Raw genomic sequence first — 144,179 nt, 5'->3', positions numbered from 1 at the left:
TAGATGTCATGCATACAGTAGACCCTGTAGTAGACCCTGCACTAGATCCTGCAGTAGACCCTGCAGTAGACCCTGATTTGAGGATACTGTAGCTTAGTGTAAACTGTTAGCTGTATCAGCAACAAATGTTACCTTATTGAGAGGTATGTTTTCATTTTATTTATTTTATTTATTTAATAAAATTGATTTCTAAAGCATTCTTCTTGGTGTATTTAATTGATCAGTCACCTGCTACAATAATGTAATGTCCTTGAATTTTAAATATTTATATGAATATGAAATATAAATATGCGATTAAAATGCGATTAATTAGATTAATTAATTACAAAACCTGTAATTAATTAGATTAAAAATTTTAATCGCCTGACAGCACTACTTAAAAAATGTTTACCGATTACTCATCAGATATTCTAGACTCCAAACGTTTCATGATCGCAAATTGTTTTAATTGTTCTTCATTCTGTTCCCCCCGTTTTGTTGATAGATTATATGAAGACCAGAAGTCAAATGTATTCTGATGCCGGCAATGTTCATTCCACTAAAAGATAAAATAGATTTTCTTGGTGTGAGAAACACTTTTAACTGGATTGGAGATAAACATGACATTTCATTTTCTGCAGATGAAGTGGCAATTAGAAATGCTTGAAAGTGCTCTTTAGTTCACAGATGAGTTGGACCCTGTTTTTTTGGCACGTTCCTCTGGTTATTGCAGTGATCTCATGTTGAAAGAAGAATTTCAGCATGAGTTCATTTACTGCAGTGTTGTGTTTTGGGGGAATCAGGAGTAAGGATTTTGATTTGCTTCTTTAGAATTCTATGCTGTAGCTTTGTCACAACAATCCCACATTTGATTCACATGCTGTACACTTTAACAAGTTTGCTTGACTCCCATTTCTAAGAGCAATTTGCCATAGCAAAGACCATTACCTGGAGATCTCTGAATGCAATGGAAATTCTGTATGTATGAGCTCAGTGTGTCGTTTACATGGAGAAATGGCGCCACCGCCTGGGAAAATGCGGTATTGCACCCCTGGTATTAAAAAAAAATCGAGGTAGAGAGGGAGGGGGGGGGGGGGGGGGGGGGGCCCTAACCCCCCCCCAGCGACGTCACTCGCCACGCCCACAAATCTGTCCCCGGCACACCTGGAGAGAGAGTTACGCCACTGAATATGTGTATATATTTTGTCACATTTTGACTGTAAAGGGCATTGGTATAATAATGTATACAACAATATCTTAACAATGTAGTACAATACAATATTCTCAATATTCTCTCAGCTTAACTAAATTCAGAATTCTGGACCCCTGGCCCTCTTTCCTATATGTACTCTATTGATTGATTGATTGATTGATTGAAAACTTTATTAACAGATTGCAGAAAGGGTACAATACAGTACAGCTCAATACACACAATTGTTAAGGGGATGCAGACCAGAGAAAGACTTTCGTCTTGTTTACATCAGGGTCCCCCATTTTCAATTCATCAGGACATATATGACATACATGACATACAGATAGTCAGTACTGCTACATCTATACATTTATGACATACCAGATTTGCAAATACAGTACTGTTTGTGATACAGAAGGAGTCAAGAAAAGGGAGTATATACATTTGACGTAGAAACTGTACATTGGAGGAGGTTGGGTGGGGGGGGTTGGGTACATTGGGATATTGACAACCATACTAGGTAATTTACATTGGAGGTGGTTGGGGGGGGGGGGGGGCACACTGTATAAACAAGCAAAACTGTACATTGAGGGGGGGGGGAGGAGACACTGTACAAACAAACAAAAATTGTACATTGGACTATTGACAAAACCATACTAGGTAAATGACTGTACATTGGAGGGGGTTGGGTTAGGATATTTACAGGGGCCAGTGTTGAATTGCAGTCTCCCGTAGGTGTCCCTTGAGAGAGGTATGATGTTGTTGATCAGTAGAGTCCCTTCTCAGCACAACCAATGCTATTCTTCATACTGGATACCCACAGCCAGCCCTGAAGTAAATGTAAAAACCTACTCCACAGTGAACACAAAGTATAAGCAGTTTGCTGTTAAGTTTGTTTAAGTGATTTTTACAGTGGCCCCTTTCAGTGGCGGCCGGTGGGTACTTCGCCACTAGGGGCGCTATACCAAACATTTTGCAAACATGTACAGTACAGTACCACGCAACAGACTCATGGCAAGACGTGAGCGATTCGACTCACGCTCACGACAATGAATCGGCTCTTATGAACGAGTCGCTCAGCTGTTACTACAACAACACACAACCAGTCAAATAAAGTATAGTCTAGACTCTAATTCACAACTTGAAACACAATATATAAATAGAAAAGTTAGAAACAAAACTCGCCCCGTCTCCAAACACAGGCAGATCTCTCCCTCTCTCCTTCTCTCTCTCACACACAGCGCGACGTGGAATCGATTCGTTACACAATCAGACCTATTATATACCAAGAATAACTTCAGTATGAGTACAGGGCTGTACACATATTTTGCATATTGTTAAACGAGCCAAGGCTAGCTATTAAACTATCGATATGAATCGAAAATCTGGGACCCTGATGTAAACAAGACAAACGTCTTTCTCTGGTCTGCATCCCCTTAACAATTGTGTGTATTGAGCCGTACTGTATTGTACCCATTCTGCAATCTGTTAATAAAGTTCTCATTCATTCATTCATTCAAACATAGACGATATTGAACAAGCCATAATCCACGTATTTTCAATCCGAGAGAGCTGCAGTAGTTAAATCAATGAGCCATCGACACAGTCAGTGTGGTAACGTTGATGATGTATTCCAGACCACTGTCCACTGTAGTCTGTCTCCAGACTGCATCCGCCATATAGCTTGTTAGCCAAGTGTTAGCTCGTTAGCACAACACAAGTACATTCCTTTGTCCATTTCCGCTCGAACAGACTGCAAACTACCTGGCGTTCTATGCATGCTCTAAGACAAACTCTAACCTTAACCAACTTTGAAAGAGTGCCTAAGCTTAACAGTCTAAAGAACTTGCAGTCACGGCACGCTCGTCTAAGACAAACAGCTGCCTGCATCATTCTCACAACAACACAACTATCTCCACCGACCAACCTAGGAATAACCTAGAATTGGAACATTAGAAATTGGATTCGGCCAATCAGAGATCGTCTCTGTGAAATTCTGCTACGGAAAAAAATACTGGCGTCGGCCAATCAGAGAGCGTCTCCGCGAAATGCGGCTACAGATATTCTTGACGCTACTGGCTAGACCGCTTCAAATCGCGCCCGGATTCCAACATAATAGTCATATTTCAACGCACAACGCGTTATGCACTGATTGGCTGTGACGGATACAGCGATCAAACTGTGACGCGCACTCAGAGCGCTATCGCGTATAGCCCGGGCCGAGAAATACGAAAAAAAAAAAAGAAAAAAAAAAAAAACGTGATGTCACTTCCTGCTCTGGAAAACGAGTGTTTTTTAATTGCGATAATAACGTTATATTGTGCATTGGAAATACAAACATACTTAAAATGAGTAAATATTATTCATTTTAAACATGTTTATATTATTTATAGGGCTATAAAACAAAAAACAAAAAGATACTTTTTCTTGTTCTACTCTCATATAACCAGGCAGGGCCTGAAGGGGGGGCGGCGCCCTTGCGCCCCTAGTGGCAGAGCCGCCACTGGCCCCTTTACCTTTCCATTAGTTTTGTGTTTAACGGGAGCCACTGGATTACCAGACGGCAGGTGAGCCACTGTGGCCCCCTTTAACTTCTGCCCCCCCCCCCTCTTTCTCGCTCACCTTTTATTAACCCTTTCACTGCCACGCGACAGTGGGTTAACCCGTTCACTGCCACGCGACAGCGGGTTAACCCTTTCACTGCCACGCGACAGCGGGTTAACCTGTGGACTTGACCCAAAGTGCCCTGGGGTTGGTGGGCCCATGGCCATGGGTGAGGGGCGGGGTCGAAATGGATGAGAGAGTGGTGCGGTCTCTCTCTTCTTCTTAGTGTCTTTCTGGCAGAGAACGAAAGGTTATGTATATAACCTAGTTATATGAGTACTGGCTAAGCGTCCCTGTTGTGAAGGATCAGATTAAACCGAATATATATGTTTATTTATATATATATATTTAAATAGTGTTTGTATATCGTTTGATATCCCCTGTATATTCCTTGTACAATATGCACTGAATATCCCTTTAGTCTACTAAACAGCCCATAATAGTTTCATTCTACCATTGGACGAGAACCTGGCGCCAGGTTGCCATACCCCTAGGTTCAAGTTCAATCGTGCCGCCCAACATGTCGTGGCAAGCCCCGGTTCCGCGCAGGAATACGTCTGGCGAAATACGAGTGGTACTATTTGTTCATAGCGCATATATATATGGCGCAAGTAAAGTAGAACTTTCTTTTAGTCCAGTTCTTTACCCTCCAACAGAGTGACAGACGCGAAGCCTCACCCACGACGCACGTGTGGTGTAGTAAGGCCTACTTGGCCTCAGAATAGGCATTGAGATATCGTGTGGATTAATAGTTGAATAGTCATAGTTTGGCACTATACCGTCGAGTTGGACGTATTCTATTAAGCTAATAATAGTCTATTTGTGTATGGTGCATCGTTCGGTTAGAGTTATAAAGTTATCAGTACCCCCATCGTTCCTGACGTTATCTGGACGCTTAACCAGGCTGGGCAGACCCCTAGTGGTGCTTGCATCCGAGGAGCTCCGGGCCAGGGCGACTGGACCTGTATATTGGATTACTCTACCCGGACGACGGCGAGCCTTCCGCGGCTTGGATTATGCTTTGGGTGCTTTGATTATTCCATGGATAACGGCCAACACTGCGGAGTGTTGGAACTACCCCCCGGAGAGGACTCCAGGTGAGACGGCGCTCTACACCAGTGAGGTCGCCTCACGTCTCTCCATTGTGGACCGGCAGCTACCGTCCACCAGAGGGTCCAGCTGTATTCGTCTGCGGACCGAGGTTCTGTGGGCACCGTGTTCAAGACTTTGAATTCTCCCAAGAAATCGTCGGCCAGATGGGATACCGCCAGCGGCTTCTCTAACCCCCCCCCTCCTACTGTCTTACAACCAGCGGGACCCCCCCCCCCCCTTAGTGTATCCAGCTATAATCATTTAAGTACCATCGCTATAGTTTCCTAAATATCCAGGTTGTATACTTACTCCCTGCGTAACCAGAGATTGGACATTCAATGTTGATTTACCTACGAATACTCATTTGCCATACAAGTGCATATTTCAAATCATAAGTGTAAACAAGTGAACGTTGTATATACCTTTTGCTATATTAAATATTCGATTTGTACATTTGTGTGGATTCGTTTCATCAGGTGGGAAAGTGTTCATCATACTTATATCATGTACTGGATGGCCAGAAGTTAAAGTACAAGAGGTAGTGGTATTAAATACCATATCTAACAATACAGTCAGGGAATTGTACCCCTCAGTTACAATTGGTCCTTCGAGCCGGAGGGTAACTAGTGTAATATTAATATAGTGTTATTAATATTGAAATGGCCTATGATGAACACTCCACGAAACGGTTCTCCTAACCTAGAACGCCCGCGGCGCAGACGACAGCCACCTCAGTACTTAGAGGATTACACTGTCAGTCAACTACCTAGCCTTCGACAAACGGTAAACGCGGTAAAAGTAGAAAGTAAAACTATGTCTGACCTTAACGACCAGGTTTCCCCGACCACAGAGGCCCTAGTAGGTCCTAATGTAACTGACCAAGCTCACGGTGGGGACCAGGAGGGAGCGGACATGCCTTTACCCCCCGCCACTACCCAAGAAGTAGTCCCCGACCAGCCCCGGGAGGAAGACAACCCTACAGAGAGAGAACTCTGCACGGAAGAAGAGGAGGAGAGCGCCGAGGAAATAGAGCTCCAGGACTCCCCAACGAGTACCCCCAGGAGCGGCTCACGCAGGAGCGGCTCACCTCCACAACCGCCTTCCCCCAGCGAAGCGGAGAGGATGCTACAACAGGCGTTCCTCATCAGCCTGACAGCCTCTACCGAACGCGATCGACTTCAGGGTGAACGCGACCGTCTCCAAGCACAGGCGCTCAGCGAGCGCGAACAACTCCAAGCGCAACAACGGAGCGAAGAAGAGCGCACACGCCTGGAGATGAGACGCCTTCAGACGGAAGAGAATATGGCAAGAGACCGGGCTGACGCCCAGCGCGCCGCTGCCGGTGCCCAAAGAGAAGCAGATCTCACCAAGCGCGAAGTCGAGCGCGACAAGTTACAAGCGCAGCTAATGGAGCAGCTGATCCGCAAGGCAACACCCTCTCCCTCCGCCAGGGGTTCAAGGAACTCGTCGAGACAACAGTCAAGGGCAGCGTCTCCTCAACGAGCAAGCGACCCTGAACTTGACCAACAGACCGAGCCTAGACCCCCCGCAGACCCCCTTCCCAGACCGGTCCAAGCGAGACCCAGCTACAAGGAAGGAGCGGCATACACTGCGGAGAAGCTAAATAAACGATTACAGGATCTGGAAGATCTGATAGAGGAAGAAGAGGGAGAGGAGGAGAACCAAGCCCGACGACAGCACAGTACTCCACCGGACCAGGAGGTCCAGTACAGCCCAGGCTATACCCCCGCGGCGCTGCGCTACAGACCCCCGACTCTATTCACGGGTGAGCACGACGCACGACCAGCCCCGAGGAATAGCACCTGGACCAGCGGGCCATGGTACCCTGTCAGTACCAGCCCACAGCGAGGCGCAAGAGGGGACTCGCCCAGGAGGTCTCTCCCCCAACGCTCGCCGATGTATCAGCCATCCACGGCGTCATACATTGCCACGCCGTCATTTCCAGACTTCGCCTATGAGAGTCGAGCACAGTACACGGAGCTCCGGATGTGCTTAGAGACCATAATGGTGGATGTCGCTGATGAACGCCACAAGTATGCAATATTACTGAAGCACCTGAAAGTACCGCGAGCGCACAATATAGCGCTAGCCTATGCCACCTCTCCGACACCATACACAGCGGCCCTAGCGGCGCTGGACCAGAGATATGGACGTATATGGGATTACGTAATCCAAGAGATAAGGCATATTGACCGCCTACCCCCAGCCACAGACAATCGCTCACTAGACGACCTGTCAATCAAAGTGCAGTCCCTGGTAGGGATGCTGGGAGCGCAACGGGAAAAGGGCATGCATGAGCTATACGCCAACTCTAACGTCGAGAGGATTTTGGAGAAGCTGCCACCCGCAAGACAGGAGCGTTTTAGGCGGCAGAGAGACTACCGGGATCCCAACGGCCCCGAACCATCCCTCCTTGATCTAGCCGACTTCCTGGCGAGAGAAGTCAGCAGCTTACGACTGGATACATTCGGGCGGAGCACGCCAAGCTCCAGAGAGGGACCCAGGAGAATAAATGATGGAAGAAGATCGGTGACTGTCATGCACCAATCAGAGTCAGTACCGAGCAGTAAGAGTCACAGCACCCCCTCGAGAAAAGAGAAGTGGAAGATAGCGTGTCCCTACTGTGAGAAAGAACACTGGCTGTCACAATGTGACCTATTCACAAAGATGAATGCAGAAGAAGTGAGTCAATGGATAAAGTCCAACAGGCGCTGTTACCGATGTGCGCGGCCACACATGGCAGCCGAAGGCCACCTAAAGAAAAGGTGCAGTCGGTGCGATGGAGCCCATCTAGATATACTACACGACAGTAACAGAAGACGGCCTCCACCTGCACCATCGAGCGGCACCAAGGCAAGTGTCATGTACATTGACCCCGCCAGCAGCAGCGGTGCCCAAGTGCTCTTAAAGGTAGTCCGTGTGACATTGAGCTACCAAAATAAAGTCATGGACACTTACGCCGTCCTTGATGACGGGTCAGAGAAGACCCTTCTGCTCGCGTCCGCTGCGGCCCAGCTGGGACTGCGGGGGAGCAAGAACGAAATGACGATTCGGACAATAAGAAGAGATTTAAAGACGATAAAGGGCGAGAATGTCTCCTTCACTATCGCAGCAAACGGGCAGCCAGAGCGACGGTACAAGATTACAAATGCTTTCACCAGCCAAGAAATAGGACTATCGCAGTACACCTACCCTGTCGCCAAGTTGATGGATAAATATGTGCACTTGCACCAATTACCTATCCCGCTCATAGACGGCGCTACCCCGACCCTGCTGATAGGCTCCGACCATGCAGAACTCATAGTCCCGATTGACCGGGTCCATACAGGACCCAGAGGCTGTCCTGCAGCAGTCGAGACCCGCCTAGGGGGACCCTACAAGGCCCCCTCGCTAAATCTCTCAACCGAACAGCAGCCACTAGCTGCCTCCACTCCAGAGCGACAGAAGGAGACACCACACTCCTGCAGCATGTCGAGAAGAAAATTGACTGGCGACGTCGTGCGCTGCTCCGCGCCTCCCTGATCAAAGACGGCTTTGATCCCCGGCAGCGGGCCAGCAGCGACCCCCCAGTATTGCGCAACCTCAACCCAGAGGTCGCAGAGGACCCAGCAGCAGATGAAGAGGTCCGACACAGTGTGAAGAACAGTTTCTACGTGGACAACTGTTTACAAAGCGTTTCGACTCAAGAAGAAGCCGAGGCTCTCCTAATCAAGCTACGCGCCTCCCTGATCAAAGGCGGCTTTGATCTCAGGCAGTGGGCCAGCAGTGACCCGCACGTATTGCGCAGCCTCTCCCCCGCGGACAAGGCTGCCTGCAGCGAGACCTGGATGGCGACCATCCCAGGAGAAGCCCAAGAAATGACACTAGGACTAGTCTGGCGCTTCAAAACAGACTCGCTCCACTATAGACACAAACCCTTGGCTCCAGAGTAGGGAAGGTCGATGGCTACACCGACCACCAGACGGAGTGTGTACAGAACACTCGCCAGACAATATGACCCGTTGGGATGTATTCTACCTTACACCACCAGGGCAAAGATGATTGTACGAGCACTATGGGACAAGGACCAGGGCTGGGATGACCCAATACCCGCACACCTTGCCTCAACATGGAGAGAGTGGGAGACGGAACTCCGCTCACTCCCAGGCGTCAATATACGCCGCAGCTACTTCCCATCCACAGTGAGGCCAGAGACATGCGAGATTGATCTACACGTCTTCAGCGACGCCTCCGAAGTAGCCTATGGATCGGTGGCCTACTTGCGTGCCCAAGAGAAGGGAGGAAAGATACACACTGCTTTCATCCTGGCCCGCTCAAGAATAGCCCCACGTAAGCAACAATCTATCCCACGTCTAGAGCTCTGCGCAGCCCTAGCAGGAGCGCATCTAGCCACGTTAATCCAACGTGAACTCACCATTCCGGTGCACAGAACAATCTTGTGGTCAGATTCCACGACAGTACTCACATGGATCAAGTCTGATTCATGCAGATACAAAGTCTTCGTGGGAGTCAGAGTCACCGAGATTCAAGAGCTAACAGAAGCAGCGAGCTGGCGGTATGTGGACACCAAACACAACCCAGCTGACGTCATCACCCGGGGAATGTCTCTGGATGACCTAACCCGTCGCAACATCTACAGTGACGGACCAGAATTCCTCAAGCTCCCGGAAGGAGAGTGGCCTACGCCCACCCCACGGGAAGCAAGTAACGAGGAGGCTGAGAACAAGAAACCTATGTTCTGTGGACTGAGCACAGTCGCCTCCACAGACCCCAACATAGATGACTGCATTACCCTAGCGAGTGCGCAGCAAAGAACATTCCTGCGGCACCACCCAGAGATTCAGTCCACCAATGACATGTCAGCAGCTGACTACGAAGAAGCAGAACTTCTTCTACTACAACGAACCCAGAGAGACTCGTTCCCCGATGAGCTAGACTGTCTACAGGGAGGAAACCCCGTCCCATCAGACAGCAGACTGCTCCACCTGGCACCAGAGAGTGACGCCCATAATCTCATCAGAGTGGGTGGTCGCCTGCGGAGAGCCCCCGATCTACCGGATGATATTAAGTACCCGATCGTCTTGAACAGCCGACACAAGGTCACAGAGCTGATCATAAAGAAATACGACGAGGATGTACACCACGCAGGAGCAGAGAGAGTCTTCGCGGAGATCAGACGTCGTTATTGGATACTGCAAGGGAGAGAAGCAGTACGGCGCTTCCAGCGAACCTGTCTAGACTGCCGTAAGTGGCGCGCGCAGCCCAGCATACCACGGATGGCTGACTTACCCCCCTGTCGCCTCCGAATCGGCGACAAGCCATTCCACTCCACAGGCATGGACTGCTTTGGCCCGTTGTATATAAAGAGAGGAAGAGGAACCGAGAAGCGGTGGGGTATTGTATTCAAATGCATGACCACCAGAGCGATACATATCGAGCTCCTTCCGACCATGAGCACAGACTCATTCCTTATGGCCTTCCGAAGATTCACATCACGGAAAGGAAAACCGTCTACATTGTTGTCTGATCACGGGACAAACTTCAAAGGCGGAGAAAGAGAGCTGAGAGAGAGCTTCCAAGCTATGGGCCCAGAACTTAAGACCCACCTCGCTCCATCCCAGATTGACTTCCAGTTTAATCCCCCGAACGCACCCCACTTCGGTGGAACCTGGGAACGAGAAGTACGTTCTATAAAGACAGCCCTGTACGCCGTGCTTGGGGCCCAGACTGTGGCGGAGGAAGTCCTAATGACAGTCCTCACGGAGATCGAGGGAGTATTGAACTCAAAGCCCCTCGGTTACGTCTCCAGTGATGTAGCAGATGTCGACCCAGTCACCCCCAACACACTCCTAATGGGGCGGCTGGACCCCGCGCTACCCCAGACAATGTACAGGCCTGAAGAAGCGAACGGCCGAAGAATGTGGAGGTACAGTCAAGTACTAGCTGACAAGTTTTGGAGCAGCTTCCTACTCCACTACCTACCGTCTCTACAGACCCGCCAGAAGTGGGTAAAAGAGAGAGACAATTTGACAGAAGGAACAGTCGTCATGATTATTGACCAGTCACTACCCAGAGCTATGTGGCCGGCTGGCCGCGTAAGCAAAGTGATCACCGGTGCCGATGGCAAGGTCCGAGCAGCTGAAGTACTCGTCCAAGGGCGCACTTATACACGACCCGTGGCGAGGCTCATAGAACTGCCCCGACTCCCAGATACTATCGATGATGACCATGACCCATGACTTTGTGAGTTGACTGACCCTTACAGCGGACCTTGAGTGGTAGACAGTGCGGTTAATCTGTCTCTGCTTAGCTAATTAGGTGGGACTAATTAGGGGGCGGCTGTTGTGAAGGATCAGATTAAACCGAATATATATGTTTATTTATATATATATATTTAAATAGTGTTTGTATATCGTTTGATATCCCCTGTATATTCCTTGTACAATATGCACTGAATATCCCTTTAGTCTACTAAACAGCCCATAATAGTTTCATTCTACCATTGGACGAGAACCTGGCGCCAGGTTGCCATACCCCTAGGTTCAAGTTCAATCGTGCCGCCCAACATGTCGTGGCAAGCCCCGGTTCCGCGCAGGAATACGTCTGGCGAAATACGAGTGGTACTATTTGTTCATAGCGCATATATATATGGCGCAAGTAAAGTAGAACTTTCTTTTAGTCCAGTTCTTTACCCTCCAACAGAGTGACAGACGCGAAGCCTCACCCACGACGCACGTGTGGTGTAGTAAGGCCTACTTGGCCTCAGAATAGGCATTGAGATATCGTGTGGATTAATAGTTGAATAGTCATAGTTTGGCACTATACCGTCGAGTTGGACGTATTCTATTAAGCTAATAATAGTCTATTTGTGTATGGTGCATCGTTCGGTTAGAGTTATAAAGTTATCAGTACCCCCATCGTTCCTGACGTTATCTGGACGCTTAACCAGGCTGGGCAGACCCCTAGTGGTGCTTGCATCCGAGGAGCTCCGGGCCAGGGCGACTGGACCTGTATATTGGATTACTCTACCCGGACGACGGCGAGCCTTCCGCGGCTTGGATTATGCTTTGGGTGCTTTGATTATTCCATGGATAACGGCCAACACTGCGGAGTGTTGGAACTACCCCCCGGAGAGGACTCCAGGTGAGACGGCGCTCTACACCAGTGAGGTCGCCTCACGTCTCTCCATTGTGGACCGGCAGCTACCGTCCATCAGAGGGTCCAGCTGTATTCGTCTGCGGACCGAGGTTCTGTGGGCACCGTGTTCAAGACTTTGAATTCTCCCAAGAAATCGTCGGCCAGATGGGATACCGCCAGCGGCTTCTCTAACCCCCCCCTCCTACTGTCTTACAACCAGCGGGACCCCCCCCCCCCTTAGTGTATCCAGCTATAATCATTTAAGTACCATCGCTATAGTTTCCTAAATATCCAGGTTGTATACTTACTCCCTGCGTAACCAGAGATTGGACATTCAATGTTGATTTACCTACGAATACTCATTTGCCATACAAGTGCATATTTCAAATCATAAGTGTAAACAAGTGAACGTTGTATATACCTTTTGCTATATTAAATATTCGATTTGTACATTTGTGTGGATTCGTTTCATCAGGTGGGAAAGTGTTCATCATACTTATATCATGTACTGGATGGCCAGAAGTTAAAGTACAAGAGGTAGTGGTATTAAATACCATATCTAACAATACAGTCAGGGAATTGTACTACTCAGTTACAGTCCCGCTCTTAAGCCTATCGAGATATACCTCATCTCATGTACCTACTGTACTCCACTAACGAAAAAACAAATACGCCCACACCTGCCGGGTCCCGCCCCTATGGAGGCGTAGCCTATAAGACACTAGGCATGGTCACCAAACACTCTTCCTCGCCAAAAAACCTGTTTCCAGGAAAAGATTCCTCAAAGGGGACTCAGGGCCGTTAAGAGCGGGACGCTTAGCCAGTACTCATATAACTAGGTTATATACATAACCTTTCGTTATATTATCGTACTTGGCCATCGCGTCCTGCTCTTAAGCCTATCGAGATATGGGGTAGAGCGGACGCGAGGCCCGACAAATGTACCCCTGAGGACCCGTAAGCCCACATCAAGGGGTTGGGGAGTCCCGTCACCCCATCCTTCCTAATGAAGGGGGGGCGCAGTCAACTCCACCTGAGTGCGAGCAAGAGGGAACTAGAACCCCTTGAACACACAGCACAGGCAGAACCATGTGTGACCTAACACACTGTGGCCCATACCCACACACTCCTGCTACCCTACCAAAGGACGGGAAGCAGGAAAGGCCACAGACCCCAGAACCGCCTGGGAGACAGAACCCCCGGTCATGTCCATGAGGTAAAACCTTACAAAGGGGCCCGGGGAGGACCATGAAGCTGCAGCACAGATGTCCTCCACCGAGGCCCCACCCAGCAGAGCGGCAGAGGCAGCCACCCCACGAGTGGAGTGCGCCCTGACGCCCCTAGGGGGATCCAGCCCGGCCAACGTGTAGCAGAGGGCAATGCCCTCGCACAACCAATGGGACAGGCGCTGTTTCGATAGTGCCTTACCGGCACGAGAACCACCGTGACAGACAAAAAGCTGATCGGTAACCCTGAGGTCCTGAGTACGGCTGAGGTAAATTCCCAAAGCACGGACCGGACATGACAGGTGAAGGCCCACATCTAACTCACTAGCGTGAGGGGGCGGACGAAATGCTTGAACCACAATATCCCTGGAGCGGAAGGAACTCCGGATATTCTTAGGCACAAAAGCAGGATTAGGCCGCAGAGTGGCACCGCAATCGGAACGAAAAGACAGGCACTCTGGACGTACCGAAAGAGCACAGAGCTCACCCACGCGTTTAGCGGAGGTGACAGCCAGCAAGAACGCGTCTGCCAACGCGTCTGCCAACGCGTCTGCCAACCTTGAAAGACAGCTGTCCCAACGGCGCTTGCTCAAGTGGCTCAAACGGGGCCAAGGACAACCGACCGAGGACCACTTGAAGACCCCAACTCGGAGCCAAAGAGCGTTGCACCGGCTTAACGCGTCGAGCGCCAAGCAGGAAACGCTTCACAAGAGGGTGGCTGAACAAGACATCCCCCTCAAACCCCTCATGATAGGAGGATATAGCTGCTGCATATACCCTCACCGTCGAAGCCGACAGTCTACCAAGGAGAGACTGGAGATAACTAAGGACAGCATCCAGGGGGCAGGAGACTGGGTCCCGGACCCCCGCCTTACACCACTCTTGGAACATACGCCATCTGCCCGCGTAAAGCGCGACAGTGGAGGGAGCATGCGCATTCCGGATGGTATTAACCACAGAAGGGTCCATCCTCTCCAGACCTACCCTCCCACCAGCCACACCAACAGGCGTTGGCTCAACACCGGGTACTGGAACAGCGACCTGTGTTGCTGAGAGAGGGCCGTCGCCGACCAAGGAATAACCCAAGGCGGAGCGACCAGTAGCTGGATCAAGACCGGAAACCACACTGCTGTGCCCCGGTCCGGCGCGACCAGGATCACCGTCCTGCGCTCTCTCCGTATCCGCTCCAAGAGCTGACCCAACAGCTGTACAGGAGGAAAGGCGTACAGAAGACCGGGCGGCCATGGAAAGATCGAGAAGGCATCCACCCCCAAGGGGGGATGATCTGCTCGACTGACCGAGAACCACAAGGGGCACTTGTGAGAGCGTCGGCTCGCAAACAGATCTACCGAGGCCTCCCCGAAACGATCCCAGATCTGTCTGACTATGTCGGGGCGGAGTTCCCACTCGTCGTAACGAGGACCGCCCCGAGACATCATATCCGCGCCCACATTCTCTGCACCAGGGATGTGGAGCGCCCTCAGACTGCGCAGCCTGCGAGATGCCCTTAGCCAAAGTTCGACCGCCGCCCAGTGCAGGCGGATGGAACGAGTCCCACCCTGCCTGTTGATATACGCCGCTGCCGTCATACTGTCTGTCCTGACCAAAACGTGCTTGCCTACCACCAGGTGGTCGAACCGTTTGAGGACCAGGAGGACCGCCTTCAATTCAAATACATTGATGTGCGGGGTAGACGGGCCAGCATGGACCTTCGTCCAGCAGCCCCCCACTGCGTGGGTCCGACACGTCCCTCCCCAACCCGTGAGAGAGGCGTCAGTGAAGACCGTGACGTGTGAGCGCCTGCTGCCCATGGGGACCCCAATGGTGAGGATACCCAGCCTCCTCCAATGGGCGAGATCTCCCCATATCGACAAAGGAACCGTCAACCGTTTCCATTTGTCCCTCACCGGATCTATTCCCATAGAGAAAAACCACCTCTGTATCCTCCTCATGAAGAGGAGGCCAAGAGGAACCACCGTGTGAGCAGATGCCATCATACCGAGCAGGCGCATCACTTGCAGCGCCGTGACCGTCCCTCCCAGACGGAAACCCCAGAGCGTGCGAAGGATAGACACCCGCCGCTGCTCCGAGAGGGTTACAATCATGGGCCTTGACCTCAACGTCAAGCCCAAGTACTCCACCTGTTGACTGGGAAGAGGCGTACTCTTCTTCCAGTTCACAGCAAAACCCAGCCTGGTGAGGAATTCCACCACCAGCCTGGTATGAGACCTGGCAACCTCCTCCGAACGACTGAGGAGTAGAATGTCGTCGAGATAGAATAGAACCCGTATTCCCCGACGACGTAGAGGCTCCAGCGCAGTCGCTACGCACGTGGTGAATGTGCGGGGAGCCAGAGAATAGCCGAACGGCAACCTCTGGTACTCGTACGCTACGCCCTGAAACAGGAACCGCAGGAACTTCCTGTGAAGAGGGAAAATCGGGATGTGAAAATACGCATCCTTCAGGTCTATGGAGGTGAACCAGTCTCCCCTTCTGACAGCAAGCAGAAGGAGTTTGACGGTCAACATCCTGAACAGTCTCGCTACAATCAACCGATTGAACGCGGACAGATCCAGTATAGGCCTGACCCCCCCCGTTTTCTTGGGCACCAGAAAATAACGGGAGTAGACGCCTGACATCGCGTCCTCTCTCGGGACCACGACTACGGCCTGCTTCGCCAACAGAGATTGGATCTCGTCGGCCAGGGCTGTCACTGCTTCTGACCCTGACAATAGGGTCGGCACCAAACCTGAGAACGGAGGGTGGGGTTGCGCGAACTGCAACACAAGCCCCTCCTTCAATATTCTCTCTATCCACCTGTGACGTACATGGGTACGTGGGTTGGTCATTACCATTATTACTGTATTTATGACACCATCTGAACATCAGGTTAGTATATGTAAATATGTTATGTTTTGGATGTGATGTGTGTGTGTGCATGATAGCTAATGTTGTCTCTTTTTCTCTGTCAGGTGAGGTGCCGCCCGTCCCTACACTGAAGAGTGCTGATTGCCTAATGGGTGACAGCTGATGGCAATCACCTCGAGAGGGACGGATGGACAAATACCTGACAGCACACACACGTCCGGGCGCCTCATGGAGTCATTTGCCAGTGACCATAGAGTTGGAGGTTGCCATTGTTTACCACTGTTTGTGTGGAATGGTTATTATAACACTGTCCACTGTTGTTTGTGTGGAATAGTTATTATAACACTGTCCACTGTTGTGTGGGACTGATTTATTTTGTGTTCATGTTGTTCACACCACTTACCTGGTAGGCATTGTATTTGTGTTGGTGCAGCTACCAGGTGAGTATATATATATATATATATATATATATATATATATATATATATATATATATATATATATATATATATATATATATATATATATATATATATATATATATATATATTGTGGCCTCTTGCCTTTTTGCCACTGCTTGTGTGGAATTAATATATATATATCGATGTATTGGGCCTTCTGCCTATTTTTGCCACTGCTTGTGTGGAACTATATTGTGCTGTGCACGTGGTGTACATTTTGCTGGGGGATTCCCAGACTGCCAACCGCAGGGTTTGTGGTTGTGTCCTGTGACACTAGGTCACTAGGGCTTGTGTTGGCCCTTGTGCCTTAACTTAATTATAATTATCTTGTGTGTTCTCCCCTTACCCTTCTCCCTGTTTGTTAATTGTTTGTGGGTTGTTTTTTCCCTTTGTTATATATTCATATTACAGGTGGAGGTTTGAATTCCTGCCACAGCTAATAAATATAATTTAAAATTTACCTTTTGAAAGCGCGTTTGTGTTGTTTTCCTATCTGCCGGGACCATGCTTTAAAAGCATCTACTGAGGGGGTTGTTTTTGTTCATGTGCAGCCTGCTTCAGTTTCTATTCTATGTGGTCATTAGACCTTGGTACATGACATGGGGGCTCTATTCCGGTCTTTAATGTCCTTGTGACATGGGAGCTTGCTAGTTTGCACAATTGTGTATTTCCTTGTTGGTACATGACATGGGCATGTGACATGTGGACTTGTCGATTGGAGCGTGTCAGGTAGGTTGCGTCTTTTCATTTGGTAAGTTGTATTATTATATATCCATATTGTCGTGCTGCACACTTGACTGTTGTAAACCGTTGTTGTGACACCCGTCCTGTGACACCCGCCGCTGCTCCGAGAGGGTTACAATCATGGGCCTTGACCTCAACGTCAAGCCCAAGTACTCCACCTGTTGACTGGGAAGAGGTGTACTCTTCTTCCAGTTCACAGCAAAACCCAGCCTGGTGAGGAATTCCACCACCAGCCTGGTATGAGACCTGGCAACCTCCTCCGAACGACTGAGGAGTAGAATGTCGTCGAGATAGAATAGAACCCGTATTCCCCGACGACGTAGAGGCTCCAGCGCAGTCGCTACGCACGTGGTGAATGTGCGGGGAGCCAGAGAATAGCCGAACGGCAACCTCTGGTACTCGTACGCTACGCCCTGAAACAGGAACCGCAGGAACTTCCTGTGAAGAGGGAAAATCGGGATGTGAAAATACGCATCCTTCAGGTCTATGGAGGTGAACCAGTCTCCCCTTCTGACAGCAAGCAGAAGGAGTTTGACGGTCAACATCCTGAACAGTCTCGCTACAATCAACCGATTGAACGCGGACAGATCCAGTATAGGCCTGACCCCCCCCGTTTTCTTGGGCACCAGAAAATAACGGGAGTAGACGCCTGACATCGCGTCCTCTCTCGGGACCACGACTACGGCCTGCTTCGCCAACAGAGATTGGATCTCGTCGGCCAGGGCTGTCACTGCTTCTGACCCTGACAATAGGGTCGGCACCAAACCTGAGAACGGAGGGTGGGGTTGCGCGAACTGCAACACAAGCCCCTCCTTCAATATTCTCTCTATCCACCTGTGACGTACATGGGTACGTGGGTTGGTCATTACCATTATTACTGTATTTATGACACCATCTGAACATCAGGTTAGTATATGTAAATATGTTATGTTTTGGATGTGATGTGTGTGTGTGCATGATAGCTAATGTTGTCTCTTTTTCTCTGTCAGGTGAGGTGCCGCCCGTCCCTACACTGAAGAGTGCTGATTGCCTAATGGGTGACAGCTGATGGCAATCACCTCGAGAGGGACGGATGGACAAATACCTGACAGCACACACACGTCCGGGCGCCTCATGGAGTCATTTGCCAGTGACCATAGAGTTGGAGGTTGCCATTGTTTACCACTGTTTGTGTGGAATGGTTATTATAACACTGTCCACTGTTGTTTGTGTGGAATAGTTATTATAACACTGTCCACTGTTGTGTGGGACTGATTTATTTTGTGTTCATGTTGTTCACACCACTTACCTGGTAGGCATTGTATTTGTGTTGGTGCAGCTACCAGGTGAGTATATATATATATATATATATATATATATATATATATATATATATATATATATATATTGTGGCCTCTTGCCTTTTTGCCACTGCTTGTGTGGAATTAATATATATATATCTATGTATTGGGCCTTCTGCCTATTTTTGCCACTGCTTGTGTGGAACTATATTGTGCTGTGCACGTGGTGTACATTTTGCTGGGGGATTCCCAGACTGCCAACCGCAGGGTTTGTGGTTGTGTCCTGTGACACTAGGTCACTAGGGCTTGTGTTGGCCCTTGTGCCTTAACTTAATTATAATTATCTTGTGTGTTCTCCCCTTACCCTTCTCCCTGTTTGTTAATTGTTTGTGGGTTGTTTTTTCCCTTTGTTATATATTCATATTACAGGTGGAGGTTTGAATTCCTGCCACAGCTAATAAATATAATTTAAAATTTACCTTTTGAAAGCGCGTTTGTGTTGTTTTCCTATCTGCCGGGACCATGCTTTAAAAGCATCTACTGAGGGGGTTGTTTTTGTTCATGTGCAGCCTGCTTCAGTTTCTATTCTATGTGGTCATTAGACCTTGGTACATGACATGGGGGCTCTATTCCGGTCTTTAATGTCCTTGTGACATGGGAGCTTGCTAGTTTGCACAATTGTGTATTTCCTTGTTGGTACATGACATGGGCATGTGACATGTGGACTTGTCGATTGGAGCGTGTCAGGTAGGTTGCGTCTTTTCATTTGGTAAGTTGTATTATTATATATCCATATTGTCGTGCTGCACACTTGACTGTTGTAAACCGTTGTTGTGAGTTATGCTCTTAACCATTCTATTTCTTTTCCACATAGGTAAAGGGTGGATCACCTGCTTGGTTAGGGGGAGGGGGGCACGCGTCGTCTATTCCGGTGGAGTGCGCAATGAAATCGGTAAGCGACTGAAGATATGTGTAGTCCTCATTCCGCTAGGGAAGTAGTTTAGACGGGGTAGTTAGTGTTACCCAGTGTGATCCTAGTTAGGTGGTTAGAACCGACATTTATTATTTTTATGAATGTTAGATGTGGACATTAAATCGAATCGGTCAGGTTGTCATACTGCATAATGTGGCTGTTGAGTGTTGCACAGGGACATTGTTGAGTGCTATAGGTGAGTGGCTATTTTGTAGGGCTTATTGAAGTCTGATTGGTTGGGTAGTATTGTGTGTTGCTACGGGAGTGTACTTTCTTTCATAACTGTATTCTGTGGTAGAGAGTAGAGCTATGGAGGTTTGTGATCAGCAGTGATGCCACAGATTACTTGTAAAAGTAATCTGATTACTGATTACTGATTACTCCTTTAAAAAGTAATCCAAGTTACTTTACTGATTACTTGATTATCAGAGTAACTTAGTTACTTTGAAAGTAACTAGGTTACGAAGTCGTCGTCGTTCCCCCAACAGTTTTTTTTTAAACGCTTTATTGAAAGTGCATAAATTGTTTTTAACTTGTTTCTCTGCACATAACGTAAATTGTTAAACTAGTGCTTCAGCTTCTGTACCATCAAGTATGGTAAAGCAACAGTCTATGATGCTCACAGCATTAGAGCAGCCAGCCAGTGGTTTTACAAAACCAGTGTATCACATCTAACAAATGCAGGCTGAACTATTCAATTATATCAACTGTAACTATTAAATTGTTTTTATAAATGTCTCTCTATAAACATACAATCAGTCTCTCTTTAACATGTAAATTAACTGTAAATCTGGCAAATAAGAGCTTTTGCTCTGCCACCATCAAATATACATTAATCAAAAGGGAAAGAAACAATCTCTTTTGCTGTTTGGCTGGCCTCCGAGTCCTCCTGTACCTAGTCGAAGCGTCGGCTAGTGTTGTGATTCCAGATGCTTTCAATGCAATTGGATGTGCTGTTTTTAGCGGTAGACAGTATTTTGTTTCCTCCGCATATGAATGTTTTTTTCACCCGGCTTAGCTGACACAAACGTGAAGTAGTGACTGAGGCTACGTTTAGACGAGCGTTTTGGGGTGGAATTCTCCGTGCTGCAGACGAGGCTGTAACGACGGAGCCCTGCTGTCACACGATTGGCGCATATGTCACATGACGTGCTGTGAAGACCCGCCCTACTCTGCCTCTGATTCGCAGACTGTGGATGGGGAATGTGATTGGACCAAAGCAGAGTCACTCACAGACAGAGGGTCCAGTCACGCCGCGGGACACATTGTGTATTTAACCCTTTCACTGCCACACGACGTCACTCCCAAATAAGAAAAACAGCTCAAAATGTATTTTTGACTGTCGGAAACGAAATAAAATACTGCATTCCGCCTGCATTATGAATTTATGATGAGATAGTAACGAAATAGTAACGCACAGCCACTTGGACAAGTAACTGCAATCAGATTACTGACTTTTAAAGATTAACGCGTTAGATTACTATTTTCGGGGAAAAGTAATCAGATTACAATCGTTACTGGCATCACTGGTGATCAGGATATTGGTATGTCGGATCTTGATGGTGTTGACTCTGCACTAGGTTCAGAACATATTAGTGTTGCTTCTGCTGGTGACTTGAGCGCATTGAGCGCTGAGCTGCGTTTAGCCTGTCTAGAGGAGAGGACGGCTTTGCGCAGGGAGGAGAGAGACAGGCAGGACAGAAAGGAGGAGAGGGACGGAGACAGAGAAGAGAGGAAGGAGGAGAGAGAATGGGAAGAGAGAAGGGAGGAGAGAGACAGGCAGGACAGAAACAGGGAGAGAGACAGAGAGAGGGACAAAGAGGAGAAGGCGGCTGATAGGGAATTTCAATTGGCGATGAGGAAACTAGAGTTGGAGTGTGGTGACGCTAGACGTAGCGCCACTTCCTCTCCAGTACTTTCCGACTCCCAGGCACCCTTTGATATTAGCCAGCATATGTCCTTGGTTCCCCTTTTTCATGAGTCTGAAGTGGAGTTGTTTTTTACTGTGTTTGAACGCACCGCGCAGGCTCTGTGTTGGCCAGTGGGCATGTGGGCAGTTATGTTGCAATGCAGGCTCACGGGGAAGGCACTAGAAGTGTATGCCGCATTGTCATTTGATGACGGCTTAAACTATGAGTGTGTGAAAAGCGCTGTCTTGCGTGTGTACGAACTGGTACCAGAAGCATACAGGCAGCATTTTCGCAACCGCCGTAAGTCTCCTTCCCAAACCCATGTTGATTTCTCCCAGGAGGAGAGACTTAATTTTGATCGGTGGTGTTCTGCGTGTGAGGTAAAAGACTTTGCATCATTGAGTGAATTGGTACTTGTGGAGCAGTTCAAAGCCACCCTGCCGGTCGAAGCTGTGCTCTATTTGCATGGGCAGGGGGTGTCAACACTCCGACAGGCTGCGATTTCGGCAGATGAGTTTGAATGGTCACGCAAACGTGTTTCTGTACGTCCTAATGTATGTGGTGGAGGTGGCTCATTCATGAGTGAGTCAGTGTTCCAGCCACGCTCACCGCCGTCTAAGAGACCGGTGGTGTGCAATTATTGTAAGAAAACTGGCCATATGGTAAAAGGATGTCATACGCTGAGGAAGCGACAGGAGAAAAAAGGGTCAGCCCAGAAACCAAAAGGTGTGGGGTTGATTGGTACAGTGTCGTGTTCTGACCAGAATAGCTCTCTGGAAAAAGAAAGTAATGGCTGTTTTAAACCCTTTCTGTTTGATGGTTGTGTGTCACTGTCGGGTGACGTCTGTGACCAACGGAAGGTGAGAATACTCTGTGATACAGGTGGTTCTCAGTCATTCATCCTGGCTGATGTCTTACCGCTAAATGAAAACTCTTACTATCAGTCTAGTGCGATGGTGAGAGGTATTGAAATGGGGTGTATGCGCGTGCCGTTGCATAAGGTGCATGTACAGTCAGATCTGATCACAGGTTGTTTTCCTGTCGCCGTTCGCCCATGTTTCCCTGTGGAGGGCGTTGAGTTTATCATGGGGAACGATATTGCTGGGGAGAGTGTGATCCCTGTGTTGGAGGTTGGAAACGCTCCATTGACTGACTTGTGTTGTGATGAATTGATTAATAATCACCCCAATGTTTTTTCTGCTTGTGTTGTCGCCAAGGCACAGGACAGGAAGTGAACTCAAGCTTTGACGTTGAGTGACTCTGTCGGTGGCGAGGCTCTCGCTGAGGACAGGGGGCCGTCTATTGGAGAGATGGAAGAGGTTGCTGTAAGTAGCGTTCAGGGGAAGCTGGTAATTCCCAAATTTGCTGACGTATCACTACCACTGACTCGTCAAGCATTGATCACTGCTCAGCACAGTGATTCCTCCCTATCAAGTTGTTTTGCGGCAGTGGCCAGTGCTACTGCTAGTAGGAAACAGACTTTTGTGATAGAGGAGGGGGTGTTGCACACCTAGACCGGGTGTGGCAGATTTGAGGTGTGGAGAAGACTGGGATACAAAGCGTCAAATTATTCCGGACATGGGGGAACCTTTTGAACATGTATCTGTCATCTGCCTAAAACGAGAGCAGAAAATCAATACATGTTGACAATTATGTGTGGTTCCACCCGTTTCCCGGAGGCGATACCTCTGAGGAAAATTACTGTTCCGGCCGTTACCAAGGTTCTAATTTGACAGACACCATTTTGGATCCTGACAATGTTATTTTTGTGACGCCATTTTGAAGGGAGATGGGCGCTGTGATGGTGCCAGGGAAATGTGCTGATTTTTGTTTCCCTGTTTGCTGTCCTGTTACGCGCGATGAGATGATTTTTTAGGAAATGTTTCCAGTTTGTTGTCTCCTGTTGACAGGTTGGTATCGGTGGAGCGGCCTATCAAAGTAAAGTTTGTTGTTGTTTTTTTCACAACATTCGGTAATCCACGTGTAGACCCTTAAAGGGCAACACAAAACAGGCTAAGAAGTATTTCATGTTCGAAGTGAAGATGTTGTCTGGTTCTTCTGATTCAGGTGTGTTTGCTTTGTCTCCCAGGGTAGGGGGCACTGTGCGTCCTTGTTGGCTAGGGGAGCCCTCGCTTCTGTCCGGGGGTAAATGAGGATGTAGGATCCTATGGAGTGGAGAGAAGAGTGTCGGGCACTACTTATGTGAGAGGTACATTGTTGGTTTTGGATGTGATGTGCTTCATTGCTGAGTAAGACCGTTTACAACTTGATTAGCAAGTTGCAGTACTGACAGCAATGTAAAGAGCTCTACCGGCCTGCGTGGACCAAATATATATTGTTGGCCACTTTAGATTCATCCTACACTGTGAGCTATATGGTTAGAGTGGTGATTCATCCTAAACTCTAAGTATTAGGGTTAAAGTGGTGTTCGTCCTACACTGTGAGCTACATGGTTAGAGTGGTGTTTCTTTGTTTATCCAGGTGAGCTTGGTTGTGTCTTATGGCACTTATGATTATTTGTGAGGTAGATGGTGAGATGGTTAGATCTCACCATGTTTTGAAAACAGTGTGCATACAGTAGCCAGTATGTGCTACATACAGTTTTCACGGTTTGATGTGTCGTATATTTCTAAATGAAAACATGAATAAATGCAAGTGAAATGTACAAGGAAAATGATTAGAAAGACAAATGCTGATTGATAGAAGGGCCATTTAGAGTACACCATGTGAAGTTATCTCTGTGGCCCCAGGCTAAAGAGGTTGAGAGACAATGGCCCCTCACCCGGCCAGCTGGCAGGAAGCGAGGTTGTTTAAAGTAAGTGGTATGAGACAAGGAAGGAAATCATTATCGTTGAAACAGGAACCAAACTCAGAATAACCGGTGAGATCAAAAAAAGGTCATATTTACCCTAAGGAAGGAATTTCAGGTTACAACACGGCAGCTGCTGACGAAGACCCAGAGGTCAGAAAGGTGACACAGACTATTTGGAAATCTCCCCTTACACAGTAGAAGGACACCAGTCACCCATTAACTATAGACTAAGTAACAAGTTAACCAGGAGTAAGACAGAGGTAGTAAATAAGGTTAAAGAAAAAGGTTACTACTAAGAGAACAGACAAACCATCAGCAGGATGGAAACATTTAATAAGGCAATTTCATAGGTTATATGTAGGCATAACTCTTAGAACTACTAGAATAACTTAGTCACAATAAAGAATAAAAACTCTTAAATACTAGAAGGTAAAACTATACAAATATTGGTCACATGATTTAATCAGGAAACAAAGTATTCTATTAAAGGTTCCTAGTTACACTATGTAAACATTTTGTCACAAGAAGCATGAAGAGATGGCACGCATTAAACTAATCAATGATTAAACAGGCCGGCAAGGTTCTATGGTGAAACGGTTGTGTCAGCAGAAGAAATTGTGTAACATGTTGTCACCAGACCCGCAGACAAGTTTCTGCTGGAATGTGACCAAAATAAGGTAGATCATGGACGTGAATAGGCAGGCAGGGTCTCCCCCTCCCTCTCGCTCTCTGTCTCCCCCTCCCCCTCTCTCTCTCTCTCTCTTCCTCCGATAAAAAGGGCGGATGGCGACGGACAAGGACACACACACACCCGGTGACGGGAGCGAGGAGACAAGAGAGGATCCCTGGAGAGCCGAGACTGAGACTCACACCCAGAAGGGACCTGGAGAAGCGCTGACACACCAGAAAGGACCTGGAGACACAGGGGACAGGCCCTGGGAGGCAGAGCCACACAGAACTCGAGAGCAGAGCCAAGCCGTGACACAGAGGGACTGAGACCCGATGACGGATGAAATCGCCTCGCAGCAGGGGATCCAGACTCCACCGAGGGTAGATGAAAGAACCAAGCGCTCCCAAACCTCCAAGGATCCGAAAGCGAGGTTGCCGTGACAACCAGACCACGGACCACTAGAGAGAACGCGTGTTGGCCTGGAAACCAAGACAACAACCAGAGAACAGCACCGAGAGACGATTAGATTGAATGAAAGAGACAATTAGATTGAACCAAAGAGACGATGTACTTGTTGATTCCTAAGCTGTGGTATTAATAAAACACCGCAGTTGTATTTTGACCACGTTGTCCGTCTCCCCTCACTTGAACCGAACATCTGAAAATACCTAAACCAATGCAGAGAGAAGGGTGAAATAGAAAACTATACGATCACAAATAGAGATGAATGAAGAACAGGAAAGATACTTCAGATGAACTCGGCCTTTCATCATGCAGGCCTTGTTTGCCAAGATGGGGTGACATATAGCCTCCGGTGATCCTGTGGTTATGCCCAGGGACGGCCCGGTGCGGCTTCTAGGTTGCTTTGTTTATATGCCTTGGGGAAGTACTGTGTGTCCATTTTCCTTTTTGAAATTTGACTCAATATAGTGCGCTGGTGTTTGCTGCATCGGCAGGCTGGGATTTGGATTATGTATGCTTTTCAGGATTCCCAGCATAATATTTTGGGTAGGAATTAGACCCTAATGGCCTAATAGACCCGCTGCATGTGGGTGACGTCACTGCGCATCTATTGTACATATGTCGTTGTACATGTTGTGCATGTTTCATTTGTTCATTTGTTATGTTGTCTGTGTTTTCCAGAACGACCATCCTGGAGCACGGTGTTCGTGTTGGGAGTGCAAACTCCCTTTAAGCAATACGCATCTCAGTGTCCGGTGGCGATGAGGGAGGTAGTGAGAGGAGAGGCTCTGTGCGCCCTGGACAAGGGGCTAGCTGTGCCTAGCCATGGTCCCTGGAGCTCTCCTTGCCTTCTGGCTCCCAGTGCTAATGTGTCTCTCCGTTTTCTGTACTGCAGGAGGGTGAACGTAATGACGGTGCCTGACTTGTTCCCGTTATGGCCTTCGGGATAAGGAATGCACCGGCCACGTTCCGACGGCTGATGCGTCTGGTGTTGGGTGATGTGCCTAGGGGCGTTGTGTGTGTTTTGGGTGAGGTGGTGGTCGACCGTGTGGGCCCAGAGCGGGGCCTGTGTGGTGCTGATGTAGCCCATTTGGTGGGTGATTTTGTGGAGGGAGAATTTTTGTTGTTGTTTCTGTTCTCCCTGGTATGTGGTACTAACCTCATGTTGGGTAATAGGTAATAATGTTTTGCTAACCCTGCAGGTTCGCTCTTATGGGGGGAGGTGTGACGTACATGGGTACGTGGGTTGGTCATTACCATTATTACTGTATTTATGACACCATCTGAACATCAGGTTAGTATATGTAAATATGTTATGTTTTGGATGTGATGTGTGTGTGTGCATGATAGCTAATGCTGTCTCTTTTTCTCTGTCAGGTGAGGTGCCGCCCGTCCCTACACTGAAGAGTGCTGATTGCCTAATGGGTGACAGCTGATGGCAATCACCTCGAGAGGGACGGATGGACAAATACCTGACAGCACACACACGTCCGGGCGCCTCATGGAGTCATTTGCCAGTGACCATAGAGTTGGAGGTTGCCATTGTTTACCACTGTTTGTGTGGAATGGTTATTATAACACTGTCCACTGTTGTTTGTGTGGAATAGTTATTATAACACTGTCCACTGTTGTGTGGGACTGATTTATTTTGTGTTCATGTTGTTCACACCACTTACCTGGTAGGCATTGTATTTGTGTTGGTGCAGCTACCAGGTGAGTATATATATATATATATATATATATATATATATATATATATATATATATATATATATATATATATATATATATATATATATATATATATATATATATATATATATATTGTGGCCTCTTGCCTTTTTGCCACTGCTTGTGTGGAATTAATATATATATATCTATGTATTGGGCCTTCTGCCTATTTTTGCCACTGCTTGTGTGGAACTATATTGTGCTGTGCACGTGGTGTACATTTTGCTGGGGGATTCCCAGACTGCCAACCGCAGGGTTTGTGGTTGTGTCCTGTGACACTAGGTCACTAGGGCTTGTGTTGGCCCTTGTGCCTTAACTTAATTATAATTATCTTGTGTGTTCTCCCCTTACCCTTCTCCCTGTTTGTTAATTGTTTGTGGGTTGTTTTTTCCCTTTGTTATATATTCATATTACAGGTGGAGGTTTGAATTCCTGCCACAGCTAATAAATATAATTTAAAATTTACCTTTTGAAAGCGCGTTTGTGTTGTTTTCCTATCTGCCGGGACCATGCTTTAAAAGCATCTACTGAGGGGGTTGTTTTTGTTCATGTGCAGCCTGCTTCAGTTTCTATTCTATGTGGTCATTAGACCTTGGTACATGACATGGGGGCTCTATTCCGGTCTTTAATGTCCTTGTGACATGGGAGCTTGCTAGTTTGCACAATTGTGTATTTCCTTGTTGGTACATGACATGGGCATGTGACATGTGGACTTGTCGATTGGAGCGTGTCAGGTAGGTTGCGTCTTTTCATTTGGTAAGTTGTATTATTATATATCCATATTGTCGTGCTGCACACTTGACTGTTGTAAACCGTTGTTGTGAGTTATGCTCTTAACCATTCTATTTCTTTTCCACATAGGTAAAGGGTGGATCACCTGCTTGGTTAGGGGGAGGGGGGCACGCGTCGTCTATTCCGGTGGAGTGCGCAATGAAATCGGTAAGCGACTGAAGATATGTGTAGTCCTCATTCCGCTAGGGAAGTAGTTTAGACGGGGTAGTTAGTGTTACCCAGTGTGATCCTAGTTAGGTGGTTAGAACCGACATTTATTATTTTTATGAATGTTAGATGTGGACATTAAATCGAATCGGTCAGGTTGTCATACTGCATAATGTGGCTGTTGAGTGTTGCACAGGGACATTGTTGAGTGCTATAGGTGAGTGGCTATTTTGTAGGGCTTATTGAAGTCTGATTGGTTGGGTAGTATTGTGTGTTGCTACGGGAGTGTACTTTCTTTCATAACTGTATTCTGTGGTAGAGAGTAGAGCTATGGAGGTTTGTGATCAGCAGTGATGCCACAGATTACTTGTAAAAGTAATCTGATTACTGATTACTGATTACTCCTTTAAAAAGTAATCCAAGTTACTTTACTGATTACTTGATTATCAGAGTAACTTAGTTACTTTGAAAGTAACTAGGTTACGAAGTCGTCGTCGTTCCCCCAACAGTTTTTTTTAAACGCTTTATTGAAAGTGCATAAATTGTTTTTAACTTGTTTCTCTGCACATAACGTAAATTGTTAAACTAGTGCTTCAGCTTCTGTACCATCAAGTATGGTAAAGCAACAGTCTATGATGCTCACAGCATTAGAGCAGCCAGCCAGTGGTTTTACAAAACCAGTGTATCACATCTAACAAATGCAGGCTGAACTATTCAATTATATCAACTGTAACTATTAAATTGTTTTTATAAATGTCTCTCTATAAACATACAATCAGTCTCTCTTTAACATGTAAATTAACTGTAAATCTGGCAAATAAGAGCTTTTGCTCTGCCACCATCAAATATACATTAATCAAAAGGGAAAGAAACAATCTCTTTTGCTGTTTGGCTGGCCTCCGAGTCCTCCTGTACCTAGTCGAAGCGTCGGCTAGTGTTGTGATTCCAGATGCTTTCAATGCAATTGGATGTGCTGTTTTTAGCGGTAGACAGTATTTTGTTTCCTCCGCATATGAATGTTTTTTTCACCCGGCTTAGCTGACACAAACGTGAAGTAGTGACTGAGGCTACGTTTAGACAAGCGTTTTGGGGTGGAATTCTCCGTGCTGCAGACGAGGCTGTAACGACGGAGCCCTGCTGTCACACGATTGGCGCATATGTCACATGACGTGCTGTGAAGACCCGCCCTACTCTGCCTCTGATTCGCAGACTGTGGATGGGGAATGTGATTGGACCAAAGCAGAGTCACTCACAGACAGAGGGTCCAGTCACGCCGCGGGACACATTGTGTATTTAACCCTTTCACTGCCACACGACGTCACTCCCAAATAAGAAAAACAGCTCAAAATGTATTTTTGACTGTCGGAAACGAAATAAAATACTGCATTCCGCCTGCATTATGAATTTATGATGAGATAGTAACGAAATAGTAACGCACAGCCACTTGGACAAGTAACTGCAATCAGATTACTGACTTTTAAAGATTAACGCGTTAGATTACTATTTTCGGGGAAAAGTAATCAGATTACAATCGTTACTGGCATCACTGGTGATCAGGATATTGGTATGTCGGATCTTGATGGTGTTGACTCTGCACTAGGTTCAGAACATATTAGTGTTGCTTCTGCTGGTGACTTGAGCGCATTGAGCGCTGAGCTGCGTTTAGCCTGTCTAGAGGAGAGGACGGCTTTGCGCAGGGAGGAGAGAGACAGGCAGGACAGAAAGGAGGAGAGGGACGGAGACAGAGAAGAGAGGAAGGAGGAGAGAGAATGGGAAGAGAGAAGGGAGGAGAGAGACAGGCAGGACAGAAACAGGGAGAGAGACAGAGAGAGGGACAAAGAGGAGAAGGCGGCTGATAGGGAATTTCAATTGGCGATGAGGAAACTAGAGTTGGAGTGTGGTGACGCTAGACGTAGCGCCACTTCCTCTCCAGTACTTTCCGACTCCCAGGCACCCTTTGATATTAGCCAGCATATGTCCTTGGTTCCCCTTTTTCATGAGTCTGAAGTGGAGTTGTTTTTTACTGTGTTTGAACGCACCGCGCAGGCTCTGTGTTGGCCAGTGGGCATGTGGGCAGTTATGTTGCAATGCAGGCTCACGGGGAAGGCACTAGAAGTGTATGCCGCATTGTCATTTGATGACGGCTTAAACTATGAGTGTGTGAAAAGCGCTGTCTTGCGTGTGTACGAACTGGTACCAGAAGCATACAGGCAGCATTTTCGCAACCGCCGTAAGTCTCCTTCCCAAACCCATGTTGATTTCTCCCAGGAGGAGAGACTTAATTTTGATCGGTGGTGTTCTGCGTGTGAGGTAAAAGACTTTGCATCATTGAGTGAATTGGTACTTGTAGAGCAGTTCAAAGCCACCCTGCCGGTCGAAGCTGTGCTCTATTTGCATGGGCAGGGGGTGTCAACACTCCGACAGGCTGCGATTTCGGCAGATGAGTTTGAATGGTCACGCAAACGTGTTTCTGTACGTCCTAATGTATGTGGTGGAGGTGGCTCATTCATGAGTGAGTCAGTGTTCCAGCCACGCTCACCGCCGTCTAAGAGACCGGTGGTGTGCAATTATTGTAAGAAAACTGGCCATATGGTAAAAGGATGTCATACGCTGAGGAAGCGACAGGAGAAAAAAGGGTCAGCCCAGAAACCAAAAGGTGTGGGGTTGATTGGTACAGTGTCGTGTTCTGACCAGAATAGCTCTCTGGAAAAAGAAAGTAATGGCTGTTTTAAACCCTTTCTGTTTGATGGTTGTGTGTCACTGTCGGGTGACGTCTGTGACCAACGGAAGGTGAGAATACTCTGTGATACAGGTGGTTCTCAGTCATTCATCCTGGCTGATGTCTTACCGCTAAATGAAAACTCTTACTATCAGTCTAGTGCGATGGTGAGAGGTATTGAAATGGGGTGTATGCGCGTGCCGTTGCATAAGGTGCATGTACAGTCAGATCTGATCACAGGTTGTTTTCCTGTCGCCGTTCGCCCATGTTTCCCTGTGGAGGGCGTTGAGTTTATCATGGGGAACGATATTGCTGGGGAGAGTGTGATCCCTGTGTTGGAGGTTGGAAACGCTCCATTGACTGACTTGTGTTGTGATGAATTGATTAATAATCACCCCAATGTTTTTTCTGCTTGTGTTGTCGCCAAGGCACAGGACAGGAAGTGAACTCAAGCTTTGACGTTGAGTGACTCTGTCGGTGGCGAGGCTCTCGCTGAGGACAGGGGGCCGTCTATTGGAGAGATGGAAGAGGTTGCTGTAAGTAGCGTTCAGGGGAAGCTGGTAATTCCCAAATTTGCTGACGTATCACTACCACTGACTCGTCAAGCATTGATCACTGCTCAGCACAGTGATTCCTCCCTATCAAGTTGTTTTGCGGCAGTGGCCAGTGCTACTGCTAGTAGGAAACAGACTTTTGTGATAGAGGAGGGGGTGTTGCACACCTAGACCGGGTGTGGCAGATTTGAGGTGTGGAGAAGACTGGGATACAAAGCGTCAAATTATTCCGGACATGGGGGAACCTTTTGAACATGTATCTGTCATCTGCCTAAAACGAGAGCAGAAAATCAATACATGTTGACAATTATGTGTGGTTCCACCCGTTTCCCGGAGGCGATACCTCTGAGGAAAATTACTGTTCCGGCCGTTACCAAGGTTCTAATTTGACAGACACCATTTTGGATCCTGACAATGTTATTTTTGTGACGCCATTTTGAAGGGAGATGGGCGCTGTGATGGTGCCAGGGAAATGTGCTGATTTTTGTTTCCCTGTTTGCTGTCCTGTTACGCGCGATGAGATGATTTTTTAGGAAATGTTTCCAGTTTGTTGTCTCCTGTTGACAGGTTGGTATCGGTGGAGCGGCCTATCAAAGTAAAGTTTGTTGTTGTTTTTTTCACAACATTCGGTAATCCACGTGTAGACCCTTAAAGGGCAACACAAAACAGGCTAAGAAGTATTTCATGTTCGAAGTGAAGATGTTGTCTGGTTCTTCTGATTCAGGTGTGTTTGCTTTGTCTCCCAGGGTAGGGGGCACTGTGCGTCCTTGTTGGCTAGGGGAGCCCTCGCTTCTGTCCGGGGGTAAATGAGGATGTAGGATCCTATGGAGTGGAGAGAAGAGTGTCGGGCACTACTTATGTGAGAGGTACATTGTTGGTTTTGGATGTGATGTGCTTCATTGCTGAGTAAGACCGTTTACAACTTGATTAGCAAGTTGCAGTACTGACAGCAATGTAAAGAGCTCTACCGGCCTGCGTGGACCAAATATATATTGTTGGCCACTTTAGATTCATCCTACACTGTGAGCTATATGGTTAGAGTGGTGATTCATCCTAAACTCTAAGTATTAGGGTTAAAGTGGTGTTCGTCCTACACTGTGAGCTACATGGTTAGAGTGGTGTTTCTTTGTTTATCCAGGTGAGCTTGGTTGTGTCTTATGGCACTTATGATTATTTGTGAGGTAGATGGTGAGATGGTTAGATCTCACCATGTTTTGAAAACAGTGTGCATACAGTAGCCAGTATGTGCTACATACAGTTTTCACGGTTTGATGAACTCGGCCTTTCATCATGCAGGCCTTGTTTGCCAAGATGGGGTGACATATAGCCTCCGGTGATCCTGTGGTTATGCCCAGGGACGGCCCGGTGCGGCTTCTAGGTTGCTTTGTTTATATGCCTTGGGGAAGTACTGTGTGTCCATTTTCCTTTTTGAAATTTGACTCAATATAGTGCGCTGGTGTTTGCTGCATCGGCGGGCTGGGATTTGGATTATGTATGCTTTTCAGGATTCCCAGCATAATATTTTGGGTAGGAATTAGACCCTAATGGCCTAATAGACCCGCTGCATGTGGGTGACGTCACTGCGCATCTATTGTACATATGTCGTTGTACATGTTGTGCATGTTTCATTTGTTCATTTGTTATGTTGTCTGTGTTTTCCAGAACGACCATCCTGGAGCACGGTGTTCGTGTTGGGAGTGCAAACTCCCTTTAAGCAATACGCATCTCAGTGTCCGGTGGCGATGAGGGAGGTAGTGAGAGGAGAGGCTCTGTGCGCCCTGGACAAGGGGCTAGCTGTGCCTAGCCATGGTCCCTGGAGCTCTCCTTGCCTTCTGGCTCCCAGTGCTAATGTGTCTCTCCGTTTTCTGTACTGCAGGAGGGTGAACGTAATGACGGTGCCTGACTTGTTCCCGTTATGGCCTTCGGGATAAGGAATGCACCGGCCACGTTCCGACGGCTGATGCGTCTGGTGTTGGGTGATGTGCCTAGGGGCGTTGTGTGTGTTTTGGGTGAGGTGGTGGTCGACCGTGTGGGCCCAGAGCGGGGCCTGTGTGGTGCTGATGTAGCCCATTTGGTGGGTGATTTTGTGGAGGGAGAATTTTTGTTGTTGTTTCTGTTCTCCCTGGTATGTGGTACTAACCTCATGTTGGGTAATAGGTAATAATGTTTTGCTAACCCTGCAGGTTCGCTCTTATGGGGGGAGGTGTGACGTACATGGGTACGTGGGTTGGTCATTACCATTATTACTGTATTTATGACACCATCTGAACATCAGGTTAGTATATGTAAATATGTTATGTTTTGGATGTGATGTGTGTGTGTGCATGATAGCTAATGCTGTCTCTTTTTCTCTGTCAGGTGAGGTGCCGCCCGTCCCTACACTGAAGAGTGCTGATTGCCTAATGGGTGACAGCTAATGGCAATCACCTCGAGAGGGACGGATGGACAAATACCTGACAGCACACACACGTCCGGGCGCCTCATGGAGTCATTTGCCAGTGACCATAGAGTTGGAGGTTGCCATTGTTTACCACTGTTTGTGTGGAATGGTTATTATAACACTGTCCACTGTTGTTTGTGTGGAATAGTTATTATAACACTGTCCACTGTTGTGTGGGACTGATTTATTGTGTGTTCATGTTGTTCACACCACTTACCTGGTAGGCATTGTATTTGTGTTGGTGCAGCTACCAGGTGAGTATATATATATATATATATATATATATATATATATATATATATATATATATATATATATATATATATATATATATATATATATATATATATATATATATATATATATATATATATATTGTGGCCTCTTGCCTTTTTGCCACTGCTTGTGTGGAATTAATATATATATATCTATGTATTGGGCCTTCTGCCTATTTTTGCCACTGCCTGTGTGGAACTATATTGTGCTGTGCACGTGGTGTACATTTTGCTGGGGGATTCCCAGACTGCCAACCGCAGGGTTTGTGGTTGTGTCCTGTGACACTAGGTCACTAGGGCTTGTGTTGGCCCTTGTGCCTTAACTTAATTATAATTATCTTGTGTGTTCTCCCCTTACCCTTCTCCCTGTTTGTTAATTGTTTGTGGGTTGTTTTTTCCCTTTGTTATATATTCATATTACAGGTGGAGGTTTGAATTCCTGCCACAGCTAATAAATATAATTTACCTTTTGAAAGCGCGTTTGTGTTGTTTTCCTATCTGCCGGGACCGTGCTTTAAAAGCATCTACTGAGGGGGTTGTTTTTGTTCATGTGCAGCCTGCTTCAGTTTCTATTCTATGTGGTCATTAGACCTTGGTACATGACACCACCCCCCCAAACGGCATTCTTGTCGCCATATGTGAAAATAATCCCACAGCGCACCTGCCGTCAACTGACGCTGGGCCGCAAGGAACAGTAGATAGTTGGCCCGGTCCCTCCCGCTGTGCGACGCACCCAAGGGGGGACCCCGACAGAAAGGGCCGGTTTGATACGGGAGAAGCTGTCATCAAACTGGTTGACACCCCCCCCCCCCCCCTGAACACCCCTCTAGCGCATGCTGAGGAGTTGTTCTACAGCTAGACACGCAAGGCATGAGGACCCCATGGGCTCCTACACGCCGAAGCCCTGCAGTGATATTGCTATCACCCAAATCACGCTCGCCTCTTCTTTGCAGACCACTGCCGCTCTCACGGGAGTGGGAGGCATCAGCGTGATACCCCGCCTGGCGAAGGCGAGGCCGGGGTAACCCTTGCTGTGCATTCAACAGAAGAGGCCTTGAGTCCCCCTGCTGACCACTGTAGCTAGTGGCAGCCGTAACACCAGGCTCCCCCATCACACAACGTGTGGTGCAGGAGCCACGCGACAGCACAACATTCTCACGGACAGACCCAGGCTCAGCCATCAACTGGGTGTCAGCCCCTGTCCCCATGAGAAGTGAAGAATGGGGCCGCATGCGCTTCAAAAAAGGTTTGCGGCCCGCAGCAAGGAAAACGATCAGAGCCCCGCTTCCGTGGGTAACAGAGAGAGGATTGAACGGGGAGCGGGCTGCTCGCGGCAGAATGACAACGGCTTGTTTTATCCAAGCCGCATACACCCAAAATGGCCGATCCCTCGGCAGCCAAGGCTGTCGGCCTTGTGGATCCCTGTTGACTCTCCGCCCAGGGCACCACTGGCGGGGGAAACATGGCCGCCTGTCGAGGGCCTCGCCACAGTCGTTGACGAGGCCGTGCTCCCACCTCTGGCTGCACAGCGTGAGGCGGTGTGGGACCCAGATCAACAACCGCCTGCGCCTCCACAGAATGACCAAAAAGACTTTCCGTGGAAAAAGGAGTCGTGAGGAGAGAAAACCTATCCTCTTCCCCAAGAGGAGAGTGCTCCAACCAAACATGCCTAACAACAACGTTGATAGCATCCTAATCCTCCCCGCAGTTATAGCTTGCGACTGAGTCAAGATCTCTATAACACCACAAACATGCAACATGTTTACAATGTCGGCTGGACCCATAGCCCCACTACCCGACGCCAATGTGGATAGGAAACTAGCCAGCTGAGCCATAACACTGGCCGCCGCTACAAACCATCCTGCAGCAGTATACCACTCATCCGTCCATACTGCCACCCTCCGAGCCGATTTGCCCTCAAGCATTGGCCGGGTGGGACATCGTTCATCCCCGCCGGGACACAGGATCAAAGCTACCTGGCTACGCAGCCACGGGACACCCGGCCTGCACCCTGTTGTTAGCCCTTTTACCCCGTAAAAAAGGTAAATAAGACTCAGCGAAACCCCCCACATTAGCAACCGACTGACCTTCATCAATGAACCGGGCAAGAGGAGGGAAAAGCGGCAACGTCCCGCGGCGGGGAATATTAGAACAACAACCCATTTCAGCATCAACATTAGCATTAGCAGTAGCATTAGTAGCATTAGTAGCATTAGTGTAAGCAGCATGCTCCAGGATAGCCAGGAAATCGTCCACTGCAGTGGAACGTTCACCAAGCCACCCCGGCCCTGGCGCCGAAACACACTTCACAGCATTACTAACACCAACATCAATGCCTGATGACACAGGGCCTACCTGTGTACAAGCTGGCCCGATAGCCAAACCTTGTACGCTGCTCCTTGGTCTGCTGCCATCAGACGAGGAAACATCAACATAGGCCCGACGTGTCGCTGAAACATGCCCCGAAGATTCCAGGGGTAAGCAAACCTCCGGTAAGTTTTCAACATTACGCAATTTCTCTAATCTTTTCATAACAACTAGTTACATAAGGCGCACTGCGACCGTTATGATGGAAAACGAAATAGAGGAAGAGTGTTTGGTGACCATGCCTAGTGTCTTATAGGCTACGCCTCCATAGGGGCGGGACCCGGCAGGTGTGGGCGTATTTGTTTTTTCGTTAGTGGAGTACAGTAGGTACATGAGATGAGGTATATCTCGATAGGCTTAAGAGCGGGACGCGATGGCCAAGTACGATAATATAACTGAGCAACATGTATCTTAGCGTAGCTAACCGGTATTGTGTTGATTGATTTATTAATTGAAAACTTTATTAACAGATTGCAGAATGGGTACAATACAGTACGGCTCAATACAAACAATTGTTAAGGGGATGCAGACCAGAAAAATACTTGTTTTCTGACAAAATGGCAACCAATGTAATCAAAAAAGTCAAGCAATGAACAAAATTCTTGTACCGGATCTCCTCTCTGGTAAACAAGAATACCTTGAAGACTCTAACAGGAGCACTCATTCAAGGGTACTACGACTATGCTTGCACCTCATGGTACAAAAAAGCACCTCAAAGGCCCTAAAAACAAGACTACAAACATCACAAAACAAACTGGTCAGACTACTGCTTGACCTTACTCCTAAAACCCATACCTCACCCCTGACCACTTTGACAACCTAGGATGGCTTAGAGTAGACGACAGAGTACAGCAACTTGCAATAGGCCTGGTCTACAAGATACACTACACCACTAAGATACCCATGTACATCTCGAAATACTTCCCAAAGACAGTTGTTTGTATTGAGCCGTACCGTATTGTACCCATTATGCAATCTGTTAATAAAGTTTTCAATCAATCAAACCTACTCCCTACTAGTGAGGTCGCTACAGTATTTTACCCAAATGTCCAGTGAAAACTTAAAGTAAGAATGTTCAAGGTCAAGTTTCTTTATTAGTTGTCATACAAAAATACAGAATACTTTTATATTAAATGCTTTTTTCCGTTCTGCTCCTGAGAGTGTATAGATACAAAATAAAAATAGATAAGTATAAAATAGAAGTCAAAAGTACGTAACAAGTGTAAACAAAAGTGTTCAATATACATATATACAATATACAATACATGCAGAGTAGAAAGAAATTAGTAACTGAGTTACAGTACAATGCAGAAATGGGATGAGGTACAACTTAGGGTGGTGCAATGAGATATGAGTTGTAGTGCAAATCTCTTTACCAATTAATATAAAGTGTGTTAAAGTGGGTAAAGTGGGTGCTACAGTGAGTTGTTTATTTAAAGTGAGTGTTAGTGTTATTGTCGTTGAGCATCCTGATGGCCTGGGGATAGAAGCTCCTTCTCAGTCTCTCTGTTCGATTGTATTGTATGTGATATATTGTTTATTGTATTTGTTCTGCTACAGGCATATTTATTTTTGTAAATGTTTTGATGTACAAGACACAAGTTGTGTTGTAATTGTGATGACATATGGATGAATGTAATGCATTGAGCCGTACTGTATTGTACCCATTCTGCAATCTGTTAAATAAAGTTTTGATTCATTCATTCATTCATCTTTTCATCAGAAATTCACTCATATCCAACAAACCATATAGTAATAAACTCCACTTACAGTACCTTTCTGTCGGACATAGCCATCAATTCAACATTAGCTTTAGAGGTCCTAAACTCTGGAACACTCTACGTTCATCATTGAGGTCAACAACCTCCTTATTTATATTTAAAAAACAATTCAAATCTAATTGAATTTCATCATAAATCATCAACACATTAAGTTACTCCTGTGCATCAGTGTTACATCTACTGTATGGCTGCTTGTTATTTTTCTTCATTATATACTGTTCATATGTTATTCTCTTCTCCTTTGCCTTCTTGTACTTAAAAGAAATAAAATAATAATTGTTCTTGTTATTGACTCGTGGCAACATTCCATGTTTTCACTATAGTGCTTGACTGCCTTATGCCTCTGATCCTGTTTTGAGTTTATTTTCTAGACCATGTTTTCATGTATTTCGTATATTTCATATATGTTTATGGACAATGGGATGGGAGTGGAATTTTGTACAAGCCCTTTGGGCTTCGTTCCCTCCTGCACTGTTTTTTTTTTTAAATAATAGGCTAAATAAATAAAATAAACTTAGCATGTAAAAGGATTGGAGCGTGCACTGTTTGAGAGTGCTTTACAGGGACACACACCATGCTCACCCCATGCCCCTGACATGCGGGAGCCTAATCTAATTTTTTTTTTTTTTTTTTTGCATTGTGCCTTTTTTTTTTTGCACTGCACTGCACTGTGCGAGAGCGTTTGGCATCTTCTCGACAATGGTGCGCTCCCCGCGTCTGGTCGCTCCAAATAAAGACGCGAAACCGCAGGCTATATATAGGGATATCTCACGTTGTGACAAATTAAAGAGTAATTTCTAGTGAGATAAGGGAAAAACCATGAGTCCTGCCATTCTTTCTCTTTCCCCCAGTCTCTCAGTAAGAGAAGACCTGTAGTGTTACTGCTCTGCCATGTGAATAATAAACCACGCCAGTTAAGGCTCAAGATAGAAACCATGCCTCTTGACCACATTATTGTCATTTGAGGTCCAACAACAGGACCGAATTCACAAACTGAGAGTTCCAATAACTGTTGAGGAAGAATAGGATAAGACACGAGACGTCATGTCCATATTCCCCACACCAGAACGGAGTGGCAGAGAGAGAATGGCGCACTCTTTTCGAGATGGCTAGGTGTAAGCTAGTAGGTAGTAACTTACCTAAGAGCCTATGGCACTATGCGGTGCAAGAAGCCGCTTACACCAGAAACAGGTGCTTCAATAAGCACACGGGCACCACCCCGTATACAGCACTGACAGGAAAGAAGTGTAATCTAGCCAGAATGCCCCGATTTGGATCAGTGTGTTATGCGTACCTGCAGGACAGAGGAAAGCTCGAGTCCAGATGTGAAAAAGGACTCTTTGTAGGGCATGACAAGGGAAGCCCCGCTTTCCTGGTTTATTACCCCGGTAAAGGGGTAGTGCAGAAACACAGGCTAGTCAAGTTTGTCACAAAGACAACATGTGAGAGTGAGACACAGACAGAGGAGCCAGAGCTGGACTCCAGAGTAAGGTGTGTAGAAACAGAGACACATCAGCCCAGTGTACTTAGCACGGTCGTGCAGGCTGACAGTCAGCCACCCCCAGAGGGCGATGACGAGGAGCACCCGAGGGTGACGTCAAGTGCCCCAAGCAGTGGGAGGTACCCCTCGAGGGAACACAGACCCCCAAAGTATCTGACAGACTATGCTCGGAAAGGGAGTGACGAGGAGGACAGTACACCCATCACCGTTGATTACTGCTACAGAGTAGTTAGTGGGGTACCCCAGACCTTTAAAGAGGCCATAGTGTCCCCTGAATCAAGTAAATGGGAGAGAGCAATGGATGAGGAAATGAGGTCCCTAGAGGACAACCACACCTTCACTCTAACCAAGTTGCCAGAGGGCAGACAGACAGTGGGAGGGAAATGGGTGTACTCAATCAAGGAAGGGATCGAAGGCCACGAAAAGTACAAAGCGAGATTTGTAGCTAAGGGTTTCAGTCAGAGGGAGGGGATAGACTATGGTGAAACATTCTCCCCCACAGCCAATCTGACCAGTGTAAGGGTAGTGGTTCAGAAAGCAGCTGAGGACAATCTGATTTTACATCAGATGGATGTGAAGACAGCCTATCTGCACGCACCCATAGATAGGGAGATATATATGGAACAACCTGAGGGTTACAAAAAGAAAGGAGAGAAGCTAGTGTGTAAGCTGGAAAAATCCATTTACGGCCTGAAACAGTCTGGACGAAATTGGAACAAGATGCTTCATACATGCCTTATCAAAGATCACTTCCTACAGAACCCAGTAGACCCCTGTGTTTACTCGAGGGAGTCAAAGGAGTCGGGAAAAGTGATCATCGTCATTTGGGTAGACGATTTGATCATAGCAGCGGACAACACCAGGAGCATAGCACAGGTGAAAGAGATCCTCTCCAACAGATTTAAAATGAAAGACCTTGGGAGGTTAAAGCATTTTCTAGGTATGAATTTTGAGCAGTCTGCCAATTGTGTAACAGTATCCCAGAAGAGATATGTGGAAAAGATTCTGAAACGTTTTGACATGCAGGAATGTAGAACAAGGGATACACCATGTGATCAAAAACTGGACTACCAGGAGGATGCTCAGAAACTGACAGATGTAAAAATGTACAGGGAAGCGGTGGGTAGCCTCATCTATTTGACGACATGTACTCGCCCTGACCTATGTTTTGTAGGGAGTAAGTTGTCACAGCATTTTGCTGATCCCACAGAGGAGCACTGGATTACGGTAAAACATGTTTTTCGTTACCTTAAAGGTACAGCAGACAGACAACTGTGTTTCAGAAAGAGCAGCGAGGGTCTAGGACTTAAAGCCTACAGTGATGCAGACTGGGCAGCTGACACCACAGATAGAAGGAGTACCACAGGATATTGTGTGAGTTTGAACGCAGATAGCTCACTGGTTCCGTGGAAAACAAAGAAGCAGCCCACCGTGGCTCTATCAACTTGTGAAGCCGAATATATGGCTCTAGCTATGACCATACAAGAGTGTATTTATCTGGAACAACTGCTCGAAGGGATAGATACCTATGTATATAAGAAGACTGTTGTTTACGAGGACAACCAGGGAACCATTGCGATTGCTAGAAACCCTGTGTGCCGACAGAGATGTAAACATGTCGAGATTTTTTTTTTTTTATATTTTTTGTAATATTGCAAAACAAAAAATTATTAAAAGTCAGTACTCAACACACAATGCATAATGAAACTTTCAGTAAAGGTGGTTAAAATATATGCAAGTACAGAAACAGGATAAAATAAAAATAGTCTATAATAACATTTTAACCGTATACAGTGTATATCCAGCGAAATTACAATTATATAAATGTTAGTATATAATATACCCCTAATACCTATTTTCTAAAACCCTACACACATATGCTCCAGCTCAAACCCCCCCCTCCCGGACCCCCTCTTGGATAGTACCTCCATTATCCCTCACTCCTAACCAGACACTACCATTATAAGCTAGCTTTTATTCTCTCCACCACTTCTAACCACATTGACATATTGGATTCATTGAGCCCCAGAATTCTTGCTGTAGATATTTCTTGATATATCACATCGAGATATGTAAGAAACCACACTTTTCGGCACATTTTTTCCGGTTGAAACCAACGTGATGCGATCAGTTTTTTAGCTACTGTGATACCCGATAAAACCAATCTTTTTAGTTGTGGATTCACTGCAAACTCAAAAACATCATTCAATAATAATACCGCGGGGTGTACAGGTATATTCCAAAATACGAGTATTGATAATTGTTGGGACACATCTTTCCAGAATGCCTTAACTGGTGGGCAGTCCCAATACATGTGCATAAATGTTCCTTCGTCCCCATTTGTACATTGGGAGCATTTGGAGTCTTGTATAAGCCCCATTTTGCACAGCCTTATAGGAGTCAAGTATGTCCTGTGAATATAGTTCAGATTGATTTGTTGATGATCCGGGTTCCTTGATGTAAGTCGGACATTTGCCCAGGCTCCTTGCCAATCAAAGTCATATTCCAGGTCTGGTATATCCCTCCTCCAGAGAGTGTCTAGTTGAAGGGTTTCATACGAGGACGTTAGTAATTGATAATAAAAACCTGATACAAAACCTCCCAATGTATCTCTTTCATAGAAAAATTTGTGGTATCTGTGGTGTTCAATTGGTATGAGTAATGGAACACCGTGAGATCTCATACAAAGTCGTAACTGTATGTAAAAAAGCCATGTGGACTCGGTGAGGTTAAACTTTATGCATATTTCGACATAACTAAAATGTGCGTTTCGCCTAATAGAGCCACGTCCACATGTTCTTTTTTCATCAGTGTGAGCACGCTTTTGCGTTTGTGTTGTTTGTTTATCCCACCGGTGTTCCATACCATTATATTCAAACTAGCCATAATCTATGCATGTTTTTGTGTAGTTTTTGGTAATGCTTCTGGAGTGTGAAGCTACAATAGATGTACATCCAATTAATGAGGTTCCGGTTTAGCTGCAATATGTAGCGCACGCAATTGGTTACAGCTCCGCTCCCGTTATCGTTAATTTCGTTTAAAAACCTTATTTGGACAATACCAAAAGAGATTGGACCACATCGTATGTATTGATAAGACCCTCTACTAACTATATCAAAAGACAACATGGATAAGGATAAGAAAAAGGGTGGAAGGAAACAAGACACAGCAATTCTAACGGCGCCGATTGAAACACGTTCAAAGAAAATGACAGGCGACGCTGTGGCAGATCCGTTGGTGACAACCCCCGACGCGGGGAATATAGAGGAGAATACACAGGGACCAAGGACAACTGGCCCCGAGAGGGAGACAATAGATGACAACATAACAGGAACATCAGAAAAAAGTTCCGTGAAGGATAAAACAGGTGATTTTGAGAAGATAATAGCAAAAACATCCATCGGATCCCTCACTGCTCCAATAACATCAACTGACACAAGCAGTTCAATTACACAACCCGACTTCAACTCTCTGACTATCCTGATAAAAGAACAGATGGTCGCTTTCAAAGCACACGTTGAACACATCGATACTAAATTCGAAGAGGTTATGAGAGCGGTCGCTTTACAGTCCATGCGAATCACGACAGTGGAGAATACGGTGACAGAAATTACACGGGCAGTCAAGGCGAACGAAGGTGGCATGACAGAGATGGGAAAAGAGATGGAAAGTGTGAAAGAAGAATACCGGAGGGAAATACAAGGGCTTAAAAACGAAGCGACGGAGAGGCTACTAGAAACCCAACGCTACCACAGGCGGAATAACATCCGCATTGTAGGGCTTGATGAAGCAGTAAACTGCGAAGATCCCAACTTTCCAACAGTGTTATCAACGATTTTGGGTAACATCGATCCAAACACAGTGCCAGAAGTGGACCAAGTTTACAGAATCGGTTCTCGGGGGCAAAGAATCAACGGGCCAAGAGTCATCATTGTCACTCTGCGGAAGACTACAACAAGGGATGACATCATCAAATTTGCTCGCAACCAACGTGGGAATCTGATTTATGGTGATAAACCAATATTTATCTACGAAGATTTGAGCAAAGATGCCATCATCCGACGTCTACCATACAAGGAGGTGATGCAAAAGCTGTTCAAAGCCGGTTACAAGCCAAGGCTATCATACCCGGCGCTGTTATCATTCTTGGGCAGTGACGGCCGCAGGTCAGGTGTATACACACCTATTGAAGCTGAGGATTTTCTGAATCGAAATGGAGCAAATAACCCAAGGCAGGACGAAAATGCCGGAAACAGATAAGCCTCTTTCTCAATGTATACCAGTGTTAGAATGACTTTATTGTGTTCATCAAGGTAGCAGACGATATGCAAGCCGTCTATAACAATGTGTACTGTGTATAATACGATTCATAATACATTATAATTTCAGTCTCTGGTCTCTGAGGAGACAAATACATATCATTGCAAAAAGATCTATCTGGAATATTCTGGGTTTATCGCTCAAATGCCCTGGGTCTCTTAGATCATTCTGGAACATAAAATAGTCTAGGCACTAGTATACTCTACAACCTTCTAGAATATAAGGCACCATGACAACGAAGCCTACAAATCTAACAATAAACATCCGGTGTGTATACACATAGCAGATAATAAATTAAATGAAGTTCAATCAGTCCTTAATAATACTTTAAAAATTAACCACACCTAAACGTATGAACACTACAAGGTTATTCTAACAATTTAAGTAATCACTCCATTGAAGGCACATTGAAGCTCTAAAAGGCGCTGCTTTTCTATCTTATCTAATCTGTTAATTCGGTTCTAGTGGCTTCTCCACGTTGATAATTATTCTATCTCTCATTCCTTATCTATATCTTTCCTTTGATTTTTATTTTATTTAATTTTTTCTTCTCATTACTCTATATTTTTTAAATATATTTTAACTTACATTGTTCTTTTCCAATGTTCTTCACATTAAGGTGTCAATATTGCTCTACAATCTTTTCCTTTTTTCCTTTTTTCCCACACGTTAGTAGAGGGTTCAAATGAATATGTCGATGAAAGTTTATTCTCTTTTTTTTATTTATTTTTTTATTTTTTTTGTCATTTATCACAATACTTCATTACAGTAAGGGAAGGTGCAAGACCAAAAGCGACATTCTATTACAATAGAATGGAAATGTTAGATCCTATGGCAATTAGCATAGGAAGATTAAGATTACAATGCTCAGTTTGGGCAATCCGGTGGACCATGGGAGAAAGTCAATCGCGGAGGATGTGTTCTTGGAACACAGGCCTGTACGACTTTCTGGGTGAGGGGAAAATAGGGGATTTTTATTTGTATATATATATGTTTTTAAGCTCAGCTCTCAACGGGACCTCATTAACATGTCGAGATTTGCAGAGGCCATGTTTGGTGTGTAGATATTGACTGTCATGTTCTTTTGATGTTTTTGGAGTATATTATTTCCTTTGTAAAATGTTTTTCAAAGAAGTTATCCAGTATGCTAATACAAACCTAAGTGGGAGTGTTGAAGTCAGAGGTTCTGTGTAGGATTGTTAGTAACTGTCTAACTGCATATATAACTGTTTCCACCAGTAACTGTCTAACTGCATATATAACTGTTTCCACTAGAGGGCGCTCTAGGCGGAGCCACTCAGGTACACCACCATGTGGCGAGTATAAATATAGATGCCTCCTCCCATTCTTTCTCTTTCCCCCAGTCTCTCAGTAAGAGAAGACCTGTAGTGTTACTGCTCTGCCATGTGAATAATAAACCACGCCAGTTAAGGCTCAAGATAGAAACCATGCCTCTTGACCACATTATCGTCGCCCTACAGCCTGATTCTGTTAACAGTTAACCTTCTGTAGTGTGGTAGTGAAAGTATTAACCTTCTGTAGTGTGGTAGTGAAAGGGTTTAGGGGATTGAAGAACATCTTTAACATGTTTTAATAACATTTTTTATTTAAATCTATTTTCACCATCTATTTTGTATTTGTTCTATTTCTCTTTTCATTCAAACATTAAATCTGGGGATCCTCTTAGTCTTCATCTAAGATAAGATAAGATATTCCTTTATTGATCCCCTTCAGGCATCATAGCAGCATGGGGGAGGGGGAGGGGAGGTCGTACAAACAAGCAGTGTAAACAATACAACAAATCAATATAATTAAGTAACAGGGTTAGATGTTTTACAGGACCTTGTGACTCAGGGTTAGGGTTAGAGGTACAGAACAGTACAGTACATACTATACTACAATACAGTACACTACAGGCTATACTACAGTCAGGGCCGCCTCAGGGGGTGTGCGAGCAGTGCGGTCTAACTGAAATATACAGTATTCACATAAGGTGCAGTATGCATAAGGTAGTGTTATTGTCCTTTTAGGTTCCTAGTAGTTGTAGTTGGATGTCTGGCCGCAGTCCCTGCCCACTGTTGTGGAGCCTGATGGCTGCTGGTATGAAGGACTGGCCGAGGCGGTTAGTTGAGTGTCGGGGGGGTATGAGTCTGTGACTGAACGTGCTTCTCATCTTGATTAGCTCGTCGTAGAGTGAATGAATGAATGAATGAAAACTTTATTAACAGATTGCAGAATGGGTACAGTACAGTACAGCTCAATACATACAATTGTTAAGGGGATGCAGACCAGAGAAAGACTTTCGTCTTGTTTACATCAGGGTCCCCCATTTTCAATTCATCGTAACATATATGACATACATGACATACAGATAGACAGTACTGCTCCATCTATACATTTATGACATACCAGATTTGCAATTACAGTACTGTTTGTGATACAAAAAGAGTCCAGAAAGAAAAGAGTATATACATTAGGCGTGGAAACTGTACATTGGATTGGGTAGGTGGGGGTGGGGGGGGACTGTACATTGGAGGTGGTTGGGTGGGGGGGGGGGGGGGGGGGGTTGGTTAGGAGTGGGGGGGGGGGGGTTGGGTAGGGGGGGGGGGGGTTGGGTAGGAGGGGTGGGTGGGGGACACTGTACAACTGTACAAACAACACTGTACATTGGATTATTGACAAGACCATACTTGGTAATTTACTGTACATTGGAGGGGGTTGTGTTCGGACATTTATAGGGGCCAGTTTCGGGTTGCAGTCTCCCTTAGGTGTTTTTTGAGAGTGTTTTTGAAAGTGGGTAGTGATTCACATTCCTTTACAGCTTTGGGTAGGGCGTTCCACATTGATGTGGCATAATTGCGAAACGTGTTTAGTCCCTTGTTTGAGCCGAATCTGGGTTTAACATGATTTGTGGAGCTCCCTCTGGTGTTGTGATCGTGGTATTCACTGACCTTTGGGAAGTATTTTGTCATGTACATGGGTACCTTGGTCGTGTAGTGTATCTTGTAGACCAGGCCCATTGCAAGTTGCTGTACTCTGTCGTCTACTCTAAGCCATCCTAGGTTGTCAAAGTGGGCAGGGGTGAGGTGGGTTCTAGGAGTAAGGTCAAGCAGTAGTCTGACCAGTTTGTTTTGAGATGTTTGTAATTTTGTTTTTAGCGCCTTTGAGGTGCTTTGGTACCATGAGGTGCAAGCATAGTCGTAGTACCCTTGAATGAGTGCTCCTGCTAGAGTCTTCAGGGTATTCTTGTTTACCAGTGAGGAGATCCGGTACAAGAATCGAGTTCGTTGGTTGACTTTTTTTATTACATTGGATGCCATTTTGTCACAGGAAAGATTTGCCTCTAGGATGGAACCCAGGTAGGTAATATCTTCTTTCCTTGTGACAATATTGTCACCCACTGTAACTGAGAAGCCGTCGGTCTTGCTGAGTTTGTTATTTGAACCGAAGAGAATGGACTCTGTTTTGCCCATGTGTAATGATAGTTTGTTATCAGCGAGCCATATGCAGATTTTGCCTAGTTCTGAGCTGAGGGTTTTTTCAACCTGTAACTTGTTCTTGTCAGAGACCAGCAGGGCTGAGTGGGGTGGGAGGGATTCTCCAGAATAGCAGCCAGCTTCCTTCTCATCCCCCTCTCTGCCATCACCTCATTTACATTTACATTTTGTCATTTAGCTGACGCTTTTATCCAAAGCGACTTAGAAGTTCTGTACGACAAGTCATCAGGAAGGGCACAACTCTATCAGCTGAGAAACAATGCTCATCAAAGTGTTGAGTGCTACAGTGTAGGTTAGTTTATTAGGACAAGTGCATGACAAGTATATTAGGACAAGTGCATGACAAATGGGGGACCCTGATGTAAACAAGATGAAAGTCTTTCTCTGGTCTGCATCCCCTTAACAATTGTGTGTATTGAGCCGTACTGTATTGTACCATTCTGCAATCTGTTAAATAACATTTTCAATCAATCAAAGTAAGGTTAGTTAGGGTTAGCCTACGTTAGCTAGCTTTCCTCACTTTTTATTTAATTTAATTGGGTCATAGATTACTGCTTTTCATTTAATAAAAAAAATTAAAAACCTTTAATTTGAAGTCAAATTCACCCAACCCGGAAGTGATTGTTGCTGCCGTGAGCTGGCCTGATGACGTCACAGTGTGCGTCTCTTGTGTTTTATAGGATGAGACGATTATAATAATGTGTGTTGTTTGTGTGTCCGACTCCTAGATATAGTTTTGCTGAAAAGAAAAACGACGTATTGCGTTGTGTCCGTGAAGAAGGGATATTTGAGTCGCCTTTAAGGGGGAATATGGTTATAGAAGGATAATGTTTTGTAGAAGTTAGGCTGAATGTCAACCTGCATGCTGAGGCTATTATTTACTATAGTTACCCGCTGCTAGACTAGCTATAATTCAACCTGCATGCTTAGGCTAGTTACTATAGTTACTGCTACCTGCTGCTAGACTATAGTTACTATAGTTACTGCTACCTGCTGCTAGCTAGCTATCATTCAGTTTAATTCATCTGACTGGGTTAGGGTTAGTTACTATAGCTAGCTGCTAGACTAGCTATCATTCCAGTTTAATTCATCTGACTGGGTTAGGGTTAGTTACTAATATAGCTACATGCTGCTAGACTAGCTAGCATTCCAGTTTAATTCATCTGACTGGGTTAGGGTTAGTTACTATAGCTACCTGCTGCTAGACTAGCTATAATTCCAGTTTAATTCATCTGACTGGGTTAGGGTTAGTTACTATAGCTACCTGCTGCTAGACTAGCTATCATTCCAGTTTAATTCATCTGACTGACAACAAGTAGGAACGTTATAGTAGCTGCCGGGTAAACAGCTGTAGCCCAACCTTATAGTTTATATCAGACGTGGAAGATGATGAGCACAAGAAGACTGTTGACATGCAGCTGAAACCAATGCGACTGGAACATTCAACTCATATACTTTCAAGAGTCCATGCTGCCTGTTCTACACAATGTTGAGGTTCTCACCCCTGATGTGCAAGACAGGTATGTCATAAATGTATAGATGTAACAGTACTGTATATCTGTATGTCGTGTATGTCATATATGTTATGATGAATTGAAAATGGGGGACCCTGAGTCAAGTCAAGTCAAGAGTTTTATTTGTCACGGCATACAAGTATACAGTGAAATGCGGGGGGTCTTGCCCGCAACGATTGTGCATAATACAATAATACAATAGTAAGAATCCAATAGGATGCGAATGACATTTGTGCAATAATACAAGTAATCAAATTAGGGCATATCGGTATATGTACATGAGTTTTTACAAGAGCATGGTAAGGTTTATGTACGCTATACAATGCTATTATACAATCTCAAGTTATACTATACTATTTTGTAAAGTGACCATAAGTGTGAGCGTGTGCAGCATGAGTGTGTGTGTTCATGTTAAAGTGGCTGCTAGTGTGTGAGTGTGTACAGTGTGTGTGTTGTGTGTGTGCTCATTTGTGCTTGTGTGTGGAGAGTTCAGTGTTCAAGGCTCTGATGGCCTGGGGGAAGAAGCTGAGCCGAAGTCTCTCTGTCCTAGTTGCCGGTGTTCGCAGGCGTTTGCCTGACCGCAGCAGCTTGAACAGGCTGTTGTTGGGGTGGTGAGGGTCTTTCATTATTCTGCAGGCTCTGATGTAAACAAGACTAAAGTCTTTCTCTGGTCTGCATCCCCTTAACAATTGTGTGTATTGAGCTGTACTGTATTGTACCCATTCTGCAATCTGTTAATAAAGTTTTAAATCAATCAATCAACAGGAGTATGTCTGCAGAACCTGATGAACCCTCTGCTCCGGTACAGAAGCTCAGCCAAGCTGCCCACAGTTACTGCACCACAGGTACTATATACCTGTATGTCCCTATGTCATAAATGTCATGATGTCATGTATGTCATAAATGTCATGATGTTGTGTATGTCATAAATTTCACTATGAATTGAAAATGGGGGACCCTGATGTAAACAAGACGAAAGTCTTTCTCTGGTCTGCATCCCCTTAACAATTGTGTGTATTGAGCCGTACTGTATTGTACCCATTCTGCAATCTGTTAAATACAGTTTTCATTCATTCATTCACAGATCCTGTGCAGCAGTGGTGGAGGGAGTAGACCTGTAGCAGACGGAGACCGCAGACAGACAGACGGACAGAATGTAATAAAATATAAAGGAGAAAGGAGAGGAGCTGATCGCTTCATGAAGCGTGAGCGGCCAGCCTTCCCCAAGTCTGCTGCTGGGACGTCCTGGAAGACCGCAGAGGCGGGGAGGAGGGACACAGCTGTGGACGATCAGCGTCCCGGGACGAGAAGAGGAGAAGGTAGAATCAACTGTCTTTATTTACCCATCTGCCACTGTTGACCACTAGGAGCTGCCCAGTACAACCAGTCTGACACTGTTGACCACTAGGAGCTGCCCAGTACAACCAGTCTGACACTGTTGACCACTAGGAGCTGCCCAGTACAACCAGTCTGACACTGTTGACCACTAGGAGCTGCCCAGTACAACCAGTCTGACACTGTTGACCACTAGGAGCTGCCCAGTACAACCAGTCTGACACTGTTGACCACTAGGAGCTGCCCAGTACAACCAGTCTGACACTGTTGACCACTAGGAGCTGCCCAGTACAACCACAGCCTGACACTGTTGACCACTAGGAGCTGCCCAGTACAACCACTATTTGTTACTATTGTGTACTTTGCTACTATGTCTACTAATATATACTATGCACTGTATGCAGTATGTATATACTACTACCTACTGTGCTAATATGTTTATACTACTATGCACCCAGAGTCAAGTGTAGCACTCAAGTTCAGTACTGCTAGATGAACAATACAAAGCTCACCTGGGTGCTCTGTGTCATCTACCATCATATACTCAGAACATTCTCCTGGGTGTCTCAGTGTCATCTATACCATCATATACTCAGAACTAGGGCTGGGCGATATAACGATAACGATAAATATCGCGATATATTTTAATAATCGATATCGAATATCGAAATAAAAAAAAATAATCGAAAAATCGTTTTTTTTTTTTTTTTTTTTTACCTGCAACAGGGCAGTTTTAAAACCAGAGACAGTGGACAGACTTGTCTTTCTTGCCTGCAACTTAAAGTAATGGCTTTGCTTGTCCAAATGACAATACTGACCAAATTCAGATTTCTTTTTCTCTTGTCCATTTATTTTGTTTGCTTTCTAATTTAAAATACATTTTGAAACAGTCTGTACACAGTAGGCTATGTGTGCTAGCAGAACTAGACTCCAGTCACGAGTCACAGTGCACATGTGCAGTGGTTTGTCCACCAAAAAAGCGCCAAAAGATCGAAAATAAACTAGCAGAGCCAGAACTGTTCAACTCCTCTGGAGCCACAGCCAGCAGAGAAGCCGGTTTACTTTAGCTTTTAAACCAGCTGCAGCCTGAGAACTGGAGTGTGAGGGGATGTAACACTAAATATGGCGGCAATGACAAAGAATTGCTGCAAAATAAACATACATCTGTTGTTAAAAAAAAAAGAAAAGAAAAAAAAATGTTTTTTTTTTTTTTTTTTAATTTTTTTTATACTTATAACAATTCGATAATTATCGATATCGAGAAATAAAATAAAATTATCATATCGTTATCGCGATATGATTTTTTTCCATATCGCCCAGCCCTACTCAGAACATTCTCCTGGGTGTCTCTGTGTCATCTATACCATCATATACTCAGAACATTCTCCTGGGTGTCTCTGTGTCATCTATAACATCATATACTCAGAACATTCTCCTGGGTGTCTCTCAGTGTCATCTATAACATCATATACTCAGAACATTCTCCTGGGTGTCTCTCAATGTCATCTATAACATATACTCAGAACATTCTCCTGGGTGCTCTGTGTCATCTATACCAGCGGTTCTCAACAGGGGGGCCACGGCCCACTAGGGGGCCTCAGAAAGCTGCCAGGGGAGCCTTGGGATAATTTTTTTTTTAAAACATAATAATTTTTTTTACAGAAAATTATCACTAAAGTGATATCTGTTGCAGCTGCACTGTTTTCCATGAAAATAGTATATTTGGAGAAGTTTGACCATTTCTCAAAAACAGAAATCATTATTTAATTAAATACAGAAAAGGATCACCAAGTTACTCTGGATAAAGAACCCCTTTACAGAGAACATTGAGACAAAGCTTCCTGACACATCTCCATCCAAACTCTTGGAAGAACTCATTGAAATCTCATCTGATACCACCTGGAGAGCTGGTTTGAATTGATTGAATTGATTGATTGAAAAGTTTATTAACAGATTGCAGAATGGGTACAGTACAGTACAGCTCAATACATACAATTGTTAAGGGGATGCAGACCAGAGAAAGACTTTCGTCTTGTTTACATCAGGGTCCCCCATTTTCAATTCATCATAAACTTCACTTTCAGTGAAGTGCCCCTGGAAACATGTTGGTCTGAGTGTGGAGCTGAGTATCAAGTATCTCATGATGATGCAGCAGTTAAGGTGTTGATACCATTCAGCACCACATATCCGTGTGAAGCTGGCTTTTCATCCATGACGGCTCTGAAAACAAAATACAGGGCCAAGTTGAGCCTTGAGGATGACATGCGTGTTGCCTTGTCAAAGATCTCCCCACGTATTGACCGTATTATTAGCCAGCAGCAGCAGCAGACCTCGCATTGAACTAGAAATGTCCACTGAGTGAACAAGTGCTTATTTTCTGTATTTATTTAAATAATGATTTTCTGTTTTTGAGAAATGGTAAAACTTATCCAAATATCCTATTTGATGTACTACTACTAGCAGTGTAATGTCAACAGTACTAAGCACTTAAATAAACTTTATTTTGAAAGCAAGCACTTTTGTCATCATGGTAGCAAAAAAGAGGGGTGAAAGGGTTAACCTTCTGTAGTGTGGTTGTGAAAGGGTTAACCCTTTGTCATGTGGCAGTGAAAGGGTTAACCTTATGGTTAAAATGTGTATCTTCTAACCGGTTCTGTTCTGCAGGGAACGACCCACTTCCTGACCGGCCTCTCTCCCCGGTTGATTGGAGGACGCTGAAGGAGGCCTCGGCCAAACCACAACGCTTTGAGTATCAGATGATGACATCACTGATCAACAAATCGGGGGTGGAGCTTGACATTGCCAAGTGAGATGGGGGGGGGGGGGGGGTTAAAGGCCCAGTCAATGATCCAAATGTAAAGAAATGGGTGGATACACATGGATAAGTAAATTGAAGATTGCTCCACTTCTACAAGGTCCATTTGCATGTTCTTGGTATCTAGGGACATCTATGGACCTCAGGGAATGTATTTTGTGTCTCTGTTTTGACAGGGTTAGGGTCTTTACTCTTGGCTACATTTGAAAAAGAAACGCAACATTAATTAATACGTTCTGTATTCATCTATTTATGGCGTGATATCAATCTCGTACCGGTACCGGACGCTTCATTACTTCAGGCAACCAACTTGCGCCTAGCCACGCCCCCGCGGCGACGCGGCAGAGCAGAGCCCTGCCGTGGCATTATGCAGCCATAATCCCCCCTGTTTTAACATCGACGGTTAGCTCAACTCGTTCGCCGCCTTGCTGTGGAGCCTGCGGTGCGTTGGTGACAAGTTCGAATCACTTCAATTTTTTTTTATTTGTATTTTTTTACGTTATAAACGTGCATTCTTTCGCCGGTTAAGTTTAGGCATTCTTTCGGAGTTGGTTAAGGTTAGGGTTAAGTTTAGGCATTCTTTCGGAGTTGGTTAGGGTTAAGTTTAGGCATTCTTTCGGAGTTGGTTAAGGTTAGAGTTTGTCTTAGAGCATGGCAATATTTCTTTCGCCGGTTAAGTTTAGGCATTCTTTCGGAGTTGGTTAAGGTTAGGGTTAAGTTTAGGCATTCTTTCGGAGTTGGTTAGGGTTAAGTTTAGGCATTCTTTAGGAGTTGGTTAAGGTTAGGGTTAAGTTTAGGCATTCTTTCGGAGTTGGTTAAGGTTAGAGTTTGTCGCAGAGCATGGCAATAGAATGCAGCCTATTTCCGCACTGCCGCTCTCTCGCGCTGCCGCGGTCACATGGGCGTCGTGGCCAATCGGAGAAACGCTGAACGCAAGTTTGTTGCCTAAAGTATTGACGCGTACCGGACCGCTTGGGCTTAAGGGGTTAAGAACTTCCTTAGGACAAACTTAAGAAAGTTCCCTGCCTGATTCATGAACGCGTGAAAATGTGTTCTTAAAGTGTTCTCAGCTCCGATCCTCAGAATGAAGAATGCCACTGATTCACTGAGTCATTGTTACGACCCTGGCTCAGAGGGAAGCAATATAAAGGGGACACAGACACCAACGGTCAAGTTTAAACCAAAAGGATATATTTATTACTATATCTAGCACAAACAAAAGGTCAATGTGGTGGAAGGGAGGGAGACACTGCTCCCACAGTGTCTTCCAGCAGCAGTGTGTCAGGCACGTAACAGTCATATTCCAACTTAACTGAATGCACATGTGTGTGCGTGTGTGTGGACTACTGTACTATTACAGGTATTGAAATGAACAATGCAACTTCCTTATACAAAAAAAAAGTTAATTTTTTAATTTGTTATAAATAATTAAATATCGATACTTGGTGTCCCTGTATCGATACAGTATCGCCACGCAAAGTATCGCTATACTACTACATAGGACGAGATAACAGGTGAGGTTAACATGGTGTCAGGAGAGGAGAGATAACAGGTGAGGTTAACATGGTGTCAGGAGAGATAACAGGTGAGGTTAACGTGGTCAAGTCAAGAGTTTTATTTTGTCACGGCATACAAGTATACAATGAAATGCGGGGGGTCTTGCCCGCAACGATTGTGCATAATACAATAATACAATAGTAAGAATCCAATAGGATGCAAACGATATTTGTGCAATAATACAAGTAATCAAAGTAGGGCATATCGGTATATGTACATGAGTTTTTACAAAAGCATGGTAAGACATGCTAGGTCCTGTGATAGTGCAATACACTGTTAGCTACGGATGAGGCACTGGGTCTTTATGTACACTGCTATACAATGCTATATTATACAATCTCAAGTTATACTATACAATTTTTTAAAGTGACCTTTCATTTTGTAAAGTGACCATAAGTGTGAGCGTGTGCAGCATGAGTGTGTGTGTTCATGTTAAAGTGGCTGCTAGTGTGTGTGAGCGTGTACAGTGTGTGTGTGCTCATGTGTGCTTGTGTGTGGAGAGTTCAGTGTTCAAGGCTCTGATGGCCTGGGGGAAGAAGCTGAGCCGAAGTCTTTCTGTCCTAGTTGCTGGTGTTCGCAGGCGTTTGCCTGACCGCAGCAGCTTGAACAGGCTGTTGTTGGGGTGGTGAGGGTCTTTCATTATTCTGCAGGCTCTGGATTTGCACATCTTGTTATAGGATCTGCAGGGGTGGTAGTGCAATACCCGTAGTACGCTCGGCTGAGCATACCACTCTCTGTAGGGCCTTCTTGTCCTGTGCCGTGCTGTTTCCATACCAGGCAGTGATGTTTCCAGTCAGGATGCTCTCTATAGCTCCGGAGTAGAAGGACTGGAGTATCTTTCCAGATACTCTGAACTTCCTTAACTGTCTCAGGTGGTAGAGGCGCTGCTTCGCCTTTTTTACGACTGAGTCTATGTGTGTTGTCCATGTCAGATCCTCTGAGATGTGGACCCCCAGGTACTTGAAGCTGCTCACCCTGTCCACGGTAGCCCTGTTTATCCTCAGAGGTGTGTGTGTCCCCTGCTGTTTTCTCCTAAAATCCACGATCAGCTCCTTGGTTTTACCAATGTTCAGGAGCAGGCTGTTGTCCTGGCACCAGCGTTCCAGTACCTCAACCTCCTCCCGGTAGGCCTTCTCGTCGTTGTCAGAGATCAGCCCCACCACCACTGTATCATCCGCAAACTTCGCTATGGAGTTGGAGCTGAACTTGGCCACACAGTCATGTGTGTATAGTGAATACAGCAGGGGGCTCAGAACACAGCCCTGGGGGGACCCGATACTCAGGGGGATGGTGTTGGAGGTCTGACCCCCCACCCACCCTGACCGCCTGGGGCCTTTCACTCCGAAAGTCCAGTATCCAGGCGCTCAGAGCGGAGCTCAGACCCAGCTCGATCAGCTTGTCCACCAGTCTGGTGGAGACTATGGTGTTGAACGCTGAGCTGTAGTCAATGAACAACAGTCTCACATAGCCCCCCTTCTGGCGGTCTAGGTGAGAGAGGGTGCTGTGCAGTACTTGGGAGACCGCATCATCGGTGGACCTGTTTGGCCTGTATGCAAATTGCATAGGGTCCATATCACTGGGGAGGGAGGCACAAATGTGATCCTTAACCAGCCTCTCAAAACATTTCATGGCCACAGAGGTGAGTGCCACCGGTCTGTAGTCATTGAGACCTGTTGGGGAGGATTTTTTTTGGTACCGGGATAATAGTAGACACCTTGAAGCAGGCAGGTACCACGGATTCAGCCAGGGATAGATTAAATATGGTGGTGAACACAGGGGCTAGCTGGTTTGCACAGGACTTAAGTATACGTCCTGTTATCCCATCTGGGCCAGCAGCCTTCCTGGTGTTCACCCGCATAAATGCTCTTCTCACACTGTGTTCCGTCAGGAGAGGTGTCAGGATAGATAACAGGTGAGGTTAACATGGTGTCAGGAGAAATAACAGGTGAGGTTAACATGGTGTCAGGAGAGGAGAGATAACAGGTGAGGTTACCATGGTGTCAGGAGAGATAACAGGTGAGGTTAACATGGTGTCAGGAGAGATAACAGGTGAGGTTAACATGGTATCAGGAGAGATAACAGGCGAGGTTAACATGGTGTCAGGAGAGATAACAGGTGAGGTTAACATGGTGTAAGGAGAGGAGAGATAACAGGTGAGGTCTCTGAAGGAAACTGTCCTTCTGTAAACTAACTAAGTTACATTGTTAATTTAGTTTGTATTTACTTTTCTAGTTTAAGTTAATTCAATTAAAGAAATTGTAACTACAATTACATTTAAAACATTTATGCATAATAATCATCTGTTCTGTGCGCAACCGAGGGAACATGTATGCGCGGGAGCGCGCGTGCACGTTGCGTTTGGGCAATTCCCATATTACGACTGCACCACTGGTCAGGAGAGATAACAGGTGAGGTTAACATGGTGTCAGGAGAGATAACAGGTGAGGTTAACATGGTGTCAGGAGAGGAGAGATAACAGGTGAGGTTAACATGGTGTCAGGAGAGGAGAGATAACAGGTGAGATTAACATGGTGTCAGGAGAGAAAACAGGTGAGGATAACAGGTGAGGTTATGGTGTCAGGTGAGATAACAGGTGAGGTTAACATGGTGTCAGGAGAGATAACAGGTGAGGTTAACATGGTGTCAGGTGAGATAACAGGTGAGGTTAACATGGTGTCAGGAGAGAGAACAATTTACTTTAAAGTAGGGATGTCCGATATTATCGGCCGATATCGGCATTAAAATGTGATATCGGAAAATATCGGTATCGGTTTTTCCAAAAAAAAATATATATTTTTAGTTTTTTACATTTCTATAACCTTTATTTACCCAGGCAAGCAAGTAAGAACAAATTCAGATTTTATTTATTGTCAAAAGTATGCATAATGTTGTGTTAATTCCACAACAAGAGATATGTAATGTTAATTACCTGAAATTATTACATTTTTTGGGGGGGGGAAACCCTGCATATATCGGTATCGGTTGATATCGGTATCGGAAATTAAGAGTTGGACAATATCGGTATATCGGTATCGGTAAAAAAGCCAATATCGAGCATCCCTACTTTAAAGTTATTATTAATAGAATGCCCAACGTGTGTGTGTCTCTCTCTCTCTCTCTCTCTCTCTCTCTCTCTCTCTCGCTCTCTCTCTCTCGCTCTCTCTTATATGTTGCCCCAAGGTCCCTGCTGGCTTTCGTCGCTACAGAGACGGGGAATCTAACCTACGAGTTGTTGCTGCATTACCTGACACTTTGTGTGAGCGACGGCCACGACGCAGAGGTGTTGGACCTGTACGGGATGATGAAGGGACGCTTCGAGACGTTCGACACCGGAGCCTACACCCTGTTCATCAAGGCCTTCAGCAGGACGGAGGGATGGAGGGAAGCTCTCGCTCTCCTGCAACAACTTAGCAAGGTGACTGGCTTCCAGTCTGTACACAGTAGGCTATGTGTGCTAGCAGAGCTAGACTCCAGTCACGGTGCACATGTGCAGTGGTTTGTCCACCAAAAAAGCGCCAAAAGATAGAAAAGAAACTAGCAGAGCCAGAACTGTTCAACTCCCCTGGAGCCACAGCCAGCAGAGAAGCCTGTTTACTTTCGCTTTCAAACCAGCTGCAGCCTGAGAACTGGAGTGTGAGGGGGATGTAACACTAAAGATGGCGGCAACGACAAAGAATTGCTGCAAAATAAACATACATCTGTTGTTTAAAAAAAAATATATATATATATATATTTTTTTATACTTATAACAATATTGATAATATCGAATATCGAGTGATATGATATTGTTATCGTTATCACAATATCATTTTTGGCCATATTGCCCAGCCCTAGTCTCAGCCTTAAACATCACTTAATACGGACAGTATTGATCTATTTGACGTGAAATAAATCTCGGCCCATCGAGCTTAAGAGGTTATCAAGGTGACTGGCTTCTAGGAGGCTGAAGGCATCCATTAAAGGAACACTTAAGTGGTATGGTTAAAGTGAATCATTATTACTACAGTATCTGGTTAAAGTGAATCATTATCACTACAGTATCTGGTTAAAGTGAATCATTATTAATACAGTATCTGGTTAAAGTGAATCATTATCACTACAGTATCTGGTTAAAGTGAATCATTATTAATACAGTATCTGGTTAAAGTGAATCATTATCACTACAGTATCTGGTTAAAGTGAATCATTATCACTACAGTATCTGGTTAAAGTGAATCATTATTAATACAGTATCTGGTTAAAGTGAATCATTATCACTACAGTATCTGGTTAAAGTGAATCATTATTAATACAGTATCTGGTTGAAGTGAATCATTATCACTACAGTATCTGGTTAAAGTGAATCATTATCACTACAGTATCTGGTTAAAGTGAATCATTATTAATACAGTATCTGGTTAAAGTGAATCATTATCACTACAGTATCTGGTTAAAGTGAATCATTATCACTACAGTATCTGGTTAAAGTGAATCATTATTAATACAGTATCTGGTTAAAGTGAATCATTATCACTACAGTATCTGGTTAAAGTGAATCATTATTAATACAGTATCTGGTTGAAGTGAATCATTATCACTACAGTATCTGGTTAAAGTGAATCATTATCACTACAGTATCTGGTTAAAGTGAATCATTATTATTACAGTATCTGGTTAAAGTGAATCATTACTACAGTATCTGGTTAAAGTGAATCATTATTATTACAGTATCTGGTTAAAGTGAATCATTATTATTACAGTATCTGGTTAAAGTGAATCATTATTATTACAGTATCTGGTTAAAGTGAATCATTATCACTACAGTATCTGGTTAAAGTGAATCATTATTACTACAGTATCTGGTTAAAGTGAATCATTATCACTACAGTATCTGTATGGTTGAAGTGAATCATTATTATCACAGTATCTGAACCTGTTTTTGATCCACTAGGCCACCACCCCCACCACCCAGAACTACGGCCACATCATCGCCGGGGCGATACTCCACGGGGACGCCAGAGCGGCATGGGCGCTTTATGATGAGGTCATCGAGAAGGGATTGTGCCCTCGCCAAGACACCTGGGAAGCCCTGTTCAGAGGAGGAGTGTGGAACGAGGGATGGACGGAGGAGGAGGAGGAGGAGGAGAGAGAGAGCATGTCCCAGTCCGAGTACCAGGACAGACTGTTCGGTGTCCTGCTGTACATGAGAGAGAACCAGCTGTATCCTCAGAAGGCCCTAGCTAGCACCATCCAGACCTGGTTCCAGAGGTACGACAGCTGAACACGCCCTAGCTAGCACCATCCAGACCTGGTTCCAGAGGTACGATAGCTGAACACACCCTAGCTAGCGCCATCCAGACCTGGTTCCAGAGGTACGATAGCTGAACACGCCCTAGCTAGCACCATCCAGACCTGGTTCCAGAGGTACGATAGCTGAACATGCCCTAGCTAGCACCATCCAGACCTGGTTCCAGAGGTACGACATAGGGATGGCCGATATTGGCATTAACCCTTTCACTGCCACACGACAGCCGGTTAACCCTTTCACTGTGACAACAATACAGAAGGTTAGCCCTTTACTATCACACAACCGACGGCGATGCTCCATCATTAGCATCATTAGCTCCGCGGATGCCGTCGGTTGTGTGATAGTAAAAGGTTAACCTTCTGTCGTGTGGCAGTGAAAGGGTTAAAATGTAATATCGGAAAATATCGGTATCGTTTTTTTTTTTTACATTTATTTAACCTTTGTTTACCCAGGCAAGCAAGTAAGAACAAATTCTTATTTTATTTATTGTCAAAAGTATGCATAATGTTGTGTTAATTCCACAACAAGAGATATGTGCTGTTAATTACCTGAAATTATTCCGTTTTTGGGGGGGGGGGGGGGGGGACCGGTCCGGTATCGGAAATTAAGAGTTGGACAATATCGGATATCGGTAAAAAAAGCCAATATCGAACATCCCTAGTACGACAGCTGAACACGCCCTAGCTAGCGCCATCCAGACCTGGTTCCAGAGGTATGATAGCTGAATAATACCCAGGCCTTAGAGACCCTGATGGCTGGGTGGGATAATATTCAAAGGACCATACCGGTATAATTATGACTTCTTTTCACCATTACCGGAGATTTACTAACTTTAATTCGTTTTGTGTTCAAAGTAGGGATGGGCTCAAGTAATTGTTTAGGGAAATACATTTTTAGAACGGATGTAATGCGGATTGTCAGTCAAAACAGTCGGTTACCATTTGTAATAATTACATTACATCCACTCTATCTGCAGCAGGTCTCTCCGCTCATGGAACAGCATGTCTATGAACGCTACGCCAAGGAGGCGACATGTTGTTCGCACAATTTGGAAATGCACAAACCGCTATTTAAAATTTTTAGATAACGCTAAGCTAACTGTTTTTAACTTTTAGATAACGCTAAGCTAACTGTTTTTATCTTTTAGATAACGCTAAGCTAACTGTTTTTAAAATACTCCACAAGACCTCAAATACTACAGTGGGGACAACAGTGGATCAGGATGTAGAGCAGTCGTCTGGTAATCCGGAGGTTCCCGGTTCGATTCCCGCTCCTCCCGGGCAGCGTGTCGAAGTGTAAAGCGCTTTGGATAAAAGCTGTTATATAAATGCAGCCATTTACCATTTACATAAGACTTCAAATACTCCACGAGACTTCAAATACTCCACGAGACTTCAAATACTCCACAAGACTTCAAATACTCCATGAGACTTCAAATACTCCATGAGACTTCAAATACTCCACAAGAGACTTAAAATACTCCACAAGACTTAAAATACTCCATAAGAATTCAAATACTCCACAAGACTTAAACTAGCCCTATTTTCTGAAAATCCGCCTAAAAATACATACCTAAGTAAATGGAAGATTGCTCCACTTCTACAAGGTCCATTTGCATGTTTTTGGTATCTGATTCTAGGGACATCTATGGATCTCAGGGAATGTATTCTCAGTGTCAGAAATATTGTGTCTGTTACTAGGCTTGCGTAAATTGTGATGAAACAAAGGAGAATATAAATTATGATTTTTCTTTGCATCTTTGACGGTGAATAACACAAAAAATTGCCACTGAGCTTGTTCAGCACCTTCTTAAGATCACGTGTACAACAGATCTAAGCAAATGAATAAAGGGAAGATGATTAAACAATGTTTTGTAGATACAGTACTGAATTCTGCCATCCGGACACATGCAATTTGAAATATGATTATAGAATATCAGGCCTATAAATTACCTTATTATGGCCAAGTCGCACATCTATGGATCGGGCTAAATCTCCCCTTTCCAATGGCAGAGTTCCATCTGGATTTAGTATCACCAGGCGCGCAGCAAAAACCGTGAATGAAATCTACTGTAAGTACAGTTACTTTTTTATAATGTAAATTTCTCCACCATTTTTCATCCGATTGCAACGCCGTTTTTTTGCTAGACGTTCACAGAAAGGTCGAGAAACTAACTGCGTCCTAATTTATGGCAATAACGTTCAGGTTTGTTCCCGCCGTGAGATATGATCCCAAAATGAAAGAGGAAAAAAAATGAAAAAGAAGTCAGATGATTGACAGGTGCTGGTGTGAGCTGGGAAGTGTCGTTTTTTTTATTCGAAAGCCCTGGGTCTCAAAAGACTACACTCAAGTTAGGTTGTGCCAAATCCTTGCGTCAAACCTCGGCTTTTTCCCGACTCGATGCCCTGAGATTTCTATAACTCATTTCACTAATAACACTTAAAACCATTGGTAAACAAACGTAATGCTGAAAATATACACTTTGACTGCTGTTTTGACAGGGTTAGGGTCTTTACTCTTGGCTACATATATATATATATATTCTCTCTGTCTCTCTGTCTCTGTCTCTGTCTCTCTCTCTTTCTAGTCTCCCAGGGCAAAACTGGAAAGGCAGTTCGACCAACATCAACTCTAAGTAATATGAATGTGTTTGTAAAGGTCTGTGGGTGTGTGTGTTGATTAGGGGTGTAACGATTCAACCTCACAATGATTCGATTCGATTACGATTATTCAGGCAACGATTCAATGCATCATGAAATCTCTTCATTTGACCACGATTCGATATATTTTCTATCAGTTAATTCCCCAAATTTTTTTTTAATACACAAATGTGGCTGGGGGAACTGATTCACTCAGCATGAATGGAATATAGGTCAATAAAAACAATACACACACAAAAAACATTAAAAAATAATAATAATAAAATTTAGATTCTAACATGTTCAAATCGATGCATCGATTCTGACACATTAGAATCGATGCATTTCGATTAATTGATGCATCGTTACACCCCTAGTGTTGATATGTCTTGTGTGTTTGTTTCATATGTGTATGTATGTGTGCGTGTGTCTGTGTTTATCTCATGTGTGTTTATCTCATACTGTATCTGTATGTGGATGTGTTTATCTTCTGTGTGTGTGTGTGTTTGTGTTTTGTCTAATATGCATGTGTGTGTGACTGTGTTTATCTCATATGTTTGTGTGTGTGTGTGTGTGTGTGTATAGAGGTGTGTGTGCGTGTTGCAGTTCAGAGCTGGAGTCTATCCAGCTCACATCAGTAGAATATGAACAGCTGAAGAAGAAAATCATGACTGATGTTATACAAGGAAGAGACGTCTTCAATAAGACGACACCTGAGGTACACACACTCACACATACACACAGACAGGCTCTCTCTATCTCTCTGTCTCTCCATTCCTTCTCCTCTCTCTCTCTCTCTCTCTCCATTCCTTCTCCTCTCTCTCTCTCTCTCTCTCTCTCTCTCTCTCTCTCTATTCAATTAAAAGGTGCTTTATTTGCATGCATGTCAAACAATTAACAGTATTTTTACAATGTAAGATTGTTATGTTTTTTATATATATTTTTTTAGTCAATGTGTTTTAGACGTTACAGTAGACATTACAGACGTATCAAACATAAGCACACGCACAAAACAAAACCAAGAAAACATAAAAACAGTTCACAGAGCACTTCAATACAAAACCGTTACAATACAATACAGAGTCATTATCTCAGGAGGTGAGAGACATAGTCAACCGTTCCACCTGAGAAATAAAGGGCTGCCGCACCACATCAAACTTTCCACTTGATCCCCACAATGTGTATTTTTTCTTTTCCACTTTTAAACAATACATAACATCACAAATCCACCTGCCAAATGAGGGAGGACGATCGTTTTTTTGCTAGAAGGGAGGAGTAAGCAAATGGCAATACATGATGCAAACACCCTGACATCTTTTACATCAGCCCTCAAAACCCACCTTTTCAATCTTGCATTTGACCTTTAATTCTGTCAGTTTTATTTTATTTTGTCATGTATTATTTTGTTCTGTTATTGTTTTGCCATAGTTTTGTCTCCTCTGTAAAGCGTCTTTGAGCACCTGGAAAAGCGCTATATAAAATTTATGTATTATTATTATTAATACAGTTCAGCTGTGCTTTTGGTAGATCAGAATCCCCCGAGAGAGAACATGGTGCAAGTATCTGACCTGCAAGCTAGCTCTGAGTAGAGCTCAAATATGGAGGACCAGAAAGCTGCTAGGCTAGCACACGACGAAAATGTGTGATACAGATGTCAAAATTGTTTATGCTCTCTCTCTCTCTCCCTCTTATCTAGGAGTTGGAGAGGTTCATGATGTTTGTGAAAAAACGGCCTGCGTTTGACGTGGTCATAGACGGTCTGAACATCGGCATCATCAACAGAGGCAGGAGGTCTGAAATCGTGAGTACACTCAAATACATTCCCTATCCCTCCCTAGAGAGAGAGATAATATCTGTTGTCCCCTTCACGAATTCCTCTTTGTTTGCCACTAGCGTCTCCAAGTAAATAATGATGCTAAATCATGTCTAAATATGTCAAATGGATATCCTTGGAACAGTGCTCAATGCGCCTTCTCTCCGTAGCCCTCCTCACGGGGGGGTGCGTCGAGGGACGGGGCCCCCCGCCTCCGGCGTGACTGTCAACCGGGTCGGACTGTCCTCAGTCCGCGCCCGACCGCGTCACGTCGCCCGGGCGGGGATCGGCTCTCGTAACATGGCGTCAGGGGTCTGCGGCGATGTCGGCTAGCCACCTGACCTGTCTTGAAACACGGACCAAGGAGTCTAACGCATGCGCGACTCAGAGGGTGCATCAAACCCCGTGGCGTAATGAAAGTGAAGTCATATAGAGGGGATTGTCATATAAAGGATTAAAAAGTCATATGTCGGTGTGTTTGTCTCTCTCAGCTGTTAACGGTGGTCTCTCAGTTGAAGCGCCAGGGTCTGAATGTATTAGTTCTGGCCAAGAAACGCATGTTGAAGTGGAACAGAGAAATGGCTCTGATACAGCAGCACGCTCACTGCTTCTACACCGAGGACGTGTGAGTATTATTATTATTATTATTATTATTATTATTATTATTATTATTATTATTATTATTATTATTATTATGACTCTGATACAGCAGCGAGCTCACTGCTTCTACACCGAGGACGTGTGAGTTATATTATTATTATTATTATTATTATTATTATTATGACTCTGATACAGCAGCGAGCTCACTGCTTCTACACCGAGGACGTGTGAGTTATATTATTATTATGACTCTGATACAGCAGCAAGCTAACTGCTTCTACATCGAGGACGTGTGAGTTATATTATTATTATTATTATTATTATTATTATGACTCTGATACAGCAGTGAGCTCACTGCTTCTACACCGAGGACGTGTGAGTTATATTATTATTATTATTATGATGACTCTGATACAGCAGTGAGCTCACTGCTTCTACACCGAGGACGTGTGAGTTATATTATTATTATTATTATTATTATTATTATTATTATTATTATTATTATTATTATTATTATTATTATTATTATGACTCTGATACAGCAGTGAGCTCACTGCTTCTACACCGAGGACGTGTGAGTTATATTATTATTATTATTATTATTATTATTATTATTATTATTATTATTATTATGACTGATACAGCAGCGAGATCACTGCTTCTACACCGAGGACGTGTGAGTTATATTATTATTATTATTATTATTATGACTCTGATACAGCAGCAAGCTAACTGCTTCTACACAGAGGACGTGTGAGTTATATTATTATTATTATTATTATTATTATTATTATTATTATTATTATTATTATTATTATTATTATTGTTATTGTTATTGTTATTGTTATTATTATTATTATGACTCTGATACAGCAGCGAGCTCACTGCTTCTACACCGAGGACGTGTGAGTTATATTATTATTATTATTATGACTCTGATACAGCAGCGAGCTCACTGCTTCTACACAGAGGACGTGTGAGTTATATTATTATTATTATTATTATGACTCTGATACAGCAGTGAGCTCACTGCTTCTACACCGAAGACGTGTGAGTTATATTATTATTATTATTATTATGACTCTGATACAGCAGCAAGCTAACTGCTTCTACATCGAGGAAGTGTGAGTTATATTATTATTATTATTATGACTGATAGAGCAGCGAGCTCACTGCTTCTACACCGAGGACGTGTGAGTTATATTATTATTATTATTATTATTATTATTATTATTATTATTATTATGACTCTGATACAGCAGCGAGCTCACTGCTTCTACACAGAGGACGTGTGAGTTATATTATTATTATCATTATTATTATTATTATTATTATGACTCTGATACAGCAGAGAGCTCACTCTTTCTACACAGAGGACGTGTGAGTTATATTATTATTATTATTATTATTATTATTATTATTATTATTATTATTATTATTATTATGATGACTCTGATACAGCAGCGAGCTCACTGCTTCTACACCGAGGACGTGTGAGTTATATTATTATTATTATTATTATTATTATTATGACTCTGATACAGCAGCGAGCTCACTGCTTCTACACCGAGGACGTGTGAGTTATATTATTATTAGTATGACTCTGATACAGCAGCGAGCTAACTGCTTCTACATCGAGGACGTGTGAGTTATATTATTATTATTATTATGACTCTGATACAGCAGCGAGCTCACTGCTTCTACACCGAGGACGTGTGAGTTATATTATTATTATTATTATGACTCTGATACAGCAGCAAGCTAACTGCTTCTACATCGAGGACGTGTGAGTTATATTATTATTATTATTATTATTATTATTATTATTATTATGACTCTGATACAGCAGCGAGCTCACTGCTTCTACACCGAGGACGTGTGAGTTATATTATTATTATTATTATTATTATGACTCTGATACAGCAGCGAGCTCACTGCTTCTACACCGAGGACGTGTGAGTTATATTATTATTATCATTATTATTATTATGACTGATACAGCAGAGAGCTCACTCTTTCTACACCGAGGACGTGTGAGTTATATTATTATTATTATTATTATTATTATTATTATTATTATTATTATTATTATTATTATTATTATTATGATGACTCTGATACAGCAGCGAGCTCACTGCTTCTACACCGAGGATGTGTGAGTTATATTATTTTTATTATTATTATTATGACTGATACAGCAGCGAGCTCACTGCTTCTACACCGAGGACGTGTGAGTTATATTATTATTATTATGACTCTGATACAGCAGCGAGCTCACTGCTTCTACACAGAGGACGTGTGAGTTATATTATTATTATCATTATTATTATTATTATGACTGATACAGCAGAGAGCTCACTCTTTCTACACCGAGGACGTGTGAGTTATATTATTATTATTATTATTATGATGACTGATACAGCAGCGAGCTCACTGCTTCTACACCGAGGACATGTGAGTTATATTATTATTATTATTGTATTATTATGTAGGTAGCAACGTTAGCTCTCATAACGTTAGCCAGTTAGCAGCTCCGGGTACTGTAGGTAGCAACGTTAGCTCTCATAACGTTAGCCAGTTAGCAGATCCGGGTACTGTAGGTAGCAACGTTAGCTCTCATAACGTTAGCCAGTTAGCAGCTCCGGGTACTGTAGGTAGCAACGTTAGCTCTCATAACGTTAGCCATTTAGCAGCTCCGGGTACTGTAGGTAGCAACGTTAGCTCTCATAACGTTAGCCAGTTAGCAGCTCCGGGTACTGTAGGTAGCAACGTTAGCTCTCATAACGTGGGGGGCGGAGCCAGGCGTTCATGGGGTGAGACGTGTTTCACGGGAGCTCCCTATTATCGTGTGGAAAACACTGTCACCCCGCTAGTCTTTATTTTATTTTTATTTCTTATTGATCTTTTTGTTGAGTGGTCGAGCATCTACTACTTTCATCGACCTTTTTTCGACTTTTCGTGATGTCGAAGCCGGGAACCAGAGCCAACAACGCTTCAGCCGACAAAATGGCACCGGGCCCGTCCTCGCTTTCGCCTGAGATAAGTGAAATTCTCTCGGTCGTGACCAAACTCCATGCGGACTTTGAGGTACGCTTCGCCGATGCACAAATGAAAGCGCAGGCGGAACTTTTTGATACCTTTCGTCGGGCAATGTCGGAGGAGATCGGGCTGGCGGTGGGCCCGTTGAGAGAAAAGATGGAGTCACTGCACGCTGCCACCACAGCTAACGCTAACGAAGTAGCCTCCCTAACGGCTGAGGCCTCTTAACAAGGCGAGAGGGTGGCGGGTCTAGAGAGCTCCCTGCTGGCTGCACAGGCTGACGTCGGCAAACTACAGTCGGTAATTGTGGAATTGCAGTCCAGGGAGAGACGATACAACATCAGGATTGTTGGTGTACCGGAGGGCAGTGAGGGAGGACGTCTCTCGGAGAACATGCCGGAGCTGCTGCAGAGGATACTGGGGAAGGAGGTCCTTCCCGATCCGCCCGTGTGTGAGTCGGCCTACAGAGCGGGCAAGACCAGTCCTGGTGTGGGCAAGGAGCCGAGGTCCATCATTGTCAAGCTAAACAGGCTACAACAGAGAGAACTCATCATGCGGTCGGCCCGGGCCAGAAGGGGGGATCTGGGTCTCGACAATCACAAAGTGGCCATTTTCGAAGACTTCACACCGGAGGTTCAGGCACAGAGGGGCGAATACAAAGTGGTCATGGCCAGGCTATGGAAACTGGGCTTGAGGCCTACGATATTCGCCCCCGCAAGATTGTCTGTGCTATGTAAAGGTGATGACCGTCGCTCATTTTGGTCGTTGGCCAAAGCGGAGGAGTACCTAGGGGGGTTGGCCGAGACGGTGGCTTGATAACGCTGTCTGGTGAGTGGCTTGGCGTTGTGGACCTAAATACATTGATATATTTATTTGCGGACTATTCACAAATGCTTGATGTCAGGCCCAGACAGGCTAACTATCCGCTGCCCATCCGAGCTCTTTGGAGGCTAACGAGCTATCTGAACATTGTACATAACAGACTCTAGCGTGCTAGCCGGATTCACCACTAGCTTACGCGCTGGCCTCGGGCTGGCTAACGGGCTGTGTCTATCACCTGCGTCGATACATTCGAGACCCGATAATGTTTATGTATTTTGGTTGTTGTTGCTGTTCAAGTGACATAGGTTTGCACAATTTAATGGTGATCGGGTCCTTAACTAACTTCTTGTATGCTTTTAATTTTATATCCAGGATGCTTTGAGCTTTGGGCTCCAGTAGTAGAAGGTCGATTGAATATACATATACAATATATGATGACAGGTTGGGTCGGGTATAGCTTTGCTTGCACTCTGGCCATAACCCTCTTTTCCTTTTCTTCTTATTGTCGCTGTTTTAATGGCATCTGTATGCGCAATTTAACTGTGATCCGATCCTACCTTAGACTGACTGCTGATATGCTTTAATTTTGTTTTGAATTTTCCTTTATCCATTGTTGCGACATTAATATGCAGACTCGGGGGTAGATGGTTACAGGGTTGATGTTGAGTAATTATATAATAATGGCTATTTTTTCCATTATAGTTGTCATGTTAGGGCCAAGGCTCACGTTGGCTCTCGACCGAATATACATATAAAATATGTGATAACAGGCTGGGTCAGGTTTAGCTTTGCTTGCACTTTAGCCATAACCCTCTTTTTCCTTTTCTTCTTATTGTCGCTGTTTTAATGGCATCTGAATGAGCAATTTAACTGTGATCCAATCCTACCTTAGACTAACTGCTGATATGCTTTGATTTTGTTTTGAATTTTCCTTTATCCATTTATGCTATAACGTTGCGACATTGATACACAGACTCGGTAGTGGATGGTTACAGGGTTGATGTTGAGTTATTATATAATAATGGCTATTTCTTCCATTATAGTTGCCTCATGGTAGGGCCAAGGCTCACGGTGGTTTTCGACCGATATCTTTATTGAATTTAATTTTAATTTTAATTTGTGTTTATTGGACTAGTGGGGGTTTAATTAGGGGTTTATCTAGAGGGGGGTCGGAGTGGAGAACGTCTTATTGGATCCATGACTCCAGTGGGTAATGAGAGGAAGATGACCATCCTTAGTGGATGGGGCATAGGGAGGGGATTGGAGAGTGGGTATAGGAGGGTTAATAATAGGACGGGTTGGTTAGGGTTTAGAGTAGAAGGAGGGGGGGTTGTAACTGGGGTGGTATTGTTCTGTGTTTTATGTACTGTTGTCTTATATGTGTGTGATTGTTCCTCCTCTGAACTCCTGAGATTGACCGTCTCGGCCCGCCTGGATCAGCGCCTCGAGCCTCAGCCTGGCTACACTGGTATGTTCTCTACGCATTTAGACAAATTCGACCATGGCTAAATTGAATATTTTAATTTGGAACGCAGGGGGTCTTAACGCCCCTCACAAGCGTGCCAGTGTCCTTTGGTTATTGAAGAGAAGAAATATTGACATTGCTCTCCTTAGTGAGACGCATTTATTGGTAGGTGATGTGTCAAGGCTGGCAAATCGACAATATCACGTTATCTCCTCATCCTCAGCCGATGATAAGACGAAAGGAGTCGTCATAGTTACAAGACGTAACCTTGATATCAAAGTCCTGGACGTGTGGTCGGACACAGAGGGAAGGATTACTATAGCAAAAGTTGAGTTCTCTCATAGGAAGATGGCAATAATAGCATTGTATGCTCCTAACACATTTGATTCAGCGTTCTATAATACAATCACAAAGAATATGTTGGAATTTACTGGATACGCTCTCATTGTGGGTGGCGATTTTAATGTGTGCTGGGATGCGGAGATGGATAGGTCCGGGTCCTCTGAAACGAGCGACCAAAAACGGTCCTCTAAGGCCCTCAGGATGTGGGCCCAGGACACGGGGCTCGCAGACCTATGGCGCTTATCCAATCCCACCCTCAAGGATTACTCTCACCTGTCAGCCAGACACAAAACCTTCTCTCGAATAGACTATGCATTCGCGTCCCCTAATATGTTTGATAGTTTCGATGTCTCATTGGTTCCCTTGGCTCTCTCAGACCACAAGGGGATTTTCCTTACGGCAACCTTTGGCAGGCTCTCCGCGAGAGCTCCCAGATGGCGTTTTAATTCAACCTTGCTAAAGAACGATGATTTCTGTTCTGAGTTCAGGAGTAAACTAGCTGAATTCTTGCAGATCAACGTTGGCACAGTCGAAGACCCTAGGGTCCTGTGGAACGCATTGAAAGGATTTATCAGGGGTCATGTCACACTTTTCGCCTCCAATTTGCGAAAATCCCGGTCAAAAAAGCTAGAAGGACTGGAAACATTATATGCGGACCTATACGCATCCTTGCAAACTAACTATAGTCAACGACTAAACACACAACATAAGATAGTCAAGAAAGAAATAAACTCCATACTTAAACAACAGTCTGAGTTCTTGATACATAGGACAAGACAAAATTACTACTTTCACGGCTCCAGGCCTAGCCATCTATTGGCAATGAAAATACGCTCGAATGATAATTTCTCGGATATCCCCTCGATCAAGACGAGCCAGGGTGCAGTCACTACTGATTCGAAAAAGATCAATGACACTTTTAAAGAGTTTTACTCACAGTTATATAGCTCAGAGGTTAATCTCGATGACTCTAAATTTGAATCGTTCATTGGCGGGCTTGAGATACCCCACATTTCTGAGGAAGAGGCCAAGGAACTGGGGAAACCGATCACTCTTATGGAATTGAGGGAGACGATTGCTGAAATGCAGAGGGGTAAGGCACCAGGCTGGGATGGTGCTAGTCAAGCTAGTCAAGATGAGAAGCTCGTTCAGCCACAGACTCATTCCCCCCCGACACTCAACTAACCGCCTCGGACAGTCCTTCATACCAGCGGCCATCAGGCTCCACAACAGTGGGCAGCGACTAGCAGCCTCCAGGCTCCACAACAGGGGGCAGCGACAGCGACTGCTACCAGACATTGACCTGGGACTTATAGGAACCCAAGGAGGACAACCTACACTACCTTAGGCTTACTGCACCCTATGTGGATACTGTGATACTGTGATACTGTGAATAATGTATATTTCAGTGGATACTGTGAATAATGTATACTCAGTAGATAGTAAATTATAACACTACCTCATGCATACTGCACCTTATGTGACACTGTGAATAATGTGAATATTCCTCAGCTAGTCAGATAGTAAATTATATTGACCATATTGATCAAATTGTTTACACTGCCTGTGTTGTTTTTTACTACCTGTATACTGTGTTGTTTTACTACCTGTACCCCCCCCCCCCTCCCCCCATGCTGCTATGATGCCTGAATTTCCCCAAGGGGATCAATAAAGGAATATCTTATCTTATCTTATCTTATTCCACCCGAGGTGTATTTAGCTTTCTGGGACCAACTGGGTCCATTGATGCTCGATATGATCAATTACGCTATCGAACAAGGGGAGTTCTCAAGAGATGTCAATATGGCGTTGATTTCTTTACTTCTCAAGAAGGACAAAGATCCCAATGATTGTGGTAGCTATAGACCCTTGAGTCTTCTCGGGGCCGATTTAAAAGTGTTTGCCAAGGTGCTGGCCCGTCGCCTGCAGAGATTTATGACTGTATTGGTACACTGCGATCAAACTGGTTTTATCCCGGGGCGCCTGGCTGCAGATAATCTTAGGAGGCTGTTGCATGTAATCGATAACAGTAAAGACAATACAGCTCCGTCCACAGTTCTGTCTTTGGATGCCATGAAGGCGTTTGACAGACTTGAGTGGTCATACCTGTGGAAGGTACTTGAGATTATGGGTCTTGGAAAGAGGTTTATTCATATGATTAAAGTCCTGTATGCCTCGCCGTCTGCGATGATACTGACAGGCAAAAACTGTTCCACACTTTTTCCAGTCTCCAGATCTTCTAGACAGGGTTGTCCTCTGAGCCCAGGACTGTTTGCGCTTTCCCTCGAACCATTGGCCCAATTTATTAGGCAATCGGAGGACATCGTCCCCATAATGGTCAATAATACTCCACACAAAATTGCTCTCTATGCGGATGACCTGCTGATTTTCATGGACGACCCCTCCCGGTCGGCCGCAAAATTATTGGGAATAATCAACGACTTTGGTAAAATGTCAGGCTTTAAGATTAACTGGAACAAATCAGCCTGCCTACCTCTTAATGAGCTGGCCAAGACGGTACGACTACCAGCTGATATCCCCATAGTAGAACATTTTAAATACTTGGGCATAGAGATATTCCCCACGCTGAATCAAACTACTAAGTACAACTTCACGGGTACTTATGATAAAATACGCCAGGATCTAGACAGGTGGTCGTCCCTTCCTAACTCTTTACAAGCCCGGGCTTCCATAATCAAAATGAACGTCCTGCCTAGGATACATTTTGTTAGCTCAATGCTCCCCCTGCCCCCTCCAATAGACCACTGGCGCAAGGTACAATCGATGGTATCTAAGTTTATCTGGAATAACAAACGCCCGAGAATCAAAAGAGCTACTACTCAATGTAGGAAACAAGATGGGGGCCTCGCAATCCCTGATTTTAAGCTTTATTTCTGGTCCTTTTCACTGAGACCTCTGATGTGCTGGCTAGACCCTGTAAATGCGGTATCTTGGCGCTCCTTAGAAGCGGCGGCGGTCTCACCGCTAAGATTGCAGGATGTGGTGTACTCCACTGTCCCTATTTCGAAATGCCGACTGAGGTATGGACCGATCATAACTCGCGTGATCCAGACGTGGCGTAATGTACAGAAGTCGTGTGGGGTTAAATGCCCATGGCACCTGGACTCTCCAATTTTTAATAACCAGCAATTACTTATTGGGCACAAGCCGGTTAATATTCCTCAATGGCAAAGGAGGGGAGTTCATACTCTGGAGGATATTTATGATAAGAACGGCCTCCGTGCGTTTCAGGACTTAAGAGAATTTTATGATCTTCCCGGCGAGTCCTTCTTTCTTTACCTTCAACTAAGGTCAGCGCTGAGGGCGCATGGCGTGCCGTGGGCTCAGGCTCTGCAACCACACCCCTTTCTCAGGCTCATAGTGGACAGGACGACCTCCAGAGGGTTTGTCTCAGACTTTTATACGCTATTAATTCAATCCACGTATAAGAATTTATCATTGGATACAATCTGGCGTGTGGATATCCCGGAGTTGGACCCCGAGTTTGATTGGGATGATGTTTGGGCAAATGTGGCATTGTCTTCCCGCAACCCCAATCACCAGCAGATTAATTTTAATTATATTCATAGGACCTATCTTACACCTAGGAAGTTATTTGCTATGGGACTGATAGCCGACTCTCGGTGCACTTTGTGCTCTCAAAAGGCCACTGGCACTTAGCTCTCAAAAGGCCACTGGCCCTTATATGCATATGTATTGGGATTGCCCACCAGTGGTCAGTTTCTGGAGGTCAATAACGGACAAACTTTCAGATCTGTGTGGCTTAACTATCCCATTCACAGCTGTTACGCTACTCCTGAACGATATAACGACACTAACCGCGTCCGTACAACTGAAAAGGGTTGTCCTAGCGGGCGTCACAGCAGCGAAGAAGCTAATAGCAATGAGATGGAAGGAGCCTGAGAAGCTCACAGTGATTAACTGGTCCCTAACATTGTTGGATGTGATTTATCTTGAGATATCCACGGCGCGGGTTATTGGGGTAGGACAGGCTGGCATTGACCTGTGGTTCGCAGCAGCTGAGAAGGTAAGGACCGCCGTGTGCGGCTGAGCGGGGTTGGGGTGCTTGATCGGGGGGGTCCGGCGGTCTCATGGGAGGGGATGGAGGAAATGTCTTGTCTGTCTTAACTTTGACTGGGGGGATTTTAGGGGGGGGTTGATATTTAGCTATTCTGCGCTATTTGTCAATTCACATGCCATCTCCCCAAGGGACTAATATTGGCAGACTGATTGTCCTGTCAACCAACTTGGAGGAAAATCCTCTTTCTTCTTACACTTTACCTTCTGCGAGTTTAGCAGTCTTGACATGTGTAAGGGACCTAGGCTATCTACAGTAAACCTGCGGCAACACTCTCGTAAACAGTCTTTTCAGTCACTCCACTTTGTAAAGGTGGTGAAAGGTTGGCATGTTTGAAGACATTTTTGTTATTGAAGTTGCCATCTATATTTGATAGGTTGAACGCTGTTTCTTTTTCTTTTTTGTCTTTATAATTTGTTATTCTGTATTATTATTGTTTGTTATTTTCCTGTGGAGTTATGTGTTTTGTTACTGTGGTTATTGTGTTGTCTTGTTTCATGTAATTAATAATAAAAAAATTGATAAAAAAAAAAAAAAAAACTCTCATAACGTTAGCCAGTTAGCAGCTCCGGGTACTGTAGGTAGCAACGTTAGCTCTCATAATGTTAGCCAGTTAGCAGCTCCGGGTACTGTAGGTAGCAACGTTAGCTCTCATAACGTTAGCCAGTTAGCAGCTCCGGGTACTGTAGGTAGCAACGTTAGCTCTCATAATGTTAGCCAGTTAGCAGCTCCGGGTACTGTAGGTAGCAACGTTAGCTCTCATAACGTTAGCCAGTTAGCAGCTCCGGGTACTGTAGGTAGCAACGTTAGCTCTCATAACGTTAGCCAGTTAGCAGCTCCGGGTACTGTAGGTAGCAACGTTAGCTCTCATAATGTTAGCCAGTTAGCAGCTCCGGGTACTGTAGGTAGCAACGTTAGCTCTCATAACGTTAGCCAGTTAGCAGCTCCGGGTACTGTAGGTAGCAACGTTAGCTCTCATAACGTTAGCCAGTTAGCAGCTCCGGGTACTGTAGGTAGCAACGTTAGCTCTCATAACGTTAGCCAGTTAGCAGCTCCGGGTACTGTAGGTAGCAACGTTAGCTCTCATAACGTTAGCCAGTTAGCAGCTCCGGGTACTGTAGGTAGCAACGTTAGCTCTCATAACGTTAGCCAATTAGCAGCTCCGGGTACTGTAGGTAGCAACGTTAGCTCTCATAACGTTAGCCAGTTAGCAGCTCCGGGTACTGTAGGTAGCAACGTTAGCTCTCATAACGTTAGCCAGTTAGCAGCTCCGGGTACTGTAGGTAGCAACGTTAGCTCTCATAACGTTAGCCAGTTAGCAGCTCCGGGTACTGTAGATAACAACGTTAGCTCTCATAACGTTTCCACTCGGAAAGTAGTGTCGCCATGCTTGCTCTGTTGTTGTTGTGTTACGTGCTGCGCGCGACCCGTGTTCCATACGGAAATAAGGAGAGGTTCGCTCACGCGTATATTAGTAACCCGGTTTGTATTAGGAGGTCGGCTTATAATTGCTTAGCTCAACAGCGCACCCGGACATTAATAGAGAGTCGGTTTTTAATTGAATACAGGTCACTATTAGAGGAAATAAGGTATTATTATTATTATGACTCTGATACAGCAGCAAGCTAACTGCTTCTACATCGAGGACGTGTGAGTTATATTATTATTATTATTATGACTCTGATACAGCAGCGAGCTCACTGCTTCTACACCGAGGACGTGCAAGTTATATTATTATTATTATGACTCTGATACAGCAGCGAGCTCACTGCTTCTACACCGAGGACGTGTGTTATATTATTATTATTATTATTATTATTATTATGACTCTGATACAGCAGAGAGCTCACTGCTTCTACACCGAGGACGTGTGAGTTATATTATTATTATTATTATTATTATGATGACTTGATACAGCAGCGAGCTCACTGCTTCTACACCGAGGACGTGTGAGTTATATTATTATTATTATTATTATTATTATTATTATTATTATTATTATTATTACTCTGATACAGCAGCAAGCTCACTGTTTCTACACCGAGGACGTGTGAGTTATATTATTATTATTATGATGACTCTGATACAGCAGCGAGCTCACTGCTTCTACACCGAGGACGTTTGAGTTATATTATTATTATTATTATGACTCTGATACAGCAGCGAGCTCACTGCTTCTACACCGAGGACGTGAGTTATATTATTATTATTATTATTATTATTATTATTATTATTATTATTATTATGATGATTCTGATACAGCAGCGAGCTCACTGCTTCTACACCGAGGACGTGTGAGTTATATTATTATTATTATTATGACTGATACAGCAGCGAGCTCACTGCTTCTACACAGAGGACGTGTGAGTTATATTATCTCTCTCTCTCTGTGTCTCTCTCTCTCTCCCCCCCCCCCCCCTCAGGTCGGAGGATGCCCCCTTCCTGCTCTACGCCTCGTTGAACTCTGGGAGTCGGTGTTGTTTTGTGAGTCGTGACATGATGAGGGACCACATGGCCTGTCTTCCTGCAGGGTCACTCAGACAGCTGTTCTTCAAGTGGCAGAGAGGACATCACATGGTGGTCGGCATTGAGCCGGATGGATGCACAGTGTTCCTGAAGGTGAGAGGGTGGGGGGCGGGGCTCTGATGGTGGTGGGAGGGGCTCTGACAGATGGTGGTGGGCGGTGCTCTGACAGATGGACGCACAGGTGAGATGGTGGTGGGCGGGGCTCTGACAGATGGTGGTGGGCGAGGCTCTGACAGGTGGGCGGGGCTCTGACAGATGGACACGCAGGTGAGATGGTGGTGGGTGGGGCTCTGACAGATGGACGTGCAGTGTTCTTTAACACATTAACTGCCAGCCGGAAATCAGCTTGAGTCTATCTCCCGCCAGCCGTTTTGGACGATTTTGGCGATATCTCATGATCTTAGCGGAGCTATTTCTATATTTTATATTATAACTATGGGGAAATGGTTTGGCTCATTTGACAAAGACGAGTTGATGTACACTATGAAAAAAAACGTTGTTTCTGCATGCCTTCGTTCGTTCACAATTCCAAATTAAAAAAGGTAAACAAAGAGGAAAATCCAGGCGGATTTCCTAGAAAAAAAGTTATGAGGTGTTTTCTGCGCGCTGCGCAATTCATGGTCTTTGCTGCCTGAAACATTATGTCCACGGCATGACAAGACGAGACTTCCTTTATCAAAACCAACATGGGGGAGGGGGGGGGGGGGTGTTTGCACAATAAACTGTTCCAAATCCTCTTCTTATTTAAACACGTATGATTATTCATATTTCGCAGTTTTTGTTCTTCATGTTTCATTGACGACCAGGAGGCAGAAATGCAGTTCTCAATTCCTTTCCATTTAATTCGTTTCTCCCTTTACAGGTTTTTCTAGAGCAGAGCAGCAGCGAGGCATAGCTTATTCTAACAAACATTCTGTCAACTAACTTCTCCCAAAGGATCAAACACACCCTTTTACAGGTGGCACGCGTTGCTAATTAGCGTTGAAGCGTGTGGCTATAGGCCTGCGCGCAGCTGACTTCCCACTGGGGGCAAAGATGGTGCGCCACAGAATACAGTCCTATAATGCAATCTAATTCTAAACAATATGATAAACAATTTAACGTGAATCTCCATTTAGGCTATTATAAAACATATTTATGCCAATTCGATTACACCTTTTGCTACAATAATAAATGATATATTTCAAGCTGTTCAAATTATATATTACTATCAAAAAGTCACAACAAACTCCCCCCCGATGAGCTCCCAAGCGTCATCATTCTCCTAGTTCCAAGGGGTACAGCAGCTGTACCGGTCTCTTCAGGACCAGATTCTTGGGGAGTCTTAACGAACATGAACGAACCTTTCCGTCCCGTCCTACGAACACCTGTTCAATGCGACCCATTTTCCACATATGCTTTGGCTGTTTGTCTTCATGCAGCAAAGCCAGGTCGCCCACCTTGAATGTGCTGGGCTTGTTCGATGCTGTGTGTGCTGATCTCAGCTCCATTAAATAATCCTTCTTCCATCGAATCCAGTATCCGTTGATCAGTCTCTGACGGTATTGTAACCGTTTGTTGAGCTTAGCTGTGTCAGCATTAGCGTGGTAATTGGGGGGAGTGGGCAGTGGAGGTAGGGTCGTGAGTCTCTGTCCCACCAAGAAGTGGGCTGGGGTTAGCGGAGCAGGCTCTCCGCACTCTGCGTGTGTGAAGGTGAGGGGTCTTGAGTTGACAACAGCTTCCACTTCAGTAAGCAACGTTTGAAGCTCTTCAAATGTCAAAAACGCTTTTCCTAACACCTTTCTTAAGCACACCTTCACTGACCTCACCATGCGTTCCCACATCCCGCCCCACCAAGCTGCTCGTTCTACTATGTATTTCCAGGTGATCATTTTCCCTGCAAAGAACTCCTGTATCTTCGTATCCTTTATCAAATTATACATAGCTCTCAGATCTTTGTCTGCACGCTTGAATGTTTTTACGTTGTCTGAATATATCGTGGTACAGATTCCTCGTCGGGCCACAAATCGTCTAAAGGCCAAAAGAAATGAATCTGTGCTCAGGTCTGATACTATTTCTAAATGCACAGCTCTTGTCACTGCACAAGTAAATAAAGCTACATATGCCTTTTTATTCTGGGGCTTTACATATAATGGCCCTGCGAAATCTACACCTGTTACTTCGAACGGCTGGGCCTCTGTCACCCTATCTTTGGGCAAGGGCGCAGTACATTGTTGGCCTGCTTTTAATTTACTTTTTCGACAGACGAGACACTGTTTTATCATTTTCTTCACCAACTGGCGTCCTCTTAATATCCAAAACTGTTCTCTCACCTGTGTCAAGGTGTCTTGTAAACCAGAGTGGAATACATCATTGTGCGCTCTCTTAATGGCCAGCAAGGAGAAGGGGTTAGTCCCGGACAGTATGAGAGGGTGTTTCTGTGCGTAATCCCAGTTGGTTTCCTGAAGCCGTCCTCCGACGCGCAGAAGCCCTTCATTATCCATGAACGGTTTTAGGCTCATTAATTTTGAGCCTCTATGCACTTCTCTTCCATTTAACAAATCTGATTGTTCTTTTGGGAAGCTTTCTGTTTGGGAGAGTTTTGTCCAGTATTTCTCCGCCTCTCTGATTTCCTCTGCGCACAGCGGACCATATTTCTTTTTTTCTTTCTTCTGTGTATTGTTTGTAAAACGCAGCATCCACGCTGTGACGCGCAGGATTCGGTTGAGTTTGCTGTGTTTTCCCAGGTCAAATAGCGGGCCCAAACACATACTTGTTTTCTCCTCTTTCACTATCTGGCTTTGCACCACACACTCCTCCAAATTCACTCCTTCATCAATATCATCTTTTGACGTACTTTTTCCGGTTGGCTCTCTTAACCACTGTGGCCTGTGCCACCACAGAGAGTCATCTTTTAGCGTCTTTACGCTGGAGCCCCGTGTGCCGCGATCGGCCGGGTTCTCTGTTCCATGGCAGTGCCCCCAGTTCTCTGGGAGGGTCAGGTTCTGAATTTCGATCACTCGGTTCTGAACGAACGGCTTCCATTGTTTAGCCGTGCCTTTGATCCAATGGAGAGCGATCATTGAGTCTGTCCAATAGTGTGTCTTGATTTCAGGCATTTTTAATTGTTCACATACAAACTTTCATTGTCTAGACCCTATCAAAGCTCCCATCAGTTCCAGTTGAGGTAGGGTGATTTTCTTTAATGGAGCAACTTTAGTTTTGGCCGTTATTAGACTAGTGGCGCATTTTCCATCTATATCTGTCGTGCGCAAATAGGCTACTGCACAATAAGCTTTTTCACTCGCATCACAGAATATGTGGATCTCTTTATCTAAAAGCGTGTCATCACTATTCTGTAGTTCTGAAGTGTAACTTCTGCTTATGGCTATAGAGCCTAAATCAGGAATTTCAGCGCACCACTGGTTCCATTTTTCGGAGAGGTCATCTGGGAGCTGTGCGTCCCAGTCGAGACCCCGTTCCCACATTTTTTGGAACAGGCATTTTACCCTAATGCTAAATGGGGATAAAAAACCTATTGGGTCAAAGATTCGTGCTGCGGATTGGAGAACTCCTCTCTTCGTGTTTTTTTTATCTTTTAAATGTTCAATGAAATCCTTCATTTCAAACACAAAGTCGTCTGTTTCTGTTCTCCATGTCAGCCCTAACACTTTCATTGGCGTTTGGCTTTTGACTTCCACCTGTTCATTTTTCACTTGTTGTGTCCATTCTCTTTGCAGCTCATTTGAATTCGTTTTCCACTTGCACAAATCCATTCCAGCTTCAGACATGATCTCCTTGGCTGTTTGAGTGATTTTTAAAGCCTCCTCTACTGTGTGAGCACCGCAGATATAGTCATCTACGTAGAGACACTCATCTAGGGTTTTTGCGACCTGGATATTTATTCTCGTATTTCTTTAGATGATGACGAATTGTGGCTGCTAATAGAAATGGACTGGAGGACACTCCGAATGGAACTCGTGTCATTCTCAGAATGCTGATCTGGTCCATTGACAATGTGTCTCCGGTGGTCCAGAGAAATCTCAGTGCATCTCTGTCCTGTTCGTTTAGAGAGATCTGAAGGAAGGCCTTCGTAATGTCTGACATGAGGGCCACTTTATACTGTCTAAATCTGACTAGAATGCCTAACGGGTCTGGATTTAAATTGGGGCCGGTTTGGAGACACTCGTTAAGAGACCGACAATCTCTTCCATGTGAAGACGCATCAAATACTACTCTTAATTTAGTAGTTTCTCTTTGATCTCTAATTACAGCATGATGGGGTAAATAGTAGATAGGGTTCTCTGACTGTTTGGGCTGCACCTGTTCTACTATTTCTACTATTCCCTCGGCTAGATACTCTTGGATGACGTCATTATATTTATGGTACAGTACGGGGTTGCTATGGAATCTTCTTACCAGGTGAGCAAATCTACTCTCAGCTGTGGCGTAGTTATCAGCGATGATCACCTGTTCCTCTCTCCATGGCAACCGAACCTCATATCTCCCGTTCGTGTATTTGATTGACTCCTCGAATTTCAGTAGCGCGTCTGCAGCGTCTGCACTCTCAGCGCGGGATTCAGTTTCCCAGAAGCTGCGCAACTGGTTTGAAAGCGCTTGCTCCTCTCCCATGCTCACAAGCATCACGTCCACGTCTGGAGTCTCTGTGACACACATCATCGCCGTTGTGACAGTTCCTTGCACTAACCATCCAAACTTGCTTTCGAGCGCAACTAGTGCGTCATCCAGTCTCTCCATTCGTCCAGTGACGATTTTCCAATAGTGATCACCTCCGATCAAGATTCCAAGCTTTTCTGATTCCATTCCCCTCACTGGGGTATCAGCAAGTTGCATTCCTCTTTTGTGCAGCGTTCCTCTCAGTTTCTCACTGGCTGTTGTCAGGTTTGATGACGTGCTCACCAGTGGCGTCTCCAGCAGTTCTAGTTCCACTGCTTGGTTGGTTCGAATATTTCTCAGATACACTCTAACCTTCCTACAGGTTATTCGTTTGGGTATTAGCGAGCCAAATGTGTGCAGGTTCAATACCTCCTCCCCTACTACTGGTAGATTTAGAGCCTTTGAGATATCTTCTCTTATAAAACTGCGTTGGCTACCCCCATCCATAACACACCACACTATCTGGCTGCGTGTGGGTGTTTCAATCCATACAGTCGCTGTCTGCAGCAGAACTGTGCCCCTTTCTGATGTTGGGACAATTGACACTACAGTATCTGTGGGGTTTTCCCTAACATTACTCTGTGTGCCCTTCTGTCTGGTACACACTGTTCTATGATGCCATACACTATTACACTCCTCGCAGTACATTCCCTGCACTTTGCATTTACTAGAAGTGTGCCTGGCACCTAGACATCTGTAGCATCTGCCCTGTACCTTTAATTATTCTTTCCTGATCTCAGCAGTGAATTCTGAACAGTCCTTTGATCTGTGATTGCTTTTGTTACAGAATACACATGCTTTTCCATCTTCATTATCAGCAGCGTAAAATGTAGATGTCGATGCGGCGCCCGCGCGCTGGGGTCGCCGACTCCTCCTTTCCCAGACACTGTCTGCGGGTGGAGGTGGAGTCTCCTTTCTCTGTGTCAAGTTCATTGTCCTTTCCCGACTCTCGAGTTCCCTTTGCAGGAATGTCATTAGGTCTTTGACTTTCAATACAGACCCTGTAGCCTGAACACACGTAAACTCCAGGGTTATCTCCTCGGGAATCATTTTCATGAGAATCGGGCACAGTAGACTTCCATATGAGTCCGATACAACGCCCTGTGCGTCTAAACTCCTCACTTGTATTTCACAGTCATCATACAATCTCCTTAGTGCGTTAATGTTCGTGGCACTCTTTACAGGGGTTAGATTAAGGAGCTTGTTCATGTGTGCGTTTATGATCAAATCTTTACGGCCAAATCTTTCCATCAACATTGCAATTGCATTGTCGTAGTTCTCGTCGGATAAGGATAATCCTGCGACTACGTTTGCGGCCGTGTCTGTCAATAATGACTTCAAATAGCTGAACTTGTCAGCTGAACTCAGGGTGGTGTTATTGTGAATCGACACTTTAAATTGATTCCAAAAGTCTTGCCATCGGCTTATATCACCACTGAATTTTCCAATTATCAATTTCGGCAGTCTGATATGATCCGATCTACTTGATGAGTGTGAGCTCCCTTCGCTCACTCTTCTCTGTCGCTCCTCTTCTGTCTTTATGAGAGAGTCGCGCACCAACCTGTTGATCCGAGTTTTCCTTTTGATTATTCGATCCATATAGTCCAGAGCCGTGGTCACTTCTTCGACGAGGTCCCTCTCCTCCGTCGCTGCTGCAATGTCCCGATCATGTTCATTTAGAGTCGTCTCCTTGACAACTAATATTGCTTTACTTTCCTCCAAGTCGGGCAGACATGGGGCCTCTGCTCCTATCTGCTCGTCTATCTTGTTCAGCAACTTGGTTACAGACGTCCTTATTGCTCCTCGGATAGCCTTCAATCTTGTTAGTTCAGTCATTCTTCTTCTTTATCCAATTAGTCCGTCCGTGTAGAATATACTTAAATTCTCCCTGGTTTCGGCACCACTTTGTTTGCACAATAAACTGTTCCAAATCCTCTTCTTATTTAAACACGTATGATTATTCATATTTCACAGTTTTTGTTCTTCATGTTTCATTGACGACCAGGAGGCAGAAATGCAGTTCTCAATTCCATTCCATTTAATTCGTTTCTCCCTTTACAGGTTTTTCTAGAGCAGAGCAGCAGCGAGGCATAGCTTATAATAACAAACATTCTGTCAACTTAACTTCTCCCAAAGGATCAAACACACCCTTTTACAGGTGGCACGCGTTGCTAATTAGCGTTGAAGCGTGTGGCTATAGGCCTGCGCGCAGCTGACTTCCCACTGGGGGCAAAGATGGTGCGCCACAGAATACAGTCCTATAATGCAATCTAATTCTAAACAATATGATAAACAATTTAACGTGAATCTCCATTTAGGCTATTATAAAACATATTTATGCCAATTCGATTACACCTTTTGCTACAATAATAAATGATATATTTCAAGCTGTTCAAATTATATATTACTATCAAAAAGTCACAACAGGGGGTGCGCAAAGTTACCGAACGTGTTATAAACCAATTTAGACTGGTCATTTCTTGAATCACAGGGAATACATTGCATTATGAGTCTGTATTTTACTATTACAAATAAACAAACTTGCAATGCAGTAAGACTATTATTATATCGATCAGGTAGGAATATCTTGTATTGATCAGGTTAGTAGATGTTGTACCGATCAGTTATTTAGTATTTACCGATCATAGGTGACATGACCATCTTGTTCCGTTATCAACATGAGAGGGGGGTGGGGGGGGGGGTGCGCGAAGTTACCGAACGTGTTATAAACCAATTTAGACTGGTAATTTCTTGAATCACAGAGAAAACATTGCATTATGAGTCTGTATTTTACTATTACAAATAAACAAACGTGCAATGCAGTAAGACTATTATTATATCGATCAGGTAGGAATATCTTGTATTGATCAGGTTAGTAGATATTGTACCGATCAGGTATTACAGATCATATGTGCATGAAATAAACTAAAATGTTAAAACCCATTTAGACTGATTCTCATTCCTGTACTGTGTATACTCTGCTCCTGTGTTGTAGACAGCGTTTGCTCTGTACCTACCTGTTTTCCAATAATGGATTCGTCCATACATGATATAAAAACATTCATAAAGTAATAATATCTTGTATTGATCAGGTAGTAGTATTTCCAGGTGAAACTAATTGATATATTATCAACCACCATGGCATGGGGCCTGGCGCTAACAAACAAGTAAGTTATAACTACTGGTGTAGGTCCAGAAAACATTATTATAAAATACAGAATACTTTATAATGCAGACAACTTGAAACTTTGATGAAGTGAAAAACATTTTTACTTCAGAAGATGTACAATAAACTGGGTGACTGTCATCAGAACCAACCATTGTTTCTGTGCATTAGAAGTATGCTCGTAACATTCACAGTACAGGCACGTCACATGATCAACTACAGGGCATATCTTATACAGTTTGTCTCTTGCATCGATGGCTGCATTGTCTGAGAATGGATGAAGCGCCAGATGATCTCAAAACGGTTCGTCTGTGGACCAAAATATATCCAAGACAGGCTTCCAAAGTACACCGGTTATAAATAAGAGGCCAAGGAACTGCCTGAGCTCCTTCAGTGAGACGGGCTTCCAAGCCAGTGCCCTGCTGCTAGTTAGTTTGGGATCCAGCAGGCCAATGTACTGCTCAGCGTATAGGTTGGTCTGGGCAACAATCATGCTTGAGGAAGTCATCAGTGAGGAACAGACCTAGGAAGTCTGCAGGCCGTACAGTATACAATTATGGTAATTTACCAACACAATACTTTATAAAAGTATAAACTGGGTGACTGTCATCAGAACCAACCATTGTTTCTGTTAGGGATGCTCGATATTGGCTTTTTTACCTATACCGATATTGTCCAACTCTTAATTTCCGATACCGATATCAACCGATACCGATATATGCAGGGTTCCCCCCCCCCCAAAAACGGAATAATTTCAGGTAATTAACATTACATATCTCTTGTTGTGGAATTAACACAACATTATGCATACTTTTGACAATAAATAAAATCAGAATTTGTTCTTACTTGCTTGCCTGGGTAAATGAAGGTTATAGAAATGTAAAACTTTTTTTTTTTAAACAGTTACCGATATTTTCCGATATCACATTTTAATGCCGATATCGGCCGATAATATCGGACATCCCTAGTTTCTGTGCATTAGAAAATTATGCTGGTAACATTCACAGTACACAATGGTACTTTACCAACAGTATAGACTTTATAAAAGTATAAACTGGGTGACTGCCAGCAACCATTGTTTCTGTGCAAACGGTGTGTAAACCGTTTAAATTAAAAAAAGGGAGGGGGGAAAAAGATAAGAAAAAAAAGAAAGAAGAGGCCAAATAACTGCCTGAGCTCCTTCAGTGAGACGGGCTTCCAAGCCAGTGCCCTGCTGCTAGTTAGTTTGGGATCCTGCAGGCCAATGTACTGCTCAGCGTATAGGTTGGTCTGGGCAACAATCTTGCTTGAGGAAGTCATCAGTGAGGAACAGACCTAGGAAGTCTGCAGGCCGTACAGTATACAATTATGGTAATTTACCAACACAATACTTTATAAAAGTATAAACTGGGTGACTGTCATCAGAACCAACCATTGTTTCTGTGCATTAGAAAATTATGCTGGTAACATTCACAGTACAGAAGTAGAGAGGTCACTCAGTCTAGAGCTTGTCAAGATCAGTCATTGGCTGGCAGTGTGCGATCCATACCATGATTTTCGGGGGAGCTCCCGGGTGTGGGCGGGGGGGGGGGGGGGGACAAAAAAATAGCTCGGAGCGCTTTTTCCTGGGTCTCGCGACTGCCGCAAAAACGCGAGGCGCGGCGCTGGGCAAAGGAACGCGCCGGCAGCGTCTGTGGCATAGAAATTAATGACAGACAGGAGCTGACAACTCATAAAACGTCCCCGGTCGACACGGGCCCTATTAGGCTATAGGTATGAACAGAGTCATAGAATATGACTCTGGGTATGAGTAACGTTACAGAACCACACATAGTCCACACCACACAGGTCTGCAGGCATGATGGAGACGCACATATTAAAATACACATGCTCAGATTAACCCCTCTGATCCAACACTAAAATTCACACACAACAGTCCTATTTACACATAAACACACGGATGAACCAATACCGAACAACAAGTCCACGACCAAACACATCGAGTCTAACATTATTATAGTAGTAGGCAAATGCAACATTATCGCCACCGACCTGATGGTGAAGATTTGCCCAATTCTCAAAATCTGCATGTGACAGAAGTAGTCCCCGCAGCAGGCTGCTTCGCATTCTTTGTAAAAGAAGGCTTACTTCTTTGATATTTCATTTAACTAAGTTTCGACATTACGCTTGTTTGATGAAGTTTGATTTGTGCCTGCAGGCTGCAGCGCCGCCACGCTCTGAATGGTAAACGCAAGAATAGCATGTTGCCATCTATTACGAGTAGTGTAACTGAGGGGTACAATTCCCTGACTGTATTGAGAGTATGGTATTATTAAACCACTACTTAGTTATGTACTTTAATTACTGGCCATACAGTACACGGTATATATGGTGAACACCCACACAAGAATACAGCTTAACAAAGAAAGTCATATTTAGAAGTATTTATTATTATAGTAAGCAACGGTAGGTTACAATATTGAGAATTATGAATTGCGCTTATATGGCGAAGAACACTTAAGTAGGTCAAGAGCGTAAGTCCATGAGCATATTAAGATGGGTATAATTGACACCACCTGTAGCATAAGAATTACATAAGGCACACTCGTAGTCAGCTGGAGATACTAAGGGGGTTCCCTCCGGTTGTAAGCCAGCAGGGGAGAGGAATGTTCAGGAGCAAAAGTCTGGATCAACGGGGAATCAATAAGCTCCAGCTACGGGAGTCGGTACATATACTCCCCTCGATCGGCAGACAAAAGCAGCAGCTATAATCCAGTAGGCGCAACAGCATGGATGAAAGCCAGCCAGCCTCTTCCTAGAGACGGGCTCGAGTGATGCTCCTCACGGGTAGATCCCACACAGCAGTGGGGTAGACGGTTCTCTGCTCCAGCAGCCACAGTACCAAAAGCAATATAATCCAGCCGGAAAAGGCTCTGCATTCGCCGGTGTAGATTCTCCTGTGCACTATACTTCACATTAACTAGGTCGAACTTGACGTTATTTCACTAAACTCTGACACTTTTACTATCCTATTCGCACATATTATAAGTGCTCTATTTAGACGCAAAGTTGCTCACTTCACTTGGTCATTGACTCGTGGTGAAGGCTTCAACTTTGGGATAAGACGATACGTTACTTTGAACGAATGATGAACTGAATGAACTGAACGAAGGAAGTGCTGCTGTTTCCACCTGCGCCGTATTTATACGTAAGGTGAATTATCTAGTGCCAACCTCAGTTCTGTCTCGTATTACTGCGCAAACCTGGACATGTTGAGACAAGCCTTGGCGGTGGCTTTGAACTCGCCATTGGGGGTATGGTCGTTGGCGCCTAGGGGTCGCTGTCCAATAGGAGAACGAATATTATGGTCTGGCTTGTACCTAGGTAAAGGGATATTCCGTGTATATGTACAAAGAATATACAAGGGATATCAGACGATATACAAATATTATACAATATATCTCAAGTAATAAATATATATATTCGGTTTAATCTGACCCTTTGTAACAAGTAGGGTAAATCTGCAGTGCCGATATAGGGTATATCTGCAGTGCATATTTATGCTATTGTCTATTACAGTGAATTAGTGCGCAAATCATTAATGATACATCAAAATAGCATAATTTTATCATTATACACGATGATACAGAAAAATGAGAAATGCATGGCAAAAATAGCATTTATTTTCAGTAATTTAGAGACCCCCAGGGGAGCTTTAGAGACCCCCAAGGGAGCTGATGTCTGATCTAGGGGAGCTATAGCTCACCCAGCTCCCCCCGTGGATCGCACCCTGTTGGCTGGTCGAAAACAGGTTATCCCTACACCTGGGTAAAACCGAAGCTATCCTTTTTGGCTCGGCCATACGACTTAAGAGGTCTCCTGGGTTCAAGGTAGTGGTAGGAGATATCGAGTTAACAGCAAAGGAGGAAGTCACATACTTAGGATGTATTTTGGACAACACCTTATCAGGGGTGAGCATGGCACAAAAGGTGGTCACAAAGATCAATCAGAGAATAAAATTTCTCGGTAGAGTGTCCACCTATATTAACAGGTCAGCAATGGAAGTCCTGGCAGGGGCACTCAATGTCATTATGACTATGCATGCTCCTCCTGGTACACTGGCATCACAGTAGCACTGAAAGGTAGGCTACAGACAGCTCAGAACAAATTAGTTAGAATGATTTTAAAACTCCATCCCAGGACTCTCCTTACACAGACACATTTTAACAGCCTCAAATGGCTCAGGGTTGAGGAGAGGGTGTCTCAAATAAAACTCAACATAACACATAGGATACTCTGGAATACTGTCCCTCAGTACCTCAGTGGATATTTTAACGTGGTAAGGGATGTACACGGACACGCCACCAGGGGGAGCCCTACAGACATCGTCCCAGTGAGATGCAATAGGAAAATAGGCCAAATCGCATTCCTATATTGAGCAGCAGTACAATGGAATAGCCTACCAATGGAGTTGAAGACCATAAGCCCCTTCTCCACGTTTAAATTAGCTATAAAGAGGTGGATCATAAGTAGCAGAAGCTGGGAGTAGTGAACAAAGGGTTTTAATGTGTTGTTCCTTTTTTATTCTTTTATTGTCTATAAAATGGAATATTATTGTATGTATTTTTTTGTTTTTATACCACACATCCTGACATACAGACACTACAAACACCCACGTCCACACACCAGTACATAAATCCACTGACACCAATGATGAAGGACCACAATGGAAACAAGCTCATGGCTTTATTGTGTTTTATGAAATCCTATTGGTAAATGGAGAAAATGTATACCTGTTTTCATATTGTGTGATTTTCCATTCTAAACCAATAAACTATTCAATCAATCAGTACACAATGGTACGTTACCAACAGTATAGACTTTATAAAAGTATAAACTGGGTGACTGCCAGCAACCATTGTTTCTGTGCAAATGTGTAAATGTGTGTGTAAACCATTTAAATTTAAAAAAGGAGGGAGGAAAAGATAAGAAAAAAAAGAAGAGGCCAAATAACTGCAATAAACTATATACACAAAATGATCACCAGCCTCCACAGGGCAAATGATGAATGGAGTTGACAAAGCTAGATCACTAACATCACGTCTCATCTGCAAGTGGTCCAAACATGCCTATGCAATATTTACAACAGTGGCCCAAATATATCTGTGCAACGCATTTGTCTTGTACAGAAAACAGTACAACTACCCACTATGCTATACTATGCTATGCTATACTATACTTAAGCATTACATCACGCGCAGGAGTGGTTTGTGAACAATAAACCATGCCTAGGGGTGGTCGTTAGACCCCCCTAGGCATGGTTTATTGTTCACAAATCACGACTGCAAGTGGTGTAAAGCTTTTATACAACTGCCACATTCATCCAACCTTATTTCTATACAATAAACACACATTAATCATAAGATAAGATTTATTGAAAACCATCCGCCAGAAAAAGTAGTTCCCACAACTACAAAAAAGACAATTTGCCTCCATGTGGAAGCAGATCGGAAGTGCATCCAACCAACTAACACATCCAACTGTGTATTATTGGAATGATTGAGAGAAGTTGCCTCATGTGGAAGCAGCTTGAAGTGCATCCAACCAACTAACACATCCAACTGTGTATTATTGGAATGATTGATTGAACATTTTATTACCAGATGCAGAATGGGTACAATACAGTAAGGCTCAATACACACAATTGTTAAGGGAATGCAGACCTACTTTCCATAGAACTTCATTCTTAGATGCTTCTATAGAAAGTATATTTCAGAAAAAGACAATTTGCCTCCATGTGGAAGCAGATCGGAAGTGCATCCAACCAACTAACACATCCAACTGTGTATTATTGGAATGATTGAGAGAAGTTGCCTCATGTGGAAGCAGCTTGAAGTGCATCCAACCAACTAACACATCCAACTGTGTATTATTGGAATGATTGATTGAACATTTTATTACCAGATGCAGAATGGGTACAATACAGTAAGGCTCAATACACACAATTGTTAAGGGAATGCAGACCTACTTTCCATAGAACTTCATTCTTAGATGCTTCTATAGAAAGTAGGTAAAACAAATTAAAACGTTTTCTTTGCCCTATAGGAAAAAAACGTTTTCTTCGCCCTATTTTTTTATTTATTTTTTTAAACCTACTGTAGAGGGCCTAAACTTAACCAGTTGGAAACCAAGCGTACAGTAATAAAATTAGCAATCAATCAATCAACTCAATAAGCCATGCTCACTTAGAACAGCGCAGCACCCAGCTCTCTCTCAGTCTGACCCGCGTTGCAGACAGGAGTTTGTGTGTGTGTGTGGGGGGGGGTGTGTGGTGGTGGGTGGAGACTAGAGCTAGCGCTGACAGTCAGAGAGGAGGAAAAAGAAATTGAAAAAAAAAGTAAATTAATCAATCAATCAAATCGCGATTTTTCTTTTGTTACACAATTATTCAAGACCCATCAATTACATCATCCAACATTGTTTAAACGACTAAGACATTCGCTGTGACAGAATCGCTTGATATTTAGTCGTTTAGTCGCTATCAACATATCCATTTGTAAAGATTATTGTCCACCTTCTTGTGATCCGGCGGATTGATGTGATGTGATTCGGTTGTGGGCGGGTCCTGGGCCAGCAAGCGTGGACTGATCGCAATACATACGTGTAAATGGACTGTTTCAGCCAATCAGAATCGAGAAATTTGCATGCCGTTGTATAATATACTATACTCACTCAGCTAGCTATACTATCTATCGGAGTGGTACACATGGTATGGTGAAGTACGCATCCACATGTTTCTCTCTATCACACAATGATGGATTATTTAGAAGTATTCTGTACTTCTGTATGACGGATTATTTCTGTATGACAACTAATAAAGAAACTATTTAGAATAATCCTTCTTTGTGTGGTACAGAGCGAAGCATTTCTCACGATGCAGGGGGACATTGCACGATGTGCAATAGTATCTTGTCTCACTCCTGAGGCCATGCCTACTGCAGACCCGACAGCTTTTTCTTCGCGGTGGCTGCGTAGGCCATCATACCATGTGCCCCAAAGCCACCCACTAATCTGCTCTGCGGGTCCCCCGTTGGGGCCCTAGGGTCGTGCTGCCTGCCATGCCCCACCTCCTCAGCCCCTGCCTCCTCCTCACCCCCACCTCCCTCCTTCTCACCCCCACCTCCCTCCTCCTCACCCCCTGCCACCACCTCACCCACTGCCACCGCAGGACTTAACTCCTTAGCCCCTGTATAGGTCCGTCCCACAGCCATGGTGTACTGGAGGAGGTTCTTATACTGCCCTCTGGGGTGCCTGGCTCTGTACAAGACAAACGAGTTGAACAAACATATTTGGATCAGATACATCACAAACTTTTTGGTCCACTTTCCAGTCTTGCGTTTACACTCCATTCCACTCCATTCATGCATTTATTATAATCTATAATACATCTCGGCTTTAGCATCTCCATCCTCACTGCCCGACCTTTCTGCCAAACGTGTGCCACTTCCATTGTGTCCTCATGGAAGCTGGTGATCATCTTCACGATCCTCTTCTCCCGCCATGCCACGATCATGACCTGCTGGTTGGTCACGGCAATGGTCTGACCCACACTGATGTCAGCAATGGTCAGGTTTTTGATGATGTCTGGCTCCCCCCGGTGCTTCCTGAGGGTACCACAGACGTCGGTCCTCAACTGTCGGAGCCTGTCAGACAGGGTCACAGAGTTATATAAATTATCCATGTAGAGCCTATAGCCCAAACCGGCCAAACGTCCAAGCAGACCGACGACTGTGTCCCCCAGGTGCCCCCCCTCCCCACAATACAGCTGAAAGGCGAAGCATTATCCTGTGCGTGATTCGCACAGGAAATATAGCGCGACGCGCCCCGGAGAGGCGCCACCAGACGGCGATGCCGAGACGCGGGAACCACCCCGCCGAGACGAAGAGGGCAGACTTTATGCCATATCTTGTTGGCTTGTTTGGGTTGTAGATCCTGAATGCCAGGTGTCCTCGCCATGCCAGCATCCCCTCATCGATGGAGATGTCGCGGCTGGGCTGGTAAAGCTCCTTACACTGCGACATCACATGATCCACTACAGGGAGTACCTCTCACATCTATGGCTGTATTGTCTGAGAAGTGGAGGAAGCGCCATATTATCTCAAAACGGTTCCTTGACATGGTGGCAGAGAAAAACGGTGTGCAAATTAATTCGTCTGTGGACCAAAACATAGCCAAGACAGGCTTCGGATTTACACCGGTTAAAAATAAGAGGCCAAGGAACTGCTTGAGCTCCGTCAGTGAGAGGGGCTTCCAAGCCAGTGCCCTGCTGCTAGTTAGTGTGGGATCCAGCAGGGCAATTGACTGATCAGCGTATAGGTTGGTCTGGGCAACAATCATGTTGAGGAAGTCATCAGTGAGGAACAAATTTAGGAAGTCTGCAGGCCGGGCAGACTCCTGTGCCGCGGCGTCCTGGAGCGGTCCTGGTTGGGCTGTGAAGGGCAATGTATGAGGCACCCAGCCCTCACGAGACCAGGCATCCTCCTGGCTCTTACGGCGCGCCACCGACCTGCTCCTCGCTCCTCGACGCACCCCGCGACCTGTCAATTATACAAATATACAATTATCATAACACCCCTACTGTAGACAAACATTCATATAACACGTAGTTACAAACTGTGTGAGTGAATGAGTGAGTGTGTGTGGGGTTCAGAGGTCAGAGCTGGACGTGGTGTGGGGGTCAGAGGTCAGAGCTGGACGTGGTGTGGGGGTCAGAGGTCAGAGCTGGACGTGGTGTGCAGAGTGAGGCCAACTTACCCCTCTTAGATGGGTGTGTTGTCCCTTCATCCGGTTCTGGAACATCGGACTCCCCTCTGGTTCTGGAATCACAGGAAGGTAACACATATATACATTAATATTAGATTTATTGTCCTTTTATTTACATGATATATATATAGCATTATGTATTATTATGTAGACACTCACCTGTAGGAGTAGGTGACACGCTCCTGCTGCCTGCTCGCACCAGCGGAGCATCACTCTCTGCTCCAGAATCTGGGATATCCAATTCAGTCAGTTTTTTTTTAGTTTTACTTTATTTTTTAGCGTTTATCGCTTTTCTGGTCAAGCATGACCGACAGTTGTAGGGTGAAACGGGAGAGAGAGCAGGGGGAGACATTCGGCAAATGACGGCGAGTCCGGGAATCGAACTCGGAGTCAACCAGATCCGTGACGAAGCACGGAGTCCCGCGACGCAGCGCGGTAACATGGTGTGCTACTGGAGCACCCCTAATTCAGTCAGTTTTATTGTCACATCCGCACAATTTACACAAATATCTACACATACACTAAACACACACATGAATGCAGTATGGTTATATATTATTAGTCCTTACCTAAAAATGTCGGGGTGCCTGCACCCTCTCCACCAGATACGGAATCGGTATCTGAACCTATAATACAGAATTTCATGATCAGCTGTGTCTTCCAAATACACAGATAATTGCATTTCACACTTCCCACGGTGTATATAAAAAAAATATATATATACAGAGAAACAGATAGGGAGAGAGAGAGTCTAGTGATAAATACATATTTAAATTAACTCCAATAAATTAGAATGTGGGGCAGAGTTAACATCAAAGTGATTTCATGACCTGAATTAGTGTGTGTGTGGAGAGACACACATTCAATAAATTAGAATGTTTAGCTGTTCATGTATGTGTGACACACACACACCAAGGTGTGTGAGAGGGGACATCAATCAGGGTAATCTAGCCCTGGCTTACATCAAGGTCATGAAATCACTTTGATGTCACCCCCCCCTCTCTGCCCAACACCTGGTATCAAGCATGGCACACTAGCAAGCATGGCTCAAGAGGCCTAGTGATTTTTCATAAATTAGAATATCGTGGAAATGTACATATATTTAGCTGTATTGATGAAGTAATTTGTGCAAAATGCACCCAAAAAGACTGAGTGAAGAAAGAGACATTTCTATATACAAAAGAAAAATACACACTTAGTTCAACCTGATACACACAAAATAACTTGAATTAGACTGTGAATCTATAATCTACAAGAGTTTAGCTTTTTGAGTTGAATAAAAAATAACTTTTCCACGATATTCTAATTCATCGATCTGAACCTGTATATGTATATTATATACATTAGACACGCTATGTAAATAAATATGAGCACAGTTCAAGAGATACATGCGTCAAAATGAGAGCTGACACGCACTGTGATAGCGTGGTCCAAGGCCCAGTTCATCATCCGATGAAGATGAATCTATAATATAATAATAATGACGTTGGTTGGCGAACTAACGTATACATATTCACATGACAGTACAGTATACAATGAATACATTAGCGTTAGGTAAAGAATGATCTCAATACACAGATGTTGCGCGCACACAATTTATGATCCAATCGGTTCCGCTGCAGTCCTGGTCATGCTCACTGGACTCGCTATCCGAGGAAACGTATTCCCCAGCGACAGTCTCTTTCCTCTTCCTCGTACCGCGATGGGGGGATACGCTCCTCCGGCGAGAGGGGCGAGGGACGTCGCTGGTCGGAGCTGCCACAGGTCCAAACGGCAACTTTGTTTGAACAAACCGAACGTCCGTCGGCCTCCTCGCTACCTTCTTCCCTACACTACGCTTTCTCATCCTAAATAACTAATAACTAATATAACTACTAAATAATACAACTACTCTTACAACTACTACTACTACTAGACTACCTATACGACTACCACTACTCCTCACAAAGTACTACTAGCTGGCACGACTATGTACTTATAAAGCACAGCTGATATAACTTTCAATTACTACTAATACTGCTACTAATACTACCTGAGCTATGACTAATACTACTACTACAAATACTATAGGACTGATATACTCTGCTCTCATGAATCTCACTGTAAATATCTCTATCTCTCTCTCTCTCAAACAACTCGCAAAAACTCATCGATTATGGGAGGGCGTGAGCTTATATACCTGCGGCCAGGTGCACTGACCAATCACAGCTCAGATCTATTATAGGGTGTCCAAGATTCAATAAGCCTTCAGATTGTGATACAGTGTTAGAACATAGGGGGATCCTGCCACCTAGTGGAATTTGAGAGGAAATGCAGCCTAGTGGCCAAACACATCTCAGAAAGGTCCGCGCTCATGTTTAGACTCGGAAAATTGAAAAAAACATTTAAACAGACCAATAACGTTGTACGCCGTGGAATGGCAGCATTCGCATGAACTTGAAACACGTCGTACAACGGTATTGGTGCAGAATGTGTTAAGATGGTAGAACAAGATGGAATGGAATAAAGACAACATGCAGAGTCCCCTTTAAGGTGAGGATGATAGAACAGGATAGAATAGAATAGAGACGGCACATGAACATCAGAGCATCTTGTCCTAGAGGGAGGACAGCTAATGGACTATACAGAACATTAAGAAATAAATACAATAAGATGTCATCATAATGTGATGACTATCTTAATGCAGCTACAAGGAGAATTTTCAACAGAATATCCTGCATAATGAATGGTCACTGGTTCAGTTTGGAGAGGCTTCCTTTGTGCCACATGCCCTCAGCAGGACCTGGCCGTGAAGGAAGGGTGCGCTGCGTTTACAAGACAAAACGAGAGCACGGCAGCACACGGCAGTTAACAGCAATAACAGTTTTATCTCGATTATCTTGTGTCTGTCCACTATATTGTTACTTTTGTAATCCCCCCCCCTATTAAAACGACCTTGGGTCTTTTGAAAGGCGCTATATAAAATGAAGTTATTATTATTATTATCTTGATTATCTTTTTTTTTATCTATTTTTTCTCCCCCTATTTTTTCGTATTTTTCTCCCATCCCAATTTAGTCGTTATGCCAATTCCCTTCTTGCTCGTTGCACACTTTTGCCCCCTACTGTTGGCCTGGGAAGGGAGAAGACTATCACATGCTTCCTCCGATACATGTGGAGTCAGCCAGCCGCTTATTTTCACCTGACAGCGAGGACTCTCACCGGGGGAGTGTAACGCGTGGGAGGATCACACTACCTCCTCCAGATCCCTTCCTCGCTGAGCAGGCGCCCCGACCGACCTGTAGGAGTCGCTGTTTACAACGACCAGGACACATACCCCGCCAGCTTCCCACCCGCTAACGCTGACAATTGTGTTAGTAGGGATGACTGAACAAGCCGGAGGTACCGCTGACAGCTGGATTCAATCCCAGAGTCTCTGCGGTGGTAGGCGAGCGCTTAGTCTGCTGTGCTACCCAGCCGCCCACTTATCTTGATTATCTTGAGAAGCCAAAATCATAATTAAAATTGAAACTGGATTACTCAACCGGATCTGTAAACGGATCTGCTTTGATTTGAAACGTAAGAGGAAGACATTCTGAATGATCATGACACAAAATAACTGATGGTCTCATATAATTAAGATAAGATATAAGATATTATTTTATTGATCACATTCTGGCATCATAGCAACATGGGGAGGGTAATAGACAAGCTGCCTTTCCCCATCAAGCAGAGCTCGAGCCTCCACAGCTTCAAGAGAAGCGACAGGAAGTGGCTCATGGACAGAATAGAGGAATAGTTTGAATGGGTTTCCAATCAGTTTTTAGTTATTGTGGGGTATACAATTTTAGCTATAGGTTAGTCTTCTAATTAGGGATGTCCCGATCGCCTTTTTTTGCTTCCGATCCGATCCCGATCATGTGATTTTAAATATCTATCGATCCGATCGTTTCCGATCCGATCTTTCACATTAGTAATCAATTTTGACGCATTTTTGTCAGAAACTGGCAGAGCGAGACAAGCCCATCTGTTGCCTATAATAGTCCGGGGCGCGAGAGCGGAGGCTTTTGTTATTACATTCACCCTAAGAAATGTGCTTCTGCTTCATATGAGAAATATTAAAAGTTTCAATATATGTTTGCACATTAGTATACATTCAGTGTTTGACTTACGTAATGGTCCATTCTGGTCTGAAACGCCGACGATAATCCTCAGTCACGTAACGTTATCCTCCAGGTGAAAAGTTAGTCTGAAAACTTCGCCTCCAGCCGGCTGTCCTCCTTGCAAACATTGCAACTGGCTTGACTTTCTATTTTAAAATGCTTAGTTCCAAACCTCTGACATTAAGTCTAGCTGCTCAAGTCAGTGGATATTAACCGTGTTTCGGGAGCGACGTGTTGTACTGTTGTTGTTGTGATGTGGTCGAGCCGCGTGTAGCGTCTCAATTAAAGGGGTGTTTGTTGCAACGGTGAAAATTAAAGGGGAATGTGTTTGTTGTGGAAAATTATTCTGCTCTGTGTGACAATAAATACATTAATGATGATATATTATATGTAATTTAAAACCAAAACTAAGGCCTCCGTATGAGTTTAAGACGTGGACATTGTCATGTTTGTTTTTTTGACTGCCGATTTTTATTATTTTTTTTTCCCGATCCCCGATACTCTGAAAAGCACGTGATCGACGCCGATTCTGATCACGTGATCGGATCGGGACATCCCTACTTCTAATGTTTTAAATGTATGTGTTTTGTGTTATTGTCGTGTTTTTGTTGTGGCCTAACAGCCCTGGGACCATGACGGAAATAAGGGTTTTACTCTTTCTTATGTTATCCTTTGGATCCTTGTTGTGTGTTTTTAATCCATCAATAAAATCAAATAAAATCAAATAGAAGAAAGACATAAATATAGGCAATACAATTTAATCTTTATATACAAATATTATAAAAATAAACCGTATAAACACAATATAATTAACTAAATATACAAATATGATCAAAATAAACCGTATAAACAATATAATTAATTAAATATACAAATATTAGGAAAAATAAATCGTATAAACAATATGTTGAGTCACAGCAAGCGTGACCCCGCAATTGCCATCCCGTCCCCCCTCACAGACGTTATTGGGACAATGACCGACCAGGATGACAGAGGGGGTGTTGAAGTGCCCCAAACTACAGTGACACTTTTTGTATTTGACATCCTGTATCCATCATTGTATATGCTGAAGGACCATGTATATCACAGCAGTACAATTGGTCCGTCCTCTGTTAAATACTGTGGGCTTCAGGACGGTGTAATTACCTCCCCCAGACAGGTCCTATCTTCTGCAAGACACATTCCAGCAGAATGAACGCTTTCTACAGCAGTTAACCCGTTGCTGTCGCACTACTGATGATTGAGCTACATGCGTGATGTGTAAAATATATAACCAATGATTACTGTATACTGTATTGTACATGTATATATATCTGTATATATATATAAGCGTACAGGCTATTCATGCTGAAGGACCATGTATTGTATATCTTGTATCTTGTATATCACAGCGGTGCAACTGTTTCATTCCCTGCTACTACTAAACGCTTTAGGAATGTGCTCCCCTGTGTATGACCTTGTCGGCCTGCTAGCCCGCTAGATGGAACTTTAGGGATTTTCCACAGTACCGTAATCTGTTTCAGTAAAACTGTTACTATTACTTTTTTAAGTTACTACCCATTGGAGTAGAAATGAGCCAATAGCAGAGACAAGTTGAAAGGAGGAGTGTTTTTCGTTGAGCCAATGACCAGACACAGTTGAAAGGAGGAGTGTGTATCTTTGCTGTGTATAAAAGGGGATGCACAGCTTGCCTAGAGAGACTTTTTTTAGCTCCAGACCTGGTTGAGCGGTGTATTGGAACCTGGTCTGGCCATTTTTCAGAGTATTCCTCCCCATGAAGATACTCTAGATTATACTATTTTTACTGTTTTAGATTTGAAGAGCTATGCTAAGCTCTTAGCTAAATCTTTTAGATGATTTTTAAAAGCGAGTTCTTATGGTTCTTTTTGAGAAAGATGTTGACTATGATGTTGTTGTTTTTTTTGCCTGGATTGGACCTTTCCAAGACAGTATTCTTGTAACTACTTTTTATAATTAAACCAACTTTGTTAAAAACTTTTATCCAACTCGTGGACTGCGTTCCTTTATCCCTCTATCATGATCTTTCAAAACGCTGGCAACGCCCTGCGTTCATCTGAGGTCAAATGTATAATTATGTTCCGATAGCCATACAGATTAAATCAATAGCTGGTTACTGCTTTTAGCTACAGTTATATAAATGACTATTCAGTCATTCTGTTTTCGAACTGATCTTATGGAAATGATTATTAATACTATTACGCTAATATTACACTTATTAGTAGTACTACTTCTTAAATAGTATTACTGTGAATATGACAATTCGATGAAAGGAGTTTTCCCAAACAGACATTTGGTTTATTACAAACAATGAAGAGGTTAACCACTCTTTTACGCTTATATTTCATATGAAAAAACTAACCAGTGACTATGAAATAAGCGTGACTAGGATTAGTAATTGACTCGAGAACTTGGCGAGTTTAGCACCTCGCTGGGGGATATCGAGCGGCCACAGGGTTCTATCTCAAATAGGAGTTGAGATAGATAGAGACACCTGTAGCTCTTAACACAATATAATTAACTAAATATATAAATATGATACAAATAAACAATATAATTAACTAAATATACAAATATGATAAAAATAATCCGTATAAACAATATAATTAACTAAATATACAAATATGATAAAAATAAACCGTATAAACAATATAATTAACTAAATATACAAATAAGATATTTATATTGTTTACACTGTTTATTTTTTATCTTATTTGTATATTTAGTTAATTATATTGTTTACACTGTTTATTTTTAACTAAATATACAAATATGATACAAATAAACTGTAAACACAATATAATTAACTAAATATACAAATATGAGAAATATAAACCGTATAAACACAATATAATTAACTAAATATACAAATATGCCAGGCGGGGTAGACAGTAACAGTAAGAACCAGGCGGAGCAGACAGTAAAGGCCCTCCCATAGTCGAGCAGACTGTACACAGAGCAGACTCCGCGGAGGTCCGCACGGACTCTTTGAGCTTTTGATCTCAGCGGACGTCCGCGCGTCAGAAAATAGGAGCTTCGCACTTTGCACTCTGCTGTGGGTCTGCTTTGACTCCCTTTGAGTCCGCGCGGACCTCCGCGGAGTTGCTCTGTGTACAGTCTGCTCGACTATTGGAGGGCCTTAACAGTAAGAACCAGGCGGGGCAGACAGTAAGAACCAGGCGGGGCAGACAGTAACAGTAAGAACTAGGCGGAGCAGACGGTAACAGTAAGAACCAGGCGGGGCAGACGGTAACAGTAAGAACCAGGCGGGGCAGACAGTAACAGTAAGAACCAGGCGGAGCAGACGGTAACAGTAAGAACCAGGCGGGGCAGACAGTAACAGTAAGAACCAGGCGGAGCAGACGGTAACAGTAAGAACCAGGCGGGGCAGACAGTAACAGTAAGAACCAGGCAGACAGTAACAGTAAGAACCAGGCGGGGCAGACAGTAACAGTAAGAACCAGGCAGACAGTAACAGTAAGAACCAGGCGGATCAGACGGTAACAGTAAGAACCAGGCGGGGCAGACAGTAACAGTAAGAACCAGGCGGAGCAGACGGTAACAGTAAGAACCAGGCAGACAGTAACAGTAAGAACCAGGCAGATAGTAACAGTAAGAACCAGGCGGGCAGACAGTAACAGTAAGAACCAGGCAGACGGTAACAGTAAGAACCAGGCAGACTGTAACAGTAAGAACCAGACAGACAGTAACAGTAAGAACCAGGCAGACAGTAACAGTAAGAACCAGGCAGACAGTAACAGTAAGAACCAGGCGGGCAGACAGTAACAGTAAGAACCAGGTGGGCAGACAGTAACAGTAAGAACCAGGCGGTTATAGGAAGCATGTTAATAAACATAGGAAGGGGTCTCCGGTTTGGCGAGGAGCGGGTGAGCAGCTGCACAACAGAGCTCCCGGTCCAAAATTCAAGAAAGGTAATAGAAAGTTATAAAACACGATAAAAAGTAACAACTCGAAGATAAAAGAAAGATGACAAGACCCAGTGCACAAAACTCGAGGAGACGTGAGAGAAGAGTGACCCCCAGAAAAAGAAAATACGACAAAGGGAGAGGTACAACACGAGGAGATGACGCAGCAAGTATAACAGACCACAGCGAGGTCTGGCTGGAGACGGAGCTACAAGCTAACATGGAAGCTAACACGAGGAATATGCAAGCTAGCATCCGGATCAGGCTAGAAGCAATACAGAAGGCTAACGATGCTAATGTGCAAACCAACACGCAGACTGGACTCGATGCAATACAGAATATTCAGAGGAGCATGGAGGCTAGTTCGGGAGACGTGGAACGGACGACCCCCAAAAGAGGGACAAAGAGACTCTGGATACAACCGGACCAACCAGGACTCGGGCACCGAGGTCGGCCGGACCGTCCGGGATGCAAGCACGGAGGTCGCCCAGGCTGGCCAGGATGCGAGCATTGAGGCCACACACACCAACCGGGAGCCGAGCGCTGAGATCAACCAGACCAGCCAGGATTCAAATAACGAGATCTCACACACCAAACAGCACTCGAGCACTGAGGTCACACACAATGACCAAGATTCAATACCACATATATATATATATGTGTGTGTGTGTGTTTGGCTAAAGCGGATAGAAAACACAGTACTGTGCAAAAGTCTTAGGCACCCAAGAGTTTTTACATTTTTTATTAGTGTGTCAGTAGACTACTCTTAGTACATTTTCATTTAATTATTTTTAAAGCATCTTCATGGTTTAATAATGCAAACATATGTTAAAGGGACTTATTATAATCATCATATTGGCGTGACTGTATGCATCAAAGGGTTAAATCAAGCATTTTTAAGTGTTTTAGAGGAAATGTCAAAACATCGCAAAATATATCGTGTATCGTGATATGGCCAAAAAATATCGCGATATCATTTAGAGGCCATATCGCCCAGCCCTAGGTCAGAGCGGATGAGCTTTGCCCAGGGGGGCCTTGTGTGTTGTGGGATCGGTGTGCGTGGGGTGGGGTTGTTGGGGACATGGGAGGTAACGGGCTGGGCTCGGTGGGGCGGGGGAGTCCCCTATCCTCTCCTCTATTGAGCCTGGCCCAAACAATTCAAGGAACCCGTGTCGCTGGGGGCTCAGCTCCGCGCATAGCGGACCTGGGATATAGGAGAGTCTCAGGGGCCTTTCTCACTCACCAATCGGGGTCGAATCAGCGCCCCCGGGGACGGGGGGGAGTGTTCTCACTCAGACGGACACACCCCTTTTGGGAGCGAAGCGGCGCTGATTCGGAATACCCCCCGCTGAACCTCGGACGGTTGAAATAGGTGGTCTCGGGTGCGGGCCAGTGGGAGCGGGGGGCGTGACACACACACAACGTCGTTACTGTAATGCTTTTCATGGTTGCTTGAATTTTGGGCAGATGAAACCACACAGCAACAACTGGACAATACCCACAAAAACGATATTTATGGGCAATTTGAGAGTTCAGACCGCAACCAAACAAGCATGTGGAGCCTCACAGCTCAGTGGATGAAAACATGAAGCCACGTTACAAACAGCACTTCCCTGGCTCGCATTAGGCCTGGCAATTTTGTTTGCCATGCTATGTCTATACATTGGTTTCTTGTTCAATGCATTTATTTCTATTAGACCAGTGGTGCCCAACCAGTCGGCCGTGGTCGACCAGCAGATCAATGACATGCAATATAATTGCCACGAGCGATGGGATAATGTGCTGAACAGGCTAAGCTAACTAGCATTAGCCGTTAGCTTAGCGTTTGCCACAATGCTATACTGTTATACTGGCATATTCCATTCACGTTAGCATGTAAGCTAACAAAATCAGCGCCGACGAGACTAAACTCAGCTTTTGGTGTTCAATTGTGTTGATGTTAGTTTTGTTTCATCAACAAATGAGAGGCAGAACACACAGTGAATGTATCCGTTTTGTTTATTGCACGTTCTTTGCTGAAAAATAAGTGCAACAGGACCATCGTTTTGACCCGGAGAGTGGGGTCTTGTGTGTTGTGGGGTCGATGTGCTGGGGGTGGGGTTCTTTGGGACATGGGAGGTAACGGACTTGGCTCGGTGGGGGGGAGCCCCCTGCACTCCCCTCTACTGGGCCAGGCCCAATCAATTCAAGGGACCCGTGTTGCTGGGGCCCGGCTCCGTGTATAGTGGTCCTGGGATATGGGGGAGCCCAATCTCTCGGGGTGGATGCCGGGAGGATGGGGATATTTCTTTATTATTTCTGTTATTTGAATGTATTGTCTGATGTATGTTTGTAAACTAAAACTAAAACTGCAAATAAAAATGTAAGTTTAAAAAAAAAAAGAGAGGATTGTGATAACATGATTAATGCAGCAGCCCTTGTCGGGGGTTAATACATGTAATTTAACGGAAGGTCCTCACACAAGTATAATAATCATACAGTGTGTGTGTGTGGTGTGTGTTGCAGAAGATTTCCAGCTACGACACCATCATCCAGACTTCAGGAGACTCGTGGCATATTCCCTACGATGAAGTGCCACAGCGCTGGCTCTGTCTCACCAGGACACACTGAACACACACAGCCTACGCTCTAATATAAGGATTCAGTTCAGTTATTTCGGGGTTTGGACACATAACAATGGTCATTCCATAAATCGCCAAGGTTTTACCATCTAAGGGTTAAATGCCTGTATTACAACTGTGGACCTGTAAATAAAATGTTTGTGTAATAAACCTAGATTTCAGAATTGACTTTGTTCTTTCATTCTGTTAATTAGTTATATTTGGGTTCTCATATTCTATTTAGCAGTGTTGCACATAGTCAACATGTACATTTACAAATATTTGATTTGAAAAAATAAATAAAATTTTATAACCTTTATTAATAGTTAATATTTTGATAAAAGGTAATTTACTGTATTTTTATGGCATTTACACTTAAGGTAGAAAAACAAAAGTAATCTTTAAAATAAATAATACAGTGAATTATCCGTGAAAAAGCATACTTTTTTTTTTACAGTGTAGCCTATAGTCTAACCAGCGCAAGCGCATTATACATAGCACCTCGCGCTAGCTGTTTATTGCCGATTTGCCACGCAAGCTGTTGGTAGAGAGGTTGTTCTCCCTCATGACCGGCGCATGGATGGACCGCGTGAATATTAAAGGCAACCTACTTGTGTTCAGCTTTTCTCTGATTGGCCACGACCCCCCGCCCCCTTTTGCCGCGAACGCGGCAGCAGAGGTCCCTGGAAAGGTCCCAAATTAAATGAATGAAGCGCGCAGCGAACGCGGCAGCAGAGTGTATAATGTTATTTCGCGGAGCATAATGTATAATGTTATTTCGCCCGTTTGTGAGGCTGCTGACTGATTAACTCGAAACTGTACAATTGTAACGTTATATGTTATTTCGCCCGTTGGAGGCTGCTGACTGATTAATTTAATAATAAGCTCTCTTTATTTCGCAGAGCATAATGTATAATGTTATTTCGCGTTTGTAACGCCATAACATCGCTGGAGGCTGCTGACTGATTAATAATAAGCTCTCTTTATTTCGCGGAGCATAATGTATAATGTTATTTCGCGTTTGTAACGTCATAACATCGCTGGAGGCTGCTGACTGATTAATAATAAGCTCTCTTTATTTCGCTTCCATTCATTTTGGGGTCGATGTTCAAATATCATACTTCTGAAGTATAAACAAACTATACTGCTGTGACGATTTTGAATATCTTAACATGTATTTACGCCCATACAATTTTTTAGATGAATGATTGTGGATATAATATAGAAAACACATCATTATGATATTGTCAGATGGCGTTGTCAGATGTGTAGAATTCACCTACTTACAATTATTTTCATATAAAATACAATGGTGAGTGAGAAATGTATCTCCAGTGATAAAACCCAGTGCTCTATGATACACAGCGTGGATGGGCTTTCAGGTGGAGGGAGGCGCATGCATGTACATAATTTCACCATAATCAAATACAGACATTTATTGTGGATTATTGTACAATGGTCTTCTTACTGGCAGCAGAAAAGCATGTCACTCTCTGCCGCGTAACAACACACAGAGCGGCGCGGATAAGGGCGTGTGCTAGGGCGGTCACGTGGCCAATCAGGGAAACGCTGAACACAAGTAGGTTGCCTTTAATATTCACGCGGATGGACCAGAGAAATAGATGGAGCTCGTGAAGAGTGAAATCCAAGTCAAAACTAATTTCTCTCTCACATGTGCAGCTTTTTATAAATATGCTCTTGGTCAGAAGGCTCTAGTGGAAGCTGCACAGTCCAGTAATAAATATAGATTCCTCATAAGCACTAACGGCACTATGGTGCTCTCCATGGGACTGAAACTTTCTGAGGCACATGTCTAGTATGTTCGAAGCGCAATGTGAAGGCATAGTGTTACAGCCATTTGCTTAGCCTAGCCTACTGTTCCCCATAGGCTATTTTCAATTTATTATTATTATTTTTCTTTTTTTTGGCAAGTTTTTTATTTTTATTATTGGTCGACCAAAGAGCATCTCGACCAACAATCGACCAGCGGACTACAGCACTAACACACAGTCGGGCTCATTGGAGTCTCTGCTTCCCAGTTACACCCAATTTATGCAACTCCAAGACTGTTTAGTAGTGGTGGGGGGAAATATCGATACAGTGTAGTATCGTGATACTTTGCGTGGCAATACTGTATCGATACAAGGACGCCAAGTATCGTGCCTTAAAGTGAGGAAGGCGCTTGCGTGGAGGGCTCTGAACGGCATGACCAGTGTGTGGAAATCCAATCTCCCCCGTCAAATCAAGCTCAACTTCTTTCATGCAACAGTTGAGTCTGTCCTTTTGTTTGGCAGTGAATGCTGGACCTTGAAGCCCACCCTGCAGAAGTCCTTGGATGGGTGCTACACCAGAATGATGCGTGTGGTGCTCAACATCAACAGGGATGAGCATGTCACTAATGCAATCTTGTATGGGGGGGTGCTAAAGGTGAGCGATAAAGTGGCAGTCAGGAGAATGAGGCTGGCAGGTCACTGCCAGAGACACCATGAGATGCCAACCAGCAAACTTGTGCTGTGGGAACCAACACACAGGCATCGATCACGAGGACGTCACACATTAACCTACGTGGACGTACTCAGGAGAGATGCGGGAACAGAAAGCACCGGCGAGCTAGCCAGATGCATGGAGGATCGGGATGACTGGAAGCACCGATGGAGGGCCCGTCCGAGGACGACCTAGATATAAGTATCGATATTTTATTATGCTAATTTTTGGGTAATTTCTTTTTTCTTTTTCTTTTTTTGTATAAGGAAGTTGCATTGTTTTTTTATGACTTATACTTTATTGAGTATTTTTTTCTTTTTGCACACAGTACTTCAGGACAATACAATGAATGACATATTTTGCATCAACATGGGTCAGTCCTGAAGGACAACACAGACACCTAGACCACTAACGTCTAGGTTACAATGACAACCCCCATATGGGGGGGAAGACAGAAAAAATAAACAAACGGAAAATTCTACAAAAAGAAAAACTAAACCAGAAAATAGAATAGAAAGTAATAACAAAACAAAAGAAACAACACCAAATGAAAAAATAAATCTACATTAAAACATAGAGCCACTCTTATAAACATGGTGCATTTGTCAGATATTATATACTCATGTGCAACGTCGCTGTCTTAGGCAAGTGTGCCCCCCCTCCATTTATAGTGAGTGAAATTGCAGATATGACCCCCATTTGCTAATATATTTTTCTCCTTTCTCCTAAACTAAAAGATATTTTCTCCCATTTTAAAACAACAATCTGAAGTTCAGTATTACTTTCATGGTTCTAAACCAAGTCACCTACTAGCTATGCAGATACGAGCCAACGCAAAATTTGCAGATATCCCTACTATTAAGGCACAGCAAGGACTTGTTACAGACCCTAAAAAAATCAACGAGACATTAAAAAAGTTTTACTCCAACTTGTACAAATCAGAAATGGCCTTCGATCAAAACAAAATGGACATATATCTTAATCAAATTAACCTCCCTAAACTATCAGAGGATGACGCTAAACAGTTAGAAACACCCATCACACTAGATGAACTTAGGGAGGCTATATCTGAAATGCAAAGTGGTAAGGCTCCTGGAAGGCACGGTATCCCACCAGAAATGTACCTCTCATGCTGGGATGTAATTGGACCCCTATTACTTAATATGATTTTATACTCAATCAAGGAGGGGAATTTCCATAAGATCGACAATATTTCACTCATAACAGTCCTCCTTAAAAAAGACAAATACCCCACCGATTGCGGTAGTTATAGACCCTTGAGCCTCCTCGGAACCGATATCAAGCTGTATTCCAAGGTATTAGCCATCAGACTTCAAAAGCATATGACGTCTTTAGTTCATAGAACTTCTAGAAGCTATCATTTCCATCTATAGTCCTATAACGTTACATAGCTATTTAAGTGTATTTAGTTTATAAAGGGCAGTGTATAATGACAATCGTTTGCATTAAACAAATGGATGGGTGCACTAGATTTAGCTAGAAGCTATCATGTATTCATGTCCTAACGTGACAGCTATTTAATCACAATAGTGTCGCAAGTGTTTTTGCGGGTCCAGTCCACGGAACGTTGACAGAATTAGCAAAACACCTTATCACCGGAGGCATAAAAGTCATTAGGATACTGTTCTGCTCTGAATTGAGGGCTTATTGTAGAATTGTTTAGCTTCTTGACGATGTTAACACTGAAGCAGCCAGACGCTTGAGCACCGCGGCTGTGTTGTGTGTAACACGCTGTAGAGTCCCCGCCTCCCCGGTCGCGTGTGCACCAAACGTTCCACCCAAAAACGAAATTTCAGTCCAGATTAGGCCAAATTCTGCAATATTCCACGTTTTGCAGTTGATTCCATTTTTATTGGTTAATTCCGCGATTCCGTCCGCGATTCCGTGAACGCGGATTTCATATGGCTCTAGCCCTAACATGGGTGCTAATTCCGTTCTAAATGTCTTGTAGAATTCCGATGGGAATCCGTCGCTCCCCGGAGACTTGTTGTTTTTAGCTCTACTAATTGCCTCTTCCAGTTCTCGTTCCGTAATTATTTTATTTAATTCTTCATTCTGTTCTTTCCCTATCGATGGTAACTCTAGCTTCTCCAGATATGCTTCTATTTCCTCTTCTCCCGCTGCTTTTGGCTGTGTGTATAGTTTCTCATAGTATTCTCTAAATGTCCTCTCTATTTCAGCTGGGTCTCTCAATATTTCATTAGTCTTTATATCCCTTATTGTGTGTATCGTGTTCAACTTCTGTTGCGTCCTAATTCTCCTAGCCAACAATCTGGTCGCTTTTGGTCCCCCTTCATAGTGCGTTTGTTTCATGAACCTCGCTTTCTTTTCTATTTCCGTCAATAATTCCCTATTTATCCTGGCCTTTACTTCTTTGATTTCTCCGAGCGTTTCCTGTTCTTTTGATATCTGGTGTCTCCCCTCTAGCTTCTTCAGCCTCCCTATCAGATTGTGATATGTCTCCGTTCTGGTCTTCTTCAGCATTGCTGTCTTCTCCATCAATTTCCCCCTTATCACCACCTTCAGTGTGTCCCATAGAATGTTCGGATCTACCGCCCCGTTGTCATTTTCTTCCTTATACCTGGCTATCTCCTCCTTGATCTGACTCACCACCCCCTTGTTATTTAATATTCCTACATTTAGTCTCCAGATCGTGTTCCTCCGTCTCCCTTCTAGATCTACTGTCAGATATATGGCACTGTGATATGTCCGCTACTCCTATTCTGCTCTCCCGTACCCTGTAACTGTCCCCCGTCGTCATCAAAAAGTTGTCTATTCTCGCATATGTCACGTGCGGGTGTGAGTAATGTGTGTATTCCCTGTCCATGGCGTGCATCCCCCTCCAAACATCTGTAATTCCCATTTCCGTCATCTGAATATTCATATATCTACTGATTGGTGCCCGTCCTTTTCTAGTACTCGTGGTGTCTAGGTCATGATTCAGTACTACATTAAAATCTCCCGCGCATATCAATATCCCTTCTAGTTCCATCACTATCATATCAAAAATGGTCTCATATAAATCCCTCTCACTCTCTGGGGGTGCATAAACATTCACTAACGTAATCATTTGACCCTCCATTTTTCCCTTCACCAGAACAAACCTTCCCTCCTTGTCTCTTACTTCCTTGATCAATTCAAATTTGACTGTGTTTTTGATTAACGTGATTACTCCTCTCCTCAGGTTCCGTTTAAAGGAACTATAGTATGCATTTTCATATCCAAATCTCTTCAGTTTCTCATGATCCTGTGCTACCAAATGTGTCTCCTGCAGAAAAATCACTTCCATCTCACTTTTTTTACATTTCAACATCACTTTGCCCCTCTTTATCGCATTATTCATTCCATTAACATTTAACGACATCATTTTTATACCTTTAACCATTGTCATCTTTCTTCTTCTTTCGTCTGTCAGTCCCCCCCATGTCACATTCATTCCCCCCTCCGGTTGTAGCCTCCGCTCTCTTCACCGAATACATATAATGATTAACATAAATAAAAAACATAAACTTTACATAAAGTGCTCCCAAGGCGTTCGGGGGGTCCCTGTGTCCCCCCCTGTCCCCTGCTGGTGGGTGAGGAGTAATTGCTCTCCTAGTGAGAGGCCTCCTCCTGACGGCTTGGGGGTTTGAAACCTTTACCCCCAACCGCTCGTCATATTTGTCCAGCTTTCTTACTGTTTTTATTGCTGTCGTGCTCCTGGTCAAAAGTGCTCTGTCCTTCATTCTGATCAAAGACCCCCATTTCCTAGGTCCCTCTCAATGTGGCTCATATGTTCCAATGTCCCTCCTTCCTCCCAAACCCGTGTGTGGTGTCTTCTGTGTACCCCTTTTTACTTTCTTTTCCTCCTCTCTATTTTCTATGTGATGTCCATTTATCCCCTTAATCCCTTCCAACTGTGTTACTCGCAGCGTGTGTATATGTACTTGTTTCAATATGTTCTGTGTTCCGTCTATCATACCTAATTATATTTCCATTTATTTCCTCCGTCAGCATGTGTATTATGTGTCCATGTATATGTTATGTTCGTTCCTATATCCTGCCTCTACCTGGGAATGTGTGTTTATGTATGTTATTTCAGTTTCTATATTTTGTCTCTATTTGGATAGTTTTTTCAATCTCTTGTGCGTGTACTCATCCGTTCGTCTCCTCCCGCCTCCTCTCCTCTCCTTCTCCGTCTCTGGCCTCCTCGTCCGTCTCCGCCTTCGGTCTGTCACGTCTCACCTCGGCCTTCTCCTCTCTCCTCCCTCCTCTCCCGGGTTTCGATCTCCCACTCTGGTCCATCTGCGTGCTTTCTCCAATCTCTGCTGCAGGCTCCGCGTCTGGCCCTCCTGTCCCCTTCCTTCTCCGTCCTCCGCCATCTGCATCCCCCGTCGCCTCATCTCCTCCGCCGCCTCCCGCGCCGTCGCGTACGTCACAGCCCCTTCCTTCCAGTGAATCCTTAGCGAGGTCATGGGTGATTGGAATTTCATTCCATTTTCTTTCAGAATTCTCTTCAGTCCCGCGTAGGACCTGCGTGTTATTGCTACCGCTGTCGAGTAATCTTGATCAAACGACAGTCTTTTCCCCTCGATTTCTATCTTCTTGGGCCACGCGGTTCTGAGTATCAATTCCTTAATCTCAAATCTCAGAAAGTTAATAATCACCGCCCTCGGAGGTCTGTCCGGTTTCGGTCTCGGAGCCAACGCCCTGTATCTCCATTTTTTCCAGTCCCGTCTCCTTCAGTTGTTCCTTGATAAGCTCTTCCACATATTGGATCACCGATTCCCCTTCGACTCCTTCTTTCAATCCCCATATTCTGATGTTATTTCTCCGTGACCTCCCCTCCATGTCCGATATCTTTGTCTCCATCTGTTCTTGTTTTTGAATCGCACACGTTAACACCTCGTGTATCTCTGTGTTCCATTCCTCCATTTACGCCGTTCTAGTCTGTACCTCTGTTACGTTTCTGTCCTGTTCCGCCATCTTCTCATCCACCCTTTTGAGTTCTGTATTCATTTCACCTCTGAAGTCCTCCTGTTCCTTCCTCAATTCCTCCCGTAACTTCCCAATATCATTTCTTATCGTGTCCGAGTTCAGTTTCATGGTCGCCTGCATCGTGTCCGAGTTCAATTTTATGGTCGCCAATATCCCGGCCTGCATGAGCACGGCCCATCCTGGCATTTCCTTGTCCGTCTCAGCCGAGACTCCCCCTTCCTCCGCCTGCTCCTTCTCGGTCTCGCCTCGGGGGTTCTGCTCCATCGAACTCTCCTCTTCCTGTGAGTTCTCCATTTCTGATTGATTGATTGATTGAAAAGTTTATTAACAGATTGCAGAATGGGTACAGTACAGTACATCTCAATACATACAATTGTTAAGGGGATGCAGACCAGAGAAAGACTTTCGTCTTGTTTACATCAGGGTCCCCCATTTTCAATTCATCATAACATATATGACATACATGACATACAGATAGACAGTACTGCTACATCTATACATTTATGACATATCAGATTTGCAAATACAGTACTGTTTGTGATACAAAAGTGTCCAGAAAAGGAGTGTATATACATTTGGCATAGAAACTGTACATTGGAGGAGGTTGGTGGGGTGGGGTTGGGTGGGTTGGGTGAGGGCTGTACATTGGAGGTGGGGGGGGGGGGGGGGGGGGGGGGTTGGGTAGGGGACACACACACATTTTACACTGTACATTGGAATATTGACAAAGCCTTACTTGGTCATTTACTGTACAACTAGGTTAGGACATTTGTAGGGGCCAGTTTCGAATTGCAGTCTCACGTAGGTGTTTTTTGAGAGTGTTTTTGAAGGTGGGTAGTGATTCACATTCCTTTACAGCTTTAGGCAGGGCGTTCCACATTGATGTGGCATAATTGCGAAACGTGTTTAGTCCCTTGTTTGAGCCGAATCTGGGTTTTACATGATTTGTGGAGCTCCCTCTGGTGTTGTGATCGTGGTATTCACTGACCTTTGGGAAGTATTTTGACATGTACATGGGTACCTTGGTCGCGTAGTGTATCTTGTAGACCAGGCCCATTGCAAGTTGCTGTACTCTGTCGTCTACTCTAAGCCATCCTAGGTTGTCAAAGTGGGCAGGGGTGAGGTGGGTTCTAGGAGTCAGGTCAAGTAGTAGTCTGACTAGCTTGTTTTGAGATGTTTGTAATTTATTTTTTAGTGCCTTTGAGGTGCTTTGGTACCATGAGGTGCAAGCATAGTCGTAGTACCCTTGAATGAGTGCTCCTGCTAGAGTCTTCAGGGTATTCTTGTTTACCAGAGAGGAGATCCGGTACAAGAATCGCGTTCGTTGGTTGACTTTTTTTATTACATTGGATGCCATTTTGTCACAGGAAAGATTAGCCTCTAGGATGGAACCCAGGTAGGTAATTTCATCTTTCCTTGTGATAATATTGGCACCCACTGTAACCGAGAAGCCGTCGGTCTTGCTGAGTTTGTTATTTGAACCGAAGAGAATGGACTCTGTTTTGCCCATGTGTAATGATAGTTTGTTGTCGGCGAGCCATATGCAGATTTTGCCTAGTTCCGAGCTGAGGGCTTTTTCAACCTGTAACTTGTTCTTGTCAGAGACCAGCAGGGCTGAGTCGTCCGCAAACAGGAACAAGTTGCAGTCACAAGCTGACGACATGTCATTTGCATAAATTAGGAATAGTAGCGGTCCTAGTATGCTTCCTTGTGGAACACCACAGCTCACTGTGAGGGGGGGGGATAGGGTACCGTTTACTTCCACCATCTGTTCCCTCCCCTCCAGGTAGGATTGTATCCAGCTCACTGATAAACTATCAAAACCAATTGCTTTTAGCTTGTCAATCAGAATGGTGTGATTGACAGTGTCGAAGGCCTTTTGTAGGTCCAGCATGACCATGCCGCAGTATTTGCCCGCGTCCACCTCTTGTTTGATGTGGTCGTTCAAGTAGAGAAGGCATGTGTCAGTGGAGTGGGATGTTCTGAAGCCAGATTGGAATTCGTAGATTCGATTTTTTTCCGCGAGGTACTTTTCGATCTGTTCGTATACTATTTTTTCCATGACTTTCGAGATGGATGTAAGGATAGAAACAGGGCGGTAGTTACCCGGGTCTAATTTGCTGCCCTTTTTGTGCAGGGGTGTTACTCTCGCAATTTTGAAGTCCTTGGGGACGTGTCCCTGTTTTATGGAGAGGTTTATTATTTATTTATTCTCTTTCCTTCATATTTGTTTTCTCCTCCTTCCTTCTCGTTTGCATCTTGATTTTTGGTCACTTTTCGGGTCTTTATTTCTCCGTTTTTCGCTCTTTTGACCAGGAGCCTCACCGCATGCGTGCTACTCTTCCGCTCTCATACCGGAAGTTCCGTCGGAGTCTTCTTAAAGAGACATACACACATTAACCAGTCAAGCTGGTCACACTGAAAGTCACGCTGTATAACATGATGTCTCAACACAGATCTATAAGAACATGATAATATATTCCACGACAATAGTTTAGTCTACACAGGCCATATTTCAAATAATCAAAATCTTACTTCATTCATCTTAAACATTCTTGATTTGGGGGATTGGTAGTTCCCATGAAATCTGAAGTTGTTCAAACGACAACAGCGATCCACCTTGAATTAAATCACACAGCCGAGTGAAACCTTGTTGGCTGCGTCAGTCACGAAAGGGGCTACTTAATCCATTAATCCAATCCACTTTATTTATAGAGCACATTTAAAAACAACAAAGTTTACCAAAGTGCTGTACAAGTCCCACAACATAAGATAAAAAATATTTAAAAAAAATTCGAAGCTTCGAATTAAAATCGAAAGTCGGCCCGAAGCTTCGATTGCCAAAAAAAGCTTTGAAGGTCAGCCCTACCATTTCACTCTTGTTGTAAATCTATATAGAAAATAAGTGTCAGTAACAAAGGTTCAGTCTGGTAAATACACGTATCATGATATCCTTAATCACTGTTTGGTATCAAAATGTAAGCAAAGAGTAAAACTGTGATAATACTGGAAGTGTGTAATTCATATACACTGGAGATACATCTTGTAAATGTTTATTGGGACATGCCTTTGTGGAGGAATGCCACAGCCCGTGGCCCCCGTCGGGCTGTGGCATTCCTCCACAAAGGCATGTCCCAATAAACATTTACAAGATGTATCTCCAGTGTATATGAATTACACACTTCCAGTATTATCACAGTTTTACTCTTTGCTTACATTTTGATACCAAACAGTGATTAAGGATATCATGATACCCTGTTGCTGCAGGAAACCACACGACGAGGAGATCTTTGGGGCGGAACCAAAGAACAGAAGAACCTCCAGTTTTTAGAAATCAAGAAACCTAATTGGAACAGCTCCATATTTAGAGCTAATTGTGATTGGTTAGAAGGCCGTCTAAAAATGACGTCATATAGCCTATAAATATTGGATCAGTAAGGTTAGGTGATAGGCCAGAACTCTACACCAGGGGTCTGAGCCTCCACTGTTCTGCCAGAGAAAATGCTGTTGCCATACATGTGAGTAAATCATGGAACCCACTGTTGGGTGTTGTTTAGTGTAAAATGTAAAGATCCCTATCTTTGACCAGGTGTATTACTCAGTACATTCGCTTTTCATTGACATAACATGACTACTATTTGTGTACAGACTTGTTTGATGTGTAAACATCAATAACCAATTGTACAGCGTGTTTGATGATACTATGATAATAATCCCTGTATGTAAATAACCTGCTTTATTCCACCTTTGGCCCTGCAGCAATAAATCATCTAAGTTGAACTATAGTTCTGTTTGTCTTGACTACACGTTTATTCTCTTGCTGGCTAGTGGAGTCAGAGAGAGGAACCACACTATCATTCTGTCCTTCTTCCCTCCAGTTAGCAACCTGTATGCACTGTGATTAACCTTAGAAATGTACATAGGATATACGACATTAGTCAATAATGTCCAAAATGTTCTGGGCACACCCGTGGAAGAGACACCCTGCAACGCACAGTTGAAGCAGTTCATAGTTGTGTCTCAATTATGCAGTTATCCAAGGCATGTAGTTAAGTTATTCCAATGGTACTTGTAATCCAATGGGGGGTATATTCCAACAGTTTTAGGTGTAGCCACAAAATAATATGTAGTGTTGTGAGTAATGAAAAGATGCACGTTAAAATGTTAGGGAGGGGGACAACAGAGGGAGAGGTTAGAGGTCAGAGGAGATCCATGAGATCTACGTGATGAAAAGGTTGATGGTGCATTGAGACAACAGAGGGAGAGGTCAGAGGAGATCCATGAGATCTACGTGATGAAAAGGTTGACGGTGCATTGAGACGACAGAGGGAGCGGTCAGAGGAGATCCATGAGATCTACGTGATGAAAAGGTTGACGGTGCATTGAGACGACAGAGGGAGAGGTCAGAGGAGATCCATGAGATCTACGTGATGAAAAGGTTGACGGTGCATAGTAGTCCTAATGATACAAAGTTAAATTCTGTCTGTTGATATTAAGCAAACATTTCTCTCCTCATTGGTGTCCTCTGTTCATGTTGACAACGTCTAAAGTCATGATGACCCTTTACTAGTTCCCAGCTGTATATGTAACACTACGCTTTGCTAGCTTCATATCACAGCGAGCTGTATATGTACCACTGCACTTTGCTAGCTTCATATCACAGCTGTATATGTACCACTACGCTTTGCTAGCTTCATATCACAGCTGTATATGTACCACTACGCTTTGCTAGCTTCATATCACAGCTGTATATGTACCACTACACTTTGCTAGCTTCATATCACAGCTGTATGTATCACTAAACCATAAACAATGTGGCCTGTTGGAATGTTAGATCCTAATGTGAAAAACTGTGATTTTATGTCTGCACTGTCGTTTTTCTGTTGTGAAGCACTTTGAGCTGCAGTTTCTGTATGAAAGGTGCTATACAAATAAAGTTTATTATTATTACCACTACTTTGCTAGCTTCATATCACAACCGGCCAATTAACTTTAGTAATTTGATTTGTGTTACTCAGAAGCATTTTCTATTAACATTTTCTAAACATAAAAACAGAGCCACTTGTTTGTCAAACACTTACCTCAAAGCTGTTGAAATGGTCCAATGTCTGTCTGTTTACTGGGCATTGCCATTATGAATCGAATGCGACTTGGAGTGAAAACAACACATGTTTACGTTCTAATCGAGAGGTCAGCCCCCAGTCAACAGAGAGGTCAGCCCCCGGTCAACAGACTATCTGTTGAAATCTTGAGATGTTGGACCATTTCAACAACTTTGGGTGTTTGACAAACAGGTGGCTCTGATTTTATGTTTAGGTAAAAATGCTTCTGAGTAAGTAAAATAAAAAAGACATGAAATACTGTCGCCTGGGAAATGGTGCATTTATAGAGCGCTTTTATCCAAAGCGCTTTACAATTTTGTTCCTCACATTCACACTGATGGCAGAGGCAACCATGCAAGGTGCCAACCTTGCTCAAGGACACTTTGACACACTGCCCGGGAGGAGTGGGAATCGAACCGGGAACCATCCGATTATTTATTTTGTTAAGTATCCATCCCTCCTCTCCCCATCTCTCCCTCCTCTCCCCATCCCTCCATCCTCTCCCCATCTCTCCCTCCTCTCTCCCCATCCCTCCCTCCTCTCCTCCATGTGTTTTCCTGTCACATTGATAGTCACTGTTCTACAGCAGAGGTCTAATGTGGTATTTAATAGAAACGGTCAAATACATGTTATGACCGTATTGAAAATGCCAAGCCTGGTCTATACAGACACCAGATTCATGTTCTGTGACTTACAGTATAAATTACACTGTGATGCGACATATTTTTGTTACAATAAGGTGTTTTGTTTTTTGTTGCAAATCCTGTTGCAATTGTTTAGCTATTTTGAATAGAGTTTAATAGAATACAATGTTTGTGTAGTTCTCGTTCTTCCAACATGGCTGCCTGTAACCATTGGTAACCCAAGGTTCCCACGGGGCCTTACATTTAAAAATCAGAGTTTTAGGACTTTAAAAAGTCTTAAATGGATTTGTATTATTACTTTGTTTATTGTGCCATCAGAGCATTTTCTTTTTATCCACTTTTTCTCCTCTTCTCCCATCCCAATTTGTCGTGCCAATTCTACCCTCCCGTCTTGAACGTTGCTCGCATATGCCCCCCACAGGCCGGTCGTAGGGAGGATAGAAGCCTTGCATCACGTGTCCCCTCCGATACATGAGGAGGCAGCCTGTCACATCTTTTCACCTGCCAGCGCGGACTCTCAGTGGCGAGGTGTAACGTGTGGGAGGCTCACACTACCCCCGCTATTTCCCGTCTCTGCTGTGCAGGCGTCCCCCAACCGACCTGTAGGAGTCACTGTCCACAACGTCCAGATTACCACCCATCGACTTCCACCCGCTAACTCTTGCCAATTGAGTTAGTATGACGGCCGGCCCAAGCCAGAGGCAACGCCGACAGCCGGAGTCGAACCCGGTGTCTCTTGCGTTGGTGACGAGCGCAATGTCCGCTACGCCACCCAGCCGCCCTTTCATGAGAGCATTTATAAAAAGAAAATCGTTATAAAGTCATTATAAACAATCGTTAAATATGATTTTAGGTCTTAAACATATATTGGATTAGGAAGTTACTTCTATCTTGCAATAACTTCTTTGTTTATTGTGGAGTCGCCAGCCGCCTCTTTTCACCTGACAGAGAGGACTCTCACTGGGGGAACGTAACGCATGCAGAGGTTCACGCTATATCCCCCCAGATCCCTTCCCTGCTGAACAGGCGCCCCGACCGACCAGTAGGAGCCGCAGTTTACAACGACCAGGACACACACCCCACCGGCTTCCCACTCGCTAACACTGCCTTATTGTGTTAGTAGGGACGACTGACCGAGCCGGAGGTACCGCTGACAGCTGGATTCAAACCCAGGGTCTCTGCGGTGGTAGGCGAGCGCTTAGTCCGCTGCGCCACCCAGCCGCTCTGTTCCCCAACAATTTGTATGGAAATAAATCAACATGGAACAAATGATCACTAACGGTGAGAAGTTATCAGAGAACACCCAGCCAGCAATACGTTTTTGCCAGTATGGCCGTGAGAAATAGGTATTAAATCCTATTCAAAGTGGTCTTAAAAGATTCTTTAAAAGTCTTAAATTTAACTTGTTGAAACCAGTAGGAACCCTGTAACCACCTTCTAAAGAAAATGCCTCATTTCTGCGCAGAGCAGGTAAAACTGTGTAAAAGCATGTTATTACTGTTCCACTGTGACAAGTTTACAAGATTCAATAATAACACACCAAATTGTTACATTTCAGATGATATATTTCTCACATATCAACACATATCTCAGTGTTCTCATGAGCAGCCTTTCATCTCAATATGAAATACATACCAATATGGCGGAACACCACACACACTGGCGACAGCCGTCATTTTAATATCAATCACCTGTTATTTAATTACAATTATGTGTTATTATCTGATTATTATCCGACTATATTAATAACCCTTTGCTTGATTTTACTGAGTAAGTCAAATAAAAAAATACATGAAATACTGTCGCCTGGGAAATGGTGCATTTATATAGCACCTGGTGTTATAGCTAGTTATAGTATATATACGGTATATAGTTATATAGCACCTGGTGTTTGCCTACCAAGGGTTCCGTAAATGTCATTAACGTTTTATTAGAAGTTTCTAATTCTGATTTCTCCACTGTTACAATATCTCCACACCTACAGTATAGACCAGGGGTGGGCAATTATTTTTCCCAGGGGGCCAAATGAGCAACTGAAAATATGTTGGAGGGCCGGGCCAAAATTCCAAACTCAATTATGCATAATATACATTTTATTTCTATATAAAAAGCAGTAAATGGCATTGTTTTGACCCCTGGTAAGAGTGTATGTTATTATTTGGCAATTAAAAGGTGAGGTTAGCTTTCAAAAATATCATTTATTCAAATAGAATTTATTTCCAAAATGATAAACAAAATGTGAAACATTAATAACAAAGGGCATTTTGAGTTTCATATACTATTGAAACAAGGATTTTCTTAGCTTTCTAAAGACATCACATCATCTTATAGCAAAAATAAACAAGACATGTCACTGAACTGTGTAAAGAAAAGTGTCCCAGTTTGTAGCCTTTTTTACTTTACATGCCTATATTAAACATTTAATGTTTTCAGAACTGTGCAAAAAAAAGAAAAAAAAATATCATGTGTCCCATTTCACTTGTTATATTTCCACATTTTAGTGTTCTTCAGTTCTTTTTTTTCATTCAGTGTGAGAAATCCAGTCTCTGTTGAGCTTTAACAAGTCCATCAAAGTCAGGTTGCATGTCTGAGGTGGAGATGCGAAGCACAGCTGCCAGATGTTCATCAGTGAGAGAGGATCTGTACCTGGACTTGGTAAACGTCATGACTGAGAATGTCTGTTCACATATGTAGGTGGATCCAAAGAGAACCAACATCTTCTGAGCATGTCTCCTCATGTTTGGAAAGTTCTCCTCCTTGAGAGCATTTCATCCTCAACCTTTTTGAAATCTTGAAAACGCCTTGAAAATTCATCATGCAGTGCTCCCAACATCCCTGTGCCGGTGATCAGCTGATGGTTTGACTTCTTTCAGGGTTTTCATGTGTTTGAGATTGTTGCTGCCTAGTTGCCTTGAAATTAATTGCAACTTTGTCATGAATGCTTTCACATGGCTATGCATTTCATGAGCAAAAATGCCCTTGCCCTGCAGTTGTGTGTTCAGTAGGGATGGGTACCGTTCACATTTGAACCGATACGGTACCGGTACCTGTGAATCGATACCGGTACCCAACGGTACCTTTTTTCTGTACTTCAGTCTCTAAAATTTTTATCTACCTACCTCAATTATGAGAAAAAAAAATCCAAACTTCAAATAACCACACTTTCGACCGTTTTCGGCTTGCCATTGCCCCGACTGCTTTGTTGTTGAATCAAGTCAAATCCTAGGTAAGCGTATATTGTGCGTGTGAACGTTGACACGAAAAGAAAAAAGTCAAAAAAAAGAAAAGAAAATATATATAAAAGATTTTTTTTTAATTTTTTTTTTATTATCATGTAATCTTTCGCGGGCCGGTCAGAATCACGGCCTGCGGGCCGTACAATGCCCAGGTCTGGTATAGACAGTTATGGAATTTTGGAACAATAACAACTATCTTCTCAGATGGCCTCCCTGAGACTGAGACAGAGACAGAGACAGAGAGACAGAGAGACAGACAGACAGACAGACAGACAGACAGACACACACACGTGTTCAGGTGTCTTCCAGGTGGGCGGTGCTGCTGCCGTCGTTGTCGTTGGCGACCAGCACCTCTCTGTTCTCATAGGTCCAGAAGCCGTTGAGGTCGATGAGGATGCTGGTCACGGTGTCGCCCTGGCAACTAGCCACCAGGTCCTGCAGGGTGATCTTATAGGGATCCTTAGGCTTCACCATGTCAAAGATCTCATCCTGCAGAGAGAGAGAGAGAGATCTTATAGGGATCCTTAGGCTTCACCATGTCAAAGATCTCATCCTGGAGAGAGAGAGAGATCTTATAGGGATCCTTAGGCTTCACCATGTCAAAGATCTGATCCTGCAGAGAGAGAGAGATCTTATAGGGATCCTTAGGCTTCACCATGTCAAAGATCTCATCCTGGAGAGAGAGAGAGAGATCTTATAGGGATCCTTAGGCTTCACCATGTCAAAGATCTCATCCTGGAGAGAGAGAAAGAGAGAGATCTTATAGGGATCCTTAGGCTTCACCATGTCAAAGATCTCATCCTGGAGAGAGAGAGAGATCTTATATAGACATCTGTCCTGTATAGTCATGATTCTTATTTAATTGTTGTTTGATGGATGCGATTGTTGATATAATGTCTATATTACAGGTCTATACTACAGGTCTATATTACAGGTCTATATTACAGGTCTATATTACAGCGGCACGGTGGTTAACACTGTCGCCTCACAGCAAGAAGGTCCAGGGTTCGATTCCCGCTTGGGGACCAGGTTTCCATGATGCCAGTTACCCAGGTGGGGTGTCTCCCAGGCCTTTCTGTGTGGAGTTTGCATGTTCTCCCCGTGCTCGCAAGGGTTTCCCCCCCGATAAGATAAACCCAATGGAAAAACATGCACAATAACAGATCGCTAACGCTGTGGCGTCCTTGACGAAGACGGACAGGAGCACTTGGATTGGTCCCCTGGCGCGGCTCACGTTGACGCCTGTCTGCTCCCGGCTGCCCTTGGGGGGGAAGGGCGACGGGATGGGTTAATCGCAGATACGAATTGCATGCATGCATCGCATGTGTGCCAATTGATGACCTCGGAGCAGGTCCTAAATTATTATATTACAGGTCTGTATTACAGGTCTATATTACAGGTCTATACTACAGGTCTACAGGTCTATATTACAGGTCTATATTACAGGTCTATACTACAGGTCTACAGGTCTATATTACAGGTCTGTATTACAGGTCTATACTACAGGTCTACAGGTCTATATTACATGTCTATATTACAGGTCTATACTACAGGTCTACAGGTCTATATTACAGGTCTATATTACAGGTCTGTATTACAGGTCTATAGGTCTATATTACAGGTCTATATTACAGGTCTATATTACAGGTCTCTATTACAGGTCTATATTACAGGTATATATTACAGGTCTCTATTACAGGTCTCTATTACAGGTCTGTATTAACACATTGGGCGCCAGCCATTACCTTTATACTTGTAGCTAAAGCATATTTTCACTGTGCGTCACCTTGTTTGTAGAGCTATATCTATATTCTATATTATAGCTATGGAGACAATATTATGGTAATTTGACAGTGACTTTCTTCCGTCGAACATGCAAAACAAACGAGATAATCTTTTTGTGCGTTATTCCGTGGTGAATATTGTATAGTTTAGGAGTGATCGGGGCTAATTCCTGAAAAGTTATAGGGTGCTACGTGAATTCTGCTATAAGCGTTGGCGTTTCTTGCCTGGACACGCTACTATTTCCAAATCAAATGTATATAATAGGTATTATGTTTCATCATGAATGCATGAAAGGGGGGGGGGGGGGGTCGTTTTCTGATGCTTTGGTGGCCAGTAACGGCATTAGTGTTGAACACTACAGACGCTGATCAGCTGGATGGATATCAAAACATTGTACGATCAAGGTGGAATTGATATCAGATAGTCCTTACCTTTGATCGGGGTTATTCCAAAAACAATATTCCAATTGTCTGATCGCGATTTCAAGTATTGATGTCCCGGACATAATTTGGCACAACTTATGGATAGAGTGTGCTAGATGCGTTTCGAAGTGGTCGGATGAAGCGATTTACTTGGCTCCGTCTACATTCTGTGCCCGGAGGGGTTTATGTAGGGTGACCAAACGTCCTCTTTTGCCCAGACATGTCCTCTTTTCACGCCCTGTCCGGGGCGTCCGGGGGGGGTTTATAAATTCATGGAAATGTCCGGGGTTTCATTGTTTTTAAGTTTCAGTTTCAGTTTCACGGCCCTTTGCGAGCATCTGAAGGCTCGGGACTGCATTTTTCGCTATTCGTTGCCGTTCGAATGCCATCTGAATCGCCCAAATCCGTGCCTCGGTTCTCGAGTTACATGCCGATATGTCAGGCGTGCGCCAGATTATCACCCCAGACTCCCGGAGAAGCATGCAGCTGCAGAGCCGCAGAGCCAGCGGCGCTCTCGGGCCGCGCGCTGACGGCCTCGCTGTGAGGGCCGCTCAGCAGCGCCACCCACCCAATGGCTGAATTGCCAATGGCTGAATTGGAGTATTGCACTGTGCGGGCACAGCTGCAAGATCCGCGCGGGGCCAGACTCGAGGGAGTAAATTAACTATACTTTTGCTCACACAATATCTTGAATGAATGTGTTTATTTATTTCGAACATAAATAGAAAATAAATAATAATAAAAAACAAGTAATAAACAGATTAAAAAACAAACAAGCAGGAGTATAGAATGAAGTGTAAACGTATGTATTCCTACCCCCTTGATTGATTGATTGATTGATTGATTGAAAACTTTATTAACAGATTGCAGAATGGGTACAATACAGTACGGCTCAATACACACAATTGTTAAGGGGATGCAGACCAGAGAAAGACTTTCGTCTTGTTTACATCAGGGTCCCCCATTTTCAATTCATCATATGACATACATGACATACAGATAGACAGTATTCAATATACCTTCACACTCTATTATCTTATGCAACTCATATTCACTCCACAAACTGAAATATACAATGAACAGCCTGTTTCTTGAAGTTAGACTCTCCTCTAAATTGTAACCCCCCTCTCTATAACAGCATTTTTGGATGTTACCCGGGAGTGAATTGTTTCGTGCTTTAAACATGATTTGTGCAGTCTTAAATTCAGCCAGGTCCCAGTTTCATGGCATGTGATTTAAAAAATAGTGTGTTTGTGTGTTCCAGATATCCTACCTTATTGATAATCAAATCAAAATCAAATGTATTTGTAAGGCCCGACAACACACGTTCATGTCCCTTCAGGCCCATGTCCCTTCAGGCTATGGATTTGCAGTGTTTTCCAGCTTATACAAAAAATATATATATTATTTTGGAATATTGCAACTATACTACACAAAAACGTGAGTACACAAGTTCAACTCATGTTCAGCCCTATGTTACTCATTAGCACTAAAAGTGATTTTTCTTTATTGTGTACGAAACTTGAGAATGTTATCTTTCAAAAGAGACCAGGCTTATGCATGTGCTATAAGCATACAGTATAAAGATAAGCTTTGCAAAAAAAGTATGCAGTCCTCAAGTTCAAGTATAAAAAAAGAATGGCCGCTTTTCTGGGTGCATGTTTCCAAGCATATGTTAAAACAATAAAGGCATCTTTGAGTAAACTTTTAGTAGAGATTCAAGATTCAAGAGGTTTATTCATCACATACAGTACAGTACACAAGACATAGTGAAATGAAGGTGGCCATGCCCGCTTCGATTGTGCAAAGTATCATTAAGTATCTCAAGGCTGGGGCCAGCATGTCCTCTTTTTTGGAAATCAAAATATGGTCACCCTAGTTTATGTGTAACACAAGGTGAGAAATAAGGTTTCAAAGGGTGGGCGATACTGCCACCTAGCAGGATGCGGCCGGTATTGCACTTTGGCCATATCAGAATGATTTCCTATGGGAACACCCGGGTCCGTGAACCTGTAATGAATAAAAATATTGAATAAAAGAAAATAATACCAAAACCCGAGAAATCTCGGGTCTGGTGCTCAACTCATGGCGAGTTAATCCGGGATATCTCGGGTCTGGCACCGAATGTGTTAAAGGTTAGTGTATGTTACCGAGGCAACGGGCTGTCGTGTGTGTTACCGAGGCAACAGGCTGTCGGTGTGTGTTACCGAGGCAACGGGCTGTCGGTGTGTGTTACCGAGGCAACGGGCTGTCAGTGTGTGTTACCGAGGCAACGGGCTGTCGGTGTGTGTTACCGAGGCAACGGGCTGTCAGTGTGTGTTACCGAGGCAACGGGCTGTCGGTGTGTGTTACCGAGGCAACAGCTTGTTTACAGCTTGTTTACAGTTTAAGTTAACCCTTTCTCTTTATAAGGACGCTTATATCCATCCTTATTGTCTATGGAGATGTTCCCCTTCTTTGCAGGGCTATAACTTTTTAAATTGTATTGCTAAATTGACATTACTATGGCCCATTCAACGTCAAGTATCTATCGTTTAGGATGTAGCAACGTTCTACTTTTTCATTCACATATTCATACTAAAATACGGTCTAAAGTATAAATATGTTTTTATCGTTTTCTGCAGCATTCTGCAGAATGTGAGTTATAGCCATAAATACATATATTAGATCATCAAATGTAGTTTGATACCGATTGACGTCAGATAAAAAATGTCAATTGTACAAGGTCCAAGGTCCCCATCATCTGCTGGTGACCGGAGGGGGGGGGGGGTTTATAAGTCCGTGGCCGACGTTAAATCATTTATGTAGTATGGGTGATACATAGATCAGAGCAGTTTATATGGATAATAATAATCAAACACGCTGAAACTCACCGCAGCTTCCTCTGACCGTTGGGTGATCAGCGTGGAGCAGAAAGATTGCTATTATGGGATGTTGATATATGCGATCCATTTCCAGGTTGTATAATACTATATACGTCCAAATCATGTTGTTTATCGAGTTATTGGCAACGGATCGCTATCCAGTGTATCAAGCTGGAGTCCCGACGAAATATGGGTGAGCACCACTTCCGGCCGCTCACTTCCGGTTTTGGCGATTCGCCGATCGGCCACCAGATGGCGGTCTTGAACCGTTGGAGAGTTGAGAGGAGATCAACAGCAAGTCTCAAGTCTCCGTGGGTGAAATATGATTGCCATGACAGATTTTTGAAATATTGATCTCAAAGACGCTGTACGACGTCATTGGCAGATTAAGCATGGCGAGCAATGACGTCTAAAGTCGTCCTTGGCGATTAAAGGGTTAATGAGAGGCTTGTTTACAGCTAGTTAACAAAACCCGACAACAACTTTATTGATGTGCTACCATGGAAATTACCATTCTCTCCACATTATTATCATTATTATCATTGTATCGTTATTATTATTACTACTACTATTATTATTATTATTTTAAATGGTGCGGAATTGGTGACGTTGTTTTAACACATTCTGCGCCATGCAGTATGCCCATCTTATACCACTCTCTGCCAGTGCTGTAACCCTATGGAGTCGCTCACCTTCTTTGCAGGGCTATAACTTTTTAAATATTATAGCTATATCGACATTACTATGGCCCATTCAACATCGGGTATCTATCGTTCAGGATGTGGGAACGTTATATTTTTCCATTCATACATTGTCGTGTTAGTACCATCGTGAATATAAGTATGTTTTTAGACTGTATAGCAATAATTCCTAGAACACGCGTTATAGGCCCCGACACGATACATGATCGATGATGATGATACATGATCGATTGGCGTTTCGTCCCTATACACGGCATATAAAAAATTTCAAATGCATATGATCGCTATACATTATGCTCCATCATGCGTGAAGGAAAGGGGGGCAGGGGATTCGTTTATGATTCCTTGATTGTCAGTAACGGCTTTCCTTAGTACAACACCATACGTTGATCGGACAGATTGCAATGAAATAAATGGACAATCGAGCTGGAAATAACGTTAGATTCCTCGTACCTGTGGCCGATGCGTCTGGTGAAAAAAAATTCCAATTATTTGATGTCGATCTGCCAGATCCATTTTTCGTTTGTATGACGCAATAAACGCCAAAAGCATATTGATTCTTGCGTCTCGAAAGCGATCCAATGCACTCGAGTGTTTGTCTGGATCCACGTAACAAGATAGCTCTGCCGGAGGATTTTCCCCGATGCACAGAGCGCCACATCCGGTTTAGAGTGGAGTGCAACTCGCCCGAAATCCACCAGGCGGCAGTATTGAGGCGTTGAAATATCAGACAGGGTCCAGCTGGCTCCCGGAGCCTTCCTGGATGAATTATGAATGCCATTAGCGAATAAAGGAAATAACGATCATAAAAACGAGTTTCCTCGTTGTTGGCGGTATTCGATTGGCGGGCAATAACGAGATAACTCGTTTTTGGCGCAAGATGTGTTAAGATAGCTTGACTTTTATTTTGGGTTATCTATAGTGCGGACTGAGTGCTGGTTTCCATAGTAACGTGTCTGAGTGCTGGTTTCAAGTTTCTTTATTATTTATTATTATGCGTGTGTGTGTGTGTGTTTCCATGGTAACGTGTCTGATGTTTACCTTGACGTCCTGGAAAGTGACGGGTTCCTGGCCATGAATCTTCATCTGCTCCTGGATGGCCTGAAGAAACAACACACACACACACACACACACACACACACACACACACACACACACACACACACACACACACACACACACACACACACACACACACACACACACACACACACACACACACACACACACACACACACACACACACACACACACACACACACACACACACACACACACACACACACACACACACACACACACACACACACACACACAGAGTAAATGGCTGCTTTTTTTATTTTTATTTTTGAATGATCTTTTTCCTCCTTCTTTTTCCGTTATTCTCCCAGGGCTGTACGCTAAGCTTTTTCACTAGGGGCACACTTGAAAAAAAAATATAAAATTAGGGACACATTTTTAAATAACAATTTTACCATTATTTATATCGATTGTTTTTGATAAAAAAAAAAAGAAAACAAATAATTTTATATAATTTTTTTTTAATAAAATATATATATTATATAATCATACTTGTAGTTGTATTATTTGCGAGATATCGCCACCACGCAACAAGTCAAAATGCTCGCTATATGCAACCAGCTCCACTGTCTGTGTGTACTCGAGTAGCCTCCAGCTACGGCCAGGATTCTCCGGAGCTGCAGCTGGACCCTATACTGTAGCCTCCAGCTACGGCCAGGATTATCCGGCGCTGCAGCTGGACCCTATTGACTATATTCAGCGTGCCCTCAGCTCGAATACTCATCGACTCATAAGACATTGATATCAGGAGCTATCTGTAGCTACTGCTATATAAGACAACTCCTCAGTGAACTATTTAGTTTAATGGGACGTTTCGTTTTGAACAGTGAGCTAACGCGAGCTATCATGCACTACTAGACTATCAGTAGCGCAGGCTCACCGAGGTCCCAGTGTCCCACTAGAGACTAGTGTTTACAACAGCCACGGGTGCGGGAGGGCTGGAGGAGGAGCGGCAGACGCCGCAGCTCTCTCCGTGTGTCTGAGTTCAGTTCAGTTCGGCTCACTATAGGAGGTCGAACGCGTCGAAAATATGAAGCAATACTAACTTTACTTTTCTTCATAGCTAAATCAGACAGTCAGCCAGTCTATCAGAGTGAGTGCTCAGTCGATTGTTCCTGCTGATCATACCTGCTGAGTGCTCACTGCTCAGCTCGCGTGAGTGACGTCATCGCGTCATCACACGCCTTGGATAATTTAGGAGTGAAATGCGAATGCAAGGCTTGAAAGCACTACTCGCAAGCCCGCCCCCAGATAATATTTACCAATCGCAACGGCCAATTAAAGGGGCAATTCGCGATCATATCATCGCAGTGTACAGGCCTGTCTCCCATCCCAATGTTAGTCGTTATGCCAATTCCCAATCCCCTACCTGGTCGTTGTGCACTCTACCCCCTACCGTCGGTCTGGGAGGGCGGAGACTATCACATGCTTCCTCCGACACATGTGTAGCCAGCCCACCGCTTCTTTTCACCTGGCAGCGCGGACTCTCACTGGGAGTGTAACATGTGGAAGGTCACACTACCTCCCTCCAGATCCTTCCCTTGCTGTGCAGGCGCCCCGACCGACCTGTAGGAGTCGCTGTTTACAACGACCAGGACCCACCCTCGCCGGGTTTCCCACCCTCTAACACTGCCAATTGTGTTAGTATGGACGGTCGGCCAAGCCGGAGGCACCACAGCTGGACTCGATCCCACTGGCTCTGTGGTGGTAGACAGACGCTTAGTCCGCTGCGCTACCCGGCCGCCCCAAATGGCTGCTTTTTTATATAGCGCTTTTATCCAAAGCGCTTTACAATTCGTTCCTCACATTTTACCCATTCACTCTCACATTCACACACCGACGGCGGAGGCAACCATGCAAGGTGCCAACCTGCTCATCGGGAGCAATTAGGGGTTAAGTGTCTTGCTCAGGGACACATCGACACGCTGCCCGGGAGGAGTGGGAATCGAACCGGGAACCTCCGGATTGCCAGACGACTGCTCTACCTCCTGAGCCACTGTCGCCCCCAACACTTAACTAAACAGATAGAAGTAACAAACAAGAGTGTGTGTGGGCGTGTGTGTTTAGGGCTGAGCCCAAACGTTCGAACCTTCGTTCGTTATGTTGGCATTCAAATTCTAAATCAACATTCGAATTTTTTATAAAACATATATATTTTTTTATTTTATTTTTGTGTCTATTAATTCTGTTTAAACCAATGGGGGTTTTCTTCAGAGTTGCAGATACAGATTAGGCTAATATGATAGTAGAATAAACTGATTTAAAAGTTGATTTGGAAAGTTGATTTAATAAAAAAAAATGACTAATTTAAATCAGATTAATCACTTTATTCAAAGTGTGTGTCTGTGTGTCTCTGTGTGTGTGGGTGTGGGTGTGTGTGTGTGTCTCTGTGTGTGTCTGTGTGTGTGTCTCTGTGTGTGTGTGTGTGTGTGTGTGTGTGTGTGTGTCTCTGTATGTGTATGTTACCCTGAAGAAGTAACGGAACGTAAACCAATCCCGGTCACCCTCTTTATCTGGGAACGGCCAAACCCAACTTCGGTCACGCCCCATCTTGCGCGGCATTCTGGATCTTTACTCACAGCCCCACCAGATTTTGACGTCGAAAGGTAGGTGATATGAAATCACTTATTTTAGAGTATATATATCAAATGTCATGAGTATTCATCTATATTTAGTCATCTAAAGACTACTAGATGTGAACATTTGTACCACTGCGACGTTATAATTGTTCGAATGTGTTCGGGCGACGCTGTTTTCCAAGTAAAAGTAGCATCCTGTTCTTTAACCATTAACTCCCACTCGCCCCAAGATGAAGTCAGATCGTTTGTTTATGTTGCTAGCATATATAGCCAGTGTTTTGTCCGACGAAATGTGTTGTACATTTGTAATCTTAAGAAGAGATCTAAGTTTGTCTGAAGTGATGAACTGAGGTTGCGCGAAAATAATCGAGAACAATTGTCACGGGGAAAATAATGAACTGGTTTTCTCTCTCTCTCTCTCTCTCTCTCTCTCTCTCTCTCTCTCTCTCTCTCTCTCTCTCTCTCTCTCTCTCTCTCTCAATCTCTGTATAAAAAAACATCTGAAGCATAGACAGAGTGACATAAAGTCCAGAGACAGCACAGCACAGGCGGTAGGTTTGTGTGTGCTTGTTTGTTTCTCTACAGGTGAATGGAGGTGTGTGTGTGTGTGTGTGTGTGAGGCTGCCATGCTGAACTGGGTGAAGGTAAGGTTGTGTGTGTGTGTGTTTGCATGTCTGGTAATATTTCAGCATAATCATTTTGGTTTCATGCTCATTCATATTCAAGTTCATTAACAATAGGCAAGATGTTCTTGATACCTTCCATTGTTCTTAATCTTTTCATCAGAATTTCACTCATATCCAACAAACCATAGCAATAAACTAAATTCATCATTGAGGTCAACAACCTCCTTATCCATATTCAAAAAAACAATTCAAATCTAATTTAATTTCATCATAAATCACTCACATTTACCAAACCAAACAAAATAATTTTTTTGAGTGGTGCTCCCTTTTTGTGTCTGCAGCCTCCTGTATTCCTGGACCAACAGGAGCATCGACGTCCTCCTCCTCCCACGCCAGACCCACGACACCCATCGGCATGTTACTTATGTTTTTTGAGTTTTGTCAGGGCAAACTTATGAATTGTTATTTATTTTGTCAAAAATGTGCTGATTTTATACAAATTGCTGTGGGGCACTTTGAACTGTGGTCCATGTGTGAAAAGTACTATATAGATAAGTTATTCATATTTATTATTGGTATATTGTAATCAAGCAGCGTCATAATAATACATTTCTTTTTAACTGCAGGTCACACCACCAAGAGGCAGAAGCTGGGGATCTGGCGGTGTGGCCGCTGTAAAAAGGCGAACCCCCCTGTGGACTCTGAGGGTTTGGTGTCGTGGGTCCAGTGTGACAACTGTCACAAATGGTTCCACACCATCTGTGTTCAGTGGGAGGAGGAGGAGGACGAAGATGCTAGTTTCTGGTGTTACTGGTGTTTGGATGAATGAGTGTATGAATGAGTGAGCGTATGAATGACAAAATGTATAAATATGTATGGTGTGCTGTAAATAGTTGATATTGTTCTAAGTTATGTTTATTATATTTTTTATATATTGTTTATAAAATGTTATGAAGTGCTGGCTGTTGTGTTAAATTTGTCATATTTTTGTTGAAAACACATGTACTCACAAATGTGATTGTGATTAATATTTTGTTTGTTAGACAAATAAAATGGGGATGTTGTTTGCTCCTGAGATGAGATGGTAGACAAACGCTTTATACACTACCTTCCAGTTGACAGTAGATGGCAGCATTGATTAAAAGGATGAAAACAGGTTCAAAGTAAAAAAAACTACAGATTCCAAGATCTTTTTTCACAGTTCACAGGTCAGCAGGTCAGTAAAAGGTGATGAAAATGCGATCTGAACATGGGAGCGTTAAACTATGAATGCGCCCTCACGTCACCTCTACAGTGACCGTGAATGGCCACCTAATTATCATAATTAAAGTGCATCATTAGCATTATGTTTGTTGTCTAAAGGGAACTAAAATGGTACAATTTAAGTTTTTAAATGTTATCCGCATATATAGGACAAATAAAACAGCATTAATTTGTAAAAAACTCCAATGAAAACGGCGCAAGGTACGTAATATTCGCTATTGTTATGCAAATGTGATAGAATCCTATAAAAAGGTGGACGCATTTGGGCACCATGACGTTAGTTGAGTGAGAACACCGTGAGGAAGCCCTGGTTCTGTGTGTGTGTCTCTGTGTGTGTGTGTCTCTGTGTGTGTGTCTCTGTGTGTGTCTCTGTGTGTTACCCTGAAGAAGTAGTTCAGGGAGAAGACAGTGAGGAAGCCCTGGTTATGTGTGTGTGTCTCTGTGTGTGTGTGTGTGTGTGTGTGTGTGTGTGTGTGTGTCTGTCTGTGTCTGTGTCTGTGTGTGTTACCCTGAAGAAGTAGTTCAGGGAGAAGACAGTGAGGAAGCCCTGGTTCTCCAGGTCCAGCAGCTTGAAGACGTACTGCAGGGCTGCCGGCTCCTTCCTGTTCTCTAGAGCCAAGACAAAGTCTAGATACGTCTTATAGTCCTGAGAGAGGGAGGGAGAGAGAGAGAGAGAGAGAGAGAGAGAGAGAGAGAGAGAGAGAGAGAGAGAGAGAGAGAGAGAGAGAGAGAGAGAGACAGACACAGAGGAAAAGGAGTATTGAAACTGTTTCAAATATCGATATACTGTATATTGAAAAATGATATTTTTGACTTTAGTGGTAGTAAAACAGTAGTAGTAGTAGTAGTAGAAAATAGTAGTAGTAGCAGTAGTAGTAGTAAAAAAAACAGTAGTAGCAGTAGTAGAAGTAGTAGTAGTAAAAAACAGTAGTAGCAGTAATAAAAACAGTAGTAGTAGTAGTAGTAAAACAGTAGTAGTAGTAGTAGTAGTAGTAAAAACAGTAGTAGTAGTAATAAAAACAGTAGTAGTAGTAGTAATAAAAACAGTAGTAGTAGTAATAAAAACAGTAGTAGTAGTAGTAGTAAAAAACAGTAGTAGTAGTAGTAGTAAAAAACAGTAGTAGTAGTAATAAAAACAGTAGTAGTAGTAGTAGTAATAAAAACAGTAGTAGTAGTAGTAGTAAAAACAGTAGTAGTAGTAATAAAAACAGTAGTAGTAGTAGTAATAATAAAAACAGTAGTAGTAGTAATAAAAACAGTAGTAGTAGTAGTAAAAAACAGTAGTAGTAGTAGTAGTAAAAAACAGTAGTAGTAGAAACAGTAGTAGTAGTAGTAGTAATAAAAACAGTAGTAGTAGTAGTAGTAAAAACAGTAGTAGTAGTAATAAAAACAGTAGTAGTAGTAGTAATAAAAACAGTAGTAGTAATAAAAACAGTAGTAGTAGTAGTAGTAAAAAACAGTAGTAGTAGTAGTAGTAGTAGTAGTAAAAAACAGTAGTAGTAGTAGTAGTAAAAACAGTAGTAGTAGTAATAAAAACAGTAGTAGTAATAAAAACAGTAGTAGTAGTAGCAGTAGTAGTAAAAAACAGTAGTAGTAGCAGTAGCAGTAGTAAAAAACAGTAGTAGTAGTAGTAGCAGTAAAAAACAGTAGTAGTAGAAGTAGTAAAACACAGTAGTAGTAGTCAGAGCATGTGAGCGGAGCGGCTGAGAAATCCGCTCTTCGCTCTAGACGGCTGAGTTCCGCTCTCATTCGCTCATGTTGGCCCCCCCCCCCCCAAGCCGCTCTCCGCTTGCTCAGCGCTCACCTTCATTTGCGCATCAAGCGCTCCCCGCTCCACAGCCCTCTCAGCAGAATATATATTTTTTGGAGCATGATGTAAATTAGCTTGATTTAACCAAACTACAACAGTCTGCACCCCCTGGGCCCCTTAACACTTTGCCGCCCAACCACGAGTTAACTCGGGTTTCGGTGCCATGCGTTGAGGACCAGAGCCACGAGTTAACTCGTGGCAAGTTGTTATTGTTTTATTCCATATTAATAAACGGATCAAGATCCCCGATCGACTCTGCAGATTTACCCGCCTCCTTGAAATCGGCGACATGCAATACCGGCCAGATCCTCTTAGGGGCGCCATCGCTCCACTGCAGTATCATTGTGGGCAAGTGGATAATTTCTTTTTTACTGTCTATGGGCGTTTCATATGAGCCTGGATCCCAAGCGAACATCCTCCACCGTTGATCACGGTTCGAAGCGCAGATTTCAGCCTGGAATAATGGGATTTATGATCAGCCAATGGACATATCGATCTACCAGATGCCGATGAATAATAGGGAAATGCTGCCGGCGATCACATGGGCTGACGGTAGGACACTCTTCCCCCAAATTACAGCCGGATTGGACATTGTTGTAAAACGCAAGCGATCGATCAGTGAATGTGGCTACTTGAACTGTATTGCTAATCAATAATACTAATCGGCGTCCCCCGCCGCCCCTATTTCATCCATAGATGCTCTGTAATAGTCCGGATGCTAAGCAGTTTGTTTTATTTCATTCGTATATATACAACAGAAATGCCGTTCGATATAACGTGACTAGCCTTTAGCCCTATAAATAGCTTTCCAGAAAAAATACGAGACGAAAACTGCGATAAAGCTTATATTCACGACGCTATAAAATGACAACCAACCGATGGATTTTTATTTTCTTTAAGCCATTATGAAGGCACGGTTTATGCACTCAAGTGACAATGAGAATGGACAGATAGCAATACTATAAAGTATATATATAGCTATCCAAAAGTACATCGGTTTGTTTACAAAGCGTTGTCCTCCAGCCACATATTAGATGGCGAGGGCCGGTCGTCAATGTGTTAACACTAGAGCCCACCACGACATAACACGTGTTATCAGCCCGCCCCCTGAATGCCCACCATGACAATTAGCGTGTTTTCTTTCTTTTTTAGATTAATTTTTTGGCGTTTTAATCGCTTTATTGCTACTGGGCAGTCCAGCAGAGAGAGACAGAGGAGGAATGGGAGACAGAGTAGGGGGAAGACACTCGGCAAATAACGACGGGTTCGGGAGTCGAACCCGGGTCGGCCGTGTCGCAGCTGATCGCGCCATGTGGTTCGCCACTGGGGCGCCCCTGTTATTTTTTTTATTAGCGATCTGAATTCATATTTCATCAACCGAGTCTCTCGTTGGGAAACCAGCCCCATCAGGAGCTCAGATGTGAAAAAAGCGCCCCCTATTGTCTCCCAGATGGTAATGCACCCTTTTGGAATGGACTCAATGAAAATGGATGAGAAAAGAAAAATCCGGAATCCACATTTTACTTCTCAGGCATGTAATCCGAGCCGATTGCAGTCATTCTGGTCCCTCAGAACAGCGTGGAATATGTGTTTCGAGCACCCAGCGTTGGATCAATAAAAGCGATAGATTTTTGGAATGGCGATCAGGAATTGGAATGATCTTTTTGGAGAACATCTGATCTGAGGTAAGGAATCTATTTTACAAGTCTTGGGATAATCAGAGTTGTATTCGCTGAGCTCTCATGTGTGTGTGTGTGTGTGTGTGATGTTGAGGAAATGAGGTAATCGATTTTCAGCTCACGGCCCCAGCGTGCATACATACACATATACTATCGATAATCTAGCGTTTATTTGAAAACTATTCATAAATAGGCAGAAAAATTACAACGTTTTTGTGTATTCTAGAATATTCCAGTACAGGGCGTTTATTATGGAATCTTTTTATTTTCCTTGAAAACGAGGGCTTTTCAAAATGCTATAAAACGGAAATGAACCGATAAAAAAACAATCCGCTTCGACAATGTTGACTGGAAAATGAGTCATTGATAAGCGACGGGCAGATTAGACACATAGCCATAATTTAAAACATAGATTAGGCGTTATTAACGCTAACATTGAAGTGGATGATGGGCATTCAAGCACTAAATCGTGTGCCCCCTGCTGGCACTGAAAGTGTTAACAATTGTTTGTATTGAGCCGTATTGTATTGTACCCATTCTGCAATGTTAAATAACGTTTATCCATTCAACTAGCTGTACTATGCTAAGGTAGCTAGCCTAGCCGCAATGCTATGGCAGATCCCATTCACGTTAGCATGTAAGCTAACAACAACAGCGCTCTTTTTGTGAGACTAAACTCCGCTCTTGGTGGTACATTGTGTTGATGACTCTGCACCCCCTGGGCCCCTTAACAATTGTTTGTATTGAGCCGTATTGTATTGTACCTGTAACTGAGGGGTACAATTCCCTGACTGTATTGTTAGATATGGTATTTAATACCACTACCTCTTGTACTTTAACTTCTGGCCATCCAGTACATGATATAAGTATGATGAACACTTTCCCACCTGATGAAACGAATCCACACAAATGTACAAATCGAAGGTTTAATATAGCAAAAGGTATATACAACGTTCACTTGTTTACACTTATGATTTGAAATATGCACTTGTATGGCAAATGAGTATTCGTAGGTAAATCAACATTGAATGTCCAATCTCTGGTTACGCAGGGAGTAAGTATACAACCTGGATATTTAGGAAACTATAGCGATGGTACTTAAATGATTATAGCTGGATACACTTACAAGCTGGTTGTAAGACAGTAGGAGGGGGGGTTAGAGAAGCCGCTGGCGGTATCCCATCTGGCCGACGGTTTCTTGGGAGAATTCAAAGTCTTGAACACGGTGCCCACAGAACCTCGGTCCGCAGACGAATACAGCTGGACCCTCTGGTGGACGGTAGCTGCCGGTCCACAACGGAGAGACGTGAGGCGACCTCACTGGTGTAGAGCGCCGTCTCACCTGGAGTCCTCTCCGGGGGGTAGTTCCAACACTCCGCAGTGTTGGCCGTTATCCATGGAATAATCAAAGCACCCAAAGCATAATCCAAGCCGCGGAAGGCTCGCCGTCGTCCGGGTAGAGTAATCCAATATACAGGTCCAGTCGCCCTGGCCCGGAGCTCCTCGGATGCAAGCACCACTAGGGGTCTGCCCAGCCTGGTTAAGCGTCCAGATAACGTCAGGAACGATGGGGGTACTGATAACTTTATAACTCTAACCGAACGATGCACCATACATAAATAGACTATTATTAGCTTAATAGAATACGTCCAACTCGACGGTATAGTGCCAAACTATGACTATTCAACTATTAATCTACACGATATCTCAATGCCTATTCTGAGGCCAAGTAGGCCTTACTACACCACACGTGCGTCGTGGGTGAGGCTTCGCGTCTGTCACTCTGTTGGAGGGTAAAGAACTGGACTAAAAGAAAGTTCTACTTTACTTGCGCCATATATATATGCGCTATGAACAAATAGTACCATTCGTATTTCGCCCGACGTATTCCTACGCGGAACCGGGGCTTGCCACGACATGTTGGGCGGCACGATTGAACTTGGACCTAGGGGTATGGCAACCTGGCGCCAGGTTCTCGTCCAATGGTAGAACGAAACTATCATGGGCTGTTTAGTAGACTAAAGGGATATTCAGTGCATCTTGTACAAGGAATATACAGGGGATATCAAACGATATACAAACACTATTTAAATATATATAAATAAATATATATATTCGGTTTAATCTGATCCTTCACAACAGCCGCCCCCTAATTAGTCCCACCTAATTAGCTAAGCAGAGACAGATTAACCGCACTGTCTACCACTCAAGGTCCGCTGTAAGGGTCAGTCAACTCACAAAGTCATGGGGTCATGGTCATCATCGATAGTATCTGGGAGTCGGGGCAGTTCTATGAGCCTCGCCACGGGACGTGTGTAAGTGCGCCCTTGGACGAGTACTTCAGCTGCTCGGACCTTGCCATCGGCACCGGTGATCACTTTGCTTACGCGGCCAGCCGGCCACATAGCTCTGGGTAGTGACTGGTCAATAATCATGACGACTGTTCCTTCTGTCAAATTGTCTCTCTCTTTTACCCACTTCTGGCGGGTCTGTAGAGACGGTAGGTAGTGGAGCAGTCTGCTGTCTGATGGGACGGGCTTTCCTCCCTGTAGACAGTCTAGCTCATCGGGGAACGAGTCTCTCTGGGCTCGTTGTAGTAGAAGAAGTTCTGCTTCTTCGTAGTCAGCTGCTGACATGTCAGTGGTGGACTGAATCTCTGGGTGGTGCCGCAGGAATGTCCTCTGCTGCGCACTCTCTAGGGTAATGCAGTCATCTATGTTGGGGTCTGTGGAGGCGACTGTGCTCAGTCCACAGAACATAGGTTTCTTGTTCTCAGCCTCCTCGTTACTTGCTTCCCGTGGGGTGGGCGTAGGCCACTCTCCTTCCGGGAGCTTGAGGAATTCTGGTCCGTCACTGTAGATGTTGCGACGGGTTAGGTCATCCAGAGACATTCCCCGGGTGATGACGTCAGCTGGGTTGTGTTTGGTGTCCACATACCGCCAGCTCGCTGCTTCTGTTAGCTCTTGAATCTCGGTGACTCTGACTCCCACGAAGACTTTGTATCTGCATGAATCAGACTTGATCCATGTGAGTACTGTCGTGGAATCTGACCACAAGATTGTTCTGTGCACCGGAATGGTGAGTTCACGTTGGATTAACGTGGCTAGATGCGCTCCTGCTAGGGCTGCGCAGAGCTCTAGACGTGGGATAGATTGTTGCTTACGTGGGGCTATTCTTGAGCGGGCCAGGATGAAAGCAGTGTGTATCTTTCCTCCCTTCTCTTGGGCACGCAAGTAGGCCACCGATCCGTAGGCTACTTCGGAGGCGTCGCTGAAGACGTGTAGATCAATCTCGCATGTCTCTGGCCTCACTGTGGATGGGAAGTAGCTGCGGCGTATATTGACGCCTGGGAGTGAGCGGAGTTCCGTCTCCCACTCTCTCCATGTTGAGGCAAGGTGTGCGGGTATTGGGTCGTCCCAGCCCTGGTCCTTGTCCCATAGTGCTCGTACAATCATCTTTGCCCTGGTGGTGTAAGGTAGAATACATCCCAACGGGTCATATTGTCTGGCGAGTGTTCTGTACACACTCCGTCTGGTGGTCGGTATCGCCGTCGACCTTCCCTGCTCTGGAGCCAAGGGTTTGTGTCTATAGTGGAGCGAGTCTGTTTTGAAGCGCCAGACTAGTCCTAGTGTCATTTCTTGGGCTTCTCCTGGGATGGTCGCCATCCAGGTCTCGCTGCTGGCAGCCTTGTCCGCGGGGGAGAGGCTGCGCAATACGTGCGGGTCACTGCTGGCCCACTGCCTGAGATCAAAGCCGCCTTTGATCAGGGAGGCGCGTAACTTGATTAGGAGAGCCTCGGCTTCTTCTTGAGTCGAAACGCTTTGTAAACAGTTGTCCACGTAGAAACTGTTCTTCACACTGTGTTGGACCTCTTCATCTGCTGTTGGGTCCTCTGCGACGTGTTTCTGTAGTGCAAATGTAGCACAGCACGGGCTGCATGTGGTTCCGAAGGGGAGTACTTCCCACTGGTAGATGGCTGGGTTCTCATCTCCGATCCTCTCTCTCCATAGGAACCGCAGCAGGGGCTTGTCCTCCTCTACTAGTCTCACCTGCAAGAACATCCCTTTGATATCCCCGCTGATAGCCACCTTGTCCTGGCGGAAGCGCAGTAGCACGCCTAGTAGGGAGGGGCCGAGTGTGGGGCCGGGCAAGAGCTCTTTATTCAGATTTTGGGATCCGATCTGGTAGCTGCAGTTAAACACAATGCGATCCTTGCCGTTGTGATGGACCTTGTGATGCGGCACGTACCATGATTCGGTCGTCTGATCGGCCTCTTTAATGTCAATCTTTGTTACGTGTCCCGCTGTGATTAGCTTCTCAATCTCAGCGCGGTACACACTCTCTTGAGCGGGGTCTTTGGCTAGGCTCCGCTCCGTGTTCAATAGATAGCGCTCCGTGGCGTCTTTCTTTGCGTGAAAGGTGGGCATTCCCTCTCGCCTCAGGAGTGGAGTTGCGTATCTCATCACTCCGCCGACTGTGACTCTCTTTGTCCCCTGCTCGAGTAGGTTGATGGCGTAAATGTCTTCTTTAGAACGAATATCTTTCTTTTCGTTCTTAAAGGGCATTGTCTCTAGTGTCCATAGCCTCTCGACATGCTGCAGGAGAGTGGTGTCTTCTTCTGTCGTTCTGGAGTGGAGGCAGCTAGTGGCTGCTGTTCGGTTGAGAGATTTAGCGAGGGGGCCTTGTAGGGTCCACCCTAGGCGGGTCTCGACTGCTGCAGGACAGCCTCGGGGTCCTGTATGGACCCGGTCAATCGGGACTATGAGTTCTGCATGGTCGGAGCCTATCAGCAGGGTCGGGGTAGCGCCGTCTATGAGCGGGATAGGTAATTGGCGCAGGTGCACATATTTATCCATCAACTTAGCGACAGGGTAGGTGTACTGCGATAGTCCTATTTCTTGGCTGGTGAAAGCATTTGTAATCTTGTACCGTCGCTCTGGCTGCCCGTTTGCTGCGATAGTGAAGGAGACATTCTCGCCCTTTATCGTCTTTAAATCTCTTCTTATTGTCCGAATCGTCATTTCGTTCTTGCTCCCCCGCAGTCCCAGCTGGGCCGCAGCGGACGCGAGCAGAAGGGTCTTCTCTGACCCGTCATCAAGGACGGCGTAAGTGTCCATGACTTTATCTTGGTAGCTCAATGTCACACGGACTACCTTTAAGAGCACTTGGGCGCCGCTGCTGCTGGCGGGGTCAATGTACATGACACTTGCCTTGGTGCCGCGCGATGGTGCAGGTGGAGGCTGTCTTCTGTTACTGTCGTGTAGTATATCTAGATGGGCTCCATCGCACCGACTGCACCTTTTCTTTAGGCGGCATTCGGCTGCCATGTGTGGCCGCGCACATCGGTAACAGCGCCTGTTGGACTTTATCCATTGACTCACTTCTTCTGCATTCATCTTTGTGAATAGGTCACATTGTGACAGCCAGTGTTCTTTCTCACAGTAGGGACACGCTATCTTCCACTTCTCTTTTCTCGAGGGGGTGCTGTGACTCTTACTGCTCGGTACTGACTCTGATTGGTGCATGACAGTCACCGATCTTCTTCCATCATTTATTCTCCTGGGTCCCTCTCTGGAGCTTGGCGTGCTCCGCCCGAATGTATCCAGTCGTAAGCTGCTGACTTCTCTCGCCAGGAAGTCGGCTAGATCAAGGAGGGATGGCTCGGGGCCGTTGGGATCCCGGTAGTCTCTCTGCCGCCTAAAACGCTCCTGTCTTGCGGGTGGCAGCTTCTCCAAAATCCTCTCGACGTTAGAGTTGGCGTATAGCTCATGCATGCCCTTTTCCCGTTGCGCTCCCAGCATCCCTACCAGGGACTGCACTTTGATTGACAGGTCGTCTAATGAGCGATTGTCTGTGGCTGGGGGTAGGCGATCAATATGCCTTATCTCTTGGATTACGTAATCCCATATACGTCCATATCTCTGGTCCAGCACCGCTAGGGCCGCTGTGTATGGTGTCGAAGAGGTGGCATAGACTAGCGCTATATTGTGCGCTCGCGGTACTTTCAGGTGCTTCAGTAATATTGCATACTTGTGGCGTTCATCAGCGACATCCACCATCATTGTCTCTAAGCACATCCGGAGCTCTGTGTACTGTGCTCGACTCTCATAGGCGAAGTCTGGAAATGACGGCGTGGCAATGTATGACGCCGTGGATGGCTGATACGTCGGCGAGCGTTGGGGGAGAGACCTCCTGGGCGAGTCCCCTCTTGCGCCTCGCTGTGGGCTGGTACTGACAGGGTACCATGGCCCGCTGGTCCAGGTGCTATTCCTCGGGGCTGGTCGTGCGTCGTGCTCACCCGCGAATAGAGTCGGGGGTCTGTAGCGCAGCGCCGCGGGGGTATAGCCTGGACTGTACTGGACCTCCTGGTCCGGTGGAGTACTGTGCTGTCGTCGGGCTTGGTTCTCCTCCTCTCCCTCTTCTTCCTCTATCAGATCTTCCAGATCCTGTAATCGTTTATTTAGCTTCTCCGCAGTATATGCCGCTCCTTCCTTGTAGCTGGGTCTCGCTTGGACCGGTCTGGGAAGGGGGTCTGCGGGGGGTCTAGGCTCGGTCTGTTGGTCAAGTTCAGGGTCGCTTGCTCGTTGAGGAGACGCTGCCCTTGACTGTTGTCTCGACGAGTTCCTTGAACCCCTGGCGGAGGGAGAGGGTGTTGCCTTGCGGATCAGCTGCTCCATTAGCTGCGCTTGTAACTTGTCACGCTCGACTTCGCGCTTGGTGAGATCTGCTTCTCTTTGGGCACCGGCAGCGGCGCGCTGGGCGTCGGCCCGGTCTCTTGCCATATTCTCTTCTGTCTGAAGGCGTCTCATCTCCAGGCGTGTGCGCTCTTCTTCGCTCCGTTGTTGTGCTTGGAGACGGTCGCGTTCACCCTGAAGTCGATCGCGTTCGGTAGAGGCTGTCAGGCTGACGAGGAACGCCTGTTGTAGCATCCTCTCCGCTTCGCTGGGGGAAGGCGGTTGTGGAGGTGAGCCGCTCCTGCGTGAGCCGCTCCTGGGGGTACTCGTTGGGGAGTCCTGGAGCTCTATTTCCTCTGCGCTCTCCTCCTCTTCTTCCGTGCAGAGTTCTCTCTCTGTAGGGTTGTCTTCCTCCCGGGGCTGGTCGGGGACTACTTCTTGGGTAGTGGCGGGGGGTAAAGGCATGTCAGCTCCTTCCTGGTCCCCACGTGAGCTTGGTCAGTTACATTAGGACCTACTAGGGCCTCTGTGGTCGGGGAAACCTGGTCGTTAAGGTCAGACATAATTTTACTTTCTACTTTTACCGCGTTTACCGTTTGTCGAAAGCTAGGTAGTTGACTGACAGTGTAATCCTCTAAGTACTGAGGTGTCTGTCGTCTGCGCCGCGGGCGTTCTAGGTTAGGAGGACCGCTTCGTGGAGTGTTCATCATAGGCCATTTCAATATTAATAACACTATATTAATATTACACTAGTTACCCTCCGGCTCGAAGGACCAATTGTAACTGAGGGGTACAATTCCCTGACTGTATTGTTAGATATGGTATTTAATACCACTACCTCTTGTACTTTAACTTCTGGCCATCCAGTACATGATATAAGTATGATGAACACTTTCCCACCTGATGAAACGAATCCACACAAATGTACAAATCGAAGGTTTAATATAGCAAAAGGTATATACAACGTTCACTTGTTTACACTTATGATTTGAAATATGCACTTGTATGGCAAATGAGTATTCGTAGGTAAATCAACATTGAATGTCCAATCTCTGGTTACGCAGGGAGTAAGTATACAACCTGGATATTTAGGAAACTATAGCGATGGTACTTAAATGATTATAGCTGGATACACTAAGGGGGGGGGGGGGGTCCCGCTGGTTGTAAGACAGTAGGAGGGGGGGGTTAGAGAAGCCGCTGGCGGTATCCCATCTGGCCGACGGTATCCCATCTGGCCGACGGTTTCTTGGGAGAATTCAAAGTCTTGAACACGGTGCCCACAGAACCTCGGTCCGCAGACGAATACAGCTGGACCCTCTGGTGGACGGTAGCTGCCGGTCCACAACGGAGAGACGTGAGGCGACCTCACTGGTGTAGAGCGCCGTCTCACCTGGAGTCCTCTCCGGGGGGTAGTTCCAACACTCCGCAGTGTTGGCCGTTATCCATGGAATAATCAAAGCACCCAAAGCATAATCCAAGCCGCGGAAGGCTCGCCGTCGTCCGGGTAGAGTAATC

General features: G+C 44.4%; 2 protein-coding genes across 4 annotated transcripts in view; one reads left to right on the top strand and one right to left on the bottom strand.

Annotated features, from left to right (window-relative positions):
- Positions 1-48,232: 48,232 nt before the first annotated feature.
- On the top strand, positions 48,233-104,859 carry LOC311229231 (mitochondrial ribonuclease P catalytic subunit-like). Its single transcript, XM_084315302.1, has 12 exons — positions 48,233-49,075; positions 49,835-49,914; positions 50,154-50,388; positions 53,069-53,210; positions 57,957-58,191; positions 59,707-60,023; positions 62,651-62,698; positions 63,288-63,420; positions 64,399-64,503; positions 65,007-65,140; positions 77,306-77,501; positions 104,623-104,859. Exons 1-12 carry the CDS (start codon positions 49,042-49,044, stop codon positions 104,725-104,727), a joined length of 1,764 nt encoding a protein of 587 aa, XP_084171428.1. The 5' UTR covers positions 48,233-49,041; the 3' UTR covers positions 104,728-104,859.
- A 15,212-nt stretch (positions 104,860-120,071) lies between these two features.
- ppp2r3c (protein phosphatase 2, regulatory subunit B'', gamma) overlaps positions 120,072-144,179 on the bottom strand; it is a 59,763-nt gene continuing 35,655 nt past the window's right edge. For all 3 annotated transcript variants that reach the window (XM_084316144.1, XM_084316143.1, XM_084316145.1), the window contains 3 exons: positions 133,010-133,147; positions 127,995-128,054; positions 120,072-121,670 (listed from right to left, as the gene is read on the bottom strand). In XM_084316144.1, coding sequence (XP_084172270.1) covers positions 121,476-121,670; positions 127,995-128,054; positions 133,010-133,147 — 393 coding nt within the window. In that variant the 3' untranslated portion in view covers positions 120,072-121,475. The remainder of the gene's footprint in view (positions 121,671-127,994; positions 128,055-133,009; positions 133,148-144,179) is intronic.

This window comes from Notolepis coatsorum (genome assembly GCF_963971535.1).
Source record: "Notolepis coatsorum genome assembly, chromosome: 1".
Taxonomy (NCBI): Eukaryota; Metazoa; Chordata; class Actinopteri; order Aulopiformes; family Paralepididae; genus Notolepis; species Notolepis coatsorum.
The sequence above is the reverse complement of the archived record's forward strand: the minus strand, read 5'-3'. Positions and strand labels throughout refer to the sequence as shown.

Bases quoted from the DNA above. Each gene is read 5' to 3' on its own strand.
- LOC311229231 (XM_084315302.1), top strand. From the start codon at position 49,042: ATGTTGAGGTTCTCACCCCTGATGTGCAAGACAG. The intron at 53,211-57,956 runs GTGAGATGGGGG...TGTTGCCCCAAG, and splicing joins GTGGAGCTTGACATTGCCAA to GTCCCTGCTGGCTTTCGTCG. The intron at 64,504-65,006 runs GTGAGTACACTC...TGTCTCTCTCAG, and splicing joins GAGGCAGGAGGTCTGAAATC to CTGTTAACGGTGGTCTCTCA.